The 134,859-nt window shown below is 41.9% G+C and overlaps 6 protein-coding genes and 1 long non-coding RNA gene across 10 annotated transcripts; 5 read left to right on the top strand and 2 right to left on the bottom strand.

The window, feature by feature from the left end:
- The first annotated feature begins 6,334 nt into the window (after positions 1 to 6,334).
- tbx22 (T-box transcription factor 22) lies at positions 6,335 to 13,295 on the top strand. Its single transcript, XM_033633576.2, has 8 exons — positions 6,335 to 6,795; positions 7,242 to 7,491; positions 8,790 to 8,891; positions 8,979 to 9,153; positions 10,884 to 11,048; positions 11,770 to 11,834; positions 12,104 to 12,189; positions 12,272 to 13,295. Exons 1-8 carry the CDS (start codon positions 6,657 to 6,659, stop codon positions 12,811 to 12,813), a joined length of 1,524 nt encoding a protein of 507 aa, XP_033489467.2. The 5' UTR covers positions 6,335 to 6,656; the 3' UTR covers positions 12,814 to 13,295.
- A 12,137-nt stretch (positions 13,296 to 25,432) lies between these two features.
- On the bottom strand, positions 25,433 to 32,770 carry LOC117261074 (charged multivesicular body protein 1b-like). The gene is made up of 8 exons (XM_033633287.2): positions 32,162 to 32,770; positions 31,712 to 31,809; positions 31,459 to 31,605; positions 30,077 to 30,145; positions 29,861 to 29,968; positions 29,684 to 29,727; positions 29,254 to 29,326; positions 25,433 to 26,909 (listed from the first exon to the last, which is right to left on the bottom strand). The coding sequence occupies exons 1-8, from the start codon at positions 32,175 to 32,177 to the stop codon at positions 26,862 to 26,864; spliced, it is 603 nt and encodes a 200-aa protein (XP_033489178.1). The 5' UTR covers positions 32,178 to 32,770; the 3' UTR covers positions 25,433 to 26,861.
- A 114-nt stretch (positions 32,771 to 32,884) lies between these two features.
- Positions 32,885 to 43,195, top strand: tent5d (terminal nucleotidyltransferase 5D). Of its 2 annotated transcripts, none has more exons than XM_078169205.1 (3): positions 32,885 to 34,108; positions 37,606 to 37,920; positions 38,296 to 43,195. In XM_078169205.1, exons 2-3 carry the CDS (start codon positions 37,615 to 37,617, stop codon positions 41,677 to 41,679), a joined length of 3,690 nt encoding a protein of 1,229 aa, XP_078025331.1. In that variant the 5' UTR covers positions 32,885 to 34,108; positions 37,606 to 37,614; the 3' UTR covers positions 41,680 to 43,195. The 2 variants fall into 2 exon arrangements, with proteins under 2 accessions (XP_078025331.1, XP_033489177.1); XM_033633286.2 differs by lacking the exon at positions 32,885 to 34,108 and adding an exon at positions 34,154 to 35,196.
- A 10,970-nt stretch (positions 43,196 to 54,165) lies between these two features.
- LOC117260559 (uncharacterized) lies at positions 54,166 to 57,483 on the bottom strand. Its single transcript, XR_013491789.1, has 6 exons — positions 57,327 to 57,483; positions 56,336 to 56,368; positions 56,120 to 56,149; positions 55,383 to 55,430; positions 55,154 to 55,273; positions 54,166 to 55,067 (listed from the first exon to the last, which is right to left on the bottom strand). It is a non-coding gene; the product is annotated as an uncharacterized LOC117260559 (long non-coding RNA).
- Positions 57,484 to 58,401: 918 nt separating this feature from the next.
- On the top strand, positions 58,402 to 86,235 carry sh3bgrl (SH3 domain binding glutamate-rich protein like). The gene is made up of 4 exons (XM_033633510.2): positions 58,402 to 58,664; positions 67,571 to 67,756; positions 84,871 to 84,951; positions 85,350 to 86,235. Exons 1-4 carry the CDS (start codon positions 58,620 to 58,622, stop codon positions 85,383 to 85,385), a joined length of 348 nt encoding a protein of 115 aa, XP_033489401.1. The 5' UTR covers positions 58,402 to 58,619; the 3' UTR covers positions 85,386 to 86,235.
- A 2,489-nt stretch (positions 86,236 to 88,724) lies between these two features.
- LOC117260697 (sodium/hydrogen exchanger 2-like) lies at positions 88,725 to 107,558 on the top strand. Of its 3 annotated transcripts, XM_033632740.2 has the most exons (15): positions 96,843 to 96,933; positions 97,191 to 97,286; positions 98,136 to 98,400; positions 98,722 to 98,944; positions 101,992 to 102,232; positions 102,312 to 102,562; positions 102,660 to 102,877; positions 102,988 to 103,184; positions 103,323 to 103,412; positions 104,167 to 104,237; positions 104,413 to 104,547; positions 104,911 to 105,007; positions 105,137 to 105,250; positions 105,426 to 105,489; positions 106,960 to 107,558. In XM_033632740.2, exons 3-15 carry the CDS (start codon positions 98,148 to 98,150, stop codon positions 107,151 to 107,153), a joined length of 2,148 nt encoding a protein of 715 aa, XP_033488631.2. In that variant the 5' UTR covers positions 96,843 to 96,933; positions 97,191 to 97,286; positions 98,136 to 98,147; the 3' UTR covers positions 107,154 to 107,558. The 3 variants fall into 3 exon arrangements, with proteins under 3 accessions (XP_078025339.1, XP_078025340.1, XP_033488631.2); XM_078169213.1 differs by lacking the exons at positions 96,843 to 96,933; positions 97,191 to 97,286 and adding an exon at positions 88,725 to 88,842; XM_078169214.1 differs by lacking the exons at positions 96,843 to 96,933; positions 97,191 to 97,286 and adding an exon at positions 88,725 to 88,842 and having other exon boundaries at positions 105,140 to 105,250.
- Positions 107,559 to 107,744: 186 nt separating this feature from the next.
- LOC117260655 (transmembrane protein 182-like) lies at positions 107,745 to 116,361 on the top strand. The gene is made up of 5 exons (XM_033632676.2): positions 107,745 to 108,059; positions 110,790 to 110,913; positions 111,223 to 111,321; positions 113,370 to 113,507; positions 113,843 to 116,361. Exons 1-5 carry the CDS (start codon positions 107,892 to 107,894, stop codon positions 114,061 to 114,063), a joined length of 750 nt encoding a protein of 249 aa, XP_033488567.1. The 5' UTR covers positions 107,745 to 107,891; the 3' UTR covers positions 114,064 to 116,361.
- Positions 116,362 to 134,859: the final 18,498 nt, after the last annotated feature.

Genomic DNA, 134,859 nt, shown 5'->3' on the forward strand with positions numbered 1-134,859 from the left:
ATACCCTTCGTATACCAAAAGAATTTTATAACGATTAGGGCCATTTCATGGTCGATGCAAAGGCACACAGACGCGAACGCATTGGGATGTATCGAGACGTATTGGCCGCCATGATGCGTGCTTGCGTCTCAAAATGTGTTGTCCATTTTTTTGATACGCAACGCGAACTCGTACGGGCACACCCCCATTTATATGACAGTTCTAATGCCCTGCACTCTAATAAAATAGCAGCACTAGCTAGCTACAGCAGTATTAGCTAGCTGGAATGTACCGGTGACTCTGCTACCCCCTATTGTGCAAGCAATGTATTGCATTTCAAGTGTCGCCCGCGTCGCTTGCGTTCAATGTGTTGACTATAAAAGGAAGTGCATTGCTCGCATCACTTGTGCTGCTTGAGTCGCTTGCTCGCGTTGTGTGCGTCGACTATGAAACGGCCCTTACTGCCCACATACTTCTGTGTGTCCTTTACGTTGGCATGGATACATCCACTTCTCCTTTGCTACTGTCCACTTAACATTTAATTCCTGTCCAGTCTCCCACCAGCTGTTCTGCAGTAAGTGTTTGTCTTTGTGCCTAAGGAAAATAATATAATGAAGATGGTAACATTTTCTGCCCAGCTTACATAACTTCTCCAGAAAGTCCTGCCATTTGTAAAATTTCTTCATCATGTCCCATTGTTGTGTCTAGCTTGAGCTATTGGTTACATTGCTGCTGTGTTTTCCAGTAGTACTGGTCAATTTTGTCAGTAGCCATAAGCTTATGACATGAACGCAGAGTATGAACAGAGGGATTTGTCTGTATCCCTATGATAAACATAATTCTGAGCATAACTGAATCTTTAGACTGTCTCTTAATTGCCTCTTTCCCACGCTGTCTATGACTCTTACTGTAGCTTCAAGCCCATTGGCTCCTACCAAAGATGTAAATCGTTAAAATGAAGTTTAAAAAACATTATAGCTTTGTTATTTGAAAAAAGCTACATAACTTCCCAAAACAGCACTGTTTTTGTTTTGCTTTGTTTTGTTTTTAGCAAATGATTCTCTAAAAGGAAGAAATAGCGTATTTGTTGGGGACATTTTTAGCTGCAGGTTTGGTGCTCTAAGAGCTCCTGGACAGTGTATGTGGAATTAAATCAAAATGCCCATGTAAGGAACATGTCAGCCTGTGCACAATGTGACTCACTGATGGGTTTTGAACAGTTTTTGGACAACAATGGAGCTGTATAGCACAGAGGAATACATACTTGCGAGCAGGAATAAGTTAAGATTGGTGTGGGTATTTTAATTTAGTTTTTTTTGTTTTTTTTTAATACTTTTGATTATGTAATCTATTTTAATGTTCTACTTGTCTTTATCTTTATTCTGTGATTTTATTGTTGATGTTAAGATGTGTTTTTCCTCACATTTTACTTTACTAACTTGCAAGAAAGATTCTACAGTTTGATTGATTGATGACTTGATAGAGGAGGGTGGTGATAAAGCAGATTTGCAGCAGCTAAATCAGGTGGTATAAGAAATATTTTGGTGATCATAACATAAGAATGCTGCAGCTGACAGCTTAAACTTAGGTTGAAATTTTCCTCTTTGTCATCAGCAGCCAAATCAGATTAAACATAAATGTCTCTCAGTCATAGCTGAGGAGAATTTGGATGCTTTTCAACAGCAAATCAAGAGGCAAGATGCAACTGTGTGGGCAGACACAGTTGATTAACTCCTATGGGCAGAGAAGGACTCACTCTTTCATTAGAGCTGCTGCAGAAGCAGAAGCCATGAGGAGGACTTTGTTTCTGCGCAGAGAGGATCCCTGCAGGGACTCGACAGTCTGAGAGACGCTCTGAACCTCAGACAGCTGTACCCCCGAGAGAGGGACAAGAAGGGGGTTATGAGTAGCAGATGTGACACCGCACACACACACGCACGCACACAATGCAGCTGATGACATGTCAGGGTCGCAGGAATTTGTCACTATGTAATCGGTCATGTTGTAAAAAGCTTTGACTGGTTGCCTGCTCTCATCTTGTTCTTCATCTTTCTTTCACATCAGATGTTTTGGAACTGTCTTTAAAGAAGAAATGCTAAAAGCGGTCAGTAACATCAGTAAATAGCTCATATGCTGCTTGAAGATCACATTTATGAAACTGGCGTTGGAAACAATTAGCACATCGTTCTCTCGGTGTGTAGAGTGTGTTTTCCAGGTGAGCCTCCATACAAGCCCAATACAGAGAACTCACATCCCATTAGTGCCACAATACACTAAGTGTATACAGCGTGCTGTACTCAAACACTCTGCATGTGTCACAGCGGACGGGTGGTGGAAGTTTGACGTCTGGCAGTGACTGGGCATCCGCTCCAGCAGCTCATGCCCAGAATAACCCTCACACACACACACACACACACACACACACACTTACTGCTCAGCATCAGGATCCAACTTAAAACAAACCATCAGGGGGCCCCGTCACATCCACTCAGCGCTGATCAACAGACAGACAGGCCTGTTTATAAACACACACACACACACACACACACACACACACACACACATTAATTTGCGAGCATGTGCACACATACAGTACAGACAGACGCCTACCATGAGTGTGCGGCTGGTCGTGATTACTCTTTGGGCACCAGCCTTCAGCTGCATGCACACATACACACACTTCAGCCTCAGTGTCAGTCATCAAGTCATAAACAAAGCTTTTGTATTGAAATAGTGAAAAAAAATTATAAAGGCCACATTTTATAAATAGTAAAATTTCCCTTTAACAGGGCCACAGCCACAGAGTCAACACTGAGGGGGACCAAATCTGCCTGGGGGGGGGGGGGGTTAACATTACCTATTCATACATGTCCTGGCTCAAGCCAAGTGTTGTTATTATTAGTACAGTGTTGCATTAACAAGTTTCCCATCAACAACTAATGGGGACATTTAATGGATCCTAACTTCAGATTGTGTCGGCTGTTCACTAGCTAATGTTCCATATCCACACTTTACAAAAACTATCACAATCGACAGTGATATAGCCTACATAACATTCATATTACATTCTAGTTTTCCACTTTTTAATACATTTAAAGCTAATGAAAGAAAGATACGGCATGGTGTTTGACATACCTACATACAGCAGTCGAGCAATGGCTTAGGTAGATATGGCAACACCACTTGGACAAATCACACGCAGAACTGCAGTACACAGTACACAGTACAATAATTTATTACGTTTACTTATGATGATGATGATTACATTTGATAAAGATTATTGTGGATGCCTGTGCCTGTTGTAAGACAGCAATTGTTTTATTTGTATTTTTTATTAATATGTCAGGAGACATTTTGAGCATATTTGAGAATTTGGGGGTCCCCCAATATATATAATAGTTACTGCCTTTACTTTAAATGTACAAATGTAATTTTCTGCCACTGGGAGTCTCTCGATTAAAACAATCAGAAAAGACAGAGCAATACCATCACTGCAGTCAGTTTCTCTTGGTCAGGATTCCTTCAGTGATCATCATTAAGGAGGTTTTTACTGAGAGCCGAATTATCCGCAGAGGTCTCTTAATCTCTAAAACAAACAGACCAGGTGATTAAAACCAGTAGAAACACCGAATAAAGTAGTTTCATGTTAAAATGAGTGTTTCCTTTATGCTGTTTGGCTTGTTGTGGTGGGGCTGTTATCCCAGCTCCTGCTATGTATGCTCACCTTTTCTCTCTTACAATCCTGATGTCCAGGAGGTTTTTATGGGGAGCCAAATTACCTGCAGAGGTCTCCTCCTCTCCAAAACAAACAGACCTGGTGATTTAGTGAGGTAAAAACACTGAAAAAAAATTGTTTCGCCTTAAAAATCAGTGTTTCTGCCAGAGCTGAGCTGCTGCTTGTTTCCCTGATAACTTAAGATCCAGATGTTGGTCATTAAAACATATACTTGAAAAGAACCTAGATCTAATTAGTGTATTGTAAAAAATATGGCTTAAAACTGGATAAAAAGTCAGTTTATGTCAGCTCCTGGCAGACAACTACAACCCTGAGGCATGCACCAAGAGGATATAACTTCTAACAGGCAGCGCCAAAATGACAGGGACCATATCTTTGATTAAAATCACAGATTTGCCTGGGTTTGAACACTGTTAGAAGTATTAATGTAAGTACACTACTCAGCAAAATATGTTGGTCTAGCCATTTTTAGACATTTTAATATGGAGAGGTTACATAATGTATCTTTAACCAACTAAAGTTTCGGTTACTTTCATGATTAATGTGTTGCACTTGAGCCTGCAAAGTTTGTGGTTGCGTTTAAAGGCCTACCACTAAGTTTCAATTACAAAGCAATTATTCACCAATGATTATTAATTAAGCCTTGGATACGCAAATCAACAGCGTGCAAGCGGGCCTGAAGGCGCAAAATGATCGGAAAGCCTAATTGCAGCCAGTCATCAAACTTCCGCATTAATGGAAACCTGACGCCCATGCTAAATTGGATTTGAGTCTCTTGTTTCCGCCAAGCGTGAGTATTGTGTCTAATAAGAGGAAACACGTGTGCCAAACATCCCTGCGCGGGACAAATGCAGATTTGCGCTGGATTAAGGATCATAAAACAACTATGAAGCAGCTTCCTGTTGTGTTCAGCAGAGCCAGGAATCACTTGCCTGCGCGCCCGCCATCACTCGGCTGACATCCCATAATCCCATGACGAAGATTTATGAGCTGACTGCTGAAGACAACATGGAAAAATAATCCCTCAAAGTTGAGTGGAAGGAAACGACACAGGCTATTTCTATCGGGGTCTTGTGTCTTTTATTTCAGAGAGAGGCAGCAGGCCTGTGCGCGCACGCACACACAGTCACACACACACACACACACACACACACACAGTTATTTCTGTTGCACTCTTCTCTCCAGGCCGCGTGCTTTGGATGCTCTGTTGTTACAGTACTGGGAGAAAACGACAAGTTGGGAAAGAATAAACATAAATCCAGGCCGCGGTCCTGAAACAGGTTCTGATGACAGAGAGCATGTGATTCCGGTTGGTCATAGTTCTCCATTTCCCGGCTGTTGTCAGAGATTTCCATCACCAACCAAACCAACCGTGCCGTAAACATAGCCCTCATTTGTTTTCTCCTCACAGCAATTATATCATGTGATTAAAAAACATTTTAAATAGAGCCTTCGCTGACTTTTATTTGTGTAAAGCGGATCTATTTCATGTCGAGCAGTAATGTAATAATCCCGAGCTGTCATTACGGCCCAGTTTCCCCCTGTGCGCCGAACTCCATCTGATCTCCGCACTTATGAGAACCAGACTGGCGCACACCCTCACCGGGCACCGCAAAGAGGAGAAGAAAAAAACGTCCCACTTCTATAGCGGAGGAACGGGAGACAAGAGACCGCTTTAAGAAAAGCCTTCAAATTAATATAGGAAATGTTAGCTTCAACAGAAATGCAGCGAGTTTCAGGGAGATATTTTACCCTCCAGATGGTCCGAATTAAAAGACTTAAATATTTGTGCCTAGTCTCCCCCTCCAGTGCTCTAAAATGTTCATTCTATTTATCTATCGGATGTCTAAATGGAGGGAAGCAACAGAGACAACACGCAGGTCAATCAAAGAGCTCGCTTGTGTTAAAAAAAATGGAGAAAATGTGCTTCACAGATTTGAAATAAAGCACACTGGAGATTTAAATCTTGTCTTTATTAATTCATCAATTGATTTCTGACTTTATTATTTGACGGCCTACTCCTCCCACTTCAATTTAGAGTCGACTGAACCTGTATTACATTAAAAAAATACATAAAACTAATAGTAGGTCAAACTTTTACCGTTCAGCCTTAACAGTATCACCATCCCACGGTGGCACCGTGCGTAAAGATGCTGCTGCTGGATGTTCCAGATGCCCAAAGGCCACTGAGACCGAGGGCACACTGTAAAAAATGTCTGCCATTTTCTGAGTTTGCATTTTCTTCAACTTGTTGGAGAGTGGAAATTGATGTTATAATTCACCTTGCAAATAAAAGGAACTCAAGAACTGTGTTGAATCAAGTTACGCCTGCTAATACTGATTAAGAAATCTGCCTCATTTTGCATCGTTTCAAAGTAGTTACGTTTCTACAGGAACAATGTATGTGATTGATTCAGAGAGAAACGTTTTTATTTTAACTTTACAGTAACATATATTTCAATTTTGGCCCTGGGATCTAGAATTTAAGGCCTAGTGTTTAAGTGCTGATGGATATTTTTTGTAGCGCAGGCCCGTGCGGAGGAATGCACGCTGCGCTTTTCCCTCCCTCTCTGTGACGCGCAGAGGGGAACCAGAGGAACAAGCGCACTGTGAGGCAGAAAGGAAAGGGGAGACACAGAAACGGATAAAGGGGGGAGACAGGGAAATATTGTAGTGAGGAGGAGAGGCGTGCCAATAATCAAGGATTTTGGATGAGGGCGCGCGTCTCGGAGAACACATGGAAAGGCACCGGATCAATTACGCAGCGTCAAGGAGCCGCCGTGAGAGAAGAGTGGCTCCATGAGGTGCTGCTGCTGCTCCTGCTGCTGCCTGTTCTACCCTGTCGTGTCCTGAATGAGCCGGGCTACTGAACCTTTTACGGGACAAAGTCAAAATTCAGACGGATATACGACTCGCAGAGAGCAGGGGATCTTTCGCCGAGATGCAGGGTCTGAGTTCACGGGCTCACGCGTTTTCGGTGGAGGCGCTGGTCGGGAAACCCTGCAAGAGGATGAAAGTGTCGGAGGGACACGAGTCAAGTTCAGCTGGAGACACCGGCAGCGAGACGAGCATCTTTACCGGTGAGGCAGAAGGATTGCTGGGGAACACTTTTAATATTTACGCATTTTACGCACAAGATGGAACAATACAATATATTATATGGTCGGCAGTTTGCAAGTTATCTAACTTAATCAGACCTTTATTTCATCAATTTATGACATTCCCACAAGTTCAGTTGTCTTTTTATTTTATCATCAGAAAACGGCAGTGATCAAATAAAATTATTTTCGAGGGGAGAAAAAAGTTTTGCAAATATTCTCCATGCCAGCTGTCAAACTGGAGCAACTTTCTGTTCCTTTCAATAACACTATACATCAGTAATATCTACAGCCTCTTTAAATCAAAAAGTTAAAATTGCAGCCAACTTCTAAATTATTTTGTAAAACAAAACAATACATGAATGCATATATTACCAGGCTTCTTTTCTCAGCACCTCACTCATCCCAGTTTTTGCCCCTTTGTATAGGCCTAAACGAATATCCAGTCAGCCAGATGAAGAAGGCAGGTTCAACGCCGAGGAGGGCAGAGGACGCTTCCTGTGAGCCGGAGAGATCAGGAGCTGAGGAGTCTGACCCGAGCGGAGAGGAGAGCAAGCCGACGGAGAGCGACTGCCGCCCCGACAGAGACAGAGGGGTCCGGGTAGAGCTGCAGGGCTCCGAGCTGTGGAAGAGATTCTATGAGATCGGCACCGAGATGATCATCACCAAAGCTGGCAGGTACAAAACCTGGATACCAACAGTGACCTGTAGCGAATATGAAGAGGGCTTACGCTGGCATTTAGGTGCCTTTAACAGACTTTTTGCATCGTTCCTGTCGAACTTCAAACTCCAGACTTATTTGGCCTCCAGAACTGGGGGCAAGAGGAGCAATATTTGACAGGCAGTTACTGTGTCTACTTAACATAACACAGTCTCTGTATGCGCCTAATTATTTTATGTGTAAAAACTAGACACATACGTTAAAATTAAACGTCTTATATAACTAGATGAGATTTTGAATCAAAATCTTGACTCTTTAAACAAAACACTCGACACTTTTTCACAATAAAAACTTCACAGAAAGTCAGTTTAATCACATGGAATTAGAGCAGGCCTCACTGCTTAAACAGTAAACCATTATAAAGTCTGTTATTCTCAATCCGTTATAACTGCATGTCAGTTTCCGTGTTTAAGTGTCTGATATACACGGGATATATGCTGGATATGCTGGATAGGTTATTATCAGTAATATGATTTACATAAACTGTTCTGCGGTCACAGGTGCGCGTTTATCAGGTGTAACACGGCTCTGATCGCGCTGCAGACAATTAGAAGTGAGCAGTTATATAACGTTAAGGCTATTAAGTTTCTGGTGTTATATTACCTTTGTCCTGCTATTGGGTTAAAATGTAGAAATATAATTTCATGGTTTGTGCGTCTTTGTTGTTTAGTTGATATTTTTGGAACAAAAAAAATAAATAGTGCACATTATATTTCCCGTGTGGAAGATGTATAGATTTTCTGGAATTTTATTTTATTTTATTCTGATTATATTACTGTCGTAGATTTATTTAATATGATCCAGGACTATCCATTATATAATAAAATCTTGTGACACATGGGTGTTCTCGGGTACAGGTCGATTAATTTAACTTTATTTTTCTGTTTTAAAGAAATGAATTTCTGGCCCAATATGTGGCCATGTGCCCCTTTTTTCTTCTTCCCCAGAAATGAGTTACTGGGACATTACTACCTGCTGAAATCTAGGTTCCGTTTATTCACTTACGGAGAACACAGGCCATAAATCTCTGCAGTGAAGATGCCCTCATGGCCCCTCGAGGACCCTGAACTTCCCTCTGAACTTGGCAGGAGAGTTCCCGCCTCAAGTGTCTGATCTCTGTCTGTGTGCTTTTAGGATGTAAAATCCAGGACGGCTTAAAACAAATATTTTAGGGAAGATGAGAATATGTAACTAATAAAGAATAGAACATGTGAGACAAATTTGTAATAAAAGTGCTGCTCTCATTTCTTGTCAGGAGAATGTTTCCCTCTGTGCGCGTCAAAGTGCGCAACCTGGACCCGTGCCAGCAGTACTACATCGCTATGGACGTCATGCCCGTGGACTCGAAACGCTACAGGTGTGTGTGGGTGTGTTTTAAATTCATCAGACTCACTTTTTTATCTATTGGTGTGTTTATTCACATGCACTGTGTGTCTCCCGGCAGGTATGTGTACCACAGCTCGCAGTGGATGGTGGCTGGAAACACGGACCACTCCTGCATCTCTCCCAGGCTCTACGTGCACCCGGACTCGCCGTGCGCAGGAGAGACGTGGATGCGTCAGGTCATCAGCTTTGACCGAGTCAAACTTACCAACAACGAAATGGACGATAAGGGACATGTAGGTAACCCATCTGAGCATGCGCTGCTTCCTCTCTCTCTCTGTCCAGCAGGCCCACACAGGTCAGACATTTTTATTTCTTACTCTTGGTTATTTTGATGTCTTATAATATGCTACTTTAAAATCCAGATTATTTCTTTACATGTTTTTGTTAATCTGAGTGAGCTCACATCAGTATGTATGATAAAGGAGCAGTAAATCAGTCTTTGGCAGCCTCCCTCCTGCTTGGCTTGCTGTCATATTGAACCATGTCTTGTGTAACACTGGACGGGTTCTCAGGAAGGAAAGTCTGTATGTCTTTTAGGGATAAAGGAAGTGGAAATCCTTCTCAGCTCCAGAACTTCCTGTAAAGGTTCAGTGATGTATAGATGTGACAGATGTGGTGACTGGAGAGGCTGTAGGTGGCTTTTCACTTGATCCTGGTGTTTATGAAACCACCCTGGAATTGGTGTATTTGAGGGATTCATATAATAGAAACTGTAGAATCAGCCTCACAGTCCCTGCTGTTGTTGGGCTCAGTTTACCTCCTTATACAGCCTCTCTGGAGCTCTGTTACATCTGTCATTTTTAACACTAATAAAGAAGTTACTTTTTTTTTAAGCTTTTGAGTTAAATTTGGCAGACTAGCAGCTTTGTATACTTTAGGAAAAAATCTTACCTCAATTGTGAAGTCTTTTATATATTATATTACTGTATATATTTTTATTTGGCATCTCTCTCTTAACAAATAAAAATGAAAACATTACATTTAGATTTCAGAACACGAAGCGATCAAACAATTAATTCATGTAATATGCTATTTTATGTTGGCTATTTATTTGAAAAAAATAGATTAAAATAAAAATGAAAAATAAAAACCAGGTAGGCAAAATGAGAATACTAATAATGCACCACAAAAGCCGCACTATAAAATTCAAAATCAAATTTTGGAAAATCAGTTTTACGCTGGCAAACTTCTTCAGGCAAATAGGAAATTTACTTTGTTTTATTTTTGTTTTAAATTTGAAATTAAAATCATGCCTATTTCCATAAAATGGTTAGGTGATATTTGCATGATTCGCGAAAAGCAACTGTATGATATTGATGTTGATAATACTGACCTTTTTAGCTATCTCTATATTAGTTTTAACGTACGTAGCGCCCTTTGTAATCCTATTTTTCAGTGTGTTATTGTGTTATCATAGATTGTGGTGCCTGTTGTAACATTATCATAAATTGTATTTAGTTGTATCATTATATTCCGTTCATATTGTAGTTCATTTGTGTAGCTAAAATTATCTGCTCTTTACCCACAGTTTTTAAATGTAAATAATTAGTTGATTAATCAGTTAGGTAATCGGCAAAAGAAATACTGGCAACTACTACAAAAATTTCATTTTTGTAGAGTTATAAATTGTTCAATTTTTCAAGCAAAAATTTCCAAACACTCTCTGATTGCAGCGTCTCAGCCGTGCAGAATAGTTGCTTCTCTTTGTGATAGTAAATTGGATATTATTTTTGGAAGCATTTGATGACATCAGCATGAGTATTGGGAAATAGGTGATATTTGTCACTATTGTCTGACATTTCATTAAGCAAACAATAACTTGCTTAATTGAAAGAATAATCTACAGATTAACTGCTAATGACATGGAAGCTAAATTGCATGTGTTTGTTTCTGCAGGACGATAATAATAAAAATGAGTTTTATTTTGTAAGACAAAAAGTATCCCCTTCATCTCTTCGTCCAGATTATCCTCCAGTCAATGCACAAATACAAGCCACGTGTGCACGTCATCCGGCACGACCCTCGCATGGACTTGTCACAGATCCAGTCGCTGCCTGCTGAAGGAGTGCACAGCTTCTCCTTCCCAGAGACCGAGTTCACCACAGTCACAGCCTACCAGAACCAACAGGTAACACTCACTAAAAACTGACTGAAGAATATGATACACTCAAAATGTTAAAACAACTGAACTTTTGTTTCAGTTAAAACAAATACTAAAAATCTTCTACGTATCTGATGTTATGTTTAAATTCTGCATCATTTATGCACCAGAAATATAAAGAAAGCAAATTCGCCTTTTCAGTAGTCATGAGCACAGTGGCTGTGATATTCCTCAGTGATCCAATCAGCAGCTCCAAAATGCTTTTAAACTGAACAGTATGAAGGTGACGAGGCCCACTTCTCTGCGGTCTCAGCAAAATCATAAATTGCAGTGTCCTGATTTCCAGTTGCTCAGAGTGGGTGTGAGTGTTTCTGTGCAGGGGAGCTGACCCCACTGTTGGCTACAGCTCCTCCAGTAACAGCGGCATCCATGGGGACTGCCAGCTCTTTTCATCAGGGCTCACTTTACGATCAGCAAACGTGTTATTACAGAAACTCAATAACGAGCTGTGACTGGGCCGACTGCTGGAGTCCACAGCCCGTTAAAGCACCAAATAAAACCGTACGACCTCCAAAAACCCTGTTTGACATGGCTGATCGCCCTGGGTGCTGCTGGGAGATGCAGTCCCAGAGGGCGAGCGCTCTGCCACTCTCCACGCTGTTGTAAAGCTGAGCTCATTGTTAGCTTAACACGTCAGCGTTTGACACGTCCACCTCTAACCCGTGTCTGTTCTTCTCTTCTGGGCAAGATCACAAAACTGAAGATCGACAGGAACCCGTTCGCCAAGGGCTTCAGAGATCCAGGACGGAATAGGTACCGCGAACCGCACCAAACATCAACACTTGTTTTAGCTCAGAGAGTGCTCAGCTAAAGGACCCAAGAGGGATTTAAGCTTCAGCCACTGACATTTGACACCACATAAAACCTTCAAATGAAGTTGATGTGTGTAGTGCAGAATTTCACACCTCTCTGAAACAATATTTAAATACCTGGAAGAACATTTTTCAGTGCTTTTACAGTATATATATGTGTGTGTGTGTGTGTGTGTGTGTGTGTCTGTGTGTGTCTGTGTGTGTGTGTAGGGGAGTGTTGGATGGCCTGCTGGAGTCTTATCCCTGGAGAGGCCCTCTCAGCTTAGACTTCAAGCCATTCACCATACAGCTCCAAGGTACCGTCCTGCAGCTCTCATTACTCCTCTGCTCCAGTTTTTATCCTCATGACTCAAGATTCTGACGTCTTTCTTTGGACAGGGAGTTCGGGGTCAGCGACCAGCAGTGTGAAGACTCTTCTCCCCCTCTCCGCTTCTTCGTCCCTTCACCCGTTCTCCGTCTCCACACTCTCCTGCCAGGACGCCACCCTCCACACCCTCGCTCTCCCTCTCTACGGCAAGACTTCCGCCGCCTCACCCGCCTCCCCGCTGCCCAGCAGGGCCTTCTCCTCGCTGGGAGCAGACAGACTGAGAGGCCTGCCCCCGCTGTCTCCTCTATCAGACCTCCCGCTCCTCTCGGCGCTGCAGGCGAAGAAACCTCCCCACTGCAGGGACCCATGTCTTCACGGGTCTCCCGGGAGTGCCCCCTGCCTCTTCCCCCTCCACAGCCCCCTCAGCCCTCAGGGGCCATCTCTCCTCCCTCATCTTTCTGACACTGCGGGCCCCTACTGTCTTTATCGCTACAGCTTCCCCCTGAGCCCCCAGCTCACAGCTATTTCCCGGCACGCCAAACTAGCCGAAGACACCACAGACAGTCTTCTGCGCCAGTCTCCGTGGCACCCGACCACCAACCACTGCCTCTGACAGCTGGACCGCACTTTTAGGCTCCGGCCCATTGAGTGTAACGAGCCAAAGCTTATTGCAACAAAACAGTGAGGGCTGATTCTCTATTCGAGCGAGACTCTCAAAGGAGCAATAAACTGTGGCGGTCGGGACTTTTTTTTTTTTTTTTGTATTTAAAACCTGTTTTGTGCACGGTCTTCGATTTACCAGCACAAAAACTGATCCTGAAGCAGATCATGAGCTGCTCCTCTCCATCATGCACACTCAGCTAGAGCCAAAAAGCGTTGGCGTGAACAGAAATGTAGACAGGATATAGATTATTATTTGGGACAGAAAGTACAGTTTCTTTACCGCAGGGTTGACCCTTCGTATGCCTAACCCTAACCCTAGCCAAAGAGCATCAGCAATAGGACCTGAGGTATGTAATATAAATATTAATGAGTGACTGTTAAACTAACCGTAAGTGCCTATTAAAGTATTTTTCATATTTTTTGTTCAGATCACACATCGGCATTCAAAATCTTCTTTCTCCACACAAACAGTGTGTATAAACATAGTGACAGAGGAAATACCTTTTCCATGTTTTCCAGTATTCGCATGAATATACAGTATATTTCAAAGTAAAACAGAAACACATGCTGTTGTGCAACAGGAAGTGATTTTGGATAAGAAATTATGCAAAAATCTCCTTTGTGGTCCTCCGACAGGGCCAGCATTATGAACACAAAGCGTGTTTTGTGTTTTTCGAGCTCTAAACTCAGCTGAATCTCAGTGTCAGGCTTGGCCACCCCTGACTAATAACATGAGCTCATCAGGTCTCTCTGTGATTTTAGGGGAAGAACAACAGCTGCCAGGATTCAGACGGCCAGTTTCCATTCCTGTACTTTATTAGCAATAACAGGGCTAATCAGAGACGCATGGAGGTGAAAGGGTTATTCTATAGAGGCCTTTATTAGGCACAGTCTGTAACAAGATTGGAAGACGGCTCCTCGCAGCCGTGTCATCATTATTGTAATCATGGTGGTAACATTGTTCCAGGATCAACAGTAAATCAATACTGCTGTGTGAAGACTTTCCGCAGGGTGAATTCTGCTGTGCCATGAGGAGCAGAGAATGAAAACCTACTGCGGGCCAACATAATGCTGTGTTTTTTTGTCCATACCAAAGGGGGCACGCCCGTTCAGCTGCTGATGTGATAATTCCTGCCTTCAGCTCAGACTCAAAACCCTGCACCATCCCTCCCTCCCCTCTGAGCGGAGCGAGGAACAGCGGTTTAGGCAAAGCGGGGGAAATGGTCTGTTTCCCGACAAACGGTCATAACCAAACAGCAATTTACTTGTCATGGCTGAGCATGGCAGTGAGCTAATGTGCGCTGGACGTGGAAATAGCAGGAAGGAGTTAATTGAGAAACTCGGGGCAGGGGATGGCCCCGTGTTTCAGCAAGCGGTCAGGTGTGCTGCTATCAAACAGCCTGGCCTTTGTCTGCAGACAGACATAATCTGCGCTGGTTATTTGATACTGTCTGTCATTTCCACATTCGGCTGTGCAGGACGATCATTTTAAACTCCCAACTAATTCCTGATCTTTCAATTAGACTAATTGCTTTCATACCAGGAGAACTGAACTCTGCACCTGCTGCTCTCCAAGAGTAACACACATTACATAGAATATGACATGAACACATGTCATTAATAGTTTGTAAATACTACTATGCTGTATAGAGAGGAGAAGTCCTTTCCCTTCAGGTGGGACCTTATTTCGTAAAAAAAATATGTACAGCACTTAACAGTGATGGACAAGACATCTTTTGACCCTGTTTGAATTGTGACATGAATTACACGTATGTTGTTTGTCAATTTAAAATATAATTTTGCAAGTCAAGAAAGTTGCAGTTTATCATAGTACCATTTAGTTTTATGTGAAACGGCTCAGTGAACTATATCCTTTGTCTTGCACAATATACATCACCAACATGGCCATTACGTTTGCACAAATGTAACATTATTTTACCTGATTTGTTTTATCCAGCAACTCCTGGTCATTTTAAGCAAAAGAACAAGCAGGACTCACTGCTGAAGTATGTACATCCCACAAAGGCGTCGCAGCTTTAGTGAGAGAGAAAGCAATGTTGTCACTAAAGCGACTTTTCGGTGTGTTGTCTTTTTATTTATGTATTTTCATAGTCTTATACTTAAACAGTTTTACAACAACTTGCTACTTTCTTGAGTTGTAAAATTAGCTTTTAAAATTGACAAACATCTTATGTGTACATAGGCGTAGATTTGGGAGTGGTACGGGGTGCAGGGCACACGACGTCTCCCTCATTAGTTAGAACATATGCCTTTGTCAACCTCACTAAAAACATGAACGTAGCCGAGGACTTTTATTTTGACAAAATGAAAGACATTTACACTATAAATTGATGCAGAAAAGACACAAATTGGTGCATAAAAATCCACCTAAATGCAGGAAATTAAGTGTTTGATGCTCAGAATTTCCTGGCAGTTTCACATGTGTTTGCCCCAAAATTGAAACAAAAGTTACATCCTTGTATGTTTAATTCACAGCACAATTCAAAAAGGATCAAAACATTTTTTGTCTCTCGCCATTGACTACCTTACATATTATTTTCATATTCATATTTTCAAAATAAGGTCCCATAGTAGTCCACCCGAAGGGGAGGGACATTGCCACTCCATGCACACAGAAAATTAAGTTTGGAAGATTAGCCTTTGATTGGTACGTGCACACATTTTGCAACAGTGGCCTACAAATGGAGCTTGAAGAAATTAGTAATCAGGTATGGGACACTCAACTTACAACAGCCTTTTTAGTCAAAAAATTGGTTTAACATCATGGTAACAACCTTTCCTGGCTTTCTTGCTTAGAGTACAATAAGAAGATTGACACCACTCCTGTATTGGTAAATAGGTAGTTACAGCCACCTTAGCATAAAGACTGTAAACGGGGAGACTAGCCTGGCTCTGTTGGGCAGTTTGTGGTTTTGCTGGACAGAGCCGGGCCAACTTTTTCCCCTGTTTCCAATTTTTATGCTAGGCTAAGCTAAGTGGCTGTAGCTTAATATTTATCAATCAAGTAAGAGAGTATCAATCTTCACATCTAGCCCTTGGCAAGGAAATGAATAAATGTATTTCACAATTTATTCCTTTAAATTATCTGACTTGCATTTTGTGAAAGGCTTTAAAATGAAGCATGTAAAAGCATATATAAGTGTATATATATATTTAGTTATATATTATAAGCTTATATATGTTTCAGACTGGTCTTTCTTGTCTCATCAAACTCTAAGACCTTGACAGTTGGTTGAAAGCCACTGTTGCGTTAACCTTTTATCAGCCTGTCGATGATTAACCACGCTGTCCGTCCCCCTCACACACACACACACACACACACACACACACACACACATCGTCAATTTGCTTGATAATGTGTCAACATAATCCTCTTGAAGGTGGTGGCAGAAATAACATGGAAACTGTGCTGATTCGACTTTGCAATAACACGAGCGGGGACGTTTCTGGGCCGTTCCGCCGTGATTGACAGGCAGTAAAAGGAGAGAAATTTGACCCTGAAGTCATTTGTTTCCAATCATGTGAAATGGCATCCTGAAACAGGAGAGAAGCTTGGCAGAGAGTCAGGACGTGTAAATATACTCTGCCTTCATTAGATTAACATACACGACACACACACACACACACGTACGTCAGTTATCTCCTAATAATAACTGCCATACACTGGCTCGCAAGCACTCAGATGCACACACACACACACACACACACACAGCCTGTTCAGCTCTGTGCCCTCCAGCCTCACTCAGATCTGGCTCTGCGAGACTCTTGTGAAGGTTTATACTGGACGCTATTTTCTCTGCAAACTCAATAAAAGCTGGTTATTTATCAGGTCAGATTATGGGACGTGACTGAGCTCAGCTGTAAAGTTGAAAGTGAAACCAGCTGTGGCTGAAATTGAATTACACAGAGTGAGTAATGTGAAAAGCAAGGGCAGTTTAACAGTGATTAAGCGCTCTTCTACTGTGCTATCAAACAGGCGTACGCTGCTCAGTCAAACTTCGCCTCTCCTCTCGTCCCATTGCTGTTTCCCTTTCATCCCAAACACATCCTCTGTGAAACATCGACAAGTTTTAAATATGGGCCAAGACTCTGAGCTCCTCTGTTGTGATGAGAAGTCTCGAAGCATTAGATCACAGGAGTGCGGACAGAACCGGGAGCCTCTGTGGATTCGCATGTTGCTTTGTGTCTGTGTGTTTACGCGTACTGCTTGCACTATGGCCCAGTGTGTGTAGACATGGGGTCACTGGGGCATTACATAGGCATGTGCTCTCTGACAGGCCCCTGTCTTACAGGAGCAGAGGTTAGATGAGTGGAGGACAAAGTGCTTTAACATGTGGCCTGGCACCTGGCCTGCATGTTTTGTGTGTTTTGGGGTTTCCTCTGAGTGCCTCATCTGGGCCTCTCACTCGTGCCATTCATCAGAGAAAGTGTTAATGACCCAAACAGCTCCTGCACTTTCCCTCACACCTCACCTCTCTATTTTCACCTTTCCTCTCTTGTTTCTGTGAAGTGAACACGTGACGATGCTGCACATTCATTTATTACAGGCAGGTCACTGATTTGTGTAAAAGACTCAAAACAAAGCACCGCCACACTGCAGGGGTGGAAAGTAACTATGCAACTATACTCAGTTAATAAACTCAAAAACAGTTTGGGGGTTTACTTTATACTTCTACTCCAGTGGGAGGGAAATAACTACTTTGACTACATTTATTTCACAGCTATAATTACTTTTCAAATTAAGATTTCATGTACAAACATACGATGGGTTCATAAAATAAAATGTACTGGTTTAAGATTAAATCAACCAAAAGTACAACCATAATTCCAGAAAAGTTGGGACAGTGTATAAAACATAAATAAGAATAGAATGCAATGATTTGCTAATCATTTTTGACTTATATTCAACTGAACACAGTGCAGACATCAGATATATTTAATGTTCAAACTGATAAACTTTATTTATTTATTTGTATATGCAGGCATTCTGAATTTGATGCTTGCAACATGTTCCAAAAAAAGTTGGCACAGGAGCATGTTTACCACTGTGTTTTGAACGTTTTGAAAGTGAAATTCTCTCCATTCTTGCTTGATATACGACTTCAGCTGCTCGACAGTCCGAGGTCTCCATTGCTGTATTTTGTGCAGGTAAGGACTGCAGCGGGCCAGTCTAATTCATGCACTCTGTTACTAAGAAGCCAAGCTGCTGTGATGTGAGCAGAGTGTGGCTTGGTGTTTGTTTTTTTTTGGCTGGAATAAGCACTGATGACCCTGAAAAAGACATCATTTGGTTGGCAGCATGTTGCTCCAAAACCTGTATGTACCTTTCAGCATTCATGGTGCCTTCACAGATATGCCAGTCACCCATGGCATCGGCACCAACACCCAATACACCCAATACCATCACAGATTCTGGCTTTTGAACTGGCTTGGCTTTTTTTAGTCTGGAGGACACGACGTCCATGATTTCCAAAAACATCTTTAAATGTGGACTCATCAGACCACAGCACACTGATCCACTTTGTGTCAGTCCATGTCAGATGAGGGCGGGCCCAGAGAAGTCGGCTTCGTCTTTGGAAGTTGTTGATATTTGGCTTTTACTGTGCATGGTAGAGTCTGAACTTCTGTGGATGTAGTGATGAGCTGTGTTTACCGACAATGGTTTTCCAAAGTGTTCCTGAGTCCATGTAGTAATATCCTTTATACAATCATGTTGGATTTTAATGCAGTTCAGCCTCAGGGGTCAAAGGTCACGGCCATTCAGTATTTGTTTTCAGTCTTGCTCCTTATGTGCAGAAATTCTCTCAATATCTTGATGACATTATAGATTGTAGATGGTAAAATCCCCACATTCTTGCAACTGTGCATTGAGAGATGTTCTCAAACTGCTGGACTGTTTGCCCTCGCAGTTTTTCACAAAGTGACCATCCTTGCTTGTGAACAACTGAGCATTTCGAGGATGGCCGTTTATACCCAGTAATGATACTTTAATCTGTAACCAATTAACCTGTTTACCCATGAAATATTTTAGGTGTGTTTTTTTTTTTTTTTTTTTTTTTTTTTTTTTTGTTTTAGCAATTCTCCCAGTCTTTTGTTGCCTCTGTCCCAATTTTTTTGGAGCATGTTGCAGGCATCTAATTCAGAATAAGTGTATATTTACAAAAGAAAAAAAAGTTTATCAGTTTAAAACAGCAAATGTATTATATTAATATTTATTATGATATGATACATATTAATATAACAGAGACAGAGGACATTTTAAATGCATAGTTTTTCTTTTGATGGATACATTTTTGCCGATAATGTGGACATATTGTTGCTTTAAAGTGAACATTTTACAGTTGGATATTTTTACTTTTACTTGATTAAAGGCTCTGATTACTTTTTCGATCACTGCCATACTAACTTAAGCATTCAGTGCTGCATATACACTGTATATGCTAAACTAATAAGGTTAACTTTAAAGGCTACAGTCTCCTGAATGATCATATCTTACCACTACCTCTTAATGTGATTCCGTTTCTTTAACCCTTTCTCATTTGGTCGATTGCTTTGCCATCAGTGGAGGTGTGTGTGTGTGTGTGTGTGTGTGTCTGAGTGCTGGATGGCTGGAAGAGGGCTGTCAGCACTCAGCTTATGACCAACAAACACAACGCACACTCTGACCCTGGCTGTCCATCACACAGGGCCATCCCTCCCCCCTAGAAGAGAGTGTGTGTGTGTATGTGCTAATTCCTTCCAGTCTGATGGACCTGAGGGGGATTCCACAGGTGCATGTGTGTGTGTGTATATGAGAGAGAGAGAGGGGGGCACTCTCTGGCATTGGTTTTTATTAAACATGGAGCTATAAATCAAGCCTTTTGGAACAAGAGATGTGAGATATTCTTTTTCTCTTTGCCCCTATCTCTGACAGAGGGATAGATCGCTCTTACCTCTTTCTGCTTCCTGTGTATGACAGGTTATCACTCCTGGGACAGATACAGAGAATAAGGAAAGAGATGGAGAGTGATTGAGTGAGAATGATGCTCCGTGGCTGATGTATCGGATGGCAGATGAGGGGCTGGTGTGAGGGTATGGGGTGGGGAGAAGAGAGTGATTTAACGCTGGCCTGCACTCTCCTCTCCTCTTATCCCTGCCCTGCTTCTTTCATGTCTCCACCCAGGGTCGGCCTGCCTGCTGCCCCAGATGGTGCTGTCTGTCTGGGCTGCCCTCTACAGGATGTGCCCCCCTCACCCCCACAACTACAGACCTATACTCGCTTAATTGATTTCAGGGGGGAAGGCCCTCTTTCTCTTCTGTTACACACACACACACAAAGCTTGCCAACAGCTAGTGCCCCCCAGTGCACACACACATACACGCGGCTGGCGCTGTGCGCTGTCAACGCTAATTCAATTTGAGACGCGGGAGTGTGACTAACAGCAGACCTGCAGAGTGTTTTACCATATGCATCACACACACACACACACACTCCTAACAGATCACTACACACACACACACACACACACACACACACACACACACACACATCGCTCTGTCATATCTGCTGGTATAATAATAATGTAATTCCAGAGGTATATGTCCTATTAATAGATCTCCTCTCTCCCCGTTTCTCTCATTATCTTGTCAACAACTGCAGAGTAACATGTTATTAACCCCCTCAAAGTCACTGCCAACCCAGAATTAATTTACACAGCCAGCCAAGTGAGACACACTGTACTTACAGCATGTTCATTTGAAACAACTAGGTTAAAGTTTACATGTTACAACAAGAGGGTAAAGGATTTAACTGTGAGTATTTCTCGTTTGAATTGTGTTTTAATACACTGCATTTTTTTCGAGGAAAATAAAACAAGATATCATATGCTAACGATTTACATTAACTTCTTCATTGTTTTGAACTGGCACACAATATCTACACATGCAGAATATATAAACGAAACAAAGGTCATGGTCCATGTTAGTAGCTCCGTGAGGCTGTAGCTACTTAGGCACAGTGGTGCTTTTAACTACATGCTAACTTTAGCATACTAATGTGTGCAGGACAACAATGCTGGCATGTTGACGTTAAGTAGGTATAATGGTCACTAGTTTTAGTTTAGTGTGTTAGCATGCTAACATTAGCTAATTAGCTCCAAATACAAGGCATGACTGAGACTGACATGATTATCATTTGTTTTGCGGGTATTTAGTCATAAACCACAATAAAGGATACATTTAAAAATTGACCTGACAATGGCATAAAAGCATTAAAGGAACAGTTCACCCCAAACTCAAAAATACATATTTTCCCTCTTACCTGTAGTGCTATTTATCAGTCTAGATTGTTTTGGTGTGAGTTACAGAGTGTTGGAGATATCAGCCGTAGAGATGTCTGCCTTCTCTCCAATATAATGGAACTAGGTGGCACTCAGCTTGTGGTGCTCAAAGTGCAAAAAATATATATTTGAAAAACTCAACAGCAACGTCTCTTTACAGAAATCATGACCCGGTTACTCAAGATAATCTACAGACCTTGTTGTGAGCAGTTTCATATAAGAACCCAACTCCGAACTATGTCAGTCATATCAGACTTGGCTGTTCAATATGAATATTACATGATTCCTGTTTTTTTTTTTTTTTTTTTCCATATGAAGTTTTAAAGATTGTTAAGGTTCAACGGGACGCTCAGTGTGACATCGTGATAAAGTAAACAAGCTTGGAAATGTTTAACAATATTTTTGCTGTCACTAGATACTAAGCAAAAGCCAGAGACTGTGTCTTACTGAGTTGCTGTGAGTTGCAAATTCATCACTTGTAAGCAGAAGAGAGAAAATAATCATATCTTGAAGCCTTACATTGCAGAGTCACTTCAACTGATGAGCTGCTTCTGCACTGGCAGCTGTCTGAACCAAACAGTGGCATGAAAGTCAAGAGTGCTCACTCAGCAGCAAAATATGGGGACCAAAACATCCCCAGAAGTACACTACACAGCACAGTGACTAGCGGGGGGAAAAAAAGGAATAGGCTGCTCGACTTGAAGTAGTCTCAGTTGACTGAAGGGTCTCTCACTGATGATTCGAATCTCTGGCTTTCAGGGGGCAGCCCTAGTGGGAACTATTTTCTTTCTACCAAACTGAACCTGCCAACCGAATCAAAAAGCAGAAGGATGTGTGCATTTAGCTCACCTAGCACCACTGAGCTATCTAACGTTACAGCTCAACCAAGGAGGATGCCAAATGTTTACATTAGAGTTGTCAAAATAATGTGTTCATTTTGATTAATAAATCATAGAAAAAACACCCAGATGGAAGTGTTGATAGGAGCATCACTTTCTGCTATTTCTGTATAGGGAATTTTCATACCATTGGAGTACTTCAAGCCTGAAATTTCACCTCAAGGCAAAGCATTTCACAACCAACACGAAGCCTGTGATGCTAACGCTAGCAGCCAGCCTTGTCAAGCCTCACTCAACCAGGTGTTCAGACGCACACTAAGTCTGTCTAACTGACAACTAACTGCCTTGCAAAATGTACTGCAATGGACTGCAGACCAGTTTCAGTGGTAGAGGACAAGGGGACAAAAAAGTTGGCACTTGGAGCACCACATGCTGGGTGACATTTAGTTCCATCATATTGGGAAGAAGGCAAACATCTCTATGGCCGATATCGCCAACACTTGGTAATTCACACCAAAACAATCTGGACTGATAAATGGCGCTACAGAACATGTTTTTGGTTTTGGTGATGGGCTGTCCCCTTAAAGGATCACCAAAGGTATTTTACACTTTTGAAGCCTTGGGGTAAATGAGATCTCTTATTTGTTTGATTTAGCCTGAGGCAACAGTTTCCTGCATGAGATGATGACCAATAATGTAATAATGAAGTGTGGCACACATTCCACACTGCATTCATGTGTGCAGACACAAAGACTGGCAGACAGCCTCAATATAGAGCAAAAGACAAGGCTGCATGTTCATGTTCACGGCTTGTTTGACTGTAAGAGATATCAGGGTGGGTGATGGGGTGAGGTGAGGGTCAAGTGGAGGGGCAGCAGGATCAGGTGTGTGTTTGTGTGTGACAGAGGTTGTGACGGTGTGAGCAGGAGATTGGTTCGGTCTTAATGAAGCGTGCTCTGGGCCACAGGGATGGATAGGGCCAGCTGTGTCAGCGCGCCTGTGTATGTGTGTGTGCACGGGACAGTAAAACTGATTAAAAGCAGCATTAACACATCTGACAGGAAGCACTGGTCAAGAGGTGAGTGGAAACTGGGGAAAGCCTTGGGCTGGAACGATTAGACACACACTTATCAGCAGCAGCAGCAGATGGAGACTGTGGGCAGCAGCGATTGGTCACACATGCCCATCGATATCCGAGAAGAACCAATCAGCTCGGCTTCCTGAGTTTGACCTGACCCTTCACGCATCGTAATTGAATATTTCAAATGGGAGGCTGAGGAGGACGGAGGAGACAAGGAGAGGAAAAGAGGAAAAACGAGCCTGTGCTACCTCAGTGAATGAAACTTTTCCATCTCAAGCGCCACTTTAAATAGATGGCGAGTCTTTTTGCTGTCAACGCTCACAAATGACGATACACAGAAAGGGTGTATATCACATAGAATATAAACACACAATATGCACATATTCCAGTGGACAAATAGTACGTACTGTATTTGAAATTCCTATTCCATGTGTTAATTTGATTTTCTCTCTTTAAATAGACTAACATCACTTTAAACCTATAATATATATTATAAATATGTGGGATCTTTAAGTTCTTTGAAGATGCTGCATATTCTTTAAGTCTAGAGAATTTTGGAGCTCAGTTTTGAAAATAAAAATAAAAAAATCTTAGGTTTCCTGGAAAGAACTTTGTGATTCTGCACTAATTACAGGGAAAATGTTTTTTTCTAAAGAGACCTGTTCCACTCAAATGAAAGCAGTACTGCAACTATTGATTATTTTCATACTAATAAATCTGCAGATTGTTTTTTAGATTACAGCAAAGATATTAAATTTACAATGATAATTGACAAATAAAAGCAGCATGTGAGAAGCTTGAAACAAAGAACGCTTTTCTTGAATTTTTCAATTTGTTTAAACACTTCTTAATAAACTATTAATCAATTATTAAAATGGTTGCCAATTATTTTTCTGTCAGTTTTGTTTTCGTAATCTTAATATACTTTATAATTGTGTACTGGCTTGCAGATTAATTTTTTCAGCATTTTTACATGTCTAATTGACCTGCTGCACACTGACTAAAAGACAGAAAGTTATGTGTCATCTAATTTGAAATAAGCAATGAAAAGTGTTCCTCGTGAACAGTCTCTATTTTTCTATCAAAAACACATCGCATAGTTGTTTCTAAAAAACCTCTTGGAAATTATGAAGGAATTACAGTTCTGTAAAACAGATATTCAGCTTTATTCTCAAGATAAAAATCTTGGCTTTTGCATCACGTATCTCTTCCTGCTGAATCCCAGCTTATGACTTATTGTCTGGACATACAGCTTCATTTCCTGTGTGTGAAATCATGTCGTACTCTGACTAATCCCCCTTGCTGCAATTATTGCTCTTTCACCAGCCAGTGTGCATGTGTGTGGCTCTGAGCAGCTATCCCCCCCGTGTAGAAGCAGACAGGTTGACCACGGGGACAGGACCACCGGCCCACCGGATCCCTGCCTGTCAGCGAGCACCACTCCTCTAGGAACCAAGACGAGGAGGTGTTGACGGCACTGGAGAAAAGCCACTTGGTATCAACACCTGACACATACACATATACAAACACAGGCTTCCCCCACGGCAGCGCTCATACAGGAGCCGACTCCAGCACATCTGGAGGAAGCACCCCTGCACACATGTTGAGATGCACACAGCGGAGAGCAAACTAGGCCATGGTAGACTCTCCCAGCTTTAATCATACTTAAAGAGTTGGTTAAAAATAGATTTAGGACAAAACTTACCAAATAGATTTTGTGGCTCTGACAGCAGAGGGACATGGAATTTTAATTTCAGGTGATCTAACCCTTGGCAGAAATGACTGACAGCTGTTGGATCACTGGGGTCGCTGTTTTTCGTATAACTCCCACTGACTGAGGACTTGAAGAAGTATGTGCGTAATAGGCAGAATAGAGACTTGTGTCTGTCTGGGGGCACTGATGATGATTGTGAATGTAGTTAAGTGTGTGCTGATGATGATTAGGAAGGACACAAAAAGGGTCAGAGGTGGCCGAGTGTCACTCCGGAGGACTCCCATCAGCTACGGGGCTGTTCATGTATAGATATTTGTGTGTGCTTGGACAGCACCTGTAATGGCTCCCAGCTGAGTCTCACGTCTCCCCTGGGAGACGCCGAACTATGTGTGTATGTGTGTAATGAGACACTGGCATGCGAGCGGCAGAGGGCTGCTTCCTCTACAGGTGACACCTTTGACCTCTCATCTGTTCCCTGTTGGAGGAGAGAAAGAGGAGGAGTAAGATGGAAAAAGAGGGGCAGACAGGCATGTGGGGACGGTGCATACTTTACCCAGCACACGGCTATAAACTGACAGAAAACATGACGACTAAGACATGTTGAAAACTCTTTTAATTACTCTGTCTTTGCATATAAAGTACACACTGAGCCACGAGTGTTGTTACTGCTATGCAGAGGTGGAGCCAAGTCACTGTTTTGCAAGTCACAAGTATGTGTGATGCCATTTCAACAACAAAGTAATAACATTTTATATTTATAAAAATCATAAATGCTTTTTAAAATGTGTACTTGTTTGTCGAAACAAGTTTGTCGAAAAGTTATTTAGCTTTAAAGCTAATGTAAGTTAAACACTAGTTCTCTGACTATGCTAATGCTAGCCTTGACTTACTGTTCTTTGTGCAACTTCAGTGTTGCGCCCTTTACAATTCCTTGTAAAAAAAAAAAAAACAAGTTTTGCATACTGCAATTCATTTTTTGTTGACGACCACATAGTTTTCATAGTTTACAAAGTAATGTAGCCTTAGTTTTTTGTCACTCTCCTGCAACTTGATTGGATGCTGTTGGATTGCTGTCGAGAATTATGTGTCAACTTGCTGAGAATGAATAGTATTAACATTAGTTGCTTCAGGAGATGAAAGGAAATGAAATGATTCGTGACACTTTTTAAGTAACATACTCTTTAGTCTTTGGACTTGGGGGAAGGTATTAAGTATTTTCAAGTAAAAAAATCAAGTCCAAAGTGTTAAAGTCCAAGTCGAGTTGCAAGTCTTTTTCTGAGTTTGTCAAATAGAGTCTAAAGTCATCAAATTTGTGACTTGATTCCACACCCTGCCGCTACGAGCAGCAAATCAACACTATTCCAGCTTTCTCCAGAGCGTGTCTGAGGCAAACATTTAGCCCTGCCATACCATATAAACAAATACTATAAGTCTGACTTTCAGCACTGCAGCAAAAACAGAAAACTGACAATGCAGGTCCCAACATCCTCAACCAAGCAGGTAGGATATAACAGTTACAAGACAAGCATGCTCTTAGCAATCAGTCAGTGAAGCAGGCAGTAAATAAATAAATAAATAAATACACAAATAAATATAATAAATAGCTTTTTACATTTTATACATAGTGTATAATCACTTTGGAATGAGGTATTATTAAGCACAGTTGTTTTTTCTCTTAACAATTTGCGCCAAAAATCCATTTAGAATATGAGGTGCACCACCTTAAAATAAAGAAACATGCCAGCACAGTCATGTCATATTATTGAGCTAATAAATAACCAGAATACAAGTTAAATATAAGTGTGCAAATGAACATTATCACAGAGGGACTGCATGTGATGCAGGACCCTCTGTCCTTATCTGCTGTTAGACAGCACCCTAACCTCTCACAGCAGGACAAACCTGAAACACAGAGCTTTCAGGCACATGGCACCTTCTTTTTTTTTTCTCCACTTTTTCACCCCCTGTCTCTTCTTGCTCCTCCTGCTCTTCTCCCTCCTCCTGATCTTCTGCTTTTCGACGTGATTACGACACCTGGTCTCGCAGTCTAGACAGCCTCTGGGAGAGTTCGTCCTGATAACGACACACAACAGGTATAACAGTGAGGGGAGGTGCCATATTTGTCAATGGGGCAGCCCTGGAAGTTTCACTTGAAGCAATACTTCTCAAAGTATCCCTCAACCCCTGCAGGCTTGAAAGGTGAAGGCATAAAGAGTGTGGTTATGTCTTTGACGAAGAGTGGCTGTGGTCAGCTTGAATTATGTTGGTTACAGTGGATTCCAATGGTGGGTTGTCATGATGGAAAACGTAACAAAACATATTCGGGAACGACTCAAGCACTTCCTGCCACATATTCCATGTTTCCGCTGTTGATTCATGTGATCGCAATATTCCACACAGTCATTGTTTAGGTGAAAAGGTTGAATACACTGCTCCTGTGTCACACTATCACTCTCCATGAGGTTCAACAGCTCCACCAGAGGCCACATCTGTGAGCCATTTTTGGGGAGACAGTTACTGTTTTGAACATGTTGAGCATACAGTGAACTGTACTGAGCTGCAGGAGTGTTTTGAGACGTGCAGGGGCGTAGCACCAAATTCTGGGCCCTATGCATTGGAAGTCTCTCTGGGTCCCCGACCCTTCGTCTCTTGATCCACGTCTCTCTCACGCACCTTTTGAAATTCTTAAATACAAAGTCAAACTGCTTTCTTTTCTTTTTTGGAACTCTGATTTCCCTTTTTTGGGGAAAGACATGACAGTGAACGTTAGGGCTCCAAAAGCATAACCGGCTCTGACTGTGTTTAGACATGAATCCTATTGCAGGGCAGGACTGAACTATTTCATGCATGTAAGGAGTGAGAGAGGCCTCAAAGAGTTTCCACTATTTTTTTATACACAGTTCAGTCTTTCAACTGATTCATTTAGCCAAATTTAATTTAGTTATGGCACTAACCACTTAAAATAATAAACTGCAAACAATACCAAACTTTTTATTTGAGGCTTTTTAAGGGCTCCCCTCCCATCAGGGCCCTTGGTTATCAGTCCCACTTGTCTCCCCACTGCAACACCCCTAAAGAAGCATCTCTAGATAGTTTAATATTTTTGTGAATTGTGAAACTGGCCATCACTAGAACCTACATGCTGTACATGAGTGAAGCTCACCACAGACACCGTTCTGAAAAACAAATGTTTAAAAGTCCTGTATTGGATATTCAGATCCTGGGCCAGGATTGCCTGCACACGGCTCTCACCTGTGATGTCACAAACAAACATGGAGGTGGCTGAGACTAAATGGCAGCAGCTGCTAGGGATGTAATGATCCACCAGTCTGGATCGATGCATCAATTCAGTGACCAATAATCCAATATCACTAATGCAAAGTGAAAACACTGATGTATGTCATCATCGTTAGGATACGCCTTTTCTTTGAAGTTCCTGTGGCACGTCTGTGTCATACCAAAGAACGCCTGGCATATAATGGCAAGCAACCAAGAAAAGGGCAATGAGATATATTTACTCCCCTCCCAGGAAAATAATCAGTAGTGCGGAATATTTTGTATTCTGGAGAAAATAATGCCATAACGAGATAAATCACACAGCAAGCACGACAGACCTTAACGGGCCTATCACTCCGCTAACTTGTTGCTCTCACTACAGCATCATTAGCTGCTCTGTTTTAAAAATATCTGACTGAATAAACATGCATGCAGCCTGATAATCAAATGTTCTGTTCTATCGGTGGATGCAGTGACTTAAACTAACAGTGAGTAAGAAAACGTATAAATAATACAAGTAATCTGATGCAAATTTATGCAGTGTAAGAAGCTATAAGCTCCAATTATTTAAAATTATTTATGTGTTGTTTTTATCTTTTATGGCCAAAAGTAAAAAAGAAAGGGTTGCCACCTTCTTCTGTAATCGATCGAGCTAAATGGATCTATGATGTCGTCTCATGTCGATCGCAGGCCCCTGAAGTGAATCGACTTGAAATCAGACTTTGTAATATCACCAAATATTGTATTATTGTCCACTGAATCAATATAATATTGTATCATGGTGAAAACAGTGATCTACACCCCTAGAACTGCTAGCTGCACCAATGGCTAATTATAACACACACACAGAGGGAGCATGACTTCACTCTCTGCTTAGGACATCATTACTACACTATATATTTACATAGCAAATAGTTGTTTGCTGCTATATTAATGTTCAAAATCTCATATAGAACCTTAAAGAGCCACCTTTCAAACGTACAGAAGGGAAGTGATTCAGTTGAGTATTTCTGGTTGACACTAGTTCATGTGTACCAACGAGAATATCAAAGACAATAAAGATAGTGTGAATGTGGATTCTGTTGTGGAATGTAAAACACCAAAAATAGCGACAGCATGATGACGAAGGTGGATGTGTTACCTGCTCTGTTGATGCCACAGATGAAGCCAGTGCTGAAGTCTGGCCTGCAGGAAGCTCCAGGTTAAGATCCAACCTAAAAATAAAAGAAGAGGAGTAAACACAGGAACATTTTCGTGATCATTTCTGCATGGCTGCGTAGCTCTTAAAGAAACTTAACAAAATAGAGGATATTAAAGTCACTCTGACCTCACAATGCGGCAAGCACCGTTAATGTTAATGGGATTTCTGGGTTATAAGGAGGCTTTGTAAACACTTAAGAGGTACATTCCTTGATTTTGAAATGAAAGTTGTTTAAATAAAGCTTTTTGTTCTATTTCTTCTTTGTGTCTTGTTTTTTAAAGGTTAATTTGTGTATTTAGACAAGATGTAACAGTATGTTTTAAGATCCTTGCATTCATTTCTCAATGATTTTGCTGTTGGCCATACTCACCCTGCTTCATCAGCCATCTCATGCAGCAGAGTATCTACTTCATTCTAGGGACCAACCAAGCAAATAACATGTGTTTAGAGGATTCGATGAATGAATTATTACTGTGGTTAAGCCTGCATTTATACGCAGCCACATGAGTATAGTTTTCTCTTGCAGTAAGAGGACAGTGTTAATTACCTGAGGTGTTGTCAGAGTGGTGGTGTTGCCCATTGTGTCTTCCATCTGAGCTGTCTGCACGTCAAGAGTTTCAAACTGGTTTTCAAACTTGTCCATTAATGCAGAGATCTGTAAAGAAAGAAAACAACATTCTAAAGATCTCCATCCACCATATTTTGTTTCACTTTGTTTGTGTACGTGTCTGTCAGCGCTCATATATCTGAGTTCACTTTGTACCTTCTCCAGGTTCATACTTTTCAGCGTAGCATCCATAGACTTGACCACTCCAGACATGGATTTAGACACCTGAGCACAAAAAGCACATCAAATAAAGCGCTGAAGCCTCTGTAGCCTTCTCACTTTTTACCGGTCTCAGTTGTTTTGACTCAAAACAGGATCAAGGTATTTGAAGTCAGACAGGAGGATGGCTTTTGACATGGCAAAGCTTTAGGTGCTGTTTCCTTATATTACCACTAGGTGTCACTTTTAGCTTTTTAACCAGATACTCTGTCACGACTCCCTCTCATCCCCATAGCATCCCTTATATTACAAAAAATGACTCGGATTAATCATCTCAAAACCAATTTACCGATAGTTGATTAAATTATATTAGAGGGGTTTATTATCAGTGCTATTGTGTTAATGTTTTTGAGACAGACAGCAGCACTATGAAAACATAACGAGGTGTTTTTTACCTATACCATCCCACGCTGTGCTTCCATTTAGACGCTAATACGCTCTATTCTATGAAATGATGCCTGTCCTATAGAGAATCTGAATTAAAGCCATTTAAAAGAGGCTGTCACTGTCATAAGAGCGGGAAGCTAATAGCCTAAAGTCTGAAGCACATCTAATGACATTATATAATTGGTGGCTTTTAGTTTGCATGTCTGCTAGTCTTTTTCACTCTGCCTCCCTTTGTCTCCTTTGTGTAAGACTTTTGACTGCGTGAGGGACTATTTTTGCACTTTATACCCTGAAATGGTTACACTGTGCAGCTTTTCAACCTCTGACATATGTGGTTTTTCAAAATAACTGCATGCAGAGTGACATATCTGGTATATACCATATGAGTACTTGTATCTACTATAGTGGCATCAGATAAAAGCTGTGTGATTTCTACATCTTTATCAGTGAATACAGGGAGTCATTCTTCAGATATCTACCAAGGAGGTGAGAGATGACTGCATTAATGAAGTAGATGGCTACTGGGTCTGCTGTTTTTTTAGAAGTTGCAATGTTGCAGTGCCTCTGTGGATTAGGGGTTAAGACACTGACCATTTTATTCATCTCCTTACATTACTGCAATCTATAAAAGGCAGATAATACCCCCCAAATAACTGTAGAAATAAAAAGGTAACAGTGTTAACCAGGTGCAAGATATTAAATGTAACATACAACCACCTTCAGGTAGGAAAAATTATGTTAATTTTTCACTACAGCAGACAGTACAAACATCTGCACATTTTCCCTACTTAAAATGATCTGCCAACACTCCAAATAAGAGATTATCTTGACGTGTGACAGCAGTAAATTTGTTAGGTATGTTTATCACTGGTTATCATTTACCTGCTATAAGTTACATCAGAAAGCAAGTCTCTGATGAACCCAGTCCTGACCTGGTTCATAGTGACAGCAGTCTGGACCCTAGAAGCCACAGCATCCACACGTGCACTCATCCTCAAGAAGTTGATGGACTGATGCTTCTGACGGATGGCATTCTCTGCATGGATCTTAGCTGCTTCCATATTACCTTTCTGGATAGCCTGGGAAACAAAAGAGGAGAACACATACAAACATTATACAGATTATACCTGCACTGTAGCCCAGTGTGTCCCTGGATCCAGTAAACACACTTTTCAACAAGCCAACCTGCTTCACTTTAGACTTTTCTGCCCTTTCCTCTTTGTCACATCTCTTGGAGTTGCGGTGAAGCTCCTTGGCAGCAAACTTGAGGTTGAACAGGTGTTCTGTAAGGCTGGTCAAGGGATGCTTTATTATAGTCATGGTGATACATTAAAATTATAAAACACATACTCAATATAAACTAGAGCAGCTGAAGACACTGAGCTAACACAACCCAAACCTATGCAGGCAAGACTAATTGTTTTTCTCATAACAAGTGAATAACCAAAGAGTCATTAAGTTAGCAAGCCCACCATCCTCATCCTTTATCACTGAATGACTGGGCAAATGTAACAAGCTAATACACTGACAGGATTAGCTGCCAAACCAATTTTACATTTGGCTAGCTAGCATTACTGCTACTGCTAGGTAACTGTATCTACCGTTATGTATGATGGACTACACAGGAAAGGATACTCTCCATAGCCGACATGATGAAGGTCTCTTTCTGAGACAAACCCTCAGTCTGGTTAAGCACAGTTACAAAGTAGCATCCAGCCTCTCACCTTTTTCCCAGAGTTGTTTGTTTTGATTTTCAAGCTAGCGTTCCTTCGCCACTGTGACGAAACAAGAGGCTTCACTTCCGCGTACTTCCGCATTCGCTTAAAATCAGTTAAGCAAAGCGGCAGTGTGTAGTTTGTCTTGCAGTAACAACAACCGCCTCGTAATTGTTGTGAAATCTTTATTTTTACTTCTGGAGAGCTCTGTGTTATATTTAGGTAAGTAAGAACTTTGTAAACCGCTTTTAAAACGTTGGAAATACGCTCTCCCATGTGACGCATGCGCAGCTCGGTGATTTTAAAATACTGACTACTCACAACTGTCCCTTCATATTCCACCTGTTTTTAATTACAAACCGATCCTATAGGTTGTATTAAACACATGTTATTAAACAGGTAGGTCCATGTGTGATATAATTTGTCGTCCGTATTGGATTTGCGTCGATTCGCTGTGACGACGGCTGGACACATACACCACATATGGCTGGACCACGATGTGTGAACCATCTTGATGTATCTCCATCTTTGAACGCAATTTCAAACTTGTGTGCACCACCTTTCAACCGTCGTCAAACGGTCACGATTTCGCATGGCGTGCTCGCGCCTCCTACGTCACCACCGTTTGAGAGGTGGACGGGCGCGCGTGTCCAAAGCAGACAAGTTCCATCCAGGCTAAAAATAGTTTGTACCCGGTATCGGTAGGTTGTGGTACACGTCTAGTGACGTCATTTGTGCTTTTTTGTGAGGGAGTAAATTGACCTTTTTTTAACCGAGCAGCTCGCTGTGTGCTTTAATGCTTTTAATCACGTTTCTTTCACTTTATTTCCGATGCATTAACATCTGTAAGCGTTTGTTGTAGAGTTTTGCGTGGAGAGAATGGCAGTCTGGACTGGCCTGAGGGCTGACGGGAACATACTTAGAGGGATTTAGTTGTTGAAGAGATGGCACAGGCAGGAAGAAAATGCAGCATGAGGGGAAAAGGGATCATCGGTTGTCCAGAGAGAAAAAGGTTCCGGTGTGTGCGTGCACCGGCCAGCCGAAGGGGGCTGAGGGGATTAACGGCTGGGTCAGGGGGAGGGAGCAGCATGGATGACTCATACTGTATGTGCTGATACTCTGTATGGACACAGCACTATGGAGAGTTGTGTGTCTCCATGTAATTTGTGTGAGCAGATCGACTATCTGTGTGTAATGTGCAATCTGTAAATATAAAACACTTTCCACATAGGCTACACAAAAAAGATTCGTAAACTAAAAAAAAACATTTTGCAAATATGTAAGGGGTCTGCAAATATACACACAAAATTAATGACTTACAGGTATTTGTGAATAGATTTTATTTGTGAATCTCAATTCTGCGCTTGTGGATTTGCATTTTATGCACATCTTTCTTTAATTTATTGGAATGTTTTTATGTGCAAAACTAAAAATGTTACACACCTTCTGTGCAGCTCAAGTCCAAGATGAATTACCCTCTGGGGACAAGAAAGTATATCACGTATCGTATTGTGTTGTATCATATTGTATCGTATTTTGTTGTATCATATCGTATCGATTCATATCGTAAAATATTTTTGTGGTTTTACAAATTTTTTTTGTACGTTAATATTTACAGATTACACATTTACACACAGATTGTTGATCTCTTCACCACAGTCTGTATAAATAATGAACGTAGCTACCGTGACGTCACGCATTAGTTTGTGGACTCCCATTTTGAAGTCTCACAGCCGATGCCATCTTATTTTTTTGGAGCCAAAGGGACCATATTTGGACGAGAGGCCAGCGCTAGGTTTGGATCTGACTGAGAAGCTGAGGACACTACCAGCAGACGGCCTGTCACTCAAAGCTGCCGCCCATAACTGTACGTAACGTTAAGCTAACTTTAAACTTTCATGTAAACGGGTGAGTGTGTATGAAAATTCATCTCTGTACAGTTGTCATGAAGGAGAAATTAGCTACAGAGACCAAAACTTTCCTATGTCAGGCTGTAAACATGTTTATTTCTGCTGTATAGTTGGGCATTTTAATATAGCTGTTTATGGGCATTGACTAGCTTTTGGAGCCAGCCTCAAGTGGCCATTCAAGGAACTGCAATTTTGGTCACTTCCATATTGGCTTCGCTTTTCAGGCCTGCAGATTGCCACTTGCTCCTCATACAAATAATATTGAGACAAATGTACAGTATCTCCATACAGCACTAGATATACTGATGTGTACACGAGGGAGGGTAAATAAGTGAATAAGAGTGTCAGACGGCTGCTTAAAGCCCTGACCTCAGCTTCAGCACAGCCATGTTGTTGCCTCACATTTGAAGTGGCACTTTCCATTTTGTCTCCAGTTTATAGACCTACAGTAAACACACCACAGCAGGGACACAAAGTACAGCTGTACACTCATTCACTCACGCTCTACATTTCAGGGGGTTTATCTAAAAGTTCATTCTCATGGTTCTGAATTTAAACTTTTATTTTGAAACAGCTGGAACACACATATTATACCTGTTAACGCCTCCCGCGCCGCCACCACATCACACACACAACTTCCTCATCATTGTTGTACTTTGTGTACACACACACACACACACACACACACACACACCCCAGTCATAACTGAATGACGGCAGGTCGCTATGGAAACTGCGTTACGCTCCGGGCGGCCGGAGGAGAAAACAAGTGCGCGAGGACTCATTTCAGTCTTCATTTCAGCACCACGCGAGCTCCTGGACAGCGCCCGAATGAACTCGCGCACAGATTCTAGCCTCACATGCCTTATAAGGGACAGAGCCGCATCAGCACACAGCCTCACCGGGGTGGGTAGGGACTTGAAAAGAAAAACAAACCCACGTACTAGAGACACAGACTCTCCGGACCTGAAGCTCGGTGGATACTCAAGGTTTCATTCTACTGCCAAGCCAGGAGCCAGTCGCTCCCTCAAATGCCACAGCAACAGGTAAGGACCTGCAGCTCTGTAAAGTTGGATAATTCACTTTTGTGTGGCTGCACGGAGCTTACGTGGCGGCTATTTAATGCGTTTATAATCCTGCTGCTCACAAGTACAGCTGCCCTTTATCCCGCCAGGCTCTTAATTGCGGTTAATTGCCTTCACCTGGTATCTCAGGAGTGAGTAAGTGCGTGATGAGGTGATTAAAGTGAAGACCAGCAGGGCACAGTGAAATTCAGCAGGGTTCTGGATCAGTTCCAGGAAATTTTAGGCAGTGGTGGACTGTGAAACAGAAGCTAGAAAACGGTAGCCTTTCATTTCATTTAAAACAACTCACACTATTTTTAATAAAGTATTGTAAGTTTAGCAACTGCATTTAAAAGATCCTATGCTCTGAATATTTTATACGAAATCACCAGTGAGCAGACATTGCAATCACATTTTGCAGGGTAACAAATCAAACACTGCTGTTACCTTCTATTTCAGTAATAAACATAGTTCATAGGATCATAACTATTTAATTGAGGGGGGAAAAACATTTAAATACATAAATTATAACTGTATAAATAAAAAAGTCAGGGATGCTATATGCTTTAGTTAGTTTTCTATACACAGGACAGAATTGTTTGTTTTCCTCTATACTGCTTTATAGATTTTATACCAGATGCATCAACCTAAGTTTACACAGCATCTTTGTTTGTGCTTGTTTTAGATTCAATCTTGTGTGTATGAGACCCACCGTATTTGTTGGGTTTTCAATGGCCATAGATTATGTGCGAGCTGAGCCGATACGCCTGGATGAGTCACTCAGGCTGCAAGTTTGCAGAAGAGTGCGAAAGGGGAGGGGGAGATACTGGGGCTAGCAGGAAAAACAGTCCCGCAGTGCCTCTCAGCGTCCTCAATACATTGTTTCATTGTATACATAACCAGTGTCAACATCAGGGAGTGTATTTATTGCCTCTGGATGTATGATAATTGTTTTTTTGCAACTTGAAGTTCAGCTTGTTAAAGTGTGGCGCAGAGAGATGTCTTGTCCGCAACAGTTTTTCAGGAGCTTTGTGTTCTCAGACTCAACTTCTTTGTCTTGTGGTAAGCATACTCGGTTCTTTTTCAGTGAGTAGAAAGGTTGCAATTTGTAGCTTTACAGATGCTATATGGACTTAAGTGCTGTTCTATAGTGTTTGTTGAATTGTGTGCAACGTGGATTAGAAGATTTATAAACACTCCCTATAATAGATTGTTTGTGGTTATTACAGAATATAGCCCTGTGATGTCTGACTTACTGCTACCAGAAAGCATCCCATTACTGCTCATTAGTATCCCAATGTTTACCCTGCTGGTATTGACAAATCATAGCAATCAGCAGCATTCAGCTGCAGCACTGACTGACATCTATTGATTAAAGCAAACAATAGATCATAATGGGCTGCTATGAACCACAGTTGCACACTCAGACACAAGCACTCACTCCCCAAAACACTTTCACAGACACGCACTCGCATAACAGAAACTCTTGACATGGTTAGGTGAATTTTGTTTGGTTTATTGAAAAATATGTCTAGCTTGTAGAGATTTGATTGATGGAGTCTGGATGTAGAGGCTGCATGCGTAACTGCCAGGAGGATTACACATGTGAGAGCCAAACAAACATAATTGGCTGATATTAAATCCCACTTTGTTCCAATTTGTGTTGCAGTTTACAAAGGTGTTATATAAAAAGCCTGTGTGCACTCACGTGAATGTGTGTGGGAGTCATTGTTTGTAGTGTATACACACATCATGTGCTACACACACGGACACAAAAACAGATGTGTGTCTTTAATTAGTGACGTTGGTGTGATTAATGCAGTCTGCTGGTGATGACTCATTCAGCTTAACCCTTGCTCCTCTGGTGGAAACAATCAATAAACAAAGATTTAGTCTGCCTTTACATTATAATTATTATCTATTGTGATATTGGTTTTGTAATAAGACTTATTATTATTATGTTCTTATACAATTATTTAGTTGGGTTTTTTTAAAATGATTACTCTGTGTACAGTTTTTAAAAGAACTGAGGAGATATTATATCTGACTGAGATGGAGTGTAAATAAGTGATGTGATATAAGTGGGCAGTGAATACTGTAACATTTCCGCTTAATCTGTTTTGATCTGGTTGAGCAGTGGAAGGATATTTATGCAAAGCACATCTACGTGGATCGCTCCATGTGTCAGCTTGTCAACACAGCAGTTACATTAGCATTGTGGAAAAGCTGTCAGCCAAGCTGTGACTTGCAGACAGCAGACTGGCAGGGAGTGTGCATATGAGTGTGAGCGATTGGTGCGTGTGAGACGGAGAGAGTTAAACACATAGCGCAATTCGTTGGGAAAGTTGTAATAAACTCTCATTGTTGTCTTCCTTCCCTCCTCCCCTTCAGGGCAGCAGCATGTCTGAAATTAAACCCAATCAGCGGTTCCACAGCCTGAACGCTGAGCAGGTGGAGGTTCTCCATCAGGTTTTGTCAGAGGGGGTCCCAATCCACGGCCGCGGGAACTTTCCCACGCTGGAGCTGCGTCCTCGAGACATCATCATAGCTGTGCGGGCCAGGCTGCAGAAGCAGGGAATCACAGTGAGAGATGTTCGCCTGAACGGCTCCACGGCCAGTCACGTCCTCGTCCGAGACAACGGAACCAGCTACAAGGACCTGGACATCATCTTCGGAGTGGAGTTGCCCAGTCAGGAGGAGTTTCAGGTATGATAAGTGCACTGTTTGGTTAGGAAAAAGAAGCAGGTCACATGAATTGGGAGCATTGGGCTTCAATCTCCTGCATTAACCAGCATTTACTCTGCTGTATTACCCATGAGTCTCTACAATCTCTAGGGTGTTGCAGTATTGATTTTTATGCTGTAATATTGATAATGATGTTATTGTTATCATAACCATAATTTAATTGTAGAACATTTTACTAAGAAGATGAATCAATAATACAGGCTTTAATATTTTTTTCTGCATTATACAGCAACCACAAGAGCATCGCAATATTCAGTTTCATAATACAAACAAAATTGCACTCAGATTGCAGTCATTAGTTGTAGCTGTCATGTTCTTGACCTTTTCTCCTCCCAGGTGATCAAAGAGTCAGTGCTGGGCTGCTTGCTGGACTGCCTACCTGCTGGAGTCAACAGGGAGCGGATCAGCAGCGCCACAATGAAGGAGGCCTACGTCCAGAAAATGGTCAAGGTCTTCAATGAACATGACCGCTGGAGCCTCATCTCGCTGTCAAACAACAGCGGCAAAAACCTGGAGCTCAAATTTGTGAGCACGCTGAGACGGCAGTTTGAGTTCAGCGTCGATTCCTTCCAGATCATTCTGGATCGTCTCCTGGAGTCCTACATGCAGCAGGAGGCACAGCACAAAAGTAATAGAGTCGATCTTAAGGACCAGCCTGCAGACACACAGAACAAAGACTCTTCCTCTCTGCTCAAACAGGCCACTGCTCCAGAAACAGAGAAGTCCTCTGGTAGAGACTCATCCAACAAAGAGGGGGCTCAGACCAGCCTGACACAACAGAGAGATGAGGTGCATGAAAAGCAGTCAGAACTGTCACTACAAAATGAACACTCAAACCAGACAATACACTCCAAAGTTGAAAAGGACAACAAAGAGAAAACACCTGTGGAATTGAAAGAAGAACATAGAGAAACTCTCAGTGAGACAGACCTCTCTGACCAGACTTCTGCAGACCTTTTGTCAGAGAACAAAACCTCTGAGGAAGCTGAACCTCCAACTCAGATTGAACTCAGACACGAGCCAGAGCTCTCGGACAAGACCAAATGCTCGACAAAGGCAGAAGAGGCAGAGCAAACCCAGCCCTGTGATGACCAACAACCAGCACATTCAAATCACAAGGAACTCTCTGTTCAGAAAGAACAGTCCAACCACACAAAACCCCCTGATGAACAGAACAAAATCACAGAGCAGATGGAATGGTCCGAGCCGCAAAAAACCTCAAACAATACCCAGACAGAGTCTCTAAACCTGGCAGAAGCATGTCACAGTACGGACTCCTCCAATTGTTTCAGTGAGGATCAGAGGAGCGATGAGAAAGATGAAACACAACATGTAACTGCTCCAGACTCTAGCACACCTTCACAAGCAAAGATCGAGACACAGTTAGCAGATGAAAGCAAAGTAGAGATATGTGAGCAGGCAGAGAGAAAACATGAGACAGACGAGACAGAAGTAAGTGAAACGGCAGAAGAAGTTTTAGCGTCAGAAGCAAAAAACATACAAGACACACAGGGTATCGATTGTTCCTGCTCCACCTCTTCCATATCCCTTACACTTCACAACACAGAGCCTGCTGGCGCACAGGATACACTGGAGATTCACAGCACACTACACACAGATAACTCAGATAAAACTCAGAACACCCCTGATGCCGTCAGCCCTCCAGATACTCAGGATATTGTACCTGCACCACCCAGCCTTGTTTCTGACAAAAAGACCTCCTCCTCTCCCTCTTGTAAGGCCTCAGAGAGACTATCTCACATGGTGGTGCTCAAACATTCCTCTCCCAAACCCCCTCGGAGGATGTGTAGGAAGGTAGCACCCAATCCTTACCCCAGTCCAGTCTCTGAAAGCGAACCTGTCATAGCACTCTGTATAGATGCAAACCCTTGCCCTTGCTCTGAACCTGAGATAGATTTTAACCCAAAGCCAACAGCTCCCAGTTCGGAGCCAACAACTACCCCAACTCCTAGTATCTCTGCTGAAACAAACCCTGGGCCTGAACCCAACTCAGTGTCAATCATAGACCTTACCTCAGCTCCTGATCCTGCCCCTGATATAATCTCCACTTCTGTGGATCCCATGTCTGCTTTACCTCAAGAGCCATCACCCTCTCAGCTAATCACAGAGAGTTCATGTGAGACAAGTATTCAGAGCCTAAAAGAGGCACCATCAGATGTGGCTTGTGACGAACAAAGCCACCCCTCCCTGAGTGAAACTGTCTCTGCACCCAAACAATCAGAGCCTCTTGACTCAGTGGACACGTTAGTTTCACACGCTGACACGTCCAGCTCAAACACCCAAGAACCTGTACATACCTCAGAAGTTGAGCTCAGTGATGAAGATGAAAACAGAGAACTACAGACCAAAAAGTTGGACTTGAATCAGCCAAACGGCAGCCCACAAGAGACCACACTTTGTTCACCCTCCTCTTCCCACTGTGTCACCCCTCCTGTTTCCCATCTCACCCCTCCTGTACTTAGTCTTTCCCCTCCCTGCCACACTCCCTCACCCCCCAGCCTCAGTCCTCCCCCATGTCTGACCCCTCCCTCTCACTGCCTGTCATCTCCGATGCTGAGCACCGTCAGCCCCACCACCAGCTTTAGCTCTCCACCCCTGAGTTTCAGCCCTACCTCATCCTGCCTCAGCTCGCCTCCTTACCTCACCCCTCCTATGCTCAGCCTCAGCCCTCCTCCACTCTGTCTTAGCCCCCCTTCCCTCAGCCCTCCCCTCCTCTGCCTCACTCCGCCTGTGGAGTCAGAAGACCTTGTACCTCAGGTATCTTCAGACATGGAGCCTTTGATACTGCACACAGGCAGCGAGGAACAGATTAAAGAGTCATCCCCTCAACCAGGAATCCCTCTCCTACAGTTGGAGGATAAAAAAGAACAAGATTATATCTCATCGTCGCCTGGGGTTGCAGAGTCTGTCTCTTTTCCAATCACAATCCCGAGCTCCACCTCACATGTGCTGCCTCCCTCTCAGTCTGAAGGCCCAGGGGAATCGGCCCCTCCAAAAGCCGATGAGGCATCCAGCTCTGTGCCTGAGAACAAAGAGGCCCCTGAGGTAACCACAGACATGCTTGAACAGAGCAGCGCTCCTCAGGCATCAGGCTCAGTCCCTGCTGTCGAGGTCCTGGCAGAGAGCATGTACGGTGACTTTGAGGCAGCCATGGACCACCTGCGCTACCGCCTAATCGCCACCAGAAACCCCGAGGAGATTCGAGGCGGTGGCTTGCTGAAATACAGCAACCTGCTGGTCAGGGACTACCGACCGGCCAGCGAGACTCAGATAAAGACACTGGAGCGCTACATGTGCTCGCGCTTTTTCATCGATTTCCCTGATGTGCAGGAGCAGCAGAGGAAGATCCTGTCCTACTTGAAGAATCACTTCATCGGCGAGGAGAGAAGCAAGTACCAGTATCTGATGACGCTGCGTCGCGTGGTCGACGACAGCACAGTGTGTCTGATGGGACACGAGAGGCGTCAGACGCTGAACATGATCACAGTGCTGGCACTGAAGGTTCTAGGAGAGCAGAACATTATCCCCAACACAGACCATGTGACATGCTTCTACCAGCCCGCCCCGTACCTTGCTGATCACAGCGGCTCCTATTTAGCAGAACCCAGCTACTGCAGCTACTACATACCCCAAGGGGGATCAACGCTGCTTTACCAACCGTACCCCTTACACCTGCACACACAGACTGGACTAGTCTAACCCACACACAAATACGCATGTACTCACACAAAACACACAATCAAGCAAGGGGATGGTGCTCTCTACAAGGAAAGGGCTGGAGAATGGAAACATAATCCAGGGATAAACTGTTTGGTCTATAATAGACCTGTGGGGGTGGGATTGAGTGGGTTTTTACAGTAAACTCCCCGAGTACTCTGTAAGGTTCTAATATGATTATATGTAATTATCTGGGCTTTGTGGTAAAATAATAATTCTTCCGATATTGTTAAAATTCCAGAAAATGCTTTATGCACTGCATGAGTCATAGCCCTTTGGTCTCCCCGGGAAACCAACTGTGCTGTTGACATTCTCACACACACACACACACACACACACACACACACACACACACACACACACACAACTCACACCTCCAGGTTCTTGAATTCTTGTACACTCTTTTCATGTTCTTACTGTGTTGTTCTTAATGGGTTTGTTCAGAATGTGGACCTTGCCTGTGGTTGATATTGTGCATGGATAAATTAGGACTGTTCTCTCACTGCCAAATACTGTGTGACTACTATGCTTCTTAAACAGTTCAGTGTAACTTTGTTAATCCTTTACCGAAGGGGTGTATTCTGAAAAAAAATACAGAGGGACAGGCATACCAGTGTGTACAGTACTATCATCAGAACACACACATGCATGCACAATATATACACATAAAAACACACATATACATACACGCACACAGTTAGACAATGCATGAGTAGCTAAATATATAGATCACATCCTGAAGTCAAAGCAAAGGCTTTTAATTTAATAAAAATGGATCTATTTTTGCAAGACTTTCCAATATAAAACTCAGTGGTAAACAGACTGGTTAGTTCCTACAGAAAAATGCCAACAACATTGCCTTTGCAATAGACTGTACAGCGTATTGATTACAGTATATCGTGTGCGGATACACTGCATTGTTTTCAGGTAAATTGTGTTAAGATGTAGTGCTTGATTCCTTTCCCTTGTGGAGTCCTTTCTGTAATCATGTGAAGTACTGTACCATCTAGTGTTGATTTATTTAATGCTAAAGTTTACTTCTGTGGAGGTGGTCAGGTTATAACCATCTTTGGGTCATCGCTAAATGTGGCAGATGGCGATCTGTGTAAACCATAGGATCTAAACTGAAGGAATTACATCTAAACTTGTGTGACTCCTCTCAGCATGAATCAGCACCCTCTAATTCACGCAGTCAGAATCAACATGAAATCAAATCCACCTCAAACCTGTTTAAATCTAAGTTCAAAGCCGTGCAACAGCAACTATGACCAAAGATGGTTTGGTAGGGAAATCAAGTGCCTAAATGTGAGACATGATTGGCATGTCTTTATCTCACTGCACTGGGGGTGTTAATGGGGTGGGCCTGGGGCTGGGTCGGGTGTGTGTTCAGTTGTTGACCCCTGTTATTGCTGCCCGTTTTGATGTCTTCTTTAATGTAGTCCTTTGTTGTAGTTTGTTCATGTACATTTTGATAAAATAAAGGTGAAACTCAACAAACCTTCAGAAACTGGATTCATTCACAAGAAACTTAAAAGACGAAAACACTTTTTCTGTCTTTTTTTTGCTCCATTCTCATTCACTGCTCTCTTTCACTTTTCCCCAAAACGACATGCTGTACAGCTTACGTATCCTCCCCATGATTGCGTTCTGCGATGATCCACTTAAGCGTGACCGTCAAATCATGATGGTGCCCAGGAGAGCGACCCAAAGCTGTGAAATTCTGTCTGTGTGAGGCCTCTTATCACAAATCACCTGTCCTTCAGATGCGTTTGGACCCGAATGACGCACGCGCTACGCAACACAGCAGCCTCAACAACGTGTAAATGTGAGGAGAATATGGTTTGTGAGGTGTGAGACTGAAAGGGGAGATGGGGGAGGATGGGGCCAGAGTGTGTGTGTACATGTGTTTGTGCTTCTCATGGGAATATATGTGCAAAGGCAGCATCAGGTGGTCCCCTTCTCCACTGAGTAATTGAAGAGACCTACAACATAATGAAACAATAGGGCTTCCTCCTTACTCCAACACTGCCTCCATTCATTCCTCCCACTTCATACCCACGATAAGTCATGAGCACCAGGGGAGATGGGGGCGTCTCTTTCTACAGGGGGGAGACTCGTGTGATGGCAGGTAGTGGCACAGTCACACATCATCTATTTACACACACTATAGGCTTGCACTTGTGTGCGCAAGGTTGGAAGCATGTGGCTCTCTGGGAGAGGAAGGGAGCGTGTGATCTAATAGGGTCTGTATCAGCGTCTCACAGACCTCTGAGCCACTCTTGTCCACTCTGGGTTTCCATAGAGACAGAGACAGGCAACACGGTGGGCGCAGAGAGCATGATGGAAGACAGGGAAGACCCACACACCAAATGAGGGGGTGAGAGATGAAAACAAGTAAAATAAAAAAAAGTAGTGGGTGAAATGAAAGAAAGATAGTGGAGAGAGAGAGATGGGTGGATGAGAAAATAGAGTTGAGGGGGAGACAGAAAGCAAAGGACAGAGTGAGAGGGGGGCGAGGTTATAGATAAAGCGAGAGGAGCAGGGGAGTTTATGGGGAGAGCGTGGGAGGCTGTCAGGCCTTCAGTCACAGGGGAGTCACTGTGAGGTGGCTGCAGTGACGGCAGCAGTGATGTTAGAGCAGACACACACACACACACACACATGTATGAGCATGCGCACGTACACACAGCTGCATGCACATCAATTTTCCTAATGGCCTGCCCACCCGTCCATCCTCAACAAACAGTTTCAGACTAACTGAGACAAAAAGAGAACATCTCCCACACATCTGTCTTTCTCTCTCTCTGTCTCTCATATCCTGGCCAACTCATTTGATTTGACTGTCTTCTCACAATCATTTTCAGCAGGTTTAACAAACATGTAAAAGGCTTTTTTCCTTTGTTCAGATTTCCAAGTCTTTTTATTTCTCAGAGTTAAAATAGTAATGGTTTGTGGGCACACGCAGCCTCTGCAGTATAAATGAAAACAAAAGCATTAAGTTTTGGTTAGCAGAGGCTGGAAGCACGAAGCATGTAGCTCCATCCGAAGTGTGAATCAAGATAATTATGGCTGCCAGCGAATCTCCCTTCATGTTGTTGTCCAAATGAATCCCCCTGTAACTTTCTGTTAATTACCAGCCCTTTTAAACCGACGATTCCCCCAAAAATTTTTCCTCTTACCTGTGGTGCTATTTATCAATCTACATTGTTTTCGTGAGTGTTGGAAATATCTGCTACAGAGATATTAGCCTTCTCTGAAATATAATGAAACTCAAAAGCACAAAAAAACTACTAGATAAAAAAAAATCTCAACAGCAATGTCTCTTTCCAGAAATCATGACCCGGAAAATCCGTAGACCTTGTTGTGAGCAAGCAGACACCTCTGGGGCTGAAAAATGGAGCCAACGCAGAAATGCCAAAAACTGCAGTTCCTTGAATGGCCACTTGAAGCTGGCTCCAAAAATGAGTTAAAATGCCAAATTTTACAGTAAAAATAAACCTGTGACAGATGGCTGCCAACCACTGATGAGTTGCTACCACAACAAAATTTTGGATTGGTAACGTAACAATGGCGTAACCCCTAGATTCACAGAGTATAAGCATAACTATAGGTGTTGCTATTTCAGTGTGTTTTCAGTTTATAAAAGTAAATTGTAATCTATTGGTAGCCTTACAAAAAAGTCCCGCTAAGGAGTTGCATTTTAAGTTTTTCCAGTAAGTACAGGAGAGTCGCCATAATTGTAACATTTTTCACTTTTCACTCTTCTTCTCAATTATGTTACAAATGAAGCGCATGTAAGTCTGAATTGTTACAGCGTGAGTTATGATTGTAACACGGCTCAAACGCGACGTTTTTGAGGATGCCCTTGTTTAAATGCCCACTGACCCCCTGAGGGTCAATTTAGCAACACCCCAAGGGACTAAGCTTTGCAGTCTATGCTATAGCCACACAGTCCTTTTTATTTTTGCAAGTTTTATTTATGAAAAGCAGACATACAAGTTTCGTGAATACAATATTATATATATAAAGTTAAGTAATCAAGCTGTGTATGCAAATCTAGGCAGTTACAAATGAGCCGCTGGTCACACCCGTGCTTTGGCATTTCTTACAGACCAGAGCTAGCATGCATGACATGTAAAAGGTATATTAACTGATACATATACATGTAGACAACCATATGGATTTTAGCCCGACAACAAATAGACACAAATTTTTATTTGTAAAATACCCCTGGATCTTCATTTTTACTTAGTTTAAATATAACTAATTTTTTTAGCCGCCATTCCCAGCAGAGTGGACGAATCCTGTTGTTATTTCCCAGGGATGTTTACTACTGCACTGGCTACATCTTGACATGGTGACGTCAGATGTGCGAGTTACAACTGTAACGTGTTACATTTAAGGTGAATCTCCTCTACATTTTGTTTTAATGGTTTTAAGCCATTTTTTTCGCTAGCCAAAATTAGCGTAAGTATTATCACATTTGATGATAACTATAAATGCACCATACTAACTAAGCTAGCGGCTAGCAGCTAGCATTAGCGTTATCTCCACACTGTTGTCGGACAAAATTACAAACTCAAGGCTTCAAAATGGGATTCCACAAACCAATGGGTGAAGTCACCATGGATACGTCCATGTTTATACAGTCTATGGTTGTGGTCAGTTTCATGTAGTAACTTTTTAATCAGTGATCACTGCTTTAGAAGCAAGCATGAATGTACTCGTGAATGAGAAGCTTGTGACAGCCTGATGTGAACATTAATGGCGCTCTTCTCAGCTAAGCTTTAACATTAGCAAGCTCAGTAGTACTAGTTGAACTAGCAGTAGATGCACACTTCCTTCTGCAGCGTGATACAGTTAGCAGGTGTAGAGAGGCTCATGCTCATGACTGCGAGATGTAATGGCGTCCTCCCTGGCTGAACAATACTGTTTGCTAGCTCAGTGGTCCTAGGTGAGCTAGCAGTAGATGCACGCTTCCCTCTTTGTGGTGATACAATTGGTGGATGTAGTTCAGTAGTAAGTAAAGAGTTCCTACATGAAACTGTTCACAACAAGGTCTGTGGATTATCTTGAGTAACTGGGTCATGATTTCTGGAAAGAGACATTGCTGTTGAGTTTTTCAAACGTAGTTTTTTGGCGTTTGAGCACCACAAACCTAGTGCCATTTAGTTCTATTATATTGGAGGGAGGGCAGACATCTCTACAGCCAATATCTCCAACACTCAGCAACTCACACCAAAACAATATAGGTTGATAAATAGCACTACAGTTAAGAGGAAAAATGTGTAGTTTTGATTTTGGGGTGAACTGTCCCTTTAAAGTCTCACATGAGAGCAATATTTTTTGGATGACAACGTAGACACCACCAAACCTGCCATTATAAAGCAGTTAGTGGCGCACGGCGAATAGAAACCATAATCATTTGTGAGGGTTTTATGCTCCCTTGCAGACAGGATCTCTCTTTATGTGACTGATGAACACCAGGTAATGAAATGGGTCCATAGTATTCACCATTCATAATTTTTTTTCATTCACTACAGCCTCCTCTTCACCCTCCTTAACCCGTGCCACCCACATCCTCTACCTTTCTCCTCGCCCCCCTACCCACTGTGTGCCTCTCACCCACCTGCTTCCTTGACTGCTATGACTCAGTCCTCTTCCAGCTGAGGGTACAAGAGGATAAAAACCTTGATGAAAAACAGCCAAGAAAATCATTTTACTCAAAGGAATAGAACAATTGGCAAGGCAAGTGGCTGCTGCATCTTTAGTTCTAATGCCACCCACCACATATACACACACACACACACACACACACACACACACACACACCTCCAAACCCCCTCATCAGAAATACACACACAGGCCGCCTCCACATTGAAATTGATGCACTCTTACTTTATCCGCTAAATCATCCTTAACAGCAAAATTTGGAAGGCAGTGAGGAGTGTTTCAAAAATAGTTTTTCATTTCTCTAGATAGAAGTCTGTGTCGTCACGACTCAGTGACATGGATGGATGATTTTCTTAAAGGCGAACTTGCCAAATACATGCCATACATGGAGCCTGACTCAGTAAACCTTGAGGGATCGAACCTGTCGATCATATTACTTTGTTATTCTGCTCACAACTACAACCCATCTGTGCTATTTTCAGGCTCATCATTACTTAAACTCCACTTACATCAATCCAATTTATGCAGTGATGCAGAATACAGTGGGAGACGATGACTATGTTTCCTAAATGGTGTCTGCGCCTCCTGTCTGCTCGTCTCTTTAGTATCAAATCCATCCACGAACCTGTGGGTCACTGAGACCGTACTTTGTTAATTATGCAAACAAAATGCAGCATAATGGATGATAATGTTAGCCATGTGACAAAGACAAAGCTTACATAACAAGCGATCAATCAGGCGGACAGAAAGGCAGATTTACAATACAGCGAGGGGCACAATTTACTGAGGCAGCACAGCTGTACGTGCAGCTGGCTGGTGTCGACGTTAACCAATTATTTTACCTCACACTGCAGCCCATGTGCCACTTTCTGCATAAAGCTTCACAAGACCTTCAAATGTAGTGACGGTTGCTGTTTTAAATGGGCGTCGTACCAATTGGGCACATGAACATTGGCTTATTTGTCATGAGAAGAATAACTGAGCCTTTAAAGACACTTGGACTCTTTATTTAGTGGCTGTAGAGGAGCTTGCAGAGAGTAATCCTGATGATGTCATATTGATGTCATCAGAGGAGCTTGAGACTTCAAATTTTTGACAGAAAGCCTGCCTGACAAATTTAAGTTGTGAAGTTAAGACATTGGTATTAGATAGGTTATACTTAAAGGTGTTATCCAGTTGCATCATGGGGAATGTAAGCTCTAGTGTTACTGGTGCTTAAAGCATACGCAACACCTTCTTACTCCCGACTCATTACATACGCAGCTTTGTCAGTGGCCCTACACTTGACACTATTATCCTCCAGTTACCCCTTTATTTTCAGTTTTGGACACTCAGGGACGGCGTGTCAGTTGCTGCTCGTTACATAAGCTCAGGAAACATAGGTTTTAGGTACTTAAAGGGATAGTGCACCCAAAAATGAAAATTCAGCCATTACCGCCATTACACTGTGCTGAAGTATGTGCGCTTGCGCAAGACCGTGAGACATGGGCACCGCCTTCATGTGTGTTCACGTGCTTTCACGTGCTTTCGCTGGCCTCTGTGGACCACGCTCACGAGTGTGTGCAGTCCACAGAGAGGCAATTAGAGCTGCAGGCTACAATGAGGCTAAAAAAAAGAGTTCAAATGACGTTTTTCCAAACAACTTTTTACGTCAGGGCTTCAGGACACTTGGATCACTACGGACGAGGAGTATGGAGATATTTTGTGGTTTCAATTCTATGCTTTTGGACGTTTTAATCTGGGGCGCTGTCAGCCATTAGGTGTGCAGTTGTGCTGCTACCCACTCCCCCATTGGATCTCCGCAAGTGTTGTGAGGACTCTAAAATTTCACCAGAGCCTCCCTCGGCATGAGGGTGAGTAGATAATGGCTGAATTTTTATTTTTGGGTGCACTATCCCTTTAAGGTTTAGGCAACAAAATTACTTGGTTTGGTTTTAAAAAATATGATAGTTTCGGTTAAAATAAGTATGTTTGTTGCTTCACTTAAGTCAACAACTATACCACATGACACACATGTCGTGATATTTCTAAGGTAGTTACAAAAACCTCAACATGCCTCACCAGTCTCTTAGGTGAAAGTCCTATGTTTGAGGACCCACTCTTTCCTCTTGCCCAACTCGGACTTTCTTGCTCTTTGTTTTAAATTATTGCCGTGGATGGGTTTACGCTGGAGTTCTCTGAAAGCCTGGTACTTCTCATACAGATGCCAAAACAGTGGTTCCCAACTGGTGGGTCGTGGTCCATTCTGAATGGACCGCAAGTGACTTGCAAACATATCAACTTTCTAAAAAATACACCTTATTTTAAAAGATAGTGCCAAATCTTGATCCCTTGGCTGCCAAGTTGAGTACCACTGTGCTAAAGGATGCTTTGTATCTCAAAATCAAACGCTGATGGCCTCTAACAAAGCTGCCATATTTGATGCCCAGGGAATTCAAACAGGTTGCCATACTATAAACTAAAAGTCAGAATATCTCGGTTTCTGCTGCTTTGATATTTGACCATTCTTGTTGTTGTTGCTTTTAATCTTAGATGGGTTAACAGTGGGGAATAGTGCCAAAGTACATTTACTCAATACCGTAACAAAGTACAATTTTGAGGTCCTTATATTTGAGTATATTTCTACCACCTTATATGTCTACTCACTACGCTTCAGAGGGAGTATTTATGCTGCACTGCGTCTAACTGATAAAAGACTAGAGAAATGGAAATACTGTTACAGATTTGTGCAGTTCTTCTTTCCTACCCTATTCATCATCTCACAACCCCCCAAATATATATTGCAGCAGTATGTACTAATAGTATCGTATAGAAATAACCTATAAAAAGGGACATTTTCTGCAGAGCAAGTACTTTTACTTTTTTTTTTAACTAAAAAACTTAAGTATGATTTGAATGCAGGACTTTTACTTGTAATGGAGTAGTTTTACACTGTGGTGTTGGTGCTTTAGGCTGCTGTGGTGAGGCACAAATTTGTAGGATATCATACCAACTGTTCTATGACAATACATTGGGTACTTTTAGTGGTAGTAAAGTACTCTTAGTACATCCTCCGTCATTTGGGGTTATACATGTACAATAACCATCGATTCTTCTGATTCTTTGGCCCTTAGTTTTATGAATGAGCTACATGTTGACCTGTGGATGAAAACGTTTAAGACTGACGTTATCTTCTTACCATGACTCAAGCACAATTTCTTTTCTTTTCTTTCTTTCTTTCTTTTTTCTTGTTTTTTTTTTTTTTTTTTTTTACTATGAATGAGCCTGACATCAGCAGCCTGGTTAGACATGAAACTCAGATCTGCGTGTCTGTGTGTGCGTATGCTCATGTTTGCATTTGGTGGTGGTGTTTGTGTGTGCGCTGATGTTTATGCCTGTGATCCGTGGCATTGCTGCTGTTTGCAGTGAAGCATGTATTAGCATGGGACTGGAAGAGGAGGGGAGTGTCTCACTGTGTGTGTGTGTGTGTGTGTGTGTGTGTGTGTGTGTGTCTACACTGATTGACGTCACAGACGCCCACTCATTTCCATCTTGTCTGCGTGCGCGGAGAGAATAGATCCCCATCTGCATCCAGCTCTTCTCCCCCTGCATCCCCGCCCCCCCCTCCCAGCACCCCCCTCTCTCCTTCCTCACCTCCCGGTACTTTCTCTTCCTCTCCTTCTCACCCTGCCTCTTCCCATTCACTCGCTCTTGTACATCCCACCCCCGTAGGGTGCAGCCAGCCTCGCAGATAAACAAGACAGTCGAACACAAACAATTTAAGACAGCCAGACAGCAACATCCTCTCAGAGTAGCACAGCAGAGAACCTTGCCACTAAACATCTGTTAATTTCAAGCATCACTAAGGTCCGGTCTGCAGGGAGGACATTTGACTCAGGCTGTTTCTACGCAAAATGTGAATATGTACCTGTTGGCAACTATCTCTCACTCTCTCTGATGTGTGTGTGTGTAAGCATGTGCCTGGTGTGACGTGCTTTCCACAACAAAAGCTCATCCACATTCACACACCGGTATCCCTGGTGATGACAGGACATCATTTAAATCACTTCCTCGTAAAAGGTCATCCTCATCTTTTACGCAGAGAATCCCCACCCCCATCCCGCCACTTCGTACTACACACCATGGGAGGGTGTGTGTGTGCAAAAATACGCACAGTCGCTCACACACTCATTCTCTCCGCCCTGCATGCGTGCGAGACCCTGAGCAGAGTGATGTGGACAGTGGATGTGAATGGATGAGTGCGGGGAGGAGACAACGGCTACAAATGCGTGGGATGACAGAATAGGATATGCGCATGTTTAAAAAGGGAAAAGGGGCTATTTTAGTCAACATATCATAACCCATCAGAGAGAGAGGACAGAATGAGAGTGCACACCAGAGGGGGTGGGTGGGTGGGTGGGGGGGCGCACAACTCCCTTGTGATTACTAGACAGTGAAAAGGGGATGAGGTGCAGACTGGCAGATGGTCAGACAGACAGTTAAGCAGGCAGACAAACATTCGGTTCAGACAGGCCAGGCAGCATGCATGCACAGACGAGAGATAAAATAATATTGGAGTAATTAGCTCTTTGATGTCAAAATGCCTCAGGGGAGAGGACTGTATGTCTGCGCGTGTGTGCGTGTGTGTGTCTGCATCTCAGTATCAAAGCCGTTAAAGAGTCTAGAGGGCTGATCACAGGAGACAGGATGAATGGACGGATCAATGAAGGTGCAGGAGAGGAGGAAAATCACAAGATGAAAGAGAGAGAGACCACCGAGATCAGAAACTTCCCATAATGTGCTTCCTTTAGTTTCCCCATCACATCACTGCACTCCATCAATAGATCTCACTCAGAGGATGCTGAATGCATACACTGGGTTTGAAAATTTGCTCTTAATTGAACCGTCTGGCTGAATACAGGTTGATGCTGACAGAGGATTAAAAGAAAGTACGTGAATAAAAAAAAGGAAATTGGATTTCTTTTTTTTAAGCCGGGAGGGATCCACTTTTGAAGCTCCTTTGTATTATGATCCCTGTGATCTTTTTGCTATTATTCATTGATTCTCTGTAATTTGCCTCGGGAAAAATAATAACACTTCTAATGTATCAGTTAATAAAATGTGAGGCTAATCAAAGGTCGACAGGCTGCCATGAGCACAGCGCCTGTATGTGTGTGTCTGCAGGAGGAAATATAAGACAAGGCTGCTATCTAGTGGCGGCGCGATGCAATAACGCTCTGCACACAACAAAAATATCGACAAAATGGAGCCCGTTGCTCGGCCATGACAATGCAGGTCAGAGGGGCTGCAACCGCTGCACAAAATAGCGGAGGAAAGCCAACATAGCGCCATATTCTGTGCAAAATGCCGGCAGTGATTCAAGGTTAAATAAAAACCCATAAGCGCCCGTCTTTAAGACAGAAGGCCTGCTGCAGCCAGCTGCACATAATCAAATATTACTTCATCTTTTTTTTTATATAGAGGGAAATTGCAAAACGTTTGCACTATATAATAAAAAACAGTTCACTTACATGTTTTGACGCACACCCAGTGAGGTTTGTGCTTCAGAGCACATGGCAAATGCATTCACACACTGTCAATGCTGGAGGCAAGTGCACACACACACAAAAGCCCACAAAAAGTCCCCCCTTTCAAACTGTCTTTGCTTAATAGACTACTTGCATTTCCTTATGCCTGCTCCTGCCAGGCTTTTAACATGAACTAATGCATGCAGCTGTGTATGTATACACTAAATATGGAGCCCTCTTTGTGCGATGCTCTTGAATAAATCGGTGATATTTTGTGTGAGGTGAATGTGGGTCACAGCACTCACGCTCGAGTTCATGTAGAGTTAAATCTGAATGTGTGATGCCTGAAGGGGAATAAAGACATGGGGTGGATAGACACTGTCTGCCCCTTCAGTGGGTGTAGGCCTCTGTTCTGTAACTTCCTTCTGTCTTGTGATGGCTACAAGACGGGCATGCAAGGTACAGGCTTCAGGAGGGTTTTTATTCAGTTGTTGGGTATGATGTCCTCTATTTGGGCATTTCAATGACTCACAACAAGACTGAATCATTCTTAAAGGACAAAGAATGGAGATTAAATGTAAGACTCACTGTCCTTATCTGGAAATCTTATAATAGTGTCCCAGCTGACCTTCTGTTGACCTGACCTCCCTGAGGATCTGCAGCTACAGATCTGTGAAGTAAATCCTGTTGGTTTAAATCCCCAGCTGACAAGTACCCACCTGCAGTATGGAGGATCAGCAAACTTCCGCTGTTTAATTTGACAAAGCAAATGCCTCCGTTGAGAATCGGTATCCTGCAGCAGCAGCAGCAGCAGCAGCAGCAGCCTCAAAGGACAGATTGGATTTGTCTACAGTGAAATTACATTACAGGCATGTTTCATTTAGTCAGAGGTCACTGCGGCTGCCTCGGGCCTGCTTTATGTCTTGGGTGCATTAAAACGGATGCAACCTGTGCATCAAAGGTCTGACGTAACATATTTCTTTATGGCTAGACACTGAAACAGGTGATTTATAAAGAAAACTGCATTCAAACTAGGCTGAATACAGGCCTTAAGGCTACAAAACAGCTTTTTATTTTCGTTTCCTGATGATATATTATTGCTTTACCTACAAAAAGATCTAAGCACCCTGAGCCATTACCAAGGTTGACTTCAGTTAAAGATCCATGCTAACGAAAGTCATAAATCCCTTTTTACTTTTATTCATTGGCTCTTACGGTGTGGTGATGTGGAACCTAAAACTTCCATCGCTCTCTCTCTCTCAAAGAAACAAACTCCAGACGCATGATATCGAGGAAAATTCCCAGGACTTGTTTTTATTAAGAGAATTTCAGAACATAAGAGAGGGACCAGACACCTGCATTTGTCAGAGAGGGTTTCCAAATTCGACCGTTTAAAAAAACCATAGTGTTTAGAAAAGCTGACATGACAGCGTGGATGGAGCAGGAGCTGTTTCACACGCAGGGCTGTCGAGGAGACAGGTCGGAGGCCATCGCTGTTCCCGGAATGTTTCACATGTTCGTCTTCCTCTTTCTTATGGACAACACGCTTCAACACGCTTTTTTTTTTTTTTTAAACACGATTTCAATGAAAAAAAAAAAAAAACAAGAGACAGAAGCAAAGGGAACTCACTGCACATTTAGAGGTCTAAAAGAATCACCCACATTAACATGGCTGAACCGTTAATAAAACATGGATAAAGGCTGAACTGTAAGGGGGAGGAAGGTCTAATCTGTGGAGGAAGAAGAGGGGAGGAGGAGGAGGAAGGGAGAGCGGGGGAAGGAGGAAAAACACAGGAATACACAACTCACAACATAGCCAATCCGGCAAGGGACGCACTTTCTACACCAAACAAGCCTTCAACAATCATGAAATGCCATTTAAAAAAGATTTTAGTGTGTTCATCTTGCTTGCAGACACTTGATATGACCACTGCAAATCTGCAAGGCGCTCCATAATCAGCTTTGCGTTTTGTGCTAAAAATCTGTACGGATACTTATAAAATCATTGATAAAAATATTCCTCTGTTAACAATACGCCTTGGAGGGAAACCATGTGAGAGACTTGGGGGGGCTGGCTGGCTGGCTTGGGGTTCAGGGGGGGAAGGGGGGATTGTAGAGGAGGAGGAAGCTTGGGCAGTGGTGCTACTCGGACTTGGCCTCCTCCTTGGCCTCCTCGGGGGCTGCCTCCACCTGTGGGACACAGCGGACAAGTCAAGGTCAAAACTTTGCGCCTTTTTAAGTCAAAGTTGTGCACGTACGTCTAAAAGTCTACCCACCTCGTTGGTCTTGGCCTCTCCGTTCTCAGAGTGGTTTTCCTCGTTTGCCTCCGCCTCTGCGTTCTCCTTTGCCTTCTTGGTCTTCTTGTCCTCCTTCTTGTCGTTCACAGCCTTTTCTTTCTGTAGGGGCCACAAGACAGGCTGTTAGCACACTCTCTTTCACACACACAACCTGTGTCTTCTGCTTTATGTTGCATGTTCGGTCAGAATCAAGGCGAGCGCCTCTTACCTTTGCTGCTTTCTTGACCTTTGGTTCCGGCTTGGGTGGGGCCGGTCTCTGTGATGGAGAGAAGGAAAGAGATCAAGAAACAGCTACACAAACTGTCTGTTAGTGCTTTGTTTGCTAATTTGCCATTGTTCTAGTTATTCTCAAGGTACTAGACAACTTTGGCTCCCATGAGACATTTTAAATCCCTGACAATGAGTCAAGATGTAAAATTTTCTCAACAATTAAACTTATTTTAATACAGACACTGTCTAAGGTGTTATGACATTAATATGATGGCTCCTAGCTGGGTTTATGAAGGAATTTAGACATTATACTGTAAGAAAATAAATCTGATGCACTCTACTGTGCCCACTTTTGATATAAAGTATGTATTATAACAGCCCTGCACTTTTTACAAGCAAAAACCTTCCTAAATCATGTATAATGAATATTATATTAGTTTTAATGTACTTCTGACAACTTAATTACTGCCTAATGCACTATGTGCACAATCTTAACTAATTCTTCAACTTAATTATGTAAAATTAACATTTTTTGAAGTTCAATACTCCTAGGAATCAAATTTAAGTGTTTAATAAAAAGAAAGCTTATTTTTATATCATTTTTGCTACTCTAAAGGCAAAATTTTGCTTTATTTATGTGTGCAACTACTTTTAAGCGTTCTACCACATGTAACTTGTTTTTAACTGTATTTGTTCATGTAAATTCGCTGGTTGTGTTTGTATGCATCTTCTTACCGCTGATAACCGAGCTGATCTCCTCTGGGGCTGAAACAGAACAAAGACTGTTATCAAAAGGGCTTTTATTCCAATTCGGACTGTATGCAGGAAACACACCTTCGAATTCAATACCAGTACTTGCTTCCTGATAATTCCCTCACATGTTCCTTATACTAATGTAATTTTAATTTTAATCACATGTGTGAGATGTTATTTAACATGCACCTCTCTTACCTCATCCCTTTCGTCTCCTGTTGCTGATGCGTTCTGAAAAATACAAATACAGCAGGTTAAAATCAGAAGAAAAAAAATTAAAATGGCATTACTGCTTTAAACCGTGTTTATATTCACAAGGAACTATTGTTAAATGCCTCATGCGCATATTACAAATAATTACAGACCTGATGAGAAAACTTTTTGGTTTCATGCAAATATAAAATTTTATTTCAAATACAGGTCATTTTAAAGGATTTCAGCCCAGAAATGTGGTGGTAATGCATGATTTTAGTACTGGGCTGTGAGAGCTCAGCCATGTGGGCCTCTGGAGCCATATTTTGAGGGCCCAGGCCCTGCTTTTCCCTTTCACTCCCCCGTCTCTTTCTCTCATTCAATGCATGAAGCTCAGATTTGAAAGCTGGCGCGGGAGTCTCTGAGAGGGGGGAGGGACCTGCTTAAGGCTCACGCGCGCCACCCGGCGGCAGAGCCACGCCATCGCAGCCATTTGGGACTATGAACAAAGAGAGAAAATATACAATTTTATCGAAACGCGACGGCGAGTGTTTGTTTTTGCGGCCAAAATGCAAAGTAAAGGCACTAAAGCATTTTCTGGTGGCACTTTTGGCCGGTTTGGTGGCGAAACCGCGATAAGTGAAGCGTTTGTTCTCGGTAGGTCGGCGACGAAGGTGGACAAGAGCTGCAAAGCATGGCTGCTGCTTGTGCTTTAACTGCATGGAGACCGAGAGAGACTTCTGACTCCCCAAAGGACAGCGGCTCTGACAAGAAATTGCGTTTTAAAGGCCGTGTCCGAGCGGGAAAATATTAATTCTGACGCATAAAAAATGTACATTATATACAGAATATAGGCAAAAATTCCCAGCGACAAATAACGATTATCCGTTATGTTATAATTAAGTAATGTCTCAGAGGGATGTCTTCACAATCGTTTGCAATGCATTAATAGCTGCTATCCCCCTCAAACTATTTTTATTATTTTGAGAATACGTACCTTTCTCTTGGGCATGTTGATCTCTTGGAGGTTTTCTTACAAATACAACTAAAAACTGTTTTTCTTAGTGGGTTCAGTGCATGTGAAGACGAGTGTCTCCCTTATGCTCGGCAGTGTAGTAAACACACTGGAACAGAGAGGCGAGTGGTTGAATGGGGGGAGGGGTGCGGCTAAAGGCATGATTGATAGGCTCTCGGCCAATCAGGTGACGCCATTCGGGGCTGCAGAACACTTGGAATTTTGGAGCCGGTGATGTTCTGAGGTCTGCGCGAATGGCTTCTTGCAGGGAGAGATGGGAGGAAGCCTGCAAGAATGAAAGGATTGCCTTCGAGGACATGTTGCCTCCACACAAGTGTGTTTCATTACAGCGAGAAAGGGATCGCGCGGCGGGCCGCCGTGTACCGTTATACAGGCCCCGGCGGCGGCCAACATGCCCCACTGTAGAGCCGTGCAAAGCAGTGCCCACATCTGCAGCGGCCAGCGAGCAGAAATTTCACCATAAATTCACTTCGTGTTTGAGTCCAATATGGCGCCCACTCCTCTCCGACACATTTTTTTTTTGTTTGTCAGTCGGCTTTCCTAAATTCGTTTCAGAGAAAAGCCTCCTGTCGTCTGCCCCAGACGCCTGCAGGGGGCCCACAAAGCCCGTCTAATGATGTGGCTGCACAAGACGGCGCTTAAAGAGGCTGTGCTGTTACACAAAAGCGCCCAGAAGTGTTCAAAATCACAGCACATTTATTTTTTTAATCTTAACATCCAACTTAGCACACCAGCATTTATTTAAACACACGGGATGGTGCACTTTGCGCTCTTTCAAAGGACAATAGCCAGTGCGTGGTGGCTTGCAGACAATGGGGTCGATGCTGAAATACTGAGACAATATAACCCTGCTGTCTTGCCGTCATGATAGGCCCACTGCCCCTGTGTGTGTGTGTGTGTGTGTGTGTGTGTGTGTGTGTGTGTGTGGGTGGGTGTGTGCGTGAACGTGCCTCAGAGTGTGTGTCCTGGCTCCACAGAGAGAGAGAGAGAGGGACTGTAAGGGGCGGGGAGGCAGAGTAGAGGCGGAGGAGGAATGTGAAGCTCCATCCAGTGCTGAGAACAGGAGCATTTGCGCAGATAGCCTGCGCTGCCTTCATTAGACACACACACATTCAGCCTTTCAGCTGGGGAACTTTGTTGTTGTTGTTATTTCGTCCCGCTTGCCGAGCGATCCGCCTTGCAAAGTCTCTGCTAGAGGAAGCAGGGCAACTAACCGCTGCTTACCGGACTCGTGTCAGCACCAGGGATTTTAACATGGTGATCAAAGTGTACATAGCATCGTCCTCTGGATCCACTTCGGTAAGGGATACTAGAAAAGCATTGCTTTTATGTGTGTGATGTTTTTATAGGTGGGTTCATCTGCAGCATCCAGCGCTTGTTTTGACAAATAAAAGGCTGCTGAACTTTTATTGAACTCACCAACTGATGTCCATCCGGCTGTCATCCACACGGTCTGGAGTGGGTCTGACTCATCAGTAAGCATGCTGCTCTGCCCTCCTCAAGACTTAAGACACAGATGGAGTCTGTCAGTAACTTTGTCACAAAGTAAGAGACAGACAGGAAGTTTGAGGCTGGTTAACTGAGCAGGGCAGACTTCTCTTTGCGCTGTGGCTTGTCACAGGGTTTCCTGAATTCACATGTCAGTGTATCTGCAGCTGAAAGCAGGCTGACAAACAGGAAAGGCATGCAGTGAAAATCCATAAATGTACTTAAAAGGTCTTGGCGTGTCACCTGATGCCATAGTGTGGCTCACAGGTAAGGGGACAGAGTGTTGCCTTCAATGTCCTGCAGCCCAGATGACCATCAGCTTCACTCTTGCCAGCCTCTTCCAGAGTAGAGAGGAATGATGGTGATGCAATTCTCCAGGGGCCCTTTTTAGACATGCAGCTGCAGCTTAGGAACACTTATGCTCTGTTTAGGACTTGTTGGAGGTCTCGAGTTGCAGGAATTTGTCATTTAAAGCTTGAATTCTGGCTATAGCACACTGTTCTTGTGTAGTTGGCTTACAGCTACTGCAAGAGTCTGAGGTGATGTGGAATATTACTAGCCACTGCTAGGTGCTTGTCATAGTCCAGGATGTTACTAGTATGCTTTATAGTGTTGTGATGGAAGTGGTGCAGATATTACAGCCTTCAAAATCAAGCTCCTACATCGAAGTCACTGAAATTAAAGTCCCATGTTACACAATGTGGTTTAGGTCACATTTAGAATGATTTACTCTCATTGTGCAGCTTGTCGTCGCAGCTCACGCAGGAGGAAGTGATCAAGCACAGAGTGTCTTTTCAGTCGGGCAGCTCTGTGTAACTTTATTGCCCTTACAGTCAATGACATTTGCACAAGCTCATCAGCAGTCTTATGGGACGGAAGCTTCCTGTAAAGCCAGAGCAGTCGGAGTTCAGAGCCAGTGATGTGCATCACTGTGCTGGAGCCTGTCCGGGAAAAATGCATTAAAATGCACTCTCATCGATCTGTCTTTAGTAGAGTCTGCTACAACAAGTGGACAAGCTTATGTCCTCTTAAAAGCTTGCACAAACACACTTATAATTAGGCTATGCTATCATCTCTATTCAACATCCTCTTTTAGAGTTGGAGGAAAAACAACAGTGTTGCTAACTAAAGTGCCATAAACCCATTATGTCTGTTATATGTTAGTCTATTAATATTAGATTCTTTCTCTGTGCAATGTCTGCCTTCAATGGAATACAAATGTAATAAATTAATACAAATGTAGTCCATTAAAAAGAGACATTCAGACCAGTAAAACGCCGCTGAGTGACAAATTGTGGTCGAGAACCCTCAGCTTGCAGTTTGATTGCGTCAGTTTGCACAAAACAATGTGATTGCATTCCACGATCCAGCAACGTCTGCTGCTACATGAATCACTCCAGTCTCATTCAGCTTGTGAATGGAGAGGCAGCCGAAACACAGAAAAGAAGTAGGAGTATGTAAAAAAAAAACTACATAAAAAAGCGTTTGCTCCACTGAGGGAACAATTGCAGGTCAGCGAGAGAGACGAAGAAAGATTAGCCAGAGGGATGTATCAGATTTAGCGCTTGACAAGTTACAACAGTCAGCATTATTCAGTATTTTCTAAAGACATAAAGTTCTGTTCCACATCAGTGTGTATTTATAGCTATTAATGTGTATTGATTTTATACAGAATCTAATCCACATGATGGCCGAACATTTTCAGAAATGGTTCTTTGTAGCACCAAGGCTGGTAAACATCTTAAAAGGTTTATCTGACTGAACTCTTCAGTATCTAATCTAAGACAGCCACAGCTGATTTACAAAAGATGTAGTAATGCACAAAGGTCACATAGAGAAGAACTGTATGGAAATGACAGACAATGAAGAACTGAAGTGAGTTATGTCAACATGATTGCTCCTCAACATTTCCCATCTGCATGAATAGATTAAGTGGTATGTGTCTGTCCATTGACCTCCACATACAAGAGTATACTTGCAGTCCATTATAATAATCCTGGAATAAATGCTGTCTTTGTGAAGCTTTGGTGCAATAGTTGGAAGAAAAATATGATGTAAGTGCCTTATAATATAAAGCTATTTAGCAAAAGACCGCAGACTGCAGTTTGCATATTATCATTGTGTGGAATCAGCACCTTTCTGACAGAAAAAAAGGAACAATAAGCTACAAAAAGAGGATTGTTTCAGGTCTGTGTCTCGGGTTAGTGTCACTGAGCAAAGCACTTACTGCCAGCTTAGTTCTCCCCTGACCCCTGACCTTTATAGTCCCTTGTGTAGGGTGGTAACCCTGCAAAGTGAATATGAGGTGACATCATCGTATTTCCACCAAGTAATGAGAAGCAGAATGTTTGAGTCACCTGAAGAAATGGTGTTGTGATTCGCTGTGAATTCTCCAGAGAGACTTCTACTGTTACCGTCAATGGCTCTGTAGACATGAGGTCATGCTGCGTACCCATATCCTTATGTTGACCTCAGCTGTGACAGAAATGAAAGGGGACCTATTATGCTCATTTTCAGATTAATACTTGCATTTTGGGTTTTCTAACATGTTTATGTTTATGTTCTTTAATGTTCAAAAAACACTTTATTTTCCTCATACTGTCTGAGCTGGAACACCTGTGTTCACCTCCTGCCTGAGACAAGCCATTTTAGCATCTGTCTCTTTGAACCCCCCCTCCTGAAAAAGCCAAGTCTGCTCTGATTGGTCAGTGCTTCTGGGTCGTCTCTATCTCAGCATCTGAAAATGAATGTAACAGAGTATGGCGGCACTTTCTACTTTCTCCAATTAAAGCTTCTAAACACAACAGGACATGTTCCAATACAAATATGATCCAAAATTTGGGAGACATTAACAACATTGGCAACTAAAATTACATGTTTCCCTGGTATTAGCATGTAGCTACATGTAGCAGTGTACTTGCAGCCAGGGAACAACTGGCTGACTCCAAATGTCTGGACTTCACTGCACTTGCAGGCTCTTCCAGACTTTGCAGGCACATTCCTGGGAAGTCTGGAAGTGTTTAGGGCTTTATGTGATGGTGAACTCATCACAGTGCGTATGACTTAAGTCTGCGAGGGCTCAGTCTGCAAGTCCAGAGGATGGACATTTGGATTCAACCATTGTAATGGGGTAGCATATAGCGGCAATTTCTACCATGAAAAATCTCCAATAAAAGCTTCTTAACATAACAGGACATGTTCCAGCAGGTACATGATCCAAAATTTGGGAGAAATTACAACACTGGCAACCAAGATTACATGTTTCCCTGATGTTAGCATGTAGCTACATGTAGCAGTGTAGGCTAAGTAATGTACACAGCTGCAGTAATGTGCCTGAAGCAGATGACCATATAAAGAAATCGGTCACAATCTGAAGTCACCTGTCTCAAAAGCAGAAAAAAGTGGAAACAGAGCATTCAGAACAGTTTGAAGCCTGAGATATTTGCTCAGATGGATTACTTTTACAAAAGTTTACCTCATTAATTGAAACGTTGGCCAAGCTTAATATCAGCATGGGACTTTTTGTAACAAGTAAAAATATAATAGGTCCCCATTCAAGAATATATATATTCTAATAATATTTGTGCCTGTAGTATTTTTGAGAGAACAGTACCAACTATTCTAAATTCACCTGCTTGTTAGGTTACAGTGAGGCCAAATTTGAATTACAAACCAGGCTATCTTTTTAATTTGCACATGCAAATAATACACACCTGTAGCAGTGTATCTAGACTGTGGAGCGTTAACTGAAAAAAAATGTGTCTGTGGCAAGAGCCTAAAACTTCCTAGCACCAGAGAACACTTACTGCCCCATTTCCCCTTAAGCACTGCAGACACACTATTGTACAATTTCCTCCTTGCCACTATAAATGTACTAAGAATCAGTAACAACTTGGGATTTTTTTAGTATGCACAGAATATGCATTGTTTGAAGTCCCATGCTTTCTGCTTCAGATTCACTGCTTCTTTTCACTGTGGGTTTGACATTAGGGCCTGTAGGTCAGGCTTGAGTTGGACGGCTGCTACAGGGAGTTCGTTAGTCTGTATAAAAGGTTATTTTTTGGCCTTCTGCTGTTGTACCAATGAGGGAACCCAGCCAGAGAAGCAGTGTAAGGCTCTTTTGTAACAGTGTTGTAATGCTGACTGAGCTCAAGATTGGGTGGAGGCTACTGTTGCCGCTAAAATTCCACTAAGCGTCTGTTTTCGGCACAAATCAGACTTGATCTCATCAAGACAAAAACCTTTATCCCTAATAAACACACAGGGCTGGGGCTGATTTATGTTTCCTTTAGTCCAGGCACAGGATTTTCCTGCATTCAAATGTCGGACTCCTGAGCCATTAGAAAGGTCACTTAGTCTTTCCAACAAAGACAAATTCAGCTTAAATGTCTTTTCCTTTACACGTGAGTAAATTGCACATGAATTGACCTTAGCCCCGAGTCGACATAACTGATTGAATCAGTCTCCACCATATTGATCCAAGCCTTTGTTGTGGATACAGTGCATCCAATCAATGCCTGCCATTGTCTGGCAGCTGTTAATGCCAGAGTTCTGCCCTTTTTCAGGGATTGATCTGCTCTGGATCTGATCTCATGGCCCTGGCACCTCTCTCACATGATGATGATGGTGACGGCAATGGAATGTAAACCAAAGAGCGTATGTTACAGATTTCCTCTCAACATCCATGGCTTTTGTTTGTTTGCCTACTTGGAGTCAAAATAATGATCTGTGCAACAATAGATTTGTTTTACTGTGACAGGCCTTGTAAGCCTTAAATCTATACCTATAATTTTAATGATTTTTGTTCAAAATTGCATTAAAAAAGTAACAGATATTGAATGAATCAGAAGCTTTTCAGTGCGCTGCTGACCACTCATATTGTTAGATGTATACCAGAGTCCTGCACAGGTCCAGATCTGCAAACCCACACCTGCGAAGCTCAGTACTGGAACAGACCTGTCACCCGCAATTATCTGCAGGTCAAATCCAAACCCGACCTGAACCATAATCAAGCGCACAGGTTACAGTCACTCACTTTAAGGTGCTTTATTTTCACTTGTGCAGTTGGAACATGTGGAAACCTGAATTAAAATCATAATGAACTGGAGCCTATTTGGCAAAGTCAACCACCAACAATGTTGCCACTCATTAAGCTGATATGAAATTGCCCTGAAGCCTGAGCTTGCAGTATATCCTGTATATCGTCCACAGTCTCTGGTTTAAGCTGAGTTCTCCTTTCTTGAATCTCAAACCCAGCCGAGGAAAAGTCGCTTTTACTGGCTGTGTTAGATTTTACAAGCAGCAAAGCCACTGTGGTTATTCTCACAGTCTCTCTTCACACCAAATTTCTCCCAAACCTCACTGTTTTTTTTTTTTTTTTGTGTCATCCATTTTGATGTAGCCAGAGGAGCCTACATCGCCCTTGGATCAGCGACACTGCATTATTTGGCCAGATGTGAATTTAGAGGTCAAAGGTTGTGTCTTAGGTTTTCGCTGATAATATACGATGATTTAGATGAAAAAAAAATGCTGCATGATCAATTTCCTTCCTGATTTCTACATACCCAAAAATTTTAGTTACCCGTCTCACAACTTTTTTGCGGACTGTCTTGGTAATATGATAACACATAAGTAGAGTGGCGGGTCAGTTCTGATTCAATAGTTATCAGTGTGATTGAAGCAAGTTCATGCAGTTTTTGTATCACTTTACTAAAATCAAAATTTGAAATCAGTTTACGAAAACATCTTTATGAATGAAAATGTACCTGGCAACATTTTCATGAATTTAGCTAAATACTAAATTTAGCATGCTAACATGCTCACAGTGACAATGCTAACATGCTAATATTTAAAAAGTGATATATTAAGTAAAGTTCACCAAGCTAACTTAGTTTAGCATTTTAACATGCTTTTGTTTGCTAATTAGCCCTAAATGCAAAGTTCAGCTTCAGCTGATGGGAATGGCAAAAGCTTTTGAAAGCATTTGGTCATAAACCAAAATACTGGGCAAATTAAAACTTGACCAGATGATGGTGCATGGGGGTTAGTCTCGTGATCACCATGGTTAGCACATTCCTTAAGTACATTTCTTATACAGTAGATGCTGAGATATTTCACAGAATAAGTAAAATCTTTGACCTACTGGTGGCACTATGGAAAATGTCAGGATATCATCAAAGTTATGGGGATCCCTCCTCTGGGGATCATGAATGTCTGCACTAGTAACTCATCAAATAGTTTTTGAGTTATTTCAATAAAAAAACAAAAATGTAAACCCCATGGTGGTGCCAGAGGAAATGTCAGGGAACCCCAAAATCCAGTAGGATTCATCATGTGTGGACCATGAACGTCTGTTTTAAATTTCATGGCAATCCATAGTTGTTGAGATATTTCAGTCTGGAGCAAAGTGGTGGACTGGCCAACCAGTATTGCCACCTACAGAGCCATGGTGCTAACATGACAAAGGAGTTACTGCCTGATTGGTGTCTAGACAAAACAAACAACACAGAGAAAACTTCTCTCCTGCTTTTGCATGTTGTTTAACTCACTGTTGGTTATTTGCATACCAAGGTATTGCAAGAGAAAGCATAAATTAAGGAAATCAAATTATGTGGCTTTCTGGGCCCGCCTGTTTATTGTCTGCACTGACTCATCTCTCTCACTCTTGTCTATTTTATAACGACTGAGGAGTAATTTTGTAGCATTCCATGGAGATAGATAAGGAGTAATACAGGGAGAAGACTAGTTGTTTATTACCGCACCCAAAGGCATCGGCAGCCTGTTTCTTTCCATATTAAAATCACCAGGAGCTCCACTTAAGAAACCAGAGAGCCATGCAAAGGGCTAAAGGGGGCAACGCTGGGAACTCTCACTGTGCAATTAGAGTCGGGGGCAGATGGCCTGATGCCAGTTTGCCCTACAAATTAATTTTGCTTGGCAACAGTACAATGCAGGCTTCTTGGGCAATGGCCAGAGTACACCAAAAGAAAGGAGAAAAGAGGAGAAAGTGGATCCTTGTGCTTAAATTGTCATTTTAGCAATTAAGGATTAAGTTAGTTTTGTTGGCGTTTTGGATAAGAGTACAAGCTCCTTGTGTACAATGCTAATGCAAGTCAAAAGGGAGACAGAGCAGGTGGTGCAGATTCTTCTGTCAGAGAGTGGATTGTCTGTGTTTAGACACAGAGTTAGTTAAAGCGAGTCTGAGCTCATGGTGTTCCACTCCGTTGCTTCATCCCGTGCTGGCTTCCAGAGCAGGTGGGAAGAGAGCTGGTTTTAGGACTTTGGCCTCGGGTGTGCAACTGCCATTAAATGATTCAAACTGCACCACAGCTAATCTGCCAGCATTGTCAGCTCCCTCATTTCCATGCCTCAGTGTTGTTGCTTCAGCAGATGGCTGAATAATAAATAATCCACCTGTCTCGTCTGCACACCATAAAGCTGGGAGGAGCCCTCATGTAGAGGTGTCTGGACTGGAAGACAATCAATTATTATACAAAGAACTTTGTTGTGTTTTTACCATCATATTGGCTTCATTTGATTTTTCGTGTGTGAATGTGTGTGTGTGTGCAGCTGAGGCTGGATGTGTGTGTCTCCTTGCAGCAGGCCTTATTTGGCTCGTGTTTGACCAGTTACCTCCTCTCGAGTCCCAGAGGAGCTCTTGTTTCCGTCTGGCCTTGTAGGGCCATCCTCCCTCTTACACACACCCACTGAGACCTCATTGGACCACAATTTCATACACTAAATCACACACATGCACACACACACACATCCATATAGATAGAGGCTTAAGCAGCAACAAGACATCCAGACGAGCACACATTTCTATCCATTCTCTAGCCTCTTTATTACCTTGCTATATGTCTGTATTTGGGTCGCTCTGTGACAAAACCACTTAAGGACAAACCTGATAGTGTACTTTAAAAGAGCTGAGATCCCATAGGGTGTCACTATGTCAGTTTTGATACATTTTTATTTCCCACTGGGTCACAGAGTTGCTTATTTGCATCCTCTCAGATGAAAGGCTTGCAGTTTTGCATCGAGCAGGATGGACTATTTTAATAGTGTCACAAATGTTAAATATGGTGCTGTGCCAATGCAACAGAACTGCCTTTTGTGAGAATGTGGAGCCTTTCAAAATTAATCACATTGACATGAAAATCCCAGATAGTGAGAAAGACAGCAACTCTCATGTGTGGACTGCCAACACAGTCTCTCTTTGTGGGAAATCTGCTCACTTTATTATATAAAAATGATCAGCTTAGACAGTCTGTCAAATTAAAAGCATGCAAAGTGTTACAAATGCTTTTGAAATAGTTCCATTTTAAACAAGAAAGTGCAATTTCCTGTTAAAATGTAAGGAGTATGATGGGAGTCAACTCTTGGGAGTTGCCGTCCTCGTCACTATCTGGCAGTTTCAATGCTTATAAAACACAATCTGTCCCTGCTTAGCCTTGCCCAAGTTCACCCTCCTCTATCCTCTTGTTGTATCACTTCATTCACTTGTCAGCAAACGAGTGGTAACTTAGTAACAGAGCGGCCAGCGATCTCCATGGTGTAAATTCTCACAGCAGATAAGAAGTGTCCTTATTCCTGCAGCAGACTGATGGCAGTATGGTGAACTGGGGCCCTTATGTTTCCTCATACGGCTGAAAGTTAACAACACGTCTAACTGACAACTTCCCCCCTCTGTCAACCTCTCTCGTCTCCCTCACATGCAGATTAAAAAGCAGCAGCAGGATGTGATGGGCTTCCTGGCGGCCAATAAGATCGAATTTGAGGAGTGTGACATCGCCGCCAATGAGGGCAACAGGAAGTGGATGAGAGAGAATATTCCGGAGGAGTCCAGGCCAGCCACGGGGAACCCTCTCCCCCCACAGATATTTAACGAAAGCAAATATTGCGGGGTGAGGCACACATGCACACAGATGCTCTGAATTATTGGCTCATGATTGTTGCAGTGCTACTCTGATATGTCACACACACAGCTGCAGCTACCATCAAGCTCATCTCAGGACACAAATCATGCATGGTGGGGCTTGAATGCTGATTCGGATGTTTTTAGACTTAACACATTTACAGCTGCACTAGCCAAAATATTTAGATTAACAATAGATCACATTACTGTGCGTAACGTGAAAGGTGTCACTCATAGTGACTGACCCACCGAGAATCATCATACAGCTCAGCAGTTTCCCTCAGCTCTACAGTACCTTTTTTCACAGGTCATTTTTTTTGGTGTTATAGCCTGCAGCGTCACTGTTGTAATCCACTCCCATGGCTCTCATCAGTGTTCTTTAAAACTGAGATAAACCTACTGTATACTCCCCACCCAGCACCAGCGTAGACAGACAAAGTTAGTGACTAGCTGGTGCACACAGTGGAGACTTTAGCAGTTAAATCTACTCTTATCTTTCTTGCATTTCACACAGCACTTAGAAAAAATTTGAACATCCATAACTCCCGCCTCCCTCCAAAGTCTTATCCCCGTCCTCCTGCAACTCCACCTCCTTCCAAAGGCCTACTCCCCCCTCCTCCATTACGTCCTTATTACATCCATGATCCTTTAAATAGGGATTGTCCAAATTTGCAGGAAAGCCTAATCAGTCTTCGTTCAGCATTGGCAGTATAAAAACAACATCGGGGAGTGCAGTGAAATGCCGCCTGTCTACTTTTATAGAATGTGCCTCTTTTGGGGCAATGGGGGGCGTGAGCAAGTAACAAAACGTGTAGTTCAGCATGTGGCGTAAACAGTGACTTACTCTGAGGGAAAACGCAGCTGGTCAGTCAGGTGATTCTCTCATAAATTGGCCCGTCCTTCACCATCCCTGTCATTTGACGGTTATTGGCCTCTTCATTTGCGAGGACAAGGAGGGTGCGCAATTCCTTGTCTCCCCAGTTGCTCATCTTTACAGTGTCTTTCAGGTTTGTGTTTCCCTCTTACTACTAGCTGCTCATTCCTGCTATCAGCTGTTTCCTGTTAGTCCACCGCCAGTGGGTCGCACGTGCGGTGTCATTAACAGCTCCTCCCACAAGTCATCAACAGCCCCTCCCGTGGCGGAAGGGTGCCTCGTTCTTTTTAAACCAAAAAGGTTCCGCCAATATGTTTACCCCTACGCAGCGGCAAATTGGGCACCTCGGATTGACTCGCCAATCCGGCTCTGTGTGTCTAAACGCTCGCAGCTTGCCTGCCAAACAGCCCAACATTCGCCGAAAATCTGCCAGTGTAAAAGGAGCTATTGGCAAGATAACATTAGATACACAGAAGAAGAGAGTGAGTGTAACGTTACAACCAAGACAGTCAAACGCAACCCTAGAGTTTTAAAACTCAACCGGAGTCAGTGATGACCGATGAGTTTTAGAATAAGGTTACAGTGCTAACGTTAGATAGTAGCGATAGTAGCTGGTAGTGAGTGAAAACGCACAAGGAAGATAACGCTAATGTTTCAGAGTCTATGCTACAGTAAGCTAACGTTAGCCATTAGCAACTGGATGCTGTGTTGTCATATATAAAGTTATAGCCTAAGTTACATTAGAGGCGGACGGTTACATCAGTTGGAGGCCTCCACGTGGGGAAGACAGACAGGACGCTCGGCCAATCATTGCATTCGTCAGAGCTTTATTAGAACCATATGATAATGGTACAATTATGAGTTTTTATCTTTGGTGGAATTCACTTATATTTTAGTGTGCCATCAGCTTATTAATAGCATTTTAACCTAAACAAAGAAAAGCGTAAAATTTCCAGAAAGGTAAGTGTCGCTTTCAGAGACAGATATTTCCTTAGTTGGTGGAGACATTAACAGAGCTAAAATGAGAGTGAATATTGGATTTACATTCAACAGGTAAACAGAACCAGAATACTGATGTTGCTCCATAAAAGATAGATTTAGTGAAAAGGAAACTCTAACACGTTAGCCATAAGGGTTATAATATCTCAGTGCCCCCAAATTACCAAAACAATATGACTGCTTTACATTTTCAATCTAATAAGTTTAAGATTTTGACTTTATCTACCCAGGGCTGCCAACTTTTCAAAAAACCTTGGAGTGAGATTTGGTGGGGCCAACCGAAATTTTGCTACATACACTGCAATTTTTTGTATGGCCCATTCAGCGTCATTACCATACAGCAAAAAAGTTGTTTTTTTTTTTTTTTTAAATATACCATTTTCCATACATCAGTAGTTCTCAATGTATTAGCCTAACTCAGAGTGTACCAATTGAACCAACTGACCCAACAGTAAGACACAAGACACAGCATGGCTCAAATTTGTGCATGTTTACTTTGGGATTCTGTATACAGGGTCCCCCCAGGATTTTTCCACTCAAATTTAAGACCTTTTTAAGACCACAACCAATGAAATTTAAGACCAACCTCGCACCTATTCTGGCATACATTTATGAAATAATGCAAAAAAAATCTGTCAGAATAACTAAGAATAACAGCATAACACAGGGACAAATAACAATCACTTATTTTAATAAACAATACAGTGTGTGCGTGCGCACGCCTGTGTGCAAAAGTATTACAAATGGACTTACTTTGAAATGTTTTAGCAGGTCCACCGCCATAGCATGGCCCATGAACTCAGAGCCAGAATATCTTGAGTGGACGCGGTCACCAACCCAGTAGCGCAGATGAATGTCCAGCTGTTTAGTTTTTGTACTTTTGTTTAGACTTTCGTCAAGCATGACCACAAATCCAGATGCTTTATTGACCTGCTTGGTCATTTGTTTGGTGATGAAAGGGGCCAGACCAAACTTAGTAATATAGGCAGTCTTGTTGCTCCCACATGTGAAAGTAGCTGCGATCTCTAAGTCGGGGAACATGACTTTGAAGAGCTCGCTTATATTTTCATTTGACGTACAGTACAGGCCAAAAGTTTGGACACACCTTCTCATTCAGTGCGTTTTCTTTATTTTCATGACTATTTACATTGTAGATTCTCACTGAAGGCATCAAAACTATGAATGAACACATGTGGAGTTATGTACTTAACAAAAAAAGGTGAAATAACAGAAAACATGTTTTATATTCTAGTTTCTTCAAAATAGCCACCCTTTGCTCTGATTACTGCTTTGCACACTCTTGGCATTCTCTCGATGAGCTTCAAGAGGTAGTCACCTGAAATGGTTTCCACTTCACAGGTGTGCCTTATCAGGGTTAATTAGTGGAATTTCTTGCTTTATCAATGGGGTTGGGACCATCAGTTGTGTTGTGCAGAAGTCAGGTTAATACACAGCCGACAGCCCTATTGGACAACTGTTAAAATTCATATTATGGCAAGAACCAATCAGCTAACTAAAGAAAAACGAGTGGCCATCATTACTTTAAGAAATGAAGGTCAGTCAGTCCAGAAAATTGCAAAAACTTTAAATGTGTCCCCAAGTGGAGTCGCAAAAACCATCAAGCGCTACAACGAAACTGGCACACATGAGGACCGACCCAGGAAAGGAAGACCAAGAGTCACCTCTGCTTCTGAGGATAAGTTCATCCGAGTCACCAGCCTCAGAAATCGCAAGTTAACAGCAGCTCAGATCAGAGACCAGATGAATGCCACACAGAGTTCTAGCAGCAGACCCATCTCTAGAACAACTGTTAAGAGGAGACTGCGCCAATCAGGCCTTCATGGTCAAATAGCTGGTAGGAAACCACTGCTAAGGAGAGGCAACAAGCAGAAGAGATTTGTTTGGGCCAAGAAACACAAGGAATGGACATTAGACCAGTGGAAATCTGTGCTTTGGTCTGATGAGTCCAAATTTGAGATCTTTGGTTCCAACCGCCGTGTCTTTGTGAGACGCAGAAAAGGTGAACGGATGGATTCCACATGCCTGGTTCCCACTGTGAAGCATGGAGGAGGAGGTGTGATGGTGTGGGGGTGTTTTGCTGGTGACACTGTTGGGGATTTATTCAAAATTGAAGGCACACTGAACCAGCATGGCTACCACAGCATCCTGCAGCGACATGCCATCCCATCCGGTTTGCATTTAGTTGGACGATCATTTATTTTTCAACAGGACAATGACCCCAAACACACCTCCAGGCTGTGTAAGGGCTATTTGACCAAGAAGGAGAGTGATGGAGTGCTGCGGCAGATGACCTGGCCTCCACAGTCACCGGACCTGAACCCAATCCAGATGGTTTGGGGTGAGCTGGACCGCAGAGTGAAGGCAAAGGGGCCAACAAGTGCTAAACACCTCTGGGAACTCCTTCAAGACTGTTGGAAAACCATTTCAGGTGACTACCTCTTGAAGCTTATCGAGAGAATGCCAAGAGTGTGCAAAGCAGTAATCAGAGCAAAGGGTGGCTATTTTGAAGAAACTAGAATATAAAACATGTTTTCAGTTATTTCACCTTTTTTGTTAAGTACATAACTCCACATGTGTTCATTCATAGTTTTGATGCCTTCAGTGAGAATCTACAATGTAAATAGTCATGAAAATAAAGAAAATGCATTGAATGAGAAGGTGTGTCCAAACTTTTGGCCTGTACTGTACATACGACGTGGTGGTCCGATATCGTCTTTAGTGTCCACGTCGCCTCTGCCTTAAGCGTTGGCGTCGAGCCACAAAGAGCTCGTATGTTACCTGGCTGTGTGGGCTCGGTGCTGCTGGCAGCCAAGGTGACTGTTGAGGTTAGCGTCGGGTTTGCCGCGCAGAACTGGGATATGGGTGCCTCCCTCCGTGTAGCTGCTGAGCATGCTAAATGTTTAGCACTCTTCATGTGCGACTCCAAGGCCATATGTCCCATTGTGCCGAGCTTGAATTTTTTACGGCACAGGCTGCACTGAGCCTGGTACAGCCTGAACCCAGTCACTTAGCCACGATGGATTAAATCTGCACTTGCCCATCCCAAAGCTGCTGCGCGAGCGACGACCTCGGTGGGTCAGCGGCTGACAGTGCACGCTCCAACGTAATGCTGCGTTCTAGAAAACTCGGAAATCAGGATTTTCCGACCTCCTAGTTGAAAAAGTGCATTGGAACGCCACCTCATGTCGGAGATCGATAAAGTCGCAGAAAAAAGTCATTTTACAACGCAACATTCCAAGATTTTTTTTTGTTAGTTTACTTAGTATACAGTTATGTTGTTGAGCTGTATCATGTAGATAAGAAAAGGAAAAATTAAGACCTTTGAGAATGAAATTTAAGACTTGTAAACTTTCAAGGCTTTAATTTACGGTTATCAAATTTAAGACTTTTTCAAGTTTTTAAGACCCCGCGGGTACCCTGTGTATAAAAATAAAGTCATCAAATAGTAAACAGATATGCAACATCATGCAAGAAACATTTAAATAAAAATGAAAACCCCCAAAAACTATGTTATTGTGACATTTTTGAACATCCCCAAACTACATGCAGCTAATACCAATTTAAATTAAAAAAAAAAAAGACAATTAAAGTTTAACCATTTATACAAACAATTCCCAAAATAGGGAGGCTACTGTCAAAGTCCTTAAGATCTGTGTGCTTTGTTGTACTTGCTTGTGGCCTTTTTTGAGGCCTTGATGATTTCTGGGGAGGGCTCCCACGTGAAGCAGGACTCCAGGCCAGCCATCTTTATTGTCATTATTGATGACAGGGTTCCATCCAGAGCCAGGCTGTTCCTGGTTTTAGTCTCTCTCTCTGTATCTGCATTGGAGTGGGGTAACACCAGGACCAGCTTTGCAATGGTGGCAAGCCTCATGAACAGACTTAACCCTGTCATCTATGAAGAATGAACCAAGAACACAGTGGAAAAAAAATCTCACATTCCTTTGAAAGATGAGTAAAGGTTGATAATTAATTTTGTCTAAAACAAAATGTACGCACCTACTGTTGATGCTTTATACATACATAACAAATTATTCTAATTTGTATATACTACTATATATACAGTAATTAATATACAATTATAAAGCAGCATAGAGGAATGGTTTTGTATAGATAAAACAGACAAAATTAATTAGGCATCAACCTACAGTATACTTTTACAGCTGCACTGAAACCTCAAAATAATATGTACAAAGCTCTCAAAATGCCACCAACATCCAACGTAGTGGTCGGGAGGTGTATTGCGCATTGAAACAGGGACTTTTTTTTGTTTTGGCTCCAAGGATGTTGATTTTCACATTGGTAGGGACATAAAAGTGCTCCATGGCGGCAACCTGTACGTTGGTGATTTTTTAATGCAATTTCACGTCATGTGAAACTGATCACTGCTTTATAATGCATATTTAGATATCTACACTAAATACAAGAATGTCTTGGTTAATGTATTCTCTAATGTTATCAGTTACATGAATATACACTGAAAACGTCACCACATCTGTCCGTATGTGCTTTCCAGGGTAAACTATAATAATAACAATAACAGTATACTCCGAAGGGGCTTAACTTCAGCACCAGCCTGCGGTCTGCAGTTGGGTTGGTAACAGAGTCCTGCACGGGTCCAGTATTCAAGATCTGCCCGACCCGACCCGGCAACGTACAAACCCGCACCCGAACTGCAAACCTGCGCATCAGGCCAATTAGTAACGCAACCCGGTCCGACCCGTTGAAACATGACCCGCAGCCCGACGCGTTACCCGGATTTAAAGTAATCATGTTGGGTCATATTGGCTGAATATTGAACAGCATCTCGCCACAGTCAAGGTGCCAGTAAGTAAACAACGACCTGAATGAAGCAGCTCTCACAATAAAAACCTGACTTCAGCTCCATCATCAACCCTCTGTGTTCTTCTCCCATACGAGTGTAAAAGCACTTGTTTGTTATGTTTAATGCTTTTAAACTTGTAATCTATGTAAAGGAACTTTACATGTGTAATAATAGACTTACTTTCTGTCCAGAGCGACGTTCAGCAGTTATGAGCAGTCACCTAAGAGAAGTAATCCATCAGGGAAACAATTCAGAAACATTATAAAGTGATAGTTGTACGTTTTATCCACTTATTTCTCAAATACCTAAATAATTATTTACTATTTTGGAAGCGGCGCTTGTTAGATGGTGGCAGCCATGTTGATTCTCTCGTCTAATCACAAATTGTGTTATTAGATGGTGAAACACGTGTAAACAGCTGAACCAATGACCGTTGCGAAATAGTGGAGGCGCTCCTCAGAGAGTAAATAATGACCAAGATAGTTATCTGTAGTTTACCGAACTAATGACTGATGTGTTTATCTAAAACCCGCGATCCGACCCGCATGTTATTTTTTCCACCCAGATCCGAACCCAGGAAAAAATGTTTTTTTTTAAAAACCACCCCCAAATCAGCTGTTTTTGCGGGTACCCATGGGTACCTGACCCAGTGCAGATCTCTGGTTGGTAACAGTGATCCGAATTGATATTGATATTGGGTAAAAACATATATTATGCATGAATCAATATTTTTACTTACCCCTAGTCACAATGCTGAATCTCACTATCAACATATATCCTTCATGATTCAATCTCACCTGTGAGGCTCCTGTCTCTCCTCTGTCTCCCCCTGTCTCTCTTCCATTTCCTTCTGTCTCTCTTCCTGCCTCTCCTCCTCCATCTCCTCCATCTCCTCCAGTCTCTCTACTACTTGTCATCTGACAAAAAATATATTGATGCAAGACATGTGAACAGTGGGACAATCTGAGATGCAACAGTCATAGATTTTGATTGTTGTAGCCTTAGGAAAACATACTGTATGTTTTACAATTGTGTAATTCATTAAACAACATCTGATTGTATATAGGCTAAAGAACAGCCATAATGTCAACACAAGTTAGTCAGCTTCATTCAGTTAAACATAAATAAAGTAAATCAACAAAAATGTAAATGCTCCAAAATCATTATAATACAACTGCGTGCAAAATGTCGCACTTACACCCAATATCTATTACATGAATATGACTCTGTTGGTGTTTTTACTGGGAGCAGTGGATCTCTATTCTCCCAAGTCTCTCCTTCACACACCATGGATGCTGAAGACTGTCACTAAAGGAGCTATTATTTATAGTGTTTACACTTTATTTTATTTATTTATTCATCTTACTACAAACATTAATGTGAACTGCGTCATCACTACATTACATCTATGATTGCTGATGGAACATGTGAAGTGGAATTTCATGTTCTCTGGCATATAATATTGATCTAATAGTTGCCAAACTTAGCTCAGCTAGTATTAGCTCGTTAGCAGCTCATTATCTAGCAAAGAGTTGCCAAGGAATGCCATTCAGTTAGCCTAACATCAACAGGTGTTTGTTTAGCTTATTTACTGAACCAACCGACTCACCGTACACACTCGGTACTCCGGTGTAGAGCGCTAACAGTGACGTGCGTGTATGTGTCGTTCCCTCACGAACTGCCGTGAGCTGTACGGTGACGCGCACCCACAAAGTCAGTGGAGAGAGCGGCGCTGGGGAGGACCAATCACACGTTACCAAAATAACGGTAGAGCCAATCGATGAGCAATACGAGATTAGAGGTGGGACGTATGGTAGACACCAACGATTGTTAACCCTTTGTGTTCCATATTGAGCGGACACAGAGATATTGGATAAAGGAGATACCCCACCGTAGGCTTATCCAATGTTAAGAAAACGGTTACTCTTCCTGTCTCCTAAGTGGACGTGGTTAGCTCTCCCTCCAATCAGAGCCTGTTCTCCCTCAACCGCCCCCCCCTCCCCACCACCGTGTTGAACAGAGGCTCTGTGGATGTATGCGGATCGAGAAGCAGGTGGAATGAAAATACATTCTTCCTATTATTGCAGCCTATTGTTGCACAAAGCTTGGGCATTTTTTATTTATTACTAGCGGTAAATAACTGTTTGTAAGCTAACTGTGATTTTACCGCCTGTTTATCAAGATTACAAGATCTCGCGAGAACTTGTTTTCTGAGACGGACAGGGCTCAAACAAAGTTAATTTCCTCTTGATCTGTGCGGATGAAAAATGCAGCTTTAGTGTCAGAATGTTGGTAAGATGTGTGGCTTGTGGAAAACAAACCCAATATTTACTTTAGTGACTATAAGGCGAAAGAATTGACCATAAATTGTGATCACGTTCATTTTCCTCATTGACAACAATACATTTAGAGCTGCCGCAAGTCTCCTACGGGGGCGTGGCGCTGACGTCACTGAATCGGGAAGTGAGCTGAGTGGGGTATCCAATATCTCTGATCCAATATCTCTGGTGGACACCAACAGCCAGCTCAGACGGACACTTCAGCGTGAGACATCAGGGGTGTGGCGTGAGAGCGTGTGAAGCCAATCAAATGCGTGTGTCTCACGGCCAATGCAACCTGATCTCACAGAAATACGTGAAATGACCACGACCTATTAACACCGCATTCCGTGGTGGCAGCGCGTAATGGGTTGAAATTACGTGCTGCCACCACGAAAACAATGCCAATGTAAAGTCAATTAGGGTCCTCTCCCGTGGTGGACACACGGATTCCCTGATTCAATCACGTCACGTCAACCTCATTTTCCTCAATGATATCTTTAACATTCCTGTATACACACAAAAACGCGGAAGTGTTCTTGATATTAAAACGGCAAATACATTCCCCTGTTATAATTTCCCACCAATAATAATAATAATAATGATAATAACGTGATAGTTTGGCTGTTCTAGATATTTGTTATAGCCTATTCAAATATTCAATCACAAAAATGCCGTTTCTAGAGAACTTGCTAAAATATCTGAAATGAACCATCATGCCTACTTTTTCTTAACATATTTCATCTAGGTGCAGTGTCATTACTAGTTCAGCTTTACTAGACATTTGATATACTCGGTAGATGTATCTTTTTACGACCCTGTTTTACAACAAGCCGCAAAAAACCTACCGTCCCAAAAACGCCGTTTTTAGAGTACTATCTAAAATAACTACGATTAGCCAATATCCTTGCTTTTTTTCTTAACATAGTCCATCCAGGTGCAGTGTAATAACTACTTCGGCTTTACTAGATATTAGATTTATTCAGTAGATCTAGCTTTTTACAACCCTATTTTACATGCCGCAAACGAACCTACTGTCCCAAAAACGCCATTTCTAGTGTATGAGCTAAAATATCGAAAATTAGCGGACATCTTTACTTTTTCTTACCATAGTTCATCTAGGTGGAGTGTAATAACTAGTTCGGCTTTACTTGATATTAGATATATTCAGTAGATATATCTTTTTACAACCCTATTTAGAGCCCTACTTTGCAAATCAGAAGAACTACAACTATGTTGCTGATATGTATCAAACTGCATGGCGCGGTCCCAGGGAATTGTAGTTTTTTAAAAATCTAAGTGTTTTTCCCAGATTTGGAAGTTGTAAATATTGAATTGAGAGTGGACTTTAAGGGATGGTAAACACATTTGTGAAATCAGATTTTAAATATCTAATTTCTAAATGGGTGAAAATTAATTTTATCCATATTTTATCCATATCTGACAGCACCCACAGTTGTTGACTACACTCACATGATAGCTGAGGTCAAGAGCTCTCTATAACAGTTGGTCCCATGTCTGTACCCCCTTTCGTTGCTGAGTTATAAGCCCTCAAACATGCACTGAGGTCAAGGTTCAAAGGTCAATGGCTGAAAGCAGGAGCCATGTAGAATCTTCATACTGACATATGTTACTCTCCAGGTTGAGACCTTTCCAATGATGTATTTGGTTTAGCTCTACGACGAAGTTTCGATTTTTTCATTTTTTGGACACAAGCCATACCAGGTGTAGTTTCAGAGTGCACTTTGAAGGCCCCGTGTATAAAATGAGTTTTGTTTGTTTCATTGCTTGTTTTTATCTTTTTTACTGTAGATAGTTACTAAAATGAGTCATCCTCAGACAATACAATACTACTAAAAAGTAAAACCAATAATAACAATAATGAAATAAGCAAAAATAATATTAAAATCATATTGAAATGTTAAAATCTATTTACAGAGTGGAATGGTAGCCTAATAGATAACTTAGAAAATATTTATTATTGTTTAGACACTTTATTATTGCTTAGATACTATTTAGCCTATTATTGTATTTACTTTTAGCATGTTCTACTTTTGAGTAATTTCCGAGAAGTTATGATAAAAAAAATACAAAATTACAGACTATAGGAGACAACCTCTTCAACGTCTCACGTCAATTAATTAACACGATTTGTTGGCTTTTTATAATGGCTTTTTTTTTTTTTTTTTTTTTTTTTTTTTTTTTTGCTGCTGTCTCCAGTTGAGAGCGGTGATTTGCTAAATACATTCTACAATAATAATTAGATTAACATTTGGTCTGTAATATTGTTGGCTATATTATGCATTTTAATTTAAAAAAAAACGGAAGAATAAAAGAAATAAACACCGAAATAATTACTTTTTTTTTTATTGATACTCCTCTCTGACACACACACACACACACACACACACACATTGAACACGCGATTGAATGAATGTATGAATGAATGAATGAATGAATGAATGTACATTGGAAGTGGTTCAGCCGCAGTCCCGCCGGCTGGCGTGGTCACATTGAGATTACATTTGTTTTTTATTACTAACAAAATGTTTTATATTGACCGTATGAATGGTTTCGTTTTCAAATAAATATTTGGAAACGAAAATATGCTTTGGTGTACTTTTACAGAGTTTTGCAATATGTATATAGCCTACCTGTATCAAAATGTATAATTTTCAGCAGCGGTTTGTGTGACAGCTGCCACAGTTGGACATATAACCAGCGGGGCAGCCGTTCTGTGGCGCTGGCTTGGGGTCCACTCTCCCCTGGTGGAGTGGAGGGTGGCCGGGTTGCCAGGGGCAGACGGCTCCATGTGATGGTGTTTCCTCTCTGGTTCTTCCGTGCTCAGCCTTATTTTTATCTCCTTATTTATTTATTTATTATTGGCGTTTGGATTCAGTTACGGCAGACGGATGGCAATCTGAAATGGAATGAAGCCCACAGACGGCGGACAGCAGCTACAAAACAGTAGTGGAACGCGCCCCATCCGCCCACAGCACAGTGCTCTTAAAGCCCCACGCTATCAAAAGCTGGCAAAATACATTTATTTTATTTTATGGCCTTGACATTAACCTGTCATATTGTTGAGTTGTCAAGGACACTTCCGCGTTTTTGTGTGTATACAGGAATGTTAAAGATATCATTGAGGAAAACGAGGTTGACGTGACGTGATTGAATCAGGGAATCCGTGTGTCCACCACGGGAGAGGACCCTAATTGACTTTACATTGGCATTGTTTTCGTGGTGGCAGCACGTAATTTCAACCCATTACGTGCTGCCACCACAGAATGCGGTGTTAATAGGTCGTGGTCATTTCACGTATTTCTGTGAGATCAGGTTGGTGAGAGTTGGCAGCCCTGTATCTACCATATTTTTGTCTGGCAGAAGGCTTCAAACAGCATTTAAATGAGTATTTAAATATTTGGGAAAAAGAGAGTTAAGAAGCTGAGAGTTAGAAAGACTGATACCATATACATATATACATATGCACATGAAATAGCCAAATCTGGTTAGCTTAGCTTAGCATAATGACTGGAAATAGATGGTAGCAGCTAACCTGGCTCTGTGATAGATTTATAATACCTAGATACAATGGTGGGTAGAGTACTGAAAATCTATATTAAAGAAAATTCCAATTACTTCCAGAAAAATAACTCAAGTAAAAGTGAAAATTTCCCCTTGAAAAACCTACTCAAGTAAAAAAAAAAGTACCTGGTTAATATACATTACTTAGAGTCCAAGTTACATTCAGTGTGGGCCAGTGCAAAATACAGAAAAACTAGGTTTGTGCCCTTCTCAGAATTATGCCAGATGAATCAGATTCAGCCATTTAATACGAAAATGTGACTTTTTTTCCCATTTAAAGTTTTACCAGGTTTCAGGCGGACATTCAGAGTGATAGCAGCATTCATGTAATATAGCAAACAAGCTAACGGTGCTAACGACAGATTGGAAATCCAGACACTGTGTCGCAGTAAGTTATTGTTAGCTGTAAACTCACCACTTCCAAACAGAAGGGAGAAAATAATGTTATGTCAGAGCCTTACGGTGGAAAGTTTCTCCTCTTGATGCAGCTTTCATGTTGCCAAGGACAAAATACAATGGAGAGATCTCATTGCAGCCTTAAGTCCCACAGGGGATGAAGAGGAGTAACGTTGAGTTAGTAATGGATAACGTTAGTAACATGATTTGACTCCTCATATTTTACATACCGGTACCGTCAGCCCACTCACTATAAATGCAGACATCGGTAACTGTAACTTTAGCATTAAAATCAAAGTCTAACGTTAGCTAACTGGTACGGTTAGCATTGATACTAGCAAGCGCACATCATTAACTTTTGTTGAATTCCCTGTTGCAGCTGCAGCTGTCATGAGGTCAGAGGCTGCCTCTTAGCTGTGTGCGAGTGAGTGCAGCCAGTTTAATTTCCATCGTCGTTCATTTCAACGTTAACAGGGTGTGTTTTTGACCAGCTAGGCTAAAGAACATGTGAAAAATACATTTGTTAAAAAAATACATGAAGTTAAGTCCGAGCAGGGGCCCAATTTAGACCAGGCAGGCTGCCTGTTTTGCCACTGAAGTGCTCCTTGCGTGCTTTCCCCCAACACTTGATTGTAGTTAGAGCAGTCTCGTTGCAACAAAGGTATAAATGGCAAATGTAGTGAAGTAAAAAGAAGAAGTACAGTTTGAAAAAAGGAACATGAAAAGCAGTCATTCCTTAAGATCTACTATTTACTTGTAACATTACTTCCCACCCCTGCCTAGATACTAGATGCCAAGATGGCACCTATTCATTCCAATGGAGTCACTCGCCTGACTCATAAGCCAAATAAAGTGTTAGATTCCAGGTTTACTTCTGCAGTATGCGTCCCACTGATTATGTGCAGAAATGTTTCTCCTGCTGGCCCCGTCCACGAGTTCCCACTCAGCTCATAACCTTTACATAGTGATGATGTCACAGATTTTTAGATTGCTTTTCTCAGTTCTGGGAAAGTTTTACAGATATGAAACATCAATGGATTAAAAATTCACAATAGAAAGAGTCATAACTGAGCTAGTTTGCAGTTTGAGGTGTCCTGTCAACAGTTTCACAGATGTCTCTTTTATAATGGTGGTCTATGGGAAAAATGCTTTTTGGGCCACAGTGGATTTTTTTGGTGCAATACTGTGAGTGGCCACTGGAAAAACAGGCTGCAAGGCAGAGCTGCTTTCCGGTGGGCCTGGGCTCTGTCCAAGGGAAACAAAATCAGCCTGAAGCTCACTACATCCATGCAAAATCCAAAGATAAAAAAGCAATAAGATATAGACACCTAACCCCTCAATAGGCTACCCCCTAAAGGTGGAAGATTCAAGACGCCTCAGTCGATTTTGATTCTTTATGTCAAGCAGTTGATTTTATTTTTATTTCTCAGTCAGTGTGCAGTGTACTTCTGGGAAAGTGTCGGCCTCCACATTTAGCTGCAGAGTGAGCGTTCCTCACTTTCACACTGCTCTCTGGAACAGGCAGCCACGGACCCAGACCCAGGGTGAGTCTGATTGAGACGGAGGCAGCAGCTCGGAGGAAGAATAAAGGCTTTGCCCCATAAGGCTCTGACATAACCGTGTCTTCTGCCCTCTGCTCAGAAGGTTTGAATTTACAGCTCACAGCAACTTAATATGACTCAGTCTCTCTTCTGTTTGATATCAAGAGTCAGCAGAAAATGTTGTTGCACATTTCTGATCCTTTGTTAGTGTAGTTAGCACACATTAGCTCCGAGCGCTAACTTGGCTTGTTTACTATGTTATGTGAACGTCGCTGTCACCCTGAACATTCTGCCTAACCCTGTTCAAATTCTCAAACTTGAACAGCCACATCCCTTTCGACTGACATAATTCTGGCTGCAGCCCTATTTTTTCCCTTGAGTTGTACAGATTGAACAAACATGATGCTGGTAGGCAGATTTATTTTCTTTTTGGACATTGCCAGGCTGCTGCTTCCAGTCATTGTGCTTAACTTTGTGGTTAGGCACTAGACTAATGGGAACAACAGTTTTTGAAAATGGTTACGTACTGAGTGAGAGCTGCAGGCGGTAGACGCATAATAGACTGTAATGTAACCCTTTGGGGCGTGTTCACACTGTCAATTTCCATCCAAATGAAGTGCTTTTTGCCACTGACAGGCGCAGATTGTTATTAAAACTGTCTGACAACATTTTAGAGAGAATCCTACAGAGAAGTCAACTATTTCTCTTTACCTCTCACTTGACACAACCTTTTTAATATTGTCTCCCTGCAACAACTCAACTCTCGCAAGACTTCACTAGAAATGAGACTACTTCTTGAGTGACTCTTGGTTAGACATAATAACAAACAGACCAGATAAACAAAAGCCCCTTTTACACTGCCAGATTTTCTGCGAATGTTGGGTCGTTTTGCTGGCAACCTGCAAGCATTTAGACACACAGAGCCGGATTGGCAAGTTCATCCGAGGTGCCCAATTTTCCGCCTCGTAGGGTAGACATATTGATTGAACCCTTTTAGTTTAAAAAGACCGAGGTGGCCTTCCGCCACAGGAGGGGCTGTTGAAGACTTGTGGGAGGAGCTGTTGATGACGCTGCACATGGGACCCACTGGCGGTGGATAAACAGGAAACAACTGATAGCAGGAATTAGCAAGCAGCTAGTAGCAAGAGGGAAACACAAACCTGGCAGACACTGTAAAGATGAGCAACTGGGGAGACAAGGAATTGCGCGCCCTCCTTGTCCTCGCAAACAAAGAGGCCATTAACTCTCAGATGACGGGGACGGTGAAGAACGGGCCGACTTAGGAGAGAATTTCAGAAGGACTGACCAGCTACGACTTCCCTCCCATGTCACTGTTTACGTCACACGCTGAGCTACACGTTTTGTTACTTGCTCACGCCCCCCATTGCCCTGAAAAAGGCACATTCTGTATAAACAAAAGTAGGCAGGCGGCATTTTGCCGCACTCCCCGATGTTGTTTTTATACTGCCAATGCTGAAAGAAAACTGATTGGGCTTTCCTGCAAATTTGCACAATTCCTGTTTAAAAAAGGGCTAAAAGGTAAAGGAAAACACTTTGTCTCTCTGCAGAGACCTTTCCATAATTTTGTCAGACAATACAATAACAATCTGAAGCTGTCAACGAGCACTTTTAATGGGCGTACATTGACGCTATTGCCCCGATCGATTACATTGCAGCCCATTTGCAGCTGCAGCAGTCTTTCTCAGTACCAGACCAGTTTAAAAACTGTTGTTCCCATTAACTGCTCGGACACAAAAACATGGGAAAATTGGGTCCAGGTTGAAAAATACGTAAGTTTCCCTTTAACCATCACCTTGCTCTGGCTTCATATTTAACAGTCAGATAAAAGACTGATATTGATCTTCTCATTTTACTCTCAGGAGAAAGTGAATAAGTGTATTTCTCCTAATGTCAAACTACTCATTTAAACTGCGGAGGTTAAATTTCCAGAACTGAACGGTTGATTAATTGTTGAAATGAGACTGTAGCCTAATCTCCTGTGTTAGCAGATGCTGGTTTCCTCCCATTAGGACACTGGCCCTTAAATCTCTAGTCATGCTGTGCAGCTAATGGACGGCTGTAAGTGAGGCAGCACATGCAGGATGGGCTGTATTGAATGTCACAGACAAAGAGAACAGCATTTCCCAGGATACCAGCAGCTGTACGGCCCCTTTATAAAAATCTGTTTGTGTATGTGTGTGTGGGAGAAAAAGGAGCAAAAACAAAGGAATGAGAAGGAGTAAGGGACTGAGACTGAAAGTAAACAGTAAAAGGGTGACTGTGTTTGCTAGATTACTGTGAGTTACATTCTCAGAGACAATACCCGCCTATCAGATTGACTACCGAGGCCTTTCCTTGGACAAATAACACAATCCCGACAATGACCTATTCTCACAAAGAGGTCTTCATGTGGCACTGCAGCTCAGATTGTCGCCTGCAGGCGCTGATCCAAAGTCTGTTTCACATTATCATTCCTTAGGTTGGAGCTCAGATCCTCTGATCGATCTGCATCTAAAGTTCTCTCTGTGTCCTCCTCTTTCTCAGAACTATGAGGCCTTCTTTGATGCCAGGGAAGACAACGCCGTGTATGCGTTTCTGGGTCTGACTGCTCCCCCGGGCTCCAAGGTAAGCTTATGAACACAAAACCCACGCTGATATCTGCCCTCTCTTTGAACTGCATTCCTGCAGCCTAGCCATGTTTCCTGTATCACTGGCTTATGTGCTTAAATATATATTTATCCTCACTGTGTGATTTCCATGCAGAAAACACACATATTACATAATACATCTGTTCATGATATCCCAACACCCAAGCAGGCCTCTCCTCCTGTTCCTCTCACACCTGCACACTGGCGCCTCCTCTGTGCCACAACGGGGACTGCAAGGAGGTGTGCCAGTTACCATAGAAACAGAGGGGTTTTCCTCTGTGCTGTGGCAGGGGATATATAAACCAATATCCTCCATTTTAATTTAACACACTCTCCCTCTTCTCTTCCTTTCTCCCCCTCTGTCTGTCTTTGCAGGAGGCCGAGGCTCTAGCAAAGAAAGCACAGCAGTAGCAGCTTTACACCTTTTCTACCTGAGACCTAAACCCAGATCTGGACCCAGACTGACCTGGAACTGATCCAGGAATAAAAAGAAGAAGCAACATTTTCACTCGGCTTATGAATACGTGGACTTTTTTTTTCAGTATGTTTTTTTCTATTAATCTGTGTTCTGCTGTGCCTTGTCAGCTGTAGTGAAGGGAGGAGCTAAAGCAGAGCATTATGGGTATCTACAAACAGCTCTGCTTCCTCCTGTTAGCCTCAGCCTGCTAAGCCTATTGGCCTAATGACATGTCAATCAACCATTAGCACAGACGTGTAGCTTCCTTTTTGAGAGCACATCATCAGACTCAACAAAAAGTACGCACTTTCAAAATTTGCACCACAGATTGATCATTTGGCCGACAGAACGTCACCCATGTCACCATCAGACTATGACACAATATCTCCATCTGTTTATCTTGACAGCTTTGATTAGAGCAAGTCTTATGTGTTGAATCCTGGAAACATGCTGTGCTACTGCCAATCACATCATCGCCAAACCCGCAGCACCTTCTGTAAAAGCTACCTATTAGAATCCCATTCTGTATGTTTTTATTTACTTTATATTGTCTTAATGCTGTTTTAATAGCAAACTTTTTTCTACGAGATGATATATGTTTAAAAATAATAACACATGCCAAACTTACAAGTCTGCATACACAGAGGGATGTGAAATAGTTTTTTTTATTTGCTGTTTTTTTTTTTAAGGGAAGTTGGATGACTGTTGTGTTTCGCTGTGAGCATTCTGTTTCACAATGTGTTGGTAATCCCCGTTTTACATAATCTTCCCGTAAATAAAATAAAAACAAGACTGCAAATAAAACTGCAAGCCTGACTTTCAGTACTTTGGTGGTTGTCATTAAATAAGTCAAACAAATTTGAAATTAATTCTGCCTTCTTATAACATGCAGTTGTTTTCATGTATAATAAATGAGTTTACAGATCATGCCTAATCTTTGGCTTGACCTTGTGCGGCCGTAAAAGGGCAGTCAAGCATTTGGGATGAGTGATTTCATTGTCCTGAAAGCAGCGTTGTAGTCAAGCCCACCTAAACCGATACCAAGTCATGACCAAGATCAGAGTGTATCAAGATTGAGACAAGACCAAGACTTAAAGGGGTTGAGACCAAGTCAAGGCCAGGTCAATGCGAGTCCCATATTATATGACGCACTTAATATAAAATGTAGAACATGCAAACCAAAGGCTGTCCTCAACTACACTCCCATGAAAATACCCACAGAAACCCAATGAAGATTCCTCTTCATTCACTTCTTTTATTGTCATATATGTATATATGTTTGTATGTGTAAGTGTACCAAAAGTTATGTTTTGATAGAATAATCAGAAAGAATTGAAGAAGTGAATTTTATGCGGTCTTGAAATGAAATCCAGAGTCTGCTCTGTTGGAGATCAAGGCGAGACTGAGTAAAAATGCAGTCGAGACGAGACTGAGTCTTGAGACCAATGTCAAGTACCACAACACTACTAGAAAGTATAAACACCGTAAAAGAGAAAGAAGAATTATTTTGAAGAAGTCATCCCACACTGAGTTACTGGTATTTGTGAATCACAAGATGCTACAGATATTCCCCAGAATGTTATCCCACCACTCAAAGTGTGTCTCAGCAGTTTTTACGTCCTTGTATTTTTCTCAGTCTGTGCTATTTTGTGTTTCTACTCCATCACATTTCAGAATCAAATATTCTTCTCTTTACTACACCACATTTTTATGGCAGCTGTGGTAAGTAGGTACTTTTCAGAATAAGATTTGACATAAAACAAATTGACAAACTTAGAAGATATTAAAGAATAAAACTGCAACATAAGGAGCACCTCCATGGCGTCTGTAGTTGTGCACACTCAAACTTTTTCTATATTTTTTCATGTTAGCAATCCTCTCCTTAATATTGACACTATGGCAGACAGTGGTAAGTCTACTTTGAGCTAGATTTTTGAATATAGTGGAGATGATTATTCCCATGCAACTCTGAAAGTGAAAGACCTGTAGTTGATCAAAATCTTGCTAATTAAAGTATTAAGAATCCAATGTGTTTGTACAGCTTGTATTGCAATTTTGTTCTTTTTTTGTTTGTGTCTAGAACCTATTCCACTGAGGTTTTGTGCAAGTACAATGGAGAATAAAGCAATGGTTCCCAATGTTTTTGACGTTTAACCCTTTACAAACAGCAGTGTGTGGGGATGTCTGTGAGCTGTTCCCCCAAAAAGTGATCACCTCTTCAATATCTCACCTAAACAAGCAAAGGTCTGATTTTTCTGTATAGCTATGCTTCTTTTTCTTCTATTTCTGCCTTATTAATAATATCACGACCCCTCCGATTTATCTTTTGACCCTTCAGAAGGGGCCGATCCCTCGGTTGAAAAACACAAAACTATCTAGCCAGCTTACAACTGTAAAATGCTACACACTGAAGCATCAATAATGTAATATACATTTAACATATCTGTCACAGGGGCCATTAGGCTATTTACAACATGTTAAATACCTCTGATAATACTTATGTACTTTTACTTGAGTAGGATCTTTAATGCAGGACTTTTACTTATAAAAGAGAAGATTCAAGCCTCTACGCTGACGACAGCCATGGCTGGACGCATTATGGTTTCATGTTGTCCAACGGTCCCACTGTGTGTCCCATTCTCATGGACGTGATACCACCTCGAGGGAATTTCTTCAGAATTTTCTCAAACATCCACTGCTTAGAATTTGGTCAAAGGTCAAAGATCAATGAGAGCCATTACTCAACACCGTATGTCAGGAGCAGAAGGGGAGACATTTGGTCAGATACTGAATTGGTGACACTAATCTTTGGTGTCCATCTTGAAACTGTGCTGATTGTATAGATCTTCTGTGTTGGAGATGTGTGTGAAGCATCCATGTTTGAAAATTTGGAGCTTCAGTGCAGCAACATCCATATTGGAAGCATTGTCTACAAACTTGACTGTTTGGTGGAGGCATACAACAGCAAGGTGGTAATTCTTGTTAGATGTTGTTTTGGTATTTTTTTTCTGCCCCTTGGCTTATGTCTAAATGTAGGCCTACTGTTTCTGTTGTCCCCACTGTGATTTTCAGTTACAGATTAATAAAGGAAGTGTGTGGTGAGGGCGGAGGGGCCAGTTCTCAGATGCAGAAGTGAAACAAGCAAGTAGAACTTTACAATTACATACGCAATAACACCGTGCCATTTGCCCTTGAGACTGACTATCATAAGAAGCAAAAACAGACAGAAAGGAAGCAAAAAGTCGTTCTGTGCAATGTTGGCCGAAGGTTTTCTCAGAGTGCTGTGTTACAGGGAGAAGAGAAAGTTTGCTTCCAAGCAGAAGAGTTTGCAGACACATCATCCGGAACAGTTCAACAGTATCCTCTCCGAGACAAACTCTACAGACCTACAAACAGATTCAGCTGAAGCAGGTAAACGCCCTCATAAGAGCATAAACTGTCTGATGTTGTGATAACTTTCTGTACTGGCTTCATGCTCTAATTTTAACTTTACACAGTGCTTCCCTTTTTCTATAACGTTCTTCCTTTGTCAGATTAAATCTTGCTGACGAAATAGTCAAACCGAACTAAATTTCATTGAAGACACCCAAATAATATTTTCTGTAATCAGGTCCAAACCGGGAAGAACTCAACCCTAGACCAGTGAAAATGGCAACTCAAGGTCCTGCAGGCCTCTTAATCCCTGGGTGCTCACCCCCTCTCAACCTGGACCCTGACTTTACAGCCTGCTTAGACGATTGTAGCCTGCTGGAACAGTATCCAGACCTGCAGGTGGCTGACTCAGGCCGCATCTCACAGAACCCACAGAGACCCGCCATCCCCTTGCACGATTTGTACACGCCTGCCCCTGAAGCCTACCGTCAACCAGAATGGGCAGCCCAGGAGAGCCCACAAGGTGGGCGTGTCTCATCGATACCAGACCAGGGTTATCTGGTTATGGGAGCCAGTGTGAACATCAGCTTGGATCTGCCCGGATCAGGGTTGGAGCCCATGTCTAACTCGGTGCTGAACGGGCTGCTGGAGAAACAGCTGGAGGAGGTGTACATGCAGCATCTGACTGACAACTTGGCTCGATGTAACTCCCACCTGGGGAACAGCCTCCTACACGGCCTGGTGCCTCCGCCGCAGCCCAGCAGCCAGCTGCAGGGGCCTGACTCACTGGAGGCCAGTCTGGAACAGGGATCAGGAGGGGACAGCAACAAGAAGATTAGTTATCTGAGCACCCAGAACTTACCTCATTGCTCGTCTAACTTCAGCTCCCCTGTGCTGAGGATTTCAGAGGCTGACAATGCTCATATGCAATGAATGCATACACCCTGCGAAAGTGTTAAATGTGATGCTCAGCAAGGCTTTTTGCTTCTGTACTTCTTTACTTCCAGGTTCACACTCACAAACATGCAACTGATGTGTGAAAATGAGTACAATTCAGGATATAAATGCATGCTTTTATGTTTGTTTACTTATATTTACACAATGTCTTTGTTTACTTGCTTGATGAACTGATGCCCCATCTTTAATTGCTCTCATGTGCCATCTGCTGTTAGATTTAAGTACTACACCACCCTGACTTCACCTGACACACATTTACATTTATTTTATTGATATTAAAAGTGGTTGTGCTTAAAGTATTTATTATTTGAAGCAAACTAATCCAGTGTGAGTTTATAGATTTAGATGTATACTGCACATTGAAGCTGACCTGTAAATAGACATGTAATGGTAATATATCTATCTGGTCCATTGAAGGTAAAATAAGATTCCAATAAACTAATTTAGCTGTCTTTTTTAATGTTTTTAAGTGCATTTGGATTTAATTCTGCAGTGTTAATTTTGTTTTTATATCTGTCTTTGTTCAAATTCAATATTGTGCATCCATCTCTTGTTTTAAACTGACATGTCAGTCTCTCAATAATGGCTGAATATACATGAAATACAATAAATGGTTAAGTAATGTGGGTTGACTGTATGATTATTTTAATACGAGACAGGCACTTACATTGAAATTATTTCCCACAGGACTTGAAGTGGATACTTGTTTTTTATTTTATGTCCCAAAATCAGTTAAAACAAACACGATCAGTGTGACACAACAACATGACAAAATTAGGCTCTCGTTGAAACAGTCACAGTGTAGCTACAGAGTATTTTTTATGGTTTTATTTGTTATTTTTGTTGCCTTTTATGGTGTTATGCTATATTGGGGTTGGTGTGTAGAATTTTAGGAAACATTCTACTACAAATTGTACTTTCACATATGGTTTGCAATGGGGAGTTGCGATATACTGGTATAATGGTATACTGGAAAACAGTGATGTTTGAAAATGAAATACTTATAATATCGTATAAATAATCCAGCACCTTTTGAATTATTTCCCCTCCACTAAAACAATCTAGTTGTCAATTCACTATCCATTAAGTGTAATTGCTCTTTTTTAAGATTTTGTACAGTTATGATAACAGACTCTTTCTCCACCTTACTCGTATGTTGAGCGTAATTTATTTGCCAAAAAAGAGATAAAAAGTGAATAATCAAAGTTTAAGATAAATCTGACTAATAGCATTATTATTACTTTAAAATGTTCTATAAATATTGTGATAATATCCTTATCGTTAACTCTCTTGACCACAGTAATTGTGTAGTGAAAATTGAATATCGTGCCAGCCCTAGTTTGCAACATTATAACATAGTTTTTTATTACTCAGGATTCTGTATACATAATAACAGAAGCCTTTCTGTGGCCCATCATAGATAAACCTGGAGGTAAACAGATCAGGCTGTCAAATTAGATATATAGATTAAGGGTGACCTCTTTGACAACAACAACCAAAAAATAAGCCTACCAGAACAGTCAAATTTGAACTTCAATGGACCATCACACCAACACCTTGATGACATAAATTAATCTTGAAGTTGGGATTTTCTATTTAGGATGACAGTTAGCCATATGTGTACATAGATGCTATGCTATGTTTACCGTCAAGTCTAATCAGAATAGCACTTACAGAACCATAACTTTACCAAATATCCCTAGTCAGGATCAATAAGAGTTTATCTTATCTCACATGACTTGGTGTGTCCATATACGAGACCTGTACTCAGGTGCGGTGTGTCCACATCACTGTAATACTGCACTTATACTATACTAACTACTGTAAATGATACAGGTTATGAATGAATAACAATTGACAGTTCTTACCCTATAACCTCCTGCTTAAACATCCAAGGCCGTGTGATGATGCTGTGCTTCAGTGAGCTGTTCATCACAACTTGGCAGGCTCCAAGCATCCACCACCATGCTGACTCTTTGGCTGAGTGTGGAGTCTTCAGTTGTCCTAGAGGCACCTGCACCTCACAGCGAGCTCCAGCATGAACTGACAAAGCAATAGCCTGAAGATTTATGGTGCATTTGGCTGCTTAAGGTTGATTTGTAACCTGTGAAGCACAAATCCTCGCAGCGGGGCTTCCTCTGTACCCACAGTGAGGGTAATGGTGATCCATCAACATGCACTGACACACTGGGCTCACGGCAAACATAAGATGACTCACTGATCTGTTTAAAAAGAAAACAGAGATTCGTTAAGCGTTTTCTCTAATTAACAGATTTGAGTCAACAGTGTCTAATCAGGCAATGTTACAAACAGCCTCTATCTAAAGATTTGGGCATTCATCTTTAAATTTCAAGGTAATTTGCAACAGCAAATCTGAAAATTAAATGCCAACAAAAAGAGAAGGAAAATGAGATTTTAACCCCGAGAGATGTATAAATATAAGTCATTAAGTAGTTAGTTAAGTAGTAGAGTGAGGACTTCTTTTAAAGATGCTTCAGTCACACGATAATAAAACAAACTTTTGTTGTACTTTACAATGCAGCTGGAGCAACATGAAAATACCAAATGTACAGTAACAGAAGCACCACCCCGCTTAGATAGCATTATACCTGTATTTGTGTTAAAGGGTCTACAGAAGCAAACCCCCACAGGTGTTTTCACTTATATCACCTGAGTTATCCTCCTCTCAGGACTGTGTGTGCAGGCACAAAGCTTCAGTCTGTTAGTCACTGTTGTAAGTCAGCCTACTGTTGTGTTTCGAAGGGCATCATTCTTATTTGCCTGTGCTGTGTGTTCACATGGGTGCTTTCAGTGGGCTGATTAGACCTCTGTCCAGGCTGAAGCTGGGTAACGCTATGTAAGGAATTGGGGTCATCAAAGTCCACACACTCATAACAAAGGACCCTCACACACGAAGCCAACGTTCGGCCGTAATTCAATATCTGGCCAATTTAGCATTTTGAATCAGTTTGGCAGATCAGCTCAGTGCACAAGAAGACCAAACCAGATCAAAACAAACTTGTTATGCTGGTAAGATAACTTTGTTTAGCCACTGAGCTCTTAAGCAGAAACGGTTCCTACTGTTTGTCCTATGTTTCGCTTGTGCGTGGTAAACTTCTTTTGTTGTTTCAAAATCGGGTTGTGTTATTAATGTCCTGTTCCCTTTTTGTATTAAGAATATAGACTGCTGCTGCCTGCTGCTACAGAGTTATTTCCTCTCACATAGACGCAGAGCATATGTGCTAGTTGGCTGTTGGCTGTTGTCTGTACATTGTGTTCAAGTACAATATTTTGGCCAAGACGCAGGCAACATGAAGCTACATGATAGTCGGCCTTCGTAACCACTAGTTCTTTGATGTCAGTTTGGTGTATCTTGGCCTTAAAAGGAGAGTGAGGGAGATGTGCAGAGGCCACTTTGTCTGTGAGGACATTTTGACTTGTGGGTAACACAGTAGGTAAAGCAAAAAACTTAATGATGGCTGGATTCTATTTAGGGTCCTGGTACTGCATATTTTGGCTCACACTCTACGCTGTCATGACTTACTGGGAATTTGAATGGAACAGAGCCATTGCCAGTGTAAGGGTACGGTCACACATGGGAGAAATTAACACTGGTGTATGTTCGATCCCTGTCCCCTTCCATTCACTGTGAGCAGAGGGGTAAAAACATTCACTTCGGGCTGGGAAAGCAAAGTTGCATCTTTGCATCACGTTGAGTTTAACTTAGGTGAACTTTGACCAGAAAAATTCTTTCAGGTCCAGTTCTGTGGCTGGTTCAGATTAGTTTTATTCACTGTGCAGTGGAGACAGAAGGTCACAGCAAGGGTCCATCTGAGGATGAACATTCAGAATGAGGTTTTTATTGCTTTAAATTAAGGTTAAGTCAGGGGTAGCCAACCTGTGGCCGCACACGACTCGCCCCTCTCTAGTGGCTCCCCATGCCTTTGGAGAAAAAATTATATATGGTTTGAATGATTCTTACATTCTCCATTGTAAAAATGTATAACCTATTCACAGAATTTAAGAAACCTCAGCAGCAATGGTTTGTCTTGGATCTCCCTGGCTAAGCTAGCTATGGATTCCAGGTTTAAAAGGTGTTGGAAGACAATCAAGAACTGAACAGTGTGTGGACATATTGTTTGCTTTTACCTCCAACCCTGCAAAGTAAAGTCCCAAGCAATCATAAATAGCCCACTGCGGAGTAGCCACATTGTGGTAACATAAAGGCTCATTTGGAGCTATGAGTAATGTTCATGGGTGAAGTAGACTGACTGTTACCTTCATTCTAAGACTGAAATCTGTTTTCGCGGCAGATTATTTGAGAGCTTTTTTTTGCCAAAAAATGGCTTTTTTGATCGTAAAGGTTGCTGACCCCTGGGCTAGGCTAAAACAGTGGGTTGTGGGCTTGGCTAATCAACAGGTCTGAGTGGCAACAAAGGTGACTTGAACTCATAAAGCCCAGGACAGGCTGATTACCAATGCAATCTGATTCAATCTGCCTTAATCCCTTCAACACCTTAAAGACTTCCTATAGCTAAAACGATGACACACAGGGGTCTATTAATCAATACTAAACAGTTTCAGAACTTAAACAGAGGAACAAGAAGGACAGTACATTAGAATCAAACTAAAGCTATGAGTTTGGGTTGAGGAGATATTGATTGTTACAATGTTTAACCAGCCAATATTGTGTAATGTTGGCCATGAAAAATAGAAACTGCTGTTCTGCCACTTGCACCTAGCTAAAATGATGGGCCTAACTGAGGAGCCACAGAGAGCCAGACTAACTTTATGTCAGCTTTGCAGAAGGCGTCAGACACATTCAGTGTTAACTATAAATATCCAGACCTCCAACAGGGCTGAAGGAGAGCAGGAAGCACTTCCACCTCAGTCAAAGCTATCAGTTAAAGGCTGTACAGCTTCATATTCCTGTGTTTAGAAGTGTGGTGTAGATCTATTATCAACACATTATAATTCACTATAGTCTGTTTTACACAGTAAACAGTTCCAGTAAGAACTTAAAGCAGTCATTATTAATGTTATTAATTACACCTGTACTTTTCCTGCTATTTCAAAATGTCTACTATAAAGCTCTATTAGAAAAGACTGGATTAGAAAAAGTCTCACCTCGTCCCCACCGTATTTTTGTCACAAGAGATAATACCACTTTTTAATAACACATACTTCACATATGGTTTATAAAATAGTCCAGATGCTCTTTCATGGATAGCTGACTAAAAAGACCGAATAAACCTGGGATTTACAATTTGGCATCCTAAAAGCTGTTTCCAATTTCCCATGGTCATCTAAGGTCACTGTACTCCGGAAAACTGGTTAATTTTAAGCAGGTTATTGTTGCATTCATGATTCAGTGCAAACCAGATTTTGGAAAAGAAAAAACAAACTCAGGTTCAATCTGTTCTCTTGGACTAGAAAACGTGCAGCAACTTTCCAAAAGCAACAACAGATTTTAAAACCAAAGAAAAATGAATATTTTCACATGCCATCTGTTTGAAGTTCTGGAAAAGGGAAAGAGTCACACAAGCTTGCACATGCAACATATGTTTAGTAGCCTAATAACCTCAATCTTTGTGTGTGTTAGTGACCGGGACAAAGAAGCTTTCTTTGTTTATGTTACTTATATAGTGGAAGTCTGATACTGGCCGATAGTGGCTGCCATATTGGTACAGGGAAGCTGCCCCTCCTGTGTATTATATATGTATCTCTCCATTGCAACAGGAAATTTAGTTGCTTGTGGCGTTACAAACTGCCACCAGTCAGTGCATTTCATACCGCAGGGAAAGGTGCTGATGTGTGTCAATGTCTCACACTGAAGTACAGGTACAAAACAGTGGTATTTGATGAGTTTGATGGTTGCCTCCTGCCTCAAAAACCGCCACAAGCCAATGAGTTACATCCCGCCACCAAAGGAGCCTCTGTTGCTGAGATCACTGACAACTTGCACAAGTTTAAAGTGAGAAGGGGCTGGGAGATCCTTCCAAGCAAATTAATCAGTAGACAAGTAGGCTATAACTTGATTTATATGTTGTAGTTTATTGTGGCTCTATTAAAATAATGCCACAGTTTGGTATTCAGCAGTCTTACAATGACAGAAACCTCATGACAATCTAGGAGGAAGAGAAGCGCTGCTCAGCCAGGAAGACAATCCAGGAGATTCTTCTGACCAAGTCCACCGAAAAAATGAATCCGTTCCACCATGACATCTTCTAGAACCAGAAGGTGCCTGTGGCAGACTGTTCTTGCTGTAGCAAGACATTTAGTGGTCGAGACCAGTAGCCCAGCTAAAATTTCTTCTGTCCCCCCAAAACCCAGTGAGAAGATGATCAGAACCATTGGGCTCTCCAATGTGGTGATTCATTTCCTAAAGTGAATTTAAGGAAGGCCAAGAAAAGAGATGAAATGAAAAAAAAATCTGGAGTGATGCACAGAAAGACATGCACACTGCTGCCGTTGGTGGAAGAACCAGAGCGAGCAGAAGAAGACCTGCAGGAACTGCAAAGACGGCCTGATACATGGCCAGCAAATGTCCAGACTGAAGAGATGGATGAATTTGATGATATTGGAGTTCTTGCTGCGGAGGTGATGGAAGAATCCACGGAGCCAAAAAACAGATAAGATCATTTGGAGACGCTTTCTGAATTGGCTCAATGACCTGCTGCAGGAGCGCAGCTCAAGGAAAATTGCCAGAACGTACAGGAGAGAGGAAGACGAATATTTTTCCCACTTAATTTTCACTCCCCTGCTGTAAACAATTTACCTATGATTTGCTGTTCTACAAATCTTCTCCTCTGGTCTCCTCTTCTGTTGTGTAGCTTCCATCATGACGTGACCAATGACCAGAGCTGAGAGAGAGCAGCACAAAAGGCAGAAGTTTGGTTGAATAATATTTGTCCCTAAACTTAAGGTATAATGTCACATGGCAAGAAGATGGTTGTATTTGAAATATGAACTGATTTTCATTATGCCGATGTATCCAAATCAACCTGCCACCCACCCAAATTAATTATTTTCTCTACTTAGACCAGCACCTGCATGGACATTTCACTCCTTCCCTACCAGTCCCTAAAATGCCTGGAAGCACATTTTGGAGGGGGACTGCCTTCGACACAACACCAGCGAAGAAACCTGAAACCTCCACAGCAGAGCGGACCTGTCAGTACAGAGAGCAGAGTTAGCATTAGCATAGTGAAAGTTTTGATAGCAAACATGGTAGAGTGTGCAGTGTTTGGATATAAACCAGGTCATGCCAACACACATGGTTAACATTGTAGCAGATATTAGCCTACTGTGTGTTTCACAGCCAACGCTGTGTCAGTCACTGCCAGTTACAAGTTCGCAAGCTAATGAACAACATTAACAAATAAAATATGTTAACTACACTTTCTGACGCATCTGCTTATCTCTGACAGACTTGTCTCTGAGTCTGGGTCTGACTGAGGCTCAAACACGCATGGCTGAATCTCTCCACCTCTGATGCTAACGCCCGCCATCATGCTCTTTAACTGGTCAGTTGGTTACCAGTAGATCAGTCTCCAACCCCTTTAAGTTTTTTTTTACTTTTAATGTTGGGAAAACCTGTTTAATAAAACATTAATTAATTGATTAGTATCTTTATTTGATTTGATTTGATTCTTTTAAAAGCACAGTTACTCAAAGGAGTATCATGACATAAAAAAAAATCCCAGAGGACGGCGCTTAAAAGCATGACTGAAAACATTTATTTCCAAAGTAGTCCTTGGAGGAAACAGCAAACAATCCATCAAATCATTAATGAAGATTGGTAATTATTTTTCCACAAAAGCCACGAAACCTACCAACTAGCTGTAGTTATAAACTCGACTGTTCCTCATGTGTAAATCCACACAGTGGCTCTCTTAATGGAGACAAACTGCTACAGTGATCACTGCAAGTATTTAATAAACTCAATGTCGTTCATATTCATTCATCCTCTATTAATCAGTGTTCATTTTTATGATCCAACCCATCAGGTTATTAACCGCAGTGCCTGCAGATATAACTGCCATCAGTGCATCACCAGTGTGTGTCATTTGCAATCTGTTGATGGTGGTATCGTCCTTCTAAACCTCTCAGAAAGTGGTGTCCCCACCAATGAGAGTAGGTGTGTGTGTGTGTGTGTGTGTGTGTGTGTGTGTGTGTGTGTTGAGCTCTGTACTGCTGGTTGGGTATCATTGCTAGCTCAGGGATTCCTGTGCACATTAGTGGCTGCCTGAGTTGTGGTTAGATTGTTTTGTGTGTGTGTGTGTGTATATGTGTGTGTAGCTCGCCCTCCCCCTATCTCCATAACCCCTGTCCTATTCTCTCCCTGTCTCTCTCTCTCTCTCCTGTTGTCCCAGCATGGCTGCAGGATGGCTGCCCTGTGGACTCTCTCTCTGCTGCTCTCTGCCTGCCTGCTTTGGCCTACATGTTTGGCCCTGACCCCCCCAGCTGAGCTCCCGCAGCCCCACAACCTGCCCCCCTCACTGGGCTTGAACAGCAGCGATGTCAGCCTGTCTGTGGATCTGCCCATGGCTCTGAGGGTTTTCAGCGTGGACTATCACCATGTGCAGGCTCCCTTTGAGATTGTGCTGTGGATCATGCTGGCCTCACTGGCCAAGCTGGGTAAGCTTCATTCTGTTGCTCATACGTGAAAAGTCACAAGATGCTACTGGAGGTCAATAGATGCTGTTAGAGGGTTCAAATCTGAAGTGTGTAGGTCTTCCTAAGATATAAGAAAATGTATTGAAATTATCTTTATATTTAGAATGTTCAAGCTACTACAAGCATCCCATCACTAGCTGTGTGCTCATTATGGTGTGTATGAGCTGTTGGTGCAACTCCACATTTGTGCTGTCAGTCTGAGTAAAAATTCTTGCAGAGTCACAACATGGTTGAATCCAGTGAGCATGATGTCGTTTTATCATCTCTGTCTCTAACCTCCAGGTTTCCACTGGTCAGGTCGAGTCCCAGCCGTCGTCCCAGAGAGCTGCCTCCTCATCATGGTGGGCCTCTTGGTTGGGGGGGTGATCTATGGTGTCCGCCACTCTGCTCCTCCGACCCTCAGCGCTGACGCTTTCTTCCTCTTTCTGCTCCCGCCCATCGTCTTGGACGCAGGGTACTTTCTGCCAGGGAGGCTGTTCTTTGAAAACCTCGGCACCATCCTCTGGTTGGTACAAAGTTTCAGTAATATGTTTTTTAACATATCTGGACGGAGAGGTTAATTTTCAAAATTAAAGTCTACAGCTGGGATCAAGTTTTCAAGTGTGTCTATCTACATGAAAGGGAAATTCAATTTAAATTCATACAAAATGCACAACACGTCACATTTTCCATCCAACTTTTCTCAGTGAATCCCTCAAAAAAGTAGATTCAAAGAAATATTGTTGTCACATAAAGGGGGGAATATACAGTAATTTAACTTCTTGAAAGTGCTAAAAATCAATATTCTTTAGCCATGCTACTGTAGCAGTGTGGCTCTGGTGATGGTGCTGTCGGCGATCCTTCCACCACTTTGGTCCAGACTGGCATTTCTCTTCAGCTGTTAGATGAATTGCCATAAAATTTTGTGCAAATATCCCAGAGGCAGCGTTGCAGTATTTGAGACTGGTCTTGGTCTCAATCTCACCTCTTGTAGGTCTCAGTCTCATCTCGGAATTTGAGCACATTCTTACTCAGTCTTGTCTCAGTTTTCAGTCAAAGAGGACTCAGGATTTCAAGCCCAGTCAAGAGCACAGCTGTGGGAATATCACTGAATTGCCTGTACACATAAAGAAGTGTTGAATAGAGATGCTTAAGTTGGTTGCAGGTCCTTAGTGATTGTTTGTACTTGTTTGCTCATAGAGAACAAAGGAATATTCCCACACATAAAATCCACCTCTACAATGCCTTTTGATTACTTTATCAAGACATTTCTCATCGTACCCTTACACATACACACATACAACAACATGGAAGTAAATAAAGTGAATGAGGATCTTTATTTGTTTTTTGTTGGTGTTTTTATGGGAATGTGGATCTCTCAGATCAATTTTTTTCAATGTGTTTATTTCCCAAAGGCACCACCCATAGTGATGTGGCGATGTGATTTAAATAGTTTTATAAATAGCATTACACATACAGTCAGGTCCATAATTATTTGGACAATGATACAGTTGTCGTCATTTTGGCTCTGTACACCACCACAATGGGTTTTAAATGAAACAATGAATACCTGCTTAAAGTGCAGACTCTCAGCTTTCATTTAAGGCTTTTTTCAAAAATGTAGTATGAACCGTGTAGGAATGACAACCATTTCTTCACACAGTCCCCCGACTTTAAGGGCTCATAAGTATTTGGACAAACTAACATAACCATCAATTAAACAGTCAGTTTTAATACTTGGTTGCAAATCCTTTACAGTCAATGACTGCCTGAAGTGTTGGACACATAGGCATCATCAGATGCTGGGTTTCTTCCCTGGTGATGCTCTGCCAGCCCTTTACTGTAGCCGTCTGCACTTTCTGCTTGTGTTTTGGGTGTTTTGCCCTCAGTTTTGGCTTCAGCAAGAGAAACGCATGCTCAATTGGATTCAGGTCAGATGATATGACTTGGCCATTGCAGAACATTCCACTTCTTTGCCTTAAAAATGTCTTTGGTTGCTTTTGCAGTATGCTTCAGGTCATTGTCCAACTGCACTGTGAAGCATCGTCCAATGAGTTTTGAAGCATTTGGTTGAATCTGAGCAGATAATGGTGCCCCAAACACTTCAGCTTTCATCCTGCTGCTCTTGTAAGCAAGACAAGACTTCACTAGAATAAATACAGAGGGTTTATCACAAGATGCAAACCATTGGTTAGCCTTAAAAATGGAAGGCCAGATTAGAGTTTGTCAAAAACCATCTAAAAAGCCTGTACAGTTGTGGAACAGCATACTATGGACAGATAAAACAAAGATCAACTACCAGAATGATGGGAAGACAAGAGAAGGAAGAAGGGAAGGAACTGCTCATGATCCAAAGCACACCACCTCATCAGTGAAGCATGGTGGAGGTACTGTTATGTCATGGCCATGTATGGCTGCCAGTGGAACTGGTTCTCTTGTATTTATTGATGATGTGACTGCTGACAAGAGCAGCAGGATGAAAGCTGAAGTGTTTGGGGCACCATTATCTGCTCAGATTCAACCAAATGCTTCAAAACTCATTGGACGATGCTTCACAGTGCAGATGGACATTGACCTGAAGCATACTGCAAAAGCAACCAAAGACATTTTTAAGGCAAAGAAGTGGAGTGTTGTGCAATGGCCAAGTCATATCATCTGACCTGAATCCAATTGAGCATGCGTTTCTCTTGCTGAAGCCAAAATTGAGGGCAAAACACCCAAAACACAAGCAGGAAGTGCAGACGGCTGCAGTAAAGGGCTGGCAGAGCATCACCAGGGAAGAAACCCAGCATCTGGTGATGTCTATGTGTCCAACACTTCAGGCAGTCATTGACTGTAAAGGATTTGCAACCAAGTATTAAAACTGACTGTTTAATTGATGATTATGTTAGTTTGTCCAAATACTTATGAGCCCTTAAAGTTGGGGGACTGTGTGAAGAAATGGTTGTAATTCCTACACGGTTCATACTACATTTTTGAAAAAAGCCTTAAATGAAAGCTGAGAGTCTGCACTTTAAGCAGGTATTCATTGTTTCATTTAAAACCCATTGTGGTGGTGTACAGAGCCAAAATGACGACAACTGTATCATTGTCCAAATAATTATGGACCTGACTGTATCTCAGAATCTGGTTAGATCGATCAGAACTCATATTGAGCATCTTACTCAAAAAATAGAGCCTACTTCTCCTTTGAAAACAGAAAAAACATGATACAGTCAACCATGCTATCCACAATAGACTGTGGAGATATCCTGTGTACTCATGCTGCTGCCACAACCCTCCTTGATACTGCCTATCATAGTACCCTGTGCTTCATTACAGCTGATAGTTATCACATTCACCACTGTGACCTGTATAAAAAGGTTGGCTGGCACTGGCACTGGCAGCTAAAAGACATCTACACACCTGCATCTTCATCTATAAGGCCTCGCTATTCAAACTACCAGGATACCTAACATCCTTATGTACCAAAATCATAGATAAGGGACCAGATCGCAGAAGACACTGGTTTTAAAAGTCCCTCCCTTGGTTTTTATAGCCCTGCTAAGCTGCTGATTGTGTGTACATCTCCAGGTATGCAGTCCTGGGAACCTTATGGAACGTGCTGGGCATCGGCCTGTCTCTGTACGGTGTGTGTCTGTTGGCCCAGAGCTCTCTGGGAGACGTCTCTCTGCTCCACTGCCTGCTGTTTGGCTCTCTGATCGCTGCTGTCGACCCCGTGGCCGTGCTCTCTGTCTTCCAGGAGATGCATGTTAACGAACAGCTGCACATCTTGGTGTTTGGAGAGTCGCTGCTCAATGACGCCGTTACCGTGGTGAGGGGAGACGTGGTCACCAGGTAGTCTCAAAATAGAATACCTTTTCCTGTGCATAATACATTTCTCCTTCTCCCAGGTGCTCTACAAGCTGTTTGAGTCCTTCCTCCGTCTACCGTCAGTGTCAGGACTGGATGTGTTGTTGGGTGGGTGCAGGGTGGTGGTGGTGGGCCTCGGTGGCCTGTTTGTAGGCCTCTTCTTTGGCCTGGTGGCGGCCCTGACCTCAAGGTTCACCTCCAGAGCTCAGGTCATTGCCCCGCTCTTTGTCTTCCTCTACTCCTACTTGTCCTACCTGACCTCAGAGATGCTTCACCTCTCTGGCATCATGGCGTGAGTTCTGCCGTGTATTAAACTCAAAGACCTCCTTTTATAAATATTTAACTTGGTTAAATCTGATTATGTCTCATATTTTTCCCCTCTTGTACAGCATTGTGACCTGTGCTGTGACCATGAAGCAGTACGTGGAGGCTAATGTGTCTGAGCGCAGCAACACCAGCATCCAGTACTTTCTCAAGATGTGGAGCAGCGTGAGTGAAACCCTCATCTTCATCTTCCTGGGCGTGTCCACAATACAGGATGTCCACATGTGGAGCTGGCCCTTTGTCTGCTCCACGCTGCTGCTCTGCCTCATCTGGAGGGCCACAGGTAATTTTAAATCTTTTCACGTAACCACCAATGTACCACTGACGCTCTGTCCAGGAGCTTAATAAAGAGCTGTCAGAATAGAGAACTCAACACTTCTCCCTCCTCTGAAGGTGTTCTCCTGCTGACTGCTGTGGTCAACAAGCTGCGGAGGAACACTGTGACCTTTCGAGATCAGTTCATCATCGCCTACGGAGGCCTGAGAGGGGCAATCTGCTTCTCCCTCGTCTTCCTGATCGATGACTTCCCAAAGAAAAGACTCTTCATCACAACTACCATTGTGGTCATCCTCTTCACTGTCTTTGTACAGGTGGGAGAATGATGTCACTGAATGACCACTTCCTATATCTTCACATAGTAGTTTTTCCTCTTTGCGTTGCATTTGTTTGGCTTTGTTTTGTCCTTTTTTTGGTTATATTAGTTGCGTTTGGTGTTGTCTTGTTTCCAGGGGATGACCATTAAGCCTCTAGTAGAGCTGCTGGATGTGAAGAGGAAGAAGAGGGCGCTGCCTACTGTTAGCGAGGAGATCCACAGCAGGGTGAGTAATGACACCACTTACTTACATATATACTGCACATGTATTATTAGTATGGTTTGTTCCAAGTGTAAATTAGTCAACTTATACATTGAGAGAATGTAGACACCAAAATTATTCATGTCTCATCAATACATCACACACTCATGCATCACCTCAGTTGTTTTTACAGTCATAATTTCATTTTTTTTTTTCAACATTTTTCATACTATTTAAACGACGTTATGTCAGTATAACAAAGTTAAAACTTTTGAATAACCAACCTGAAATTACTTGCCATAAACTGATTTAAAACTGCTCACTATTTAGCTTTGGACCTTCACTGTATTTTTATTTTCTTACTTTTGGAATTACGCTGTCACATCGTGGATGTATCACAGCAAATGATCTATCAAACAAAAGATTAATTTGGTGTCAATATGTTTTATAAATTAGCAAATTATGCATCTTCAAATATACCTTCCTTAAATATTTTTCTTGCTGTCTGGGGTCATTGTACAATACTGCAAAATTCTGCAATGCCACATGAGCTTTAGTTCTTAGTAACAGAAAAGAGTGTGTGTGTAAACACAGATCTTTTTTCAATTTCATCTGTGAAAATGAAAATAACAGTGAGAGTTCAGCAGAAAAGGTGCAATCTGCTTTGTGATTATACATTCCTAGTGATGGACACCTACTCTGAAATAAGCCAATGAAATGATATGTAGAGGCAAAAGAAAATCTATGAATGATATACTGTCATCTTGTCTCCTCTCAGCTCATTGATCACCTGCTGGCAGGAATAGAAGATGTGGTTGGCTACTGGGGGCAACACTACTGGAAAGACAAGTTAGTTTTTCTTGTTTTATGTTCACTTCTTCTCCTAAAAACGTTTGCATGCTACCCAAAAAATAGGCCCTGAAATGACCAGTAGGTGGCAGCAAACACCACATGCAAAAGTTCCTCATCATTTTCCACCAGTGAGGACACATAGCAATGTCAAAGTATTTTGTGTGTGTGTGAGGTTTGAACAGTTCAACAAGAAGTACCTTCGCCGTTTCCTGATCCGTGAGGATCACCAAGCTCGCTCCAGCATCCTCAGAGTTTACCAGGAGCTGGAGAGGAGGGAGCAGAGGGGAGATGAGGAGGCGCCACCACTGTGAGAAGACATGTTGTTACTGTATGTTATAGTTTCTTGTATCAGGGCTCAGCGATCTCCAGGACTTGATGGAAGGAGTCCCATAGGATGCTAAAAACTAAGTAAAGTTTTATGACCATCATGGCAATCTGTGCTAATCCAACTCTTTAAAAAAGAAAGCAAGTTCAACACAATATTTTTATAAGAATCCTTTACAGCATCTGTTTGAATGTCAAGAAGTTACAGAATATCTCGACCTACTCTGTCAGTTCCCAGAATTCTTCCCATGTTAAACCTTAATCATGCCACCAAAAACTGATGAAACGTCGGTCCTTACAACACAGTTTCTGGCCTTATGGATGTGAATTCACCCCTCACTTTTAGAGTGGACCCTCGCTCCAACAGCCGTCCCCTCTTACCAGAGGAGATGGACAGCATCAGGCGGATTCTCTCCAGAAACCTTCAAAACTTCAACAACAAGGTAAATTCACAGCTTTGGTTTGTGTACCTTCGTTTTCATGAAGGAATCATTGACATGCACTGTAGATACTGTATGCACTTTTCATCTGCTGTTTGGGTTCATGTATGATGTATGATGATGTCACTCCAGCAGACACCAGCCTACAGCAGACACACTCTGCACCAGGACGCCACCACGGACAGAACGAGGAAGCCTCTTTACAGACACCAGAGTCTGGGAGAAAGATACACATATATTACACAGGTACTGTATCCATGTAAACAAGTCACTGAGCCTAGGCGTAGTATTAGGTCATTATCTGTGTGAAGAAAATGCCTCTTTACTCAGGGAGAATTATCAGTAAGACTTATTGAGTTTAATTTATTCCTCAAACTGACTTAGTTTAAATTGTTAGCGTGTTTTACTTTGACTGTGACAGGTGGAGGATGCAGAGTTCAATGGCTGCCGCAGAGTGAGAGCAGGACTCAGCAGGTCTCACACAGGTAAAGTGAAAGACGGTTCAGTACATATTAATATACCAAAAATACAAGGATCGTATGTATGTTTCTGTGTGTGTGTGTGTGTGTGTGTGTGTGTGTGTAAGGTACTGCTGTGGTATAGGACAATCTCTGGTAATCTGGTAAAAGGATGACAGAACTGTTTTTATAAATGATATAATTAGTATATCTGTACACAATTCTAGTTTTTTCTTTCCACTCCTGTGCCTCCTCTCAAGCTTTCAGTAGTCACTAAAGACAGGTTATAAGAATATAAAGACCTATCATCAGCGTGTCGCTCTTCTCCATTGTTGGGGAGTAGTGAACTGTAATTAAACTGGTATTATCTATGTTTTGCAGCAGCTTGCTGGTAGTTCAGCTACATTCATATTTGTACAGTGATTCAAGTACTTAAATGACTTTTTTTTTTTTTTTTACTTTTTTTCTGCAGTTAACTAATGAAACTACAAACATTTTTGGGCCATAAAGGGAAAGAAATTATTATTATTTTATTTTTATCATTTTACCATTGCCTCTCTACTGTTATTGAACTTCTTTTGCCCCAAGTCAGTCAGAAGCATTGTTGGGGAAATTACTTTTGAAAGGTAGTAGGTTACAGTTTCCCTGGTTACACTGTTAAAATGCATTAAGTAATGACACTGTTTAAATTGTTTTAATTATTATAATTTGATTTATTAATTAAAAAAATAAAAAATAAAATTTAAAAAAGATGATTCATAGGGTAGGTAGATAATACTATAAATAAAAAAGGGTTTTGAGCATAAAAAATTACTTTTGTTGAATTAACATGGTTTAGTCAGTTTACAACTTATTTTAAGTTGGTCGAAATCAAAAACATTTTTGACATTTTTGAGTTGGATGCAATTAAGATAATTTAGTTGGAATATCATCAATAAAATAATCTGACCACTAAATATCACCACAACTTTTGGATAAATATTAAGTTGATTCAACCTAATTAAGCTTTTTCATGTCAAAGCAAACTAAACTAATTGAGTTTGTCAGATTATAAAAGACATGTAGAACAATGCCAGAGTTGTAACTACTTTAAAAGATGCATGCAAATTGTTACCTTGATTTTTTAAAGTTGAACCAGTGGATTCTTTTTAGAGTATGTGAACAAGTACGAACAATAAATTTTAGCGACTGGCGTTTTTTTGTTATAATTCCGCATCACATGTACCTTGTCAATTTGATCATTTTTTCAAAGTGCTTGTAGTTTAATCTAATTTTTCTAAGTAGCCCAACCAAACTAGACTTCTCCCTAAGGTAGCTTTGCTGTAGTTCAACTTCTTCCAGTGCAAAGTAATCAGTAACTTTCGATGTGCTTTCAAAGTAGCTTCCCCAACACTGCTCATCTCTCTCTACCTCCTGACCTTTGACCCCGACAGCTAGGGTGTGACTATTCTGACTTTGTTGGCCTGGAGCTCACTGCAGCCTCTCTTCTCTTGGCAGTGTGCGCCATCAGCCCGAGGCCCGTCCTCCAGGACTCATCAGTCCCAGCAGCTTCAGCTCAGACCGGAGGGCCAGTGGATCCACAGTCTTCAGCTGCCAGAGAGGAGCAGATCTCTCCACAACATCAGCAACCTGTGGGAAGAGCCCCGAAGAAACAACTCAGCTTTGTTTTGGAGAGCGAGAAGCAGCAGTGAAGGCAGACTGGGAGAGAGACAGAAAGGAGAAGGAGCAGAAATGTAAACCAGTGAACTCAGTGTGTTCAGTCAAAATGGCTCCATAAAGTGATAAGTACCTCATATTTATTTAGCCATAGAGTTGTGGGTTTCAAGACTTGATAAAAGGTTTTTGCAATTTCATGGATATCTGCCAATTAAAACTTTTTAAATGGATTAAATAATTCACCTTCCGGTTTTATCATTCTGAGTGTTTGCCAGCTACATTAAAGCGTTCCTTTGCTCCATGTTCTGACCTCATGAACACCTTTGGCGGAGGTTTGAGGGTCATTTGCATCTCTTGTCTAATTCATTTTCAAAGTGGCGCCCCAAGTGTAACACCTACCTTAGAAATACCTTGCAGTCATAAATGCTGATACTCGCTGTCCGCGTTATACACACACGCACAAACCAATCCTGCCTCTCCTTGTTTCTTTTATAAATGCACAGCACAGCCGCCGGTAATGTGATGAGGACAAGCTTACTGCTTCCTAAAATAACTCCTGTCCCCCCACCTGACCCCCTCAGATACTGGAGCCTCTTTTCCCCACAGCTCCCAGCATGCCAGGGAGTGGCCGGGAGAGCCCGACTGTTTTCTTTAGGACTGGGGCTGGGCAGAGGGCTGCAGAGTGGACACCAGTGAGGAGCTGAGGAGTAAGTGACCTGCAGACTGAAAGCTGAGGAGAAAGGGCACAGTCAAGGAGGTTTTAGGCTGGAGTTATGAGGGTGGGAGCTGCGACCTTGGCTGGGGGGATATTTGGGGTAGTAGGGACTCTGTGTTTCTTCCTTGCCTTTGCTACAGACTACTGGCTGGTAGCCAGTGACGACTGCGGACCGTATACATGGCCAACAAAAACAACCCTGACAAAAGATGACAATGGGACTGAGGTAGGCCACCTACATACAATGTGTGTAGCTTCACTGACATAAATACACACAGTAAATACAAACCTCATTGCTGTCTGTCAGAACTTGTCAGTGACTTACAGCCTAACAAATGCTTATAATAATAGTCACCGCAGTTCATTATTTTTATCACTGAAACATCACATGTGGGGACCACAAAAAGACAACTGTGGAACCTGATCAGATGCCGTGAAACAGTGGTGTGCATGCTATGCCACTACATGATATTTAAAGAGCTACCAAAATAATCTAGTCTTTCACTTTAAAAGAAACAGATATACACAAGAATGAATGCAAACAAACAAATCCATGTCATGGTCAAGAGGAGGTTGAGACATCCTGACTTTTTCTTTGATTTTAGTAACTTTTAGTATTGGTTACGCTCCAAAAACACTGGATCCTACACTTCCCATAATGCATCCAATGGCATCTTTTTGTCAGACACTCTATATCTGGTAAACAACTCTCAAACATCACTTTGTAATGCAGGCTTTTTGTTTAAAGACTAAGAATCTACCACCATGCTAATATTGCTCATATGTGACATGTGATGTGTTTGTTTGTTTGTTGTTAAATAACCATGCAATCTGATCTTTTATTCTGACTTGGGCCACTTTCATAAACGTATGATTCTAAAAAAGATACAGGTCTGATTCTTTGCAGTGCAACCTCAAACTGAACGGTCATATTGGAATTCATGCAACTTGTACCGACTCTAGAGACTTGCTGCAAGAGTCTTGTGGAGAGGCGCTGACAGATGCAGTCACAAGTAGCCCTTGACATTCTAAAAGTTTGGATGAAATCTGTTCAGTGAAGCCATTCATGACACAATCCCACCACTCCTGGCTTCGACTCCACACATACTGCCATACAGAAGTAGCAGCCATCGCGCCACAAAAAACCATATAATTAAAAACTTGACTTTCTTTCTTCTCAGCCTGTCCTCATTATCATATGCTCAGGAGTGTGATGTTTTTGTTATTGTTCTTCTCTGCAAACATGTCAGTTCAGAACCATGACCATTTCACACTTGAATCTGATATTGGCTGCATTTTTAAAAAAAGTCGGTGTGTAAACAATAAAATCAGATCTGAGTAAATCATCAAATTGCAGACTAAGACTTGCAGTGTTCATATAGCCTATGTCTTGTAAACCCTGATGTCTTTCAAACGTAAGGCTATTTGTGTGTTTATGTTTGTGTTTGTTTCTTGCAAACCACAGGTACATTATATTTGCATGTTATTATGTAGCGATACGTTGAAACTTTATGTTTCGACAATGCTGTGCTTGTGTGGTTAGGTTTAGGCCAAGCAGCAACCTCCGAGGCTGAAAAATGAAGCCATTGCGGAAGTGCCGAAAACGGCAGTTCCTCAAATGGCCACTTGAGGCTGGCTCCAGAATTCAGTGAATCCTCATAGACCCTCAAGTTAAAATGCTCAACTAAACAGCAGAAATAAACATGTTTACAGCATGGTACAAAAACAGCTTTGGTCTCTGTGGCTAATTCTAATGTTTACAACACCTGTACAGGGGGTGAATTGTTTTATAACTCACCCATTTACATTTTATTAAGGCCCAAAAGTTATGCATATCTAAGGGAGAGGCTGCTTGAGTGACATTCTGTCTGTGGGGCGTCGCTACACTCTGTGAGACAGATCCCCCCTTCGCTTCTCCACAGCTTCACCCTCTCATCCAAATATAATAGGGCTGAAATGCCAGACTTGAGGCTTCACAACAGCAGCCTACAAACCAATGGGTGATGTCACAGAAGCTACATCCATTATTATTTACAGTCTTAATGGTTTAGGCACAAAAACCACTTGCTTATGGTTAGGAAAAGATCATGTTTTGGCCTGAGGGGCACAATCCTGACAAGAAAAGCAGCAATGTCTCGGTGAGAAACAACCACTATTTACACTTTCAGACTCGTAAAATCAAAACCAGTTTTATTTGTTGGCATCAAACAGTGGTTGGCAGCTTAGCAGGTGTGTCACCATCTCCACCATCAACTGTGTTGTTTACAAGATTAAGAATCTACAGCCATGCTTTTTGCTCTATAAGCCTTAACTTGGGCAAAGTGATTCTTTGAGCGAAATGGTAATATTAACATGCTAACGTTCTCACAGAGAAAATGCTAACACCATGATGTCATGACAACATCAGGGTTATTTTGTCAGACTTGACAAAGCTCCTCCAGAGCCATCACACAACTGTTTTCACAGGCAGTGTAGTGCTGACCTTCATGTGTAAACTCGCCGGAGTTCCCCTTTAATTTCCCAGTTTATTCTTCCATGCCACATTTGTGAGAAAGTTCACAAAATGCAAAGTAAGGGATATATTTATAAAAGCTGATCCCCCGGTGAACTCCTCCCTAACGCCACAGCACAACAAAGTCTTTCATTTTCAATAAAAGAGGATGATTAAAGTTGCTGTGTGTTATTCAGCACCATCAATCATGTTTCTGACAAGCAAATGGAGAGTATCACTCATGCGTGTTTCATAAGTTCCCCTTGAAAACCTCACAGACAAGCAGGCCATAATCAGAACCACGTTTGATGCCGTGGCACCGCTGAAGTACAGAATCGCACAGAGCAGCTAACAGACACATGTTGACAGAGCTGACAGACATTAAGGTTCATCCATCTTCAGACATTTGAGCGTCCATTACTGTGTTTGTGTGCTGATGTCAGCCTGTCTCTTTTTCTCATTTAGATCCAGTTAGTGGAAGCCGTCACTGCCTCTCCTCCACCTCTCACTCTGCACCACGAGGGCTTCTTCTGGCGATGTGTGTTTCAGGTGGAGCCCACAGCACATGCAGTCCTGGCCACTCTCTTCAGTATGTATGCCCTCCAAGGCGGCAAAAAGTTTTTGTTGGGGTTTGTCCAATGTGGTTGCATGTCTCACGCTCAGCAGTGTGGTCTGCTTGACACGCTAACAAGTGCAGGAAAGAAAAATGTCTATAATTTGGATATTTGACAGAAAATATACAGGAGGAAGAATGTGTTGGCATATTTTTCAGTTTGTGCGGTGTTTTGGCATTTCTCTAAATTTTGCTCTTGTGTGGTTTTTTTTTTCAAAACCACATTGTTTTTTTATTGACCCTGTAGGTTCTTTAGAGCCTTAAAGACTTTTCTTTCTCATGTAGCAAACCAGCCAAAATCCAAAGTCTGTATCCATGGTTACCTCTTCCCTCTGCCTGTCGCACTTGGACAGGTGCCTCATCCAAGTTATGATACTGCAGCAGGTAATGCACTCACTCACACCCTTATAGACAGGTGAAAAATCTGAGCATGACAGCATGATGAGTATGACAGTGATGCTATGGACTAGATTTTGGACCAACTTGTTTAACAGAGTTCTCCACCACAATCACAAAAACACCAAATGAGGTCTTTTCTTTTAGAAAAATGTTGTTTCATCCCTCTGGTGGTTCCTCAAACTTGTAGAGTAAATGCTAAGGAGCGCTGAAGCTGTTTTAGAGGTGTTGGCTTAACACCCATCTTTATATACACATAAACACTTCCTCACATGCATAAGCACAAATTCACAATTCACTTTTGGCCATTTATGGTGAGTAACAGTAAAATAAGCTTTAATTTCTAAATCACCAACTTCATACATAGACTTTTTTCCCCCCAAGGAATAGTATGATGTCTGTGGGAAAAACATTTATTCACTTCCTTGCTGAGAGCTAGGTGGAAAGACTGACTCTTAGATCTGTCTTTTAAAGGTCCAGTGTGTAGGATTTAAAAGCATCTACTGGGAAAAATGGTGCAGTATAAAATACTCATAACTATGTTTTCATTAGTTTAAAATTCCCAAAACTAAGTATTAATGTGTTTTCACTACCTTAGAATGAGCCCCACATATCTACATAGAGAGCAGATTGTCTTTCTCAGGGTCCGCCATGTTGTTTCTACAGTAGCTCAGAATGGACAAAGCAAACACTGGCTATAGACAGGGCCATTGATGTTTTCGCGATGTCCACTGTAGAAGTTTCAGTTCTGCAACCTCACTGCTACATGCCACTATATCCTTAACGCTTGACCTTTAAATAGGATTTCATTCAGTTAGCTAGGCTTAACATAAAGACTGCAAGGAATAACACAAAGCCTGTCAGCACCTCTAAAGGCCTTTACACACCATGGGCCCATGGGTTTTTTTTTGTGTGTGTGTGATTAATTTACATGTCAATATATATATATTTTTTTCAAAATGTTTTTTTATGAGTACTTTCACACAGAAGGCAATTATCACACAGCCAAAAGCGACATCATTTTTCTTTTTTCTGAACAAGGTTGTTTTTTCTAGGCTTTTGCACCATGAATGATGGCATTAACAAATCATGTAATGACTATTCTTATGAGGATTACAATACAGCAACAACAATACAGAGGCTCCGTAGTCTGAACTAAAATGGCCAACTTTGTTACTTCTCTCAACCTTTGACAGAGTCAATGCATACCAGGTCTGTTAATTCTGTTCTTACCTTTCACAATAAAAGCCTTACACATACTGTATACAAGAGGACACTCTGACTCACTTAAACCATTTTGTGAAAAGGTAAGTCAATAAGATAGCCTGTAGTAGCTTAGGCTCCACAACAACTTACCTCAGACAGACTGCCAGACCCTACTCTGGGTCAACAGGGGCCTGGTAGTTGTTGTGCATCACTGCCAATGAATCTATTTGCAACAAAACCTTTTATCCCATCCACGCCAGTATGAGTAGTTTTCACGCAAAATATTCGCACATCAGTACTTTTACATTTATTAATTAACATGTTATATCTTTTATTTAAAAAGTCTCTGCACCCAGCCAAGAATTAGTCCGGCATATAACTCCTATTTAATTCTCAAGTTGTTGCTTTACACTTCAGTTTTTGTATGCATAAATCAAATTCACTATCATGTGGTGATTAGTAAGCTTAGAGGCTCTGAGAGTGACGCTAGCTGTTTCCCCGTTTCTGGTCTTAATGCTATGCTAGCCATCTCCCGGCTGTAGCTTCATACAGAATTGAATAACTGACTATAATATATGATAATATGAGAGGTAGGCTATTGATCTTGTCATATAATTGTTAAGCATATTTCACAAAATGTCAGACTATTTATCTCATTGTAGACTCCCGCTTCCTTCAAGTTGCCCAAATTTGTAAAAAAAGAGAGCATGACCTAGTGTCATTCAATGATAGCTGTTGCCTGAATGCAAACACTCACTTGCCATGCTATATATCTATATCTACATGTATAAGTAAGTGCTCTGACGGTGGCCTGGTTGTATTTCTCATAGTGTTTCGGGGTTTCTGGACCGTGCTGTTAATCCTTGGCCTGGTCGCAGCTCTAACTGGAGGCTTCCTCTTGGTCTGTGGTGTCCCCTGCATTAGCCACACACTGTACAAGCTGGGCGGTGCTTTCCTCATAATTGCTGGTAAATATAGTCTGTGTGTATGTGTGGAGTTGATAACCACAGTATTTATCTGCAGTGTGGAATATGGTGCCAGGGGAGTAGGTGAATGTGCAGACATAAACGTATGTTGCAGCCATTACTGCTGTCAGCTGTTCATACCTGTCACATGACAAACACACACCCAACACAGACAGCAGAGCAGCAGATGTCACTCTGCAGGACTGTCGCTATAACAACAGCAGGTTCAAACACCGCTGCCGTGGTAACAGTAGAGATGAGTAGGAGCTGCATTCCTCTGGTGTTACTCACAGCACTGATATCTGAGTCTCCCTAACACTCTTTATATGACTTCCCAGCCTGCTTGATCCTGTTCATGCTGCTGCTCTTCGTGCTGTGGATGGAGGCGATGGAGGTGAAGCGCTACGTCATGCAGGAGAGAGGAGAGACGTGTCCACTTGCTCAGGTTTCAGTGCTCTATGGGCTGTCTTTCATGGTGGCGGCTGCAGGCGTGCCTTTGGAGCTCATCTCTGGAATGATCTTCATGCTGGTGGGCCGCACGTTGCGTGCCAGCAAGTGAGCTCGCCGTCTGGTCTGTGGGGAAGAAAGGACTGACCTTTTACTGTCCTGCACTGGGACTCACTGGCAGACTTGTGGGATGTAGATACTGGCTGGAAAGACATGATCAATATTACAGCACCACCCTTTGGATGTCAAGTATAGCAGTCAGAGACACTCATCTTTGGTTTTCTATAACTTGCTTTGCTTTATTTATATATATATATTAAAAAACTCTAATTGCTTTAGAATAATAATATCATAATTAAAGAGCACAAGTTATGGGATTAATGAGGTGTGATATTGATATCATAGTGGTGTTAAAGGAATACTTCACTCCCCAAATGACCATTTTTATGTCAGTTAGGCCTCGATCACAGAGAAAGTGTTTTGCAGGTTGTGCAGGTTGCAAAACGTGAGGTGCACTGCCTTTTTTTATACAACTGAATGCCACTAGTAAACAAATTGCTTGCTTCACCTTTTACTGTTGCCAGGCAACCACCTCATCACGTCCTTACACTAACCTTCCCGTGTAATCAATCTGCTGTTTTTGTTTTGTTTCTTTCACAGTAATTTGTATCTAGTTCCTAAAATGTTGAGGCAGAGGGTACTGTAGCTCTGGTTGAGGGTGAGAGGCTGTCAGCAAATAGTTTGTTGGGCACAGGGAAACGGAGATCTGTGTGGGTACATGAGACCCTGAAAAAGAGGGTGGATCATGGGGAGTACCACAGGCTGGTCCAGGAGCTTCATCTCGATGACGGCCGTTTCCAGGCTTGTTTTAGGATGACTCGGGGGCAGTAATTGGGCCGTATAGCTCTGGGTATCCAGCAACTGCTGCCACCATTTTCTCCTCCATTGTTTACCAACTGTAAACTTGTTGTCATGACCACCACAGAAGGCCTGCCTCTCAAATCATTCAATTGGACAATGGGGGAAAAAGTATGGAAAAAGAGATCACATGGGGCGCTGTTCCACTCTGAGGTGAAGTTTTTCAACTTGAGGAGTTCAGAGCACTTCAGGAGCCTAGAGTGCAGAAACACGGGGAACGTCGCGAGCAAAAAGCTTAATTCTCATTTCAACCCTTTCCTGTGTGTTCGGGGCCTTACTCAGCCTGTGTTACGCTGAATTTTTTGAAGAAACCTTTGTTTTTTCTGCCAGCCTATGGTGAACAAAGAATCAAAACGGAGAAAATTCTTGAAGAATTGGAGTAAAAAAGGTCTGCATTGAACAATTAGCAAACTATTCAAAACATCTACATATAATCCAAGACTCATTTAACCAGCTGTAGGCTCAGTACTTACCAAATAGACAACCATTTTCAATGAGGAACTGTACTAAAAGTGAAACTTACCTATGCTCACTTCACAGCCAGTCCACTGGCAAAAACAATAATTTTACCTCTCTAAACATGGGAGCTGCTGGTGCCTCAATTTGTGGTTTCTTTATGTTATTGTGTAACTTTGCTGAATCCAAACTAGTCTGAGTGGGCGGAAGTTCGCTGCATAGATCAGCCTCTCATTGGGCAGAACGAGCCACCTGCTGAAGTCCCGCCCTACCAGCTCCGGTTGTGTAGCAGTTTTCAACATGTCCTTTACTAATTTTTGCGATGTTTGATCTTGCAGGGATGTAGCCATTTTTCTGCCATGGTTCGCGTCCTGTAGGCGATATTTTTGTAGGCGTGTTACACCAAAACCTGTTTCCCCCCGGCAATATTTTTGCAAGCGCACCGTTCCTGTGGCACCGCCCAGGACGATTGTGATTGGCTGAAAGAAGTACAAGCAGCCAGAGCATTTTTTCCTCCAATCTTAAAGTGAGAGTCAGCCCAGCCAGACCTTTCTTTTCTTGAGAAAGGTCTGGTGAGCGAGACTAAATCCAAACTAGCTTTTAAAACAGTAACAACAAACTACTGATTGAGGCAGCAACTCCTGGTTTTGACAAGTCGCTAGCTAGGTTTCATTTTGAGCTGAGTTCCAGCTGTCTGTTTGTGAAGTACTGAGCATACAACTGGATAAATGAGACATGGATTACACTGCACAAGTTGTGTGGGTTTATTAACTGATGTTTTGATATAATTTTGCTGTTGTTAAATGTGATCCCCTTGTAATTTAATTCATCAAGAATTTTCTCAGTTTTTGGATTCTTTGTTTACCGTGGGGGCATGGGAGAAAAACAAAGTTTTCCTCAGGAATTCAGCGTAACATGAGGTGAGGAATAAATACACAAATAGTCATTTGGGAGGTGAAGTATTTCTTTAAGGAGCAATATATGATGTGCTAAGATATGTTTTTTTATGTGTGAATACAAACATTTTCTCCACTCAGTTGTAGCCTACTGTCATTCTTGTAATTGATTTTTTAAATTAAGGCTGCAAATGATGAGTCCACAGAGCGGAAAGTAAGAAATGTTTGGGTGAACCAGCTGTGGCCCCTCTCCTGACTTTGACATACATTCAAAGTAGGCTTGCTGGAGAGAGGGATGAGGTGGGAGGGAGGAATGACTGGATGGACTGGAGACAGAAATAGTGGGCTTGGACAGAGGGTGGGGTTGAGGGTGGGGGTGGAGCAGGAGAGGGATGCATATTGGAAGGGAAAGACAGAGAATTGATGCGTGTAGCGGGGGCACAAGGGGGTTTTGAGAAATGAACAGCTGTTTGTGGGTTTGGTTGGTGTGCAGCAGGCCGGCCACCTGCCTCCTTCACCCCAATCACATTTCACTCCCTCACTGAAACCCCTCTTCTTCCTCTGTTCTGCCTCACACTGTTATGTTTCTCTGCCCCACCCTGCATGTGCACAGAAACTTTCAGTTCAAGAATTCAGAAACCCCATACCATCTACTGACACAGACAAAATGAGCTGCACCTTTATGACTGTTCTTTATTTTTCCTCAGTGTTATTCAAATGGGGAGCACAGACTTGTGATTGTATCATAACTGCTACGATATTAGATCATTCTGCTTTTTCATTGGTTTGAATGGGCAGTGTGTGGAAACAAGCGGGTGGACTCTCGATCACACATATCAGCTTTCATCTGCTACACCGTGGAGCAGGAGTGGCGGAGGGGGGGCATGTTTGCTTCAAAGACCTCACTGATCAAACACATAGAAACACACGTTCAATCACACACACACAAACACACACACACATGCTGTGATCAAACTGTCCACAACACACTGATGTTAATTATTGAAGTATTCTGTATTTATAACTGCATCACTGACCCTGGATCTGACTCATGTAAGACAGTATATATCAGAGTGTGATGCTGTAATATAGCACCATCGCCACCGGATCATAAAGGTCAACTGAGTTAACTGTGTTGCCTGTGGTGTCAGAGGAGACCTCTCTAATGCAGGTACACTGTGGTCTTTTACATGATTGTTGCTGGTAATTTAACTTGTGATTTTATTTAGCTTTAATGTAATGATAATTTCTGATAAACATGACAGATATATGAGCTCATTTTGCATCATTTGTCTGCAACTGCCTTGCAAGAACAGTTTAATTCTGCATGAAGCATTCATGATAAAGTATGCTTTAATCTTTGTGTTTAAATCAGTGTTTCAACAAAATAAAAGAAAAAAATACATGTCTGTAAACCTCTGAAAGAACATCTCAGCTCCTCTGTGGTCTTATAAGCATGGGATTCTCATATGTGAGTTTTAATCTGATAACACTGCAACCACAAGAAAACACTCCACTCCTGATGTGAAGAAGCCTTAAGGCAGTAAGACAGATAAAAAATAAAGACGCAGAAGAAAAGATGCCCAGAAGACAGAGAAAATAAAGAAATAAAAAAAGACACATAACTCCATCTGAAGAATCTGAGGTATGCCATGTGAAATAAATCTGTTCCATTTAAGGGGGAAAAGAACATACAAGGAGAGGGATCGCTTTTTTACACGTGTCTCTCAGATTTCAACCACCATCCCAGAATAATGCAGATAAATGAAATGTGGTTTGTGGATCATTTAAATTACATTTAAAAACTCAACAGCAACTTAACAACGCCACATCAGACCTCCATTTAGCTCAGTTGTTTTGACATGGCTCCAGGGGTAGGCACCTCAACACCTTGGCACTTCTCAATGGCTAGATACCGATACATTAGCACCTCGCTCAAATTTCAGTTCCCACAGATTAAAATGAACTAGTTCTACTTTACAAATTAATTTCATTCATTTTTTAAAGTTTTTAAATAAAATAAAAACTTGTGATTTAATCACAGATCTTACCCATGGCTGGTCAGATGCCTCAACAGGTTTCAAATTTGCAGTTGATGAGGCTGACTTTCAGACTTCTGTCTCGACTTGAGGTACAATTTGCATAAAATATGAGATTTTTTTTTCATCCAAATCTGAACTGATTTGTTCATAAAACTTCAAATATTTACTTGAACTGGCTTCAGCAGTACTGGTTTGTTTAAAATGCCAGTTGCACTAGCCATGCAGGCGTTGTGCTGAAGTCTGTTCCCCCAGCTAATAGTGTTTACTTCCTGTTGAAATGGGAGTTGGTTCAGATTTACGAAGAGGAATTTCATATCTATGGGGAAATCTTCTCTGACACAACACTGTTATTTTAGGTCCCGTGGTTCCTTAAAGAGCAGAAAAACACAGTGCATAGGTGTTGTTCATGTTCATTAGTTACAAACAGTTATGTTCAGACTTCAAACATGAACACATTCAATGGTCACGCTCTTTTAGTGTCACTCCTGCTCCACAGTGTCTTGATACAGCACTGCACGTCAGTCACAGCATGCCCACAGCAGAGCGCGTCTGTCATAATCAAGTGAAGCTGGTCTTCTTCTATATGCAGAGCTCTGCAGCCCTCCAACAAGTAAACACTACATAGAGCTGTGTAAGAAAACAAGTACAGAGGCAATGCAAAGCATCTTATAGTTGTTTCTACATTTCACATTAAATAAATCAATCAAACATCCCGACCTCAACAAGATACAGCCTATACTTCCAAATCCTGCAAAACTAAATACACACACAGTGAAGCTGGCAGCAACCATATGCTACAAAGACGGAGTCTGTGTAGCAGGTAAAAACATCTTGCTGTGCCCGCCTGCATGACACGTCACATCCATGCCCCATTTATTTTGGCCATAAGGGTAAGCCATAAGTTAAGTTGTTATCAGCATCTACTGGCTAAACTGTAAAAGTGAATAGAGTATTCAAGAGATGGCACAACAGCAACTAGGAAAGGTGACATTTACTGATTGAAGGGTACATGAGCTCACTTCAGTTGAAAACCTTAATGCTTTCATTGGTGCAGGAGAAACAGTCGAGATCAAAGCACTTAAAGGAGCTGAAAGTTTCAGTTGAAGCATAAGCACTGAAAGGAGTTGTTGCTGCTGAGAAACTGAGCAGTGAACTGCAGGTGGTAGTATTTAGTGCAACACACACTGGTCACATCAGCGGCTCAGTGGTTAGCACCAGCGCCTCACAGAATAGGTGTTGAATGGGCCTTGGTCCTGTCTGTGTGGAGTTTGATTTTCTTTTTATGAAGCTGTGCGACTGCCACCCCTCCCCCCCAAAAAAAACTACTGAGAGCGGCTGGCAGCAGCTAAGTCAAAGCCGATGTATGATGTATAGTCAGTGATAGGCCTGTGGTGGTAACTGAGATGCCAGTGGTGTGCGTGTCACTGACATTCCTTGTAACTCACAAGCCTAGCCTGGGACTGTTTTATCCACTGCATGGCACACAGTCCTGAATGCTTCCCATTGCAATGTTTAAGGAGGCAGCTGTGCATTGCTCCTTAACAGAGATAGGAAGTGTATCAGGGTACAACTGCCAAAGCAGTGTCGGCTCTTGGAATTGCCTAGAACTGCAGTTGCAGTTATGAATTAGCAATTCTTAGAGCCATAACCACTGGTTATGGGGATACAGTCTTTGTACTGAAGGTGGCACTGATTGAAAAGTCATGGGGTCTTTAAAGTCAAAATGGTTAATCTTCAGAATAGCATGAATGTGCTTAACAAATATAGAGGTCTGCCATCTAGGTGTTTTATGTAGGTGTTGTTATGTAGGTTGTGTAGGTGGAAATATTGGCTTGTGGGTGGAAAGGTCAGGGATCACCTCATTCCTTAGACATTATGATTTGGGGTCCTGAATGTTCAGAACAAAATGAACAGAAATCTGGCAAACAGATGTTGATAGAGCTTTCTTTTAACATCCCCATACTTTAAGGAACAGTTCACCCCTAAAACAAAAATACATATTTTTCCTCTTACCTGTAGTGCTCTTTTTCAATGAAGATTGTTTTGGTAGAAATTGCAGAATGTTGCAGATATCAGCCGTAGAAATGTCTGCCTTCTCTCAAATATAATGGAACTGGATGGCACTCAGCTTGTTGTGCTCAAAGCACCAAAGAAATACATTTGAAAAACTCAACAGCAATGTGTCTTTCCAGTAATCATGACCAAGTTACCCAAGATAATCCACAGACCTTGTTGTGAGCAGTTTCATATAGGAACTATTTTCTTTCTACCAAACTACACACGCCAACTGATTTCTGGGGTGAAACTAAAAAATCTTACACAGCTTTATGAGGAGAGGCTCATGTCAAGGGCTCAGTCCATTGTGTCCGACCCTCTGCATCCTTTACATGCTGAATTTCAGCTGCTATCTTTTGTCCTGTGTGTGGTCTTGGTGTTCTGTATGTGCGCTGTATTGTCATATTGTATTGTTATGTTTCCCTTTACTCACTGCAAACCAAATTGCCCTACGGGGACACTAAAGTTTTACCTTACCTTACCTTTAATTGTATCTCTGCGCAAAAGGAAAGGTGCATCCTTTCATGGATGAGAGGCTTGTGATGGTGACAACACGTCCTCCTCTGCCAACTGGCTAGTTCAATGGTTCTAGATGAGCTAACAGTAGATTTCCAGATTTCTGGAAAGATAAATTGTTGTTGAGTTGTTTTTTTAAATTTGTTTGTGTATCACAAGCTGAATGCCATCTAGTTCCATTATATTCAAAAGAAGGCAGACAATCTCTCCAACAATCAGCACCTCACACCAAAACTATCTGGACTGATAAATAGTACTACAGGTAAGAGGAAAAATATGTATTTTTGATTTTGTGGTGAACTGTCCCTTTAACTGCCACCTCATGTGGGGTGCAAAGTCAACAATTATGAAACAGCAAGACACAAAAAATACAACATGAGTAAAGCATCAGGGTCTTCTCTGCCTGCTGTGAATGATTTCTGCAGTGAATATTCAATGTCTAACAACTGTTTGAACAATGTAAAACTGTCTGCAAGTTATTGTTTTTTTTTGTTTGTTTGTTTTTACTTGGGTGTTCTTATTTAATTAGAAATCTGATGACCCATCCATAGCTTTTACCAAGGTTTTGATAATTATGATATGGAAACACCTGCTGTATTTGCTGTTGTTTAAGAGGGTTAGTTAGTTATATGTCTACACTAAAACTACGCTCCTTGCGGTTCAATTGATGCTGACCATTTCAAGATATAACCAACACAGCAGGCTCAATGAACACTTCTGTCAGACAAGAAAACAAACTGTTATCGCTCACCTTTGAAGGTTTATTTTAATCCACAGATCAATATTCTGCCAATAGAAATGATAATGACACAGTTCTCATACAATCCCAAAGGTCCAGACGATCCAAATCCAGCAAAATATTTAGTCCAAACACATTATTACATCCATAGATACCCACGAATTGCTGTTGCATCATTTCAGATGTTCATATATCTCCATATATTATCCATATTTCTTCTGTTTGCATGTAAATATGAGGAGCCCTCGCTGTCAAAATGGTGACTAACTCCTGACCCTTTCATTGACACCTAACTTGAGCCATTAGGAGCTTCAATGCCCATCCCATAGCCTGCAATAGAAAACAAGTGCTGACTTGTTTTTCACTCATAGTCACACATTCAGTAAAGTCTACCATCTTTAAAAAAAATAAATAAATAAAAAAAAGCACCTGGACAAAACCTTAAAAAAACATGTTTATTTTCTGTGATATTGTTACATAGTTTGGATGTGGACGATGTGAAGCTTTGTGATACAGCCCAGCTAATACCTCCCAGTTCTATATTCAGGCACAGATAAAAAAAATAAAAATAAAGAAAACATTAATTTCAGTGCGTTGAAACTTATATAACTCAGTGACAGAAGCACTTACAGCAATTCTGACTGTTAGGGACAAAACATTAAGTGTTACCTTTCAATGAGACCATGCGTGCACATGTTCTAAAAATGGAACAAGAACAGATTTCAGTTTACTTTGGGTATGCCTTGGATAGGCTTCTAATGTGAATTTAGACAGGACATGTACAAGGATGAAGACAGTGTTTCTGTTTCTGTCTTATTTTGAATGTTACAAGAGCCATGCTTTGCTCTGTTGTCTGAATAACTTTGCTCAGTCAAATCCTGACAGTGGATTGATGGCAAATTACTTGTTCAAACTTGTAATCCATGCAAATTATACTCATTTAAACATTCATCTTATAAGTACTTGGTAACTGGCCTACTTCACTTTAGTCATGGCTGTGGTTGAATTGCCACAATCGGCCAGCAGAGGGCTCTCCAGCTCTCCTCTTCAAAAGGAACATCTCTCATGCATGGATGGACAGAAGGAGAAAAATACGAGGGAGCAGCGAGTGGAAAAGGAAAGGAAAGTGAAGGAAAGGAAAGGAAGCAATTACTGAGCAGAGTATTGAGCTAGAACCCCGGCTTGTTCAGTGACTGTAGCTCTTCCTAATCATAGTTAATTAACTCTTATGTCTCCTCCCCTGTCATCCACAACAATGGAAACACACTATCACTTCATTTAAGGAAGAAATAATCTTGCACTTGAAGTGTCAGCAATTATGGCGTTATAATATTATGCATATGGCATAGTGAGCATCACGTGAATAAAGACATGACATGATAATAAAGTAATAAATAGTCTGCAAATTAACCCCAACAGACTCAAGGAACCTAAAGAGCGTACGTCTTGTTGATTAGGGGTAATGAGTGTATGTATGTGGGGATGTGGATCTGTAGCTCCAGCCATGGCAGCATTATTCAATGCTAATTTCCTGTGTTTGCTAAAGGTCCCACGTATGTGATGTGTCAGACAGCAAACAGCGGGATGTGGTCTCACACTAGGTAGGGAAATTTAACCCTACGTGGACCCCCTCACCCCTCTGTCCTCCAGAGCACCTGGACTGAATACTGGTGGGCTCTAATCCAGTCAGAGAGAGGGGATACACTTGGTGAGAGCTCTTTCCTTCCTTTCTCTAACCCCCTAACTCCACTAGTGAGCCGATTACCTGCTCTGTGTGTGAGAGCCCCGGTCCACTAGGCCCCGAGCATGTTTTTTTTTTAAGTGTGAGAGTGTGTGTGCTCCTGAGACGGCCAGACGGACACAGTTTCTCCCAGATAAAGGTTTTTCTCCTGTCAAAAATGACTGATAATAAGAGCTGATATGAGAGAATAGCAAGCCTTATGGCATCACTGTTGCTTTTTTGTTTCTTTTGTACACCCCAAATCCCCAGGAACAGCCCCACCACCCCTTAACACACACACACACACACACACACACACACACACACACTGCTAATCTGCACTGGGGGGTAGCTGAGGTAGAGAGGGAGCAGGTGGAGGGATAAAGAAGAGTTTCTGTGTGTTTCTTTTTTCTATTTTTGTATAAATAACTAGTGCAGTCTTATTAAAGACATCCCTCCCTTCAAAACACCCCCCAAAACACTTACACACATACATGCACTGACACAGATACACACACACACACACATGCATACACTGTTCATGCAGACAGATTATGTCTCAGACAGTCAGAGCTCCTGCCTTCAATTAACCTCACAAAGACAGGATCACTTACACACACATCTGATGATAGCAGGAGGGAAACCATAAGGAGGTGTGTGCGTGTCTCAATGGCTGCTATGTGTACAGGCAGGCTCTACCACATATCAAGACATGATACAGTAATCAGCCTATTAGTTGAGGGCATTAGGCTATATCATATTGTCTTCTGAGAGACAAACATTCCTGTATATTGTCCACTTTGTTCAAACCACTGAATATAAGCACAGTTACCAGATTTAGTTTCTGCTACTCTAAAACAGTGAAGGTGGGATGCACTGCTGTGTGTAGTCTTAAGAGAATAAATACTGCAGGTAAAGTAAATGAAAAAAGCTTGGCAGGGAAATTCAATAGACTGGTGAGGCGAGATTCAGATAGCAGTGATGCCAAAGGGCTACAGCACCGGCAAGGTGCTGCTCTGCATTTGGATTTATTGGCACTCACCACACTGTGAGGAAGCTGCTGCTATTTGGATACTTGTTTAGAACAAAAATAATACAATACAGCATACAGTTTTGCTTCTATCTTTGTATTTATTTTAGAAAATGATCATATTGTATATGTAAGCATAGTGTCTGCGTTATACCACAGTTAGGGACTTAAGACGTTTGGTCAAAGTTAAGGCCTCAGTATGATAAGTGCTTGTCAGATTATCTAACAACATCTCAGCCCGCCTTTCTTATAGTGGGATCAGAGGACAATCTGACAAGCAAGCCCGTGTTACACTGTGATTGGTCAGGTGTACAGAGGTGTGAATGTAAGGTAGCCTTTGAACGTTTTTTTGGTTACACAACTTTTTCAGTCATGTGTACTGATGCAGAATGACAGTAAAAAGGACATTCCTATTTGAATTAACATAGCAGGATGGTCAGAGTGGCAGCCATTTTAATGTGTACCCTTGCCACTGCAAAGAGCTTTGACCGTAGTAGCAGGGGAAACTTCCATGTAAACATTTGTTTAAACCAACTTGCGGCAAGTCACAGACTCACTGAGGTGAGTTGCAGCCATGACCAGGTGAGCAGTAGAGTAGTGTGAAGCATGGAGGGTTGTCTTTTGTGAACTATCTCTGTTGCTTTACTGCTAGAGAGGAATTAAGGATTGCTGGAATGAATTGCTTAATTTCTCTATCAGTAAGTCATCACATTTTATTCATTATTATCCCAAACTGTTGAGTGTGACACAGTTAACAGCCACACTAACTAACAATAATCACCATTTCTTTTGAACTGGTCAAATGACCATGGTGAAAGTTAAATGTCCATTCTACTCTTGCTCTGTTGTCTCTGATGTGTCCTTATCCCCATTTGTGCATATCATCATGTCGAGACAACAAAAACATGCAAGAAAAACAAAGTGCGAGATATTGAATGTGGGATGCAAAGTAGCCACAATGAGGTATCAAAGCAGAACACTTGTACACTTGTACAAGAAACACCTAACACTTTTAGCAACAGACACAGTTGGACGACATGTTGTTATACCCAGTTCTTATTTAAAGCAAACTGAACTCTTCAGGATTCATTAAGTATCAATCTGGCTCCATCTGATGTGGACCACAGAGTCTTCTACCTGGGTGACTATCTCACTTCAAATCTATGTTGCCATTTTTTTGGGACAAACAAAAATGGACAAAACACTCAACCTGACTTACAAGCTGTGACACTAATAGAAAACCTAGCTGTGTCCTTCAAAATTGTTTTGCTCCAGGGTCGTGGTGGAGTTTCAAGATGCTGGCCACAGTTTGAGTTTGATTGTTGGTTGCATGTTGTCCCCGAGAAGTCCCCTCATTTCCTGCCAGCTCTCCACTGACACTGTCTAGCAAAGGTAAATATTTCTAACCAAAAAAGAGCATTTTGTCCACTCTAGATCTAAAATGACACCAAATATTGAGCAGCAGAGCCCCAGACAGCTTTGTCTCACAAAAATATGTGAAATGATTACAGTCTCTAAACACCGCACTACGTGGCAGTGGCACATCATGTGTTAAAATTACATGCAGGCACCACAAAAACAAAGCCTGCAGAAAGTCAAGAGTCAAGAGCCTTTGTCATGGTGGACACAAATTCCCTGGTTCAACAAGCACACAATGGGAGGTTGCAATGTAACAATGCCATAGGTAGTATAAAGAGTGAAGAGTCCACGTGGGTCGGGGTTGTTGATGGGTCAACAAACACAGGACTTTCACCCATGAGACTGCTGCTCATGTGAAACCAAAAGCCAATGCTGACTTATTTTAACTTAACATATTTTACATACTCATTCCCATACGTAAGAAGTGTTCTTAATTAAACCAAAACCACTTTTTTTTTTTAGAAAGAGATAGCAAGGTCCATGACTATGAAACAGGCCTACCTGATTGTAAACACAGTGATCGACGGGAAGAATTGGCTACATTACACATGAGGCAGACGCAGCGGCAGTGTTAGCATCACATGAGCATCACTGTGCACCCCACAGCTTTACTGTTTACTGAGGAAGGGCCCAGTGTGCTTCATTCAGCTTGACAGCTGTTGTGACATTGTACAGTTTGTAAAGTTAAAAAGCCCCAACAGTTACTCAATAATCTGTGTCGAGCATTCTACAGTGGTCTGTTAAATTTCTTTGCGGGTTTGAAATTTTAAGTGTCCTCATGATGAAAGATGTTAAAATTCATCTGCTCTGTGCTGCAGGAAAGTGGCCTATTCGGGGTTAGCTGAGGGAAGGCCGACCAAACCAAACTGCAACCGATTCACAGCATTAACTACGTGTTTAAAGCTGCAGCAGTCCTGGGAAATAACTTTAACACAATATATGCCACCACAACATACTGCAGTGTTAAAAGGTTGTGGTTATTTCACATATTTTGGTGAGATCATATTGGTTTAGGACCACCCTTGACAATTTAATGTCTGAGAGTGACAACCAGCCCAGCTGAAACCCTGCACACATGTAAAACTAGCCATGTCTCAGCTAAGTTAGAGGGGGCATCCAGGACCATAAAGTCCTCTAAATGTCCTAAGCCGACACAGAGTACATGGATATGTGTGTGTGTGTGTGTGTTCAGACTTCAGCTGCTGTGACAGAGCTGATTGATATAGCACACAACATTTATCATTTTTGTTCATTCACTTGCTGCTGATCTGCAGGTGGATGTAAACCTGCTTTAGCCCAGTCTGCGTGTTTGTGTTTTGGCCCTGGTACACACACCACTACCTGAGTAGGACACACACACACACACACCCAAATCACTGTTTACATGCACTGTTCACTCTTGGAGCTGTCTGGCAAACAAACCAAATCCAGTACAGATACAGTGTACAATCCATCTGAACAACAAATAAGGAAATAAAATAAAAACAAGGAGCTTAACACAGAGACAGGCAGTAAGATCTCTGTGTGGACAGATAGAGCAGAGGAGACACTCCTTTGGGCTTGTGTCTCAACCATCCCTTTTATTCTTCTTTACTGTATGTCTTTATTTTCCTTTAACATCCCCCTACACACACACACACACACACACACACACACACACAAACACCATTCCTCCCCCCGACTTCTTTCATTTCTGCTGAAGGAGAGGAAGAGGAGACAGAGGAGAGAGGAGGGGGGTTGCGATTAGTTTCAGGGTTCCAGCCCACTTGATTGGCAGCTGGCAGCATATGGAGCTGTGAGGAAGGTTTGCCCACGCTCACTTCTGAGGAAACAAATATTTGCCTGAAGGGTAGAGAGAGAGGGAGTGAGAGAAAAAAAATATTAATTAGTTTGCAGACGCACTGAGAGATAAAAGTCGGCAAGACGTATCCATCAAACGGCTGCAGAGTTAGCCGCAAAATGGAAATTTTCCCCAAGTTGACAGATCCAGTAGGCTGCTGGCAGAGCTGAGGGGAAGAACACATGCGCGCTGGGAAAGCACTGAGGTGCACAACACAAGAGCCCACCGTGCAGTCTACATTAACATCTGTGCATACGTTAACATATTCTGAGTGGAATTAACATTTAGGCATGCATCTTCCACGCTTGAGAAACATTTCACTAGCCCCTGCAATTATTTCTTAATTATCGTCTCCACGTCCAGACAGAGTTGTGTGGAGATAAAAATCGACACATATGCAACACATCAGATGCACTCAAGGTAAACGTACAGATGCCAGTCAGGACGGGTTTGCAGTCACCTCATGGTTCCACACCCACAACATAGATGATTATAAGAGAACACATAAGTTTAGATATTATATTTGCCTGGAGTTGATTCTCTCACAATCATACCCCCAGGCTAGGTTTTGGCCTTTTTGCTCCCAAATTTAATGGACACTGTTTGGTTTTACTGCTTTAATAATCAACAGGGAGACTAGCAGCATGTCAGTGACTGCTCAGACAGTTGAAGTTATTTATTTTGGGAAATATGTTACAATATGTTTTGTGAAATGTTATTTCCAAGTTGCAAAGATTAATAAACCTCATGTCTGCGGATCAAATATTCAGCTGGATTAAGGCAGGGTTAACAAGGTTTGTAAAACTGGACACAGGGAGCTGGCCTGGTTCTTTGTATGGTTAAATTAATAAAGAAAAAAGTTTACCAACAGTAAATGTAGTAACAATTATTTGTGTTATGTATGGGATAGTATTAGTGCCAGGCATGAGGGTAAAAGATTAGAGGAGGATAAAGATAAAGGTAAAGATTCAAGTCAAAATCTTGAGACTAAAATTTAAATGTCAAGAATAAAATTTAAATTTCAGTATTAGTGCCAGACATGAGGAAATTTTAATCAGAGGAAGAAGCTGTTTTTTTTTTGTTTGTTTTTGAATTATGAGAATAAAGTCTAAATGTTCAGAATAAAGTCAACTCCTCAGGTCCAGGTAACATCGATACCCTCACAGCTGTTTCAGTATGCATGAATACAACCACATCTTCCAAGACAGTGCCGTTTCTTCCTCGAAACTGATGCAGTTTTTGGCACTATCTCTTCCTAAGTCCTTATACTTACTACCATACTGTATTTTGGCACTAAAAGAGCAATAATTTCCTTGTTACTAAAACTGAGTCTGATGCACAATGTCACCAATTCATCTACACAATGCATCTTATAGAGACAGCTATATACGCTAATGCTAGTAGTTTGATTTATTTTGGCATTAGTACAAGTCAGTTGGACTTTACCCTCAACATTTCAAATTTATTTTTAAATGCAAAGTAAAAAAAAAACTTCCTCCTCTCTTTTTTTTGTTATGCCTGGCTCTAGTTCTCTTCCGTATCTTATGTTTGGTAATTACTTTTTTGCTGGCAACAGTCAGCCACAGTGACTGAGTCTTGTCATCACTGTGAGGTCACTAGATTTCATACTATCGTGTCGTTATGAACACCAAAACCAGATACTGTGCTGTGCAACTGAACAGTATCTGGCAACCCGCCATGCAGCCAGAGATGCTGCACTGAAGTACACGGTGGGAAGCTGTTCATCAAGACATGGCTTCTACATGAATCCCTGCCTAAACAACTTGTCGTCTTTACGTTCAGTTTGGAGCCACTGAATTCACTAATCACTACCATACAAAAAAAAACACATGAAAGAGACTCTCATTGCTTTGATAGATGGCGTTCAGAACACTGACCATGGGATTATGCAGCACTGATAAGGTAATTAACAGACTATGATAGTGTAATTAAGCAACATCTGAGAAGAAAGGCTGTTGGAGTGGCGTGTTGGTGTGGGCGCACATCAAAGCCTGTGGCACTGCTTTAAAGGCAGACTGGCTGTGCAGAACATTTGGTTTAGCGCGGCTCCTCCGCTAAGGTATCGACAAGGAAAGAAAGAGAGGCTTGTTGTGCCATTGAGAATTAGCTGACAACACTATATAACATCATTGTGATGGAAATCAAGTGCTTTTTTTGGAGCGATTCAGTTGTGTAAAATGGACGGAGATCATATCGAGGGAACACAGAGGCTGTAACTGATAGCTCCATTGTTCGAGAGCCAAATGGTGTCTCTCTCTATCAGCGCACAGTCTCAACAGATTCCACTGAATAAATGGAAGTTGCATGAATTCACTTAGGTATTTACCTTGCTTTGCTTTATTGAGAATGCATCTTTGTGGGGTTCGTCGTCGGGCCTTGCAGAGCACACTCCCTCCGTTTCCCTCGCCCCCTCTCCCTCTGTGTGCACTGAACCAGCACAAATTCGGTTTTATTGTATTTGTTTGTTTATTTACTCTTATCTCTTTTCCATTTCAGAGGCTTCCTATCAGAGACCTGCAAACCTCAGAAGCCGAGTGGCAGGGGAGCCGTGGGTTTACATTTGTGTGTGTGAGTGTGTGTAAGTGCATGAATGTGTGTGTGTGTGTGTGTGTGTGTTTCAGGGGATTGGTATAAAATTAAAATACAAATAGAAAGGAAACATTGGAATCATCACTTTTGTTATCACCAGCTATACGGTTTATAGCTCCCACTGTTAACAAACTCCTCCAGGGTGATGAAACAGAAAGCGCTGGAATGTACTCACTTCATGACTCAGAGAATATCTTTAAGTAATATTATAAACACTTGGCAAGACTGCAATGGGTGTGAAACTCATTTTAGGCATTAGGTGAGAAAAACATTACTGCATCCAACAATAAAGCGCTCCGCCTCCGATGAGTACGTTCACAGAGTTGCTCAACATTTAATTCTGAGCCAAGTCTGTAGGAATTACACGGGATAACACCTGATCCTATAGATCAACATCTATACCTTAAAGATAAAGCTTTGAATTCCAAGAATTACACCCATATTGGATTACTAAGCATAACCAAAAGTTTTTACAAGGGTTGCAGCAATCTATTGATTTCAAGGTATACAGTGATATAAAAGTTGACGGTTATGGTACTGTGGACATTTGCTTATCTACGATATTGAAAAAAAGCAACTGGACAGAAAATCTCCCCTTTATTTCAGTTGTTTTCAAAGGGGAGACTTTTTACACAAACTTCCATTAACAAAACTGTTTCAAGTTTCAATTATGGTAATAAATCAACCAAAAATAACCCTTCTGTTTTCATTCCTTTAAGGGTCACTCTGATTGACAATAATCTAAATTCTGTAATACCGTGATACCGTGAGACTGCAACATTTTCTAAGACAGCTATCGTACCGTGAAAATCAGTTGCAACCTGAGTTTTTACCCTTCCCAAACCAAACCTTGCTGGTCTTCCATGACAGTGTAATTCTTCCTGACAATAAAGTTAATGAAAATTGTTCTACTGTATGTTGCATCACAGGGAAACTTAACACACATTACATTTACGACCCTGTCAGCTAAAGAGGTTCTGCCACAACCATGCTTTCATGTTTTGACAAGATTTAAAGGGCCGTCCACACCAAGAATGATAACTGCAATAACTATAAATCTGTTGTTTTAAAAATTGCTCTAACTTAAGTGAATGGTGGAGTCAAAACCACAACTATAAGGACGGCAGTAACAAACAATATTGTTGGGATCACTTTCAGAGCGATTTGATACACAATAGAAACACTGACAGCCAATCAAAATCCATCCAAATTTACAGGGCTTTGCTTTCAGCATAGTAAAAACGTAATTTTACGGTCTTTGGTGCTGCTCTTTGATGATCACCAGGATACCATGAAACTGATGTTGACTTATACAAAGTATGAATAAAATTTGTATTCAAATGATGACAACTCTTGTAACAGACTGCTGGATTCTCCTAACTTCTTTTGTCTTTGACGAAATTCGTGAATCCATATCCTTCTGGGATTTTTTTCTTGTTGTTTTTTTCTGCACAACCTACAGCAGTTTCAGGTCAAAAAATTCAATTTTGTCTAAGCTGCTGACACAGCTGGAGCATGCCGCACGTCATTGTTTATAAGTGTGGACGCTCAACACCCTTAAGAGTCTGGGGTTGTGAGGTTGTAACAGCCATGTACTGAGACCAACCGCTAACATAGCCAAAAAAGTTTCCTCAGACTATAACTTACTAAAGGTTCAGCAACCATGCTGAAATGACAAACAATGAAAACATGTTAACAATACTTGTAACAGGCCTGTGGTCCTTCATGCCATTTATTTATTTTGGCAGCATATTTTGCCTTTATTTGACAATTTTACACATAAGCAACAAACACTGGGAGGAAAGCAAGGATGAGGTGATGTTATAATTACATGCAGCATGTACAAAGCCCTGACACACCAAGTTTACGGTCGGCCGTTGGTCAATGTCAAGTTGTCCGTTGGCGTCTGTCATCCTAGTTTTTGTTGTGTATCCCACACCATTGGCACTAGTCGGCCCTTGTTGGCTGATTTTTGGCTGATTCAGCTTGTTGAATCGGTCTAGGAGACAGCAAAGCCTGTCGGTGAATCAAATCACTCTGATTGGCAAGACGAGAACAGAATTGGAAGTGAGGAAAGTAAATAAACAACTAAAGTCATGAAGGTGTGAGGTTGAAACAAACTTGTCATGTTAGGTAAGATTTATTTTTAGACATTGAAGCAGAGACAGGACAGTTAATAATTGTTTGTGTTATCATTTGCTAGTATACTGTAAATATACTTTGTTCTTTCAACATTAGGTTGTATTGTAAATGTGCTAACTGGCTTACTAGCATCTTGAATCAATCTTGTCATTTTTCCGGTTTCCCTTTTTGAATGATGACTAATGCTGCCTTCTGGTATACAGAGTTATTTCCTCTCACGTAGCCGCAAAGCTTATCTGTTAGTTGGCTGTTGGCTGTAGTCTTTGGAGTGTGTTCAAGTGCAACTTTTTTGGCTGAGACACAGGTGAAATTAGGCAACACAATAGTCCACCTTCACCAACACTAGCTTTTTTATGTCAGTTTGATATGTCTAGGCCTTTAAACCACAAGGCCACCCCAATTTCATGGCATTTTTTTAGAATGGAGTACACAAGAATGTCAGCTTTGTCCAAAGTGATAATAAGATGTCTTAAACCATGCGATAATCATGCATCTGAAACTTTACTTTCTCCCTAGACATCACAATGTGAGACCAGAATTTTTTAAATTTTGGAGAGCACTTTCAACACAATCTGTCTCTGCTTTATGAATTATCAACTCAGTGTGGGTGGAGGCCAGAGCAGAAAAAAGGATGCTTTTTCAAATGTTCCCACATTAGCATTATGGTCATGGCCTAAAGCCAAAACAAAACTACATTTGGATTGTTCTTATACAGATGAATGCAAATACCTCTGTACTCATTGCAGCTCCAGGTGTGTTTGTTTGATCGCGTCCATGCCAAAAGAAGAAGCTTGTGAGTCACAGTGGGAGCGTGCTGGAGTGCAAAGTTAACTTTTAAACTAGTTTCACTCTATGGAGATGAAGCTAAAATTCAACCCAAAAGGAAATCACATAATATTGTTGACAGAAGCCAAATGTGGGTCTTCTTCTCTGTCTCAACCAGCCATTTTTCTTCTGCATACAGATTTGATTTTACTTGGAGCGTACTCATATACTGGTGGTTTAAGACAGTGCTGCAAAGAACCATAAAGTCCCATCAATCACTGCCTCATTACCACCGTCACCACCAACATCCTCGCCAGTCACCCCAAGTACTTAAGCGTGTGTGTGTTTGTGTGTGAGTGTGAGTCTCTGGTCCACTCAGGAGGAGAGAGCGAGCGATCTTGCCAGGATCTGAACTGCCTCTTTGATCTCCCAAAGCCAAACAGAGGGAGAGAGACGCTCGCCCCTCACAGAGAGGATTAAATATCCCTGAGTCGGGACATCACAACTCCCTCTCACCACCACCCCCTTCCCTCCATCCCTCTTTCCTCCACTCCCTTCCTCCTCCCGTCTACCCTGGTTATCACTGAGTCTCCAGAGGGGCTGCAGGGAAAGGAGAGCGAGCGGGGAAGAGAAGAGGAGAAAAGAAAGTAAAGGGGAGACTGTGCGGTTAAAGAAGCCAAGAGGACATCTGGGTCCACGAGGACTTTGACTGTTTCACCCACACAGGGTCAAAGTCTGGATAGGTCACAGCTCTGCCCCGGAGCTCTGTGTGTGTACGTATGTGCTAGGTTGTCATAAAGAAGAGGATTTGTTTAAGAGAGTGGAGTGGAAGGGGTGGAGGGGATGGAGGGATGTTGAAACAGCCAGATGAAAGAATGCAGGAGGTCTGAGCTGTTGTGCTAACCCCCGTACACTCGGAGGTGCCCCGTGTAACTTCCGCCCCACACACATCTGAGAAATTCTTTTATTAAAGGCTTTCCTTTAAGATGGTTCGTTCCAGACAAAAAGTTAAAGTGATTTACACTGTGTTTCAACAGGATATCACTTCTAGTATACTGTAACAGCGTACTGCAACATTTCTTAGCAAGACCATCTTAATCCTGCATACAAATTTAAATGTTGCCCTTTTCCCTTTTAATTTGTCTGACCTCAGTATGAAGGTGTCAGGGTTAATGTGGGTGATATTTTGGCAAGGTACCACATGGACAGGGGGTTACTGGTGACAGATACACTATCTTCTGTCAACCTGGCAATGAAAAAAAGAAGGTCTAGTCATACTAACTCTGAAACTACAGTAGGAGCACTGTTTTTGGCACTGGTGTGGTGTGGCATGGGAAAATTTGTGAGGACGCCAAGTGAGACAGTCCTCCAAGAAAATAAGACCTGAAGCAGGACATGTTGGTGTTAGAAAATGACACTGCTGCTGGTTTATGAAGCAAATGTAATGTACAGATTAGGGGGAGAAATGATGAGTCACTGTGCTGATTCAAAACTTTTCTTTCAGTTTAGTTCAAAGATTCATTGACAATGACTATGTTAGTTTTTTCCATAGACTGTGTAAAAGCAGCAGACTACTACATTTAAGCCTTGAGTCTGGCATTTTGGTCGTAACCATCTTGTTTTTTTTTTTTCCACAATTGATTGTATTTGGATGAGATGATGGAGCTATAGAGGAGTGAGGGGTATATCTGACTGAGAGCCCAAGGACACCCTTGGTAGCAACTTGTCAATCACAAGGCAGCCACAACATAAAGCATGCC

Source organism: Epinephelus lanceolatus, chromosome 7 (assembly GCF_041903045.1).
Source record: "Epinephelus lanceolatus isolate andai-2023 chromosome 7, ASM4190304v1, whole genome shotgun sequence".
NCBI lineage: Eukaryota > Metazoa > Chordata > Actinopteri > Perciformes > Serranidae > Epinephelus > Epinephelus lanceolatus.

What these genes read in the sequence shown, in the direction of transcription:
- LOC117260697 (XM_078169213.1), top strand. Translation starts at nt 98,148, where the DNA reads ATGGCTGCCCTGTGGACTCTCTCTCTGCTGCTCTCTGCCTGCCTGCTT. An exon ending in CCTCATCTGGAGGGCCACAG is followed by an intron (nt 102,878 to 102,987) that starts GTAATTTTAAAT and finishes CCTCCTCTGAAG; the next exon opens with GTGTTCTCCTGCTGACTGCT. An exon ending in TCTTCACTGTCTTTGTACAG is followed by an intron (nt 103,185 to 103,322) that starts GTGGGAGAATGA and finishes TCTTGTTTCCAG; the next exon opens with GGGATGACCATTAAGCCTCT.
- sh3bgrl (XM_033633510.2), top strand. Translation starts at nt 58,620, where the DNA reads ATGGTGATCAAAGTGTACATAGCATCGTCCTCTGGATCCACTTCG. An exon ending in CGTCCTCTGGATCCACTTCG is followed by an intron (nt 58,665 to 67,570) that starts GTAAGGGATACT and finishes CCTCACATGCAG; the next exon opens with ATTAAAAAGCAGCAGCAGGA. An exon ending in CTGCTCCCCCGGGCTCCAAG is followed by an intron (nt 84,952 to 85,349) that starts GTAAGCTTATGA and finishes CTGTCTTTGCAG; the next exon opens with GAGGCCGAGGCTCTAGCAAA.
- tbx22 (XM_033633576.2), top strand. Translation starts at nt 6,657, where the DNA reads ATGCAGGGTCTGAGTTCACGGGCTCACGCGTTTTCGGTGGAGGCGCTG. An exon ending in AGAGATCCAGGACGGAATAG is followed by an intron (nt 11,835 to 12,103) that starts GTACCGCGAACC and finishes GTGTGTGTGTAG; the next exon opens with GGGAGTGTTGGATGGCCTGC. An exon ending in ATTCACCATACAGCTCCAAG is followed by an intron (nt 12,190 to 12,271) that starts GTACCGTCCTGC and finishes TTCTTTGGACAG; the next exon opens with GGAGTTCGGGGTCAGCGACC.
- LOC117261074 (XM_033633287.2), bottom strand. An exon ending in CTGCTGTCACTATGAACCAG is followed by an intron (nt 30,146 to 31,458) that starts GTCAGGACTGGG and finishes TTTTGTGCTCAG; the next exon opens with GTGTCTAAATCCATGTCTGG. An exon ending in GAGATGGCTGATGAAGCAGG is followed by an intron (nt 29,327 to 29,683) that starts GTGAGTATGGCC and finishes TTTTATTTTTAG; the next exon opens with GTTGGATCTTAACCTGGAGC.
- LOC117260655 (XM_033632676.2), top strand. Translation starts at nt 107,892, where the DNA reads ATGAGGGTGGGAGCTGCGACCTTGGCTGGGGGGATATTTGGGGTAGTA. An exon ending in AGTCCTGGCCACTCTCTTCA is followed by an intron (nt 110,914 to 111,222) that starts GTATGTATGCCC and finishes TTTCTCATGTAG; the next exon opens with CAAACCAGCCAAAATCCAAA. An exon ending in AAGTTATGATACTGCAGCAG is followed by an intron (nt 111,322 to 113,369) that starts GTAATGCACTCA and finishes TATTTCTCATAG; the next exon opens with TGTTTCGGGGTTTCTGGACC.
- tent5d (XM_033633286.2), top strand. An exon ending in CCAGTCAGGAGGAGTTTCAG is followed by an intron (nt 37,921 to 38,295) that starts GTATGATAAGTG and finishes TTCTCCTCCCAG; the next exon opens with GTGATCAAAGAGTCAGTGCT.